Source organism: Dipodomys merriami, unplaced genomic scaffold, assembly GCF_024711535.1.
Source record: "Dipodomys merriami isolate MVZ:Mamm:240054 unplaced genomic scaffold, mDipMer1.0.p SCAF_613, whole genome shotgun sequence".
Lineage (NCBI taxonomy): Eukaryota > Metazoa > Chordata > Mammalia > Rodentia > Heteromyidae > Dipodomys > Dipodomys merriami.
This window is the reverse complement of record NW_027206195.1, coordinates 1-127,490: the sequence shown is the minus strand read 5'-3', so window position 1 is coordinate 127,490 and position 127,490 is coordinate 1. Positions and strand designations below refer to the sequence as shown.

The 127,490-nt window shown below is 48.0% G+C and overlaps 3 protein-coding genes and 1 long non-coding RNA gene across 6 annotated transcripts; 1 reads left to right on the top strand and 3 right to left on the bottom strand.

Moving 5' to 3' along the window:
- Positions 1-33,512: 33,512 nt before the first annotated feature.
- Positions 33,513-48,135, bottom strand: LOC138814807 (rho guanine nucleotide exchange factor 19). 2 transcript variants are annotated; one of them, XM_070003874.1, is made up of 16 exons: positions 48,049-48,135; positions 43,687-44,130; positions 43,106-43,381; positions 42,822-42,933; positions 42,688-42,752; positions 42,125-42,387; positions 41,538-41,698; positions 41,264-41,416; positions 40,715-40,844; positions 40,528-40,602; positions 40,310-40,399; positions 39,975-40,135; positions 37,815-37,973; positions 37,346-37,425; positions 34,764-34,868; positions 33,513-34,452 (listed from the first exon to the last, which is right to left on the bottom strand). In XM_070003874.1, the coding sequence occupies exons 2-16, from the start codon at positions 44,099-44,101 to the stop codon at positions 34,295-34,297; spliced, it is 2,403 nt and encodes an 800-aa protein (XP_069859975.1). In that variant the 5' UTR covers positions 44,102-44,130; positions 48,049-48,135; the 3' UTR covers positions 33,513-34,294. The 2 variants fall into 2 exon arrangements, with proteins under 2 accessions (XP_069859975.1, XP_069859974.1); XM_070003873.1 differs by lacking the exon at positions 48,049-48,135 and adding an exon at positions 45,028-45,105.
- Positions 48,136-53,010: 4,875 nt separating this feature from the next.
- On the bottom strand, positions 53,011-58,260 carry LOC138814800 (ciliogenesis and planar polarity effector 2-like). 2 transcript variants are annotated; one of them, XM_070003869.1, is made up of 6 exons: positions 58,167-58,260; positions 57,619-57,732; positions 55,921-56,073; positions 55,036-55,160; positions 54,551-54,687; positions 53,011-54,241 (listed from the first exon to the last, which is right to left on the bottom strand). In XM_070003869.1, exons 2-6 carry the CDS (start codon positions 57,728-57,730, stop codon positions 53,992-53,994), a joined length of 777 nt encoding a protein of 258 aa, XP_069859970.1. In that variant the 5' UTR covers positions 57,731-57,732; positions 58,167-58,260; the 3' UTR covers positions 53,011-53,991. The 2 variants fall into 2 exon arrangements, with proteins under 2 accessions (XP_069859970.1, XP_069859969.1); XM_070003868.1 differs by lacking the exon at positions 58,167-58,260 and adding an exon at positions 58,002-58,033.
- LOC138814801 (uncharacterized) lies at positions 57,704-63,890 on the top strand. Its single transcript, XR_011368096.1, has 3 exons — positions 57,704-57,808; positions 59,252-59,344; positions 63,814-63,890. It is a non-coding gene; the product is annotated as an uncharacterized lncRNA (long non-coding RNA).
- Positions 63,891-69,284: 5,394 nt separating this feature from the next.
- LOC138814805 (F-box only protein 42-like) lies at positions 69,285-117,658 on the bottom strand. The gene is made up of 9 exons (XM_070003872.1): positions 117,374-117,658; positions 115,372-115,488; positions 104,433-104,567; positions 76,898-77,051; positions 74,865-74,975; positions 73,551-73,647; positions 72,990-73,046; positions 71,713-71,829; positions 69,285-71,023 (listed from the first exon to the last, which is right to left on the bottom strand). The coding sequence occupies exons 1-9, from the start codon at positions 117,621-117,623 to the stop codon at positions 69,908-69,910; spliced, it is 2,154 nt and encodes a 717-aa protein (XP_069859973.1). The 5' UTR covers positions 117,624-117,658; the 3' UTR covers positions 69,285-69,907.
- Positions 117,659-127,490: the final 9,832 nt, after the last annotated feature.

The window sequence follows — 127,490 nt, the reverse complement described above, 5'->3', positions numbered from 1 at the left end:
ATTCGGCTTCTCAGGTGAGGTTTTGGGGGGCAACTTGACTTAATACAAAGCTTTACTGAACATCACAGCCCCTCCAAAAAGGTGGTTTGAGGTGAAAATGGGGTGACTCGAATGTGGGCTCCTAGGTTTTGAGGGGGGTGGCCCGGGAGGAAACACCACAGTAATTGAGGGGCTTCCCCCACCCCCAGAGCAGGATTAGAGGCTGCGCCGCTTCCTCCGGTGCTGGCTGGAGCTTCCTGGGACCCTTTGAAGTGGGTTTTAGGCAAATCCTGCCTGCAGGGCCTGAGGGCGTGGCCTTCTGGAGGGGCGTGGTCTCCGCCGCCAGGCCCCACCCCCAGGGTCACCAGGGGCTTCTTCCGCCCCCCCTCCCTCCTGCCTCCTGCCAGGATTCTGGTGCTCTGCCTCCGGCCGGGCCCGGGCTCCCGCTGGGCACCCCACATTCCAGCCGGCCTTCCCTCCCCAAGCAGCCCCCCTCCTCCCACCTTCCAACTACAGTTAGACCTCCAACTACAGTTAGGCCTTTCTGTGGCCTCTGACGGTTAAGTCTGCCAAGTATCTTTTTAAATCAAAGCAAAATGGAGAATTTTGAATTCGAGGCCAACTTGAACTAGCTAGAAAAGAAAACAAAGAAAAAAAAAAAAAGAGCAATCAGTGTGTGCTTATTGAGTTCGAGTCCAGGACAGGGACCCCATGTGAAGTGGAAATTGGATCCTCATTTCAAAAACCAGATTCAGGACAAGCACCAGCGGCTCACACCTGTAATTCTGGCTACTCAGTAGGCTGAGATTTGAGGGTCATGGTTTGAAGCCAGCCCAGGCAGGAATGTCTGCATGACTCTGATCTCCAGTTAACCAGCAAAAAGCTGGAAGTAGAGCTGTGGCTCAAGTGTAGAATGCTAGCCCAGTACTGGTGGATGGACACACACACACACACACACACACACACACACACACACACACACACACACACACATCACAGTTAACAAGATTTCAAGAAGTTGGAGTCACTTGCTCAACGTCAGGACTCTGAAAAGGCAAAGTGTCTCCAAAGATGGGCCTGAAGCCCCCCTTCCGGGCTCCCACCCATCTTAACCAGGTGTGAAGTTTTCGGAAATGAAGTCCAGGTTCTGTGCTTTACACAGAAGAGAGCTAAGACCACAGAGGGGAAGGGACCCTCAGGCGGTCACACAGCCCATGTGAACCCTGGAATCCTGACCTCCCAGCTTCTAGCCCAGTGCCCTTACCCTCTCGGTTAATCATTTCTCTGTCCCCATTGCAGCACCCAAAGGCCACCAGCCCCATCACAACCTTTGGAATGGCAAATTTGCAATAGAAAGTTTGCAACAACAACAATAACCAACAGAAGGGAGATTCTGCCTCAGGACTCTTGCTTACACTGTCTCATCCTTTTACCTCCCCACACTTCATTATCAGAATGGATTCCCCCACTTCCCCTTCCCCTTCAGATTCCTGTTTGAAATTCAGATCACCTGTGACACTTTGTCACCCAGACCATCCAATCCTGCACTCCCTGCCTCCTTCTTTTCTGGGTTAGCTCCTTCCTTTCTCCTCACCCCACTTTCCATATCAGTGCCTTAAAGTGATAGCAGGAGCTCAGCCTCTTAGAGGTGTGGGGATGGCGTTGCTCACTATGGACCAAGCACAAGGCCTGGCATCAGACCTAGAGGCCCAGAATAAACTTCGGAGATAAATACTAATGGGGGATTCTGGCTTCTGCAGAAGTGGGATGACCAATACCCAGGGGCCTCCAGGAAGTGGCCTTACCTGATACCAGAATCCTCCACTCTGGCCCTGGGGTCTTCCATTTAACATGCCAAGTACTTTTCCTACATTATATGTGAGCACATGCGCACACACACACGCACACGCACGAGTGCACACACAAGCATGTGCACACCCAATATTCGAGACTCTCACTCTTTCTTAGCTTTTTTGTTCAAGGCTGGGCACTCTCCCACGTGAACCGCACTTCCATTTCTGGCTTTTTGCTGATTCACTGGAGATCAGAGTCTCAGGGACTTTCCTGCCTGGGCTGACTTCAAACCATGATCTCAGCTTCCTGAGTAGCTAGGATTGCAGGCTTGAGCCACTGGGCCCCAGCCTACATTTTTCATCTTCTGTTCATTATCTTCATCACCACCCCGTGAGCAGCACATCTCCTCAGTTCTCAGATGAGAAAACTGAGGCTCACACATAAGAAGCCACCTGTGCAAAGTGGCACACATCCGTGGCAAAGCCAGGATCTTATGGGCAACTTGGGCCCCAGCTCTCCCCATGTGGCCTCTCTCCTCACCTGGCCTCCTGCTCTCCAGCCTGGTCCCCCCTGACAGCCAGGGTCCCTGATAGATAGGATAGATGGGAGGAAGACAGACTTGGTCCAGCAGGCTGAGCCGCACCTCTGGCTTCCCCCGAGAGACTCTGAGAAGGAAGAAGCATTTCTCAGCTCTGAGCTCCCGTCCTGCTGGGTCAAGCGGGGATAAAAATAATACCCACCTTGTGAGGGGAGACACGAAAGTGTGAAAAGCCTGGCACGAGGCCTGGCGCATGGCAGCTACTCCGTAAATGTCAGCAGTGATTATTTTTATCACTGACACCCACCGTGTCTGGGGGCCCCAGGCTGGCATAGTACCTGCCAGGTGCCACCCCCTTCCTGACTCCTGACAGTTAGGCTGCCAGCCTGGGTAGAAGTTAAGAAGGAGGAAAGGAAGAGAGGGTAGACGATGCTTCCCTGTTTGCTTTCTGCCTTTGAGAACCCCCAAACCTGCAGCTAGCTCCCCCTCCCTGGCTGCACTAGCTAACAAGACTCTATTCACCAGGCCTCCTTCCTGGATGAAGCCACTAGGACCCATCTAGCCCTGACGCTGCAGGCCCTACACTCACACGTCCACACACTGTGCACACACATATACGCCTCTCCACGTACCCTTACATGTGCCATAAGCAACAATCCTGAAGCACATTCTTTCAGCTAGGATCAGGGCTCCTCCCCTGCCCCACTTGTTCCTGCTTCCGGTCTTGTTTCCTTCCATCCATCCATCTCCATCGGTCAGTCCAAGGGGGTCCCTGCTTACTCCTCCCCAGACCCTCATCCCCATCTGTCATCCGCCTGCAGCCAGCCCTGTCCTCTGCCACACCCGCCCAACTGAGATCCTGTCCCCTCTCAACAAGGCCTGTCATCACTCAGACCCTCACCCATCCATCCTCTCTCATCTGTCAGTCCATCTGTCCATCCGTGTACCTCCCTAGCCTTCCTTCCTTCCTTCCCTCCCACTGGGCCTCATCCCTCTCAGCTTTCTCTGGGGCTCATCCATCACTTTCCAGACAGCAGGGCTCTACCAGGTAGTCCCCTCCTGGCTGTCTTCCGATCCATCCATCCATCTGTCTGTCAACCCATCCATCCATCCATCCGTCTGCCAACCTGTCCATCGTGCTTCAAGTCACTTGTCTGTTCTTGCCGCCATTCACAGGGCCCCCTAAGTTTCCCCTCAGCTGGCGGGGGGGGGGGCAGGGGAAGGGGGTGTGTGCTGTGTGGCCTGGTGTGTGTAGGAACTCTGTTCCTCTGGATAAGCATCTCTGTGACCTCCAACACCCGCTGTGCTGAATCCACACCGAGGGAGGCAGGAGTCCTAAAGCCTGGCAGGCCTTGTCCTGCCTGACCGTGTGTGTGTGTGTGTGTGTGTGTGTGTGTGTGTGTGTGTGTGTGTGTGTGTGTGTGTACCGGCCTATGCTGTTTTACTGTGTGTCGTGTGTGTGTGTGTGTGTGTGTGTGTGTGTGTGTGTGTGTGTGTGTACCGGCCTATGCTGTTTTACTGTGTGTCTTCCTGGGTACTGTTTGCACTTCTCACCATCAATGGCCTCTTCAAAAGTACACACATCATTTGAGAAGATACCCAGACCGGTTCTTATTTCCTGAATTCTCAAGTGGGGCCGGGACCAATTCCCAGGACTGCTGGGGTCAGCTCCACCCTGGAAATCCAGGCCCACGGCCACTAGCCCCTCCCCAGGGAGCTCACTCCCAACCCCCCACTCCTGGCCCTGAGAGAAAAGAGCCAAGCAGAGAGAGACACAGACAGACAGACAGACAGACAGACAGAGACACAGAGAGAGACAGAGAGAGAGAGAGACAGAGAGACAGAGAGACAGAGAGACAGACAGAGAGACAGAGATAGAGACAGGGAGAGAAAGTGACAGAGTGAGGGACCTAGCTGGACAGAAAGAAAGACAATGCTGTGCTCCAGAAAAGCCCAGCACAGAGCCCAAAACACATGGAGCAGGCCTCAGAGGGAAGTGGGTTGGGAGGTTGTGGGGGGTAATCTGAACAGGCAGGAGAGGAAAGGGGGATCAGGGCCTGCAGGGGTGGGAGGAGGGGATCAGAGCATGCAGGTGGGGAGGAGGGGATCCGGGCATGCAGGTGGGGAGCAAAGGATCCGGGCATGCAGGGGGGGAGCAGGGGATCCGGGCATGCAGAGGGGAGGAGGGGATCCGGGCATGCAGGGGGGAGCAGGGGATCGGGCATGCAGGGGGGAGCAGGGGATCCGGGCATTCAGGGGGGAGCAGGGGATCGGGCATGCAGGGGGGAGCAGGGGATCGGGCATGCGGGGGGGGGGGGAGAAGGGGATCGGGCATGCAGGGGGGAGAAGGGGATCCGGGCATGCAGGGGGGAGCAGGGGATCAGGCATTCGGGGGGAGCAGGGGATCGGGCATGCAGGGGGGAGCAGGGGATCGGGCATTCAGGGGGGAGCAGGGGATCCGGGCATGCAGGGGGGAGCAGGGGATCCGGGCATGCAGGGGGGGGAGCAGGGGATCAGGCATGCAGGGGGGAACAGGGGATCGGGCATGTGGGGGGGCAGGGGATCGGGCATGCAGGGGGGAGCAGGGGATCGGGCATGTGGGGGGGAGCAGGGGATCGGGCATGCAGGGGGGAGGAGGGGATATGGCATGTGGGGAGGGCAGGGGATCGGGCATGTGGGGGGAGCAGGGGATCGGGCATGTGGGGGGAGCAGGGGATCGGGCATGCAGGGGGGAGCAGGGGATCGGGCATGTGGGGGGAGCAGGGGATCGGGCATGCAGGGGGGAGCAGGGGATCGGGCATTCAGGGGGGAGGAGGGATCCGGGCATTCAGGGGGGAGCAGGGGATCGGGCATGCAGGGGGGAGCAGGGGATCGGGCATGTGGGGGGGGGAGCAGGGGATCGGGCATGTGTGTGGGGGGGAGCAGGGGATCGGGCATGTGGGGGGGGGGCAGGGGATCCGAGCACGCAGGAGGCGGGAAGGCCGCACAGGGCCGGCAGGGCCCAGCGGTCCTGCGGGAGGGCTCGCCGCGGGGCGCCCCACCTGCCCGGTCCCTGTCGGGTGGGGATCCGAGGGTCAGCAGAGCCGAGAGGAAGGGGGAATGGGGCCCCTTCCGGGCAGCGCGCCCCGCCCCGTCTCGCACCCCGGCCGCCCCAGCTTCCGACCCGCAGGTGCCGCCTTTGAGGGTCGCCGCGAGCCTGCGGTTTATGGCGGGAATGAACCTCCGCCCCGCGGCGAGGAGCCCGCGTTGCGTCTCGTAAAAAGGGGGTCCAGGCCCGCGGGGGGCGGTGTGTGTGCTTCCGTTGCCATGGGAACAGAGGGTGCCGAGGGGAGAGGGGAGGGGCAGGGGCCAGGACCTGGGATCCGGAGGGTGGGCGAGGGGGGGGCTCACGGGCACTGCCCGGCTCCTCCCCCAGCCCTCCCTTCACCCCTCCCCCTCAGCCCCCACCCCTACCTCATCTCCATCTTTGGAGTCACTTCCAGGAAACCACCAGCCACACCCCCTGTGGGGCTGACCCCTGTGGAGCTGACCCCTGCTGCTTCCTAAGAATAAAAATAAAACCACCTCTGTCTGCGCCAGGCCCTGGCTGAGCCCTTCACTCATCTCCCATCTTCATCCCAACCCTCTGGGAGGCCCCAAGTGTGGCTGAAAGGTTAGAGTGTTTGAGGCAGTGACCATTTGTTGCTTGTTTCAGAGCAGAGCAACACGTGGTGCTAAACCACCTGGTTGTGTGCCCTTATAAGACCTGCAAATCGTTAGCTCGGGGCTCTCCTCCTGGGCTCTGCTGTGTCGCTGTGTCGAGTATAGGAGGAGGCCCAAGCTGCAGCCCGTTTAAATAAAACAGCTGTAGAGTCTGACTCTCGGTGGTCTTCTTGGTGGGGGTCCTGCGACCTTGGCATAACATAGCTGCTAGAAAAGGAAAAAACTAAAAAACCAACAAACTCACCTGGCCTCAGTTTCCCCACTTGTCAAAAGGGAAGGGTGTAGTATCCAGTATCCGTGTCTGGCCAACAGAACAGCCAGAGGCCAGAAGGAGACCCAGACCTGGCTCTTGGGTGGACTGGGCCTGAAGCTCTGACCTTTTTTGGTTATTTTCTTGTCGGTCCTGGGGCTTGAACTCAGGGCCTGGGCTCAAGGCTCCCACTCTACCACCAGAGCCACAGCTCCACTGCCAGCTTTATCTGTGATTAATTGGAGATAAGAGTCTCAAGGACTTTCCTACAGGGGCTGGCTTTGAACTGCAATCCTCAGATCTCAGCCTCCCAAGTAGCTAGGCTGACAGGTGTGAGCCACCTGTGCCAGACTGGCTCTGACTCTGAAGGCCTGGGACTTCTGTACTGCCTTTTCCTCTCTGTGCTCTCCCTGTTGCTGGAGGGAGTGAAGGCTCCCTGCCACAGCCCTCCAACTTTGTAGACACACAGGCAGGTACTCATGGGAAGGCATCTGAGCAAAGACACATGGGCAGAAGCAGGAGGCCAGGGTCCCGGCGGGGGAGAGAGCCCAAGTAAGCTGTACACCTGTCCTTGTCTGATGTTGTGAGGTGGACAAGGAAGGGTTGTTACATGTCTGGGGGCAGAAACATGCTATTTTCCTTCCTTCCTTCCCTCCTTCCCTCCTCCCTTCCTTCCTTCTTTCCTTCTTTGCCAGTACTGAGACTTGAACTCAGGGCCTGAGTGCTTAGTTTGTTCACTCAAGACTAACATTCTACTACTTGAGCCACACAGCTCAAGGGCTTTTCTGCCCAGGCTGGCTTCAAACTGTGATCCTCAGTTCTCAGCCTCCTGAGTATCTGGGATTTCAGACATGAGCTACCAGCACCTGGTTTGCTGTTACGTGTGTGTGTGTGTGCGTGCGCGCGCGCGTGCGTGTGCCAGTCTTGGGGCTTAAACTCAGGGCCTGGGCACTGTCCCTGAGCTTCTTTTGCTCAAGGCTAGCACTCTACCACTAGAGTCACAGCGCCACTTCCCGCTTTTTCTGTGTATGTAGTACTGAAGAATGGATCCCAGGGCTTCATGCCTGCTAGGCAAGCACTCTACCACATTACCAGCCCAACTGTTACCCTTCTTAATAGAGGAAGAAATGTAAATGCAAGGAGGTAAATAGATTTGCTTAAAATCATACCAGCAGTATGTCTGCCGGTGTGTGTGTGTGTGTGTGTGTGTGTGTGTGTGTGTGTGTGTGTGTGTGTGTGTGTGTGTGTGCGCGCGTGTGCATGCAAGCGCCCTGAAGTGTGTGTTCAGGGCAGCGGGAGGGCTGCCTGCAGTACCAACCCTGTAATAGACCCTCTCTGTCTCACCGCCTGGGGAGAGACACTAATAACTGTTTTGAACAGTCCATCCATGGGTCATGTCACTGCCTGAACACGTGCTTTGGTCCCGCCTGAGACAGACCCTTCTGCAGTCACCCACGCCCAAGCCCAGGTCCCAGGCGTGCTGCTGATTCGGGTGGTGGCTGCTTTTGCCCATGGACTGTGAGTCCCCAAGGGCAGGGGGTGCCCTCCCCAGCAGAGGTGGGGGCTTTCCTTAGGTAGAGTCAGACTGGAGGTACATCACGCCCCCAGGACCAACATCCCGGTCAAGCATCTCAGAAGAGTAACATCAGCACAAACAGACACCTCTACCTTGATGTCCGAATTCCTGTCACGTGTTCTGGAGTGCAGCAAGGCCTCAGAACTGGGCTGGGCACTGGGCTAAAAGGCACTTGGCCCCCCCACTGGAGCCAAGTCGTCTGACCCACCTCTTTGCCCTCTCTGCCCGCCCATGGACTCTGCCCGCCCCTCGGCTCTCTTATCAAAACCACCAAAACCAGCCACTGAAACTCCCGGCCTCTTAACACTCCCCCCCATGTGCCACACCCTGGTACCCAGTGCTTGTGCCCAGCCAAATCTGTTCTCAGGACACACCAAGGGAAGCAGAGCTGGCCTGGGAAAGCCAACTCTCCCCCCACCCCCACCCCCACCCCCAAGTCCCCTGCCCCTGTGGCCCTAAGCTCACCCACTTCAGGAATGTTCCTACTTGTCCTCTAGATGCCAACCTGGGGCGGGGTGGGGAGCAGGGCCTGGCGCTGCCCATAAAGATAAAGGGAATCTGAGGCTGGAGGCCCTTACTGGGACATGAAAGGCGGCGCAGGGAAGTCATTCTTCCCCTGTGAAGAACAAATCACACTGATGAGGAAGCGGAAGCCGTGACTAGCCTCCCTCTCCCTCTCCTTCCCGGCTTGGACCCCTAGCTGATCCAAGCCAGTGGGGGGGGGGATGGAGACCCCCGAGGGGGACCCGGGTTAGGCCAGGCACCCCTGGCCAGGCGCGGGCACACTATACCTCAGTTTCCCTCCAAGTGAAGCAGAGGATAGGAGTGAGTCAACTTTATTACCTGTGATAAGAGGACAGAGCCCAGCAGCCAGTCTGGCGCCTGGCACATGGCAGGTGCGCTCCTACCATAATCAGCTCCTTCCTATTGCAACCCTCACCCCCAACACACTGCCCCCCAACACTAGGAGGGATGGCTCGGGTCTCCCATTCAGATCTCTGGACCTCACTTCCTCCACCTGCTCTTCCCAGCCTGTGAGACAGATCCCCAAAGTGCCCCTTCTTCCTCCAGCCCCTCTGCGGCCACCTTCCCCGGCCCGGTTTACAGGGAGTGAGGTTGTGGGTGCCCGGCCTGCTGACTCAGCACCGGGGGTGAGGGATCCCTTAGCAACGGAGCGGGGCCCCAGGCAAACAGAGCTGGGGCAGCCGCACCCCCACCACAGGAATGCAGCAACATTCCTGGGGGGCATGACACATAGACACTGTCTTTCCTATGCTACCTTAGCCCTGGGCAGGAGAGGGCCTCGAACCAAGGTCTAGGGCTCCGTAGATGCTTTAGCCCCAGAGCCAGCCTGTCTTCCCACATGCCCCGCCCCCCCGCCCTGCTGCTGAGAAGGGAGCTAGAGGAAGCTCACCAAGCTCTGTAATCTTTCCCTTGGACAAGGCCTGTCTGCCTCTACTTCCTCACATAGGGGCAGAACCTTCCAGAGAGGTCCAGTGCTTCCACAAGCCCCTCCCCCCGGGGAGCGGCTCAGCCAAGGGGACCTCGGTTGTTGCACAGCCCACTTCTCCAGAACAGAATGAAGAGAGTTGTGAGGCCCAGAGACAGACTTACACCTCCCTGAGGCCACACAGCGGGGCGGTGGTTGGACTGCCCTCCCTGCGGCTCCCTGAGCCTTCACACCCACACTGAGCCTCCCTGGCCCTCTTCCCTCTGGGCACATCTGACCCCAGACTCCTCTGCACCCAGGCTGTTGGGGGCATGGGTGGGAGGCTGCATCTTTCATCTCCCCTCTTCCAGGAGCTCCATCTTTTCTCCCTGCCCTGCCTGGCTCCTCCACCGGGACCTTGAACACCTCAGCCTTAGTGCCCAACCATCCCCTCAAGGTAAGAGCAACATCCTTCTGGAAACCTCTCTCTCCCCCTTCTCCTTGCCTCCCCCCTGCAGCTGGTCCCCTCCCTTCGTCCTGTCTCAGGATGGGTGCGTGACACACACTGGCATGGAAGGGGCTTCCGCTCCAGGACTTGGTCTTGTACTGCGATTCTCTGACTTGCTGTGTGACCTTGGGCAAGTCCCTACCTCTGCGATCTTCCATTTCCTATTAGAGGTTGGATGAGTCTTCTTCAAAAGACTTGGGATCAGAAATGTTTCAGATTTGGGCATTTTCAGATTTGGGGGGGGGGGTCTTTCCATAAACGAATCTGAAGATCCAAAATCCAAACTACTCCACGATTTGAATATCATTGACATCGAATTCAGATTTTGATTTTCAGATTAAAGGAGACTCAAGTGGCATGGTCTGTACTGCACACGATGTGCCCAGCACCCAGTAGGTCCTTGGAAAGTGAGTCTCAGGTGTGTGCCCCAGCTCTACATTGACCACTCCCCAGTCCCTCACTGTCTCCCTGAATCCTTCCAGCCCCCAGGCCTCCGGTGCTCCCATGGGTGGCTGAGCTGGGTTCTGAATGGGAGGCTGAGAAGCAAGGTAGGGGCAGGGCCTACAGGCCTGCCAGGGGGAGGGGGCGGGAGCCACCATTCATCACTAAGCCTGGATCCGGGGCCTTTGTGCCAGGAACAAAACCAGGGGATCAGCTGTTCTCTGACCCATCCTTTCCGGAAGGGATGGAAGCCCGGGACTAAGGGATGAGCAGAAGCCCGGCTGGGCTCTGGGATGGGGGCCACACCCTGGGGCTCTGCGCTGCCCAGGAGTGAGCTGTGGCGAGTGAGCGTAGCTGGGTTAGTCGTGGGACATGGGTGGGTACTTGATCCCCCTCGATCTTACCATCTAAAGGGCAATGAACATGGCCCCCACTTGGTGGGGTTCAGGAGATGCACTGAGCACTGGCATTCATGGTTAACCAGCTTCAGAGTCTTGCCTGGGTGGGCATAGGCTAGAGTCTGGAGTTGGCTGAGTGCAGAATATCTGTGTGCGTGCCCCTGTGATGGAGCTGAGCCACCAGGCCAGCTCCCTGCCTCCCCCAACCCCTCCACAGTTCCCCTGGGCCTGTGTTTCATTCCCAACCAAAACCGTGGGTGGGGAAGGGGCTGCAGGATGGCGGTGGGGGTGGGGTGGAGAGAAACGGGAGTATGGAGGTCTGAGCTGCCAGGGGGTGGTAGAGATGTTGGGTCCCGTTGATGAGGCCCGAGTTGAAGCTCAAGCTGAGCTGTCCCCTCTCAGGCCCTCCTTCTGGCTTCAGTTCCTGGCCTGGCCCTCAGCCTTAGGCCTCATGGGCCCCGAGGGCTTGGGGTTCCCTCCTGGGATGTTCAGACCTGAGCCAGCATATGGGAGAAGGCCCTGAGGCCAGGCAGTGGTGGCCAAGAGCTGGCCCACAGGTCTGATTTGAGTTTCCAGGCAGGGGGCCAGGAGGCCTGAGGCGGCCACACTCTGCCTGAGGCCTGGGCTCTGGGCCCAGCGTCAGCAGCAGGGATGGTGGGTTTGGTTGTATTTTAAACAAAAAAAAATATCTTTGAGTGGAAACATGTGTTTTCTTTTTCCTTCCTTCCTTCCCTCCCTCCCTCTCCCCACTGTTTTTATGCCTCCCATTCTTGTCTTCTCTCTTCCTCCCTGCCTGGTGTTTGCCTGTCTGTCTGTCTTCTATCTTCTTGCCTCTGTCTCTTGATTCTCTCTTATCCCAGTTCCTCGTCCTACCTTTTAGGGGTCCGGTGGGAGTTTGAGACTCCCGCCTTAAAACTTTCCGTAGGTAGCTGGGTGCTGGTGGCTCATGTCCCTGTAATCCTGCTTCACAGGAGGCTGAGATCTGAGGATTTCAGTTCAAAGCCAGCCTAAGCAGAAAAGTCCGTGAGACTTTTCTTTCCAATTAACCACCAGAAAACCAGAAGTAGAGCTGTGGCTCAAAGTAGTAGAGCACTAGCCTTGAGCAAAAGAGCTCAGGGACAGCATCAAGGCTCTGAGTTCAAGCCCCATGACCAACCAACTAGTAAGTGCCTCTGGCCTTAAGATAGAGTCCTGCCTTTCCCCAGAGAGGGTAGAGAAGGTGTGGGAGCTGCTGGAACCCCACTTTGCTTCACTTTCTGGCCCGTTCCTGAACATACCCTGATCTGTTCCTCTGTGTCTTTTTCTAAACTAGGCATCTAGAAAATAGTTCTACAGGGCTGGGAAGGTGGCTCAGGGGTAGAGTGCTTGCCTTGCATGCATGAGGCCCTGGGTTCAATTCCTCAGCACCACATAAGCAGAAAAAGCCGGAAGTGGTGCTGTAGCTCAAGTGGTAGAGCGCTAGCCTTGAGCTGAAGAGCCCAGGGACAGCGCCCAGGCCCAGAGTTCAGGCCCCACGACCAACAACAACAAAAAGTAGTTCTGCAGCCTCACATACAAGCACCAAGGCCATACAAGGAGTTCAGGCAGAGCTGGGCAGAGCCCCGCCCCATCACACTGTTTATTACCTGTGCCTCACTGTGAAGAGCAGCCTCTCCACCCACGCTCAAAGTCATAGCCTCTGTGTTTCTCAGGCCCTGGCTCTTCCAGTGTGTGGGGGGGGGCAGGGGGGAGGAGGGGGTCTAATGGCACCTCCCTTGAGCTGGACCCCAGCACAGGGAGCCCCGGGGGAACTGTCAGCCCCCACCAGTCACCTGTCAGGACAGCCATGTTGCTCCCACCACATTTCTAGCCCACTCTTTCAGGCAGTGAGAAGAGAGGCTGGCCTCCCGGGCGTGGGTCCAGGCCCCTGGAGTTCCATGGGACTGTAAACGTGACCTTTGTCCTCCCTGGCCTCAGTTTCTCCCTCCTTGTAACAGAAGGCTCGCCTTGGCCACTACCTACCTCCCTGCTTTATACCTCGTAGAATTCTGGTCTCCATGTTGAATTCTGCACCCTGAGGCCAGGAGCACAGCTGCAGCCCTGCAAAGCTCAGAGGAGACGCGGTGTGACCTCCCAGACCCCAAGACTCTCTTGGATGCCACCGATGTGAGGACAGGGCCCGGCAGAGGGCCTCTTGTAAGGGTGCGCCACGGTCAAAGCTGTGCCCTGTGCGCTCCAGGTCATGCCAGGGCTTGGGTAGGGTGGCAGAGGGGAATTCCTTCCCCTCCCACAGTGCCACGAGTTAAGTTCAGGTAAGTGGGGGGATTAGCGAGATGCGCAGGGAAGCTTGTCTTTCTAGGTGTGGGCAAACTGTGGGCAAACTTGTCATAGCACCAGGCCGCTCTGCCTGTCTCCTTCTGAAAGTCGCCAAGAAGGAAATGCCAGGGGGCTATGTGTGGGCACCCCTGCTGTCCCCAAAGAAGGAAGGCCACCCAGGTTCCCTGGGCTGGAAGGGGATGAGGCACCCCCAGTTCAGAGGCTGGAGAGTGATTCTGGGGTCTTTCTCCACCTACACTGCTATCCCCCCACTGAAAATCCCTTTGCTATAGGCAGGCCCCACAGGAAGATGGAAACAAGGGGGTGGGGGGAAGAGGAGCAAGAGAGAGAGAGAGAGAGAGAGACAGAGAGAGAGAGAGACAGAGAGACAGAGACAGAGACAGAGAGAGACAGAGACAGAGAAGCTCCCCTCACCCCACCCCGCACCCCTGTCCCAGCTCAGGCACCAGAAGTGGGGTGAGGTTGACTGGCTCTGGGAGAGCTGGTTACAGGCCGGTGGGTCTGCACTGTGAGCCTTGGGTGCACTTACAGAGCAGCAACCAGCAAATGGCATAAACGGGCTTCTCCCCCACCGCCATGCGTGCCTGTGTGTGTGTGTGTGTGTGTGTGTGTGTGTGTGTGTGTGTGTGTGTGTGTGTGTGTGTGTGTGTGTGTGTGTGTGTGTGTGTGTGTGTGTGTGTGTGTGTGTGCATGCGTGCTGGTACTGGAGCTTGAATTCAGGGCTTAGTTCTTTTGCTCAAGGCAAGTACTCTACCACTTGAGTTGAGCCACAACTCTACCTTTGGCTTGTTGTTAGTTAATTGGAGTTAAGAGTTTTTTGGATTTATCTGCCCAGGTACTGGCTTTGAATGAGATCCTCAGCCTTCTGAGTGCTACGATTGCACACTACAGACATGAGCCACTGATGCCTGTCTCCTCCTCCTCCTCCTTTTCTCTCTCTCTCTCTCTCTCTCTCTCTCTCTCTCTGCAAGTTGTTGAACATTTACTGGCTCTCATTGGCTGAAGACCACCGATTTTACACTGTCTCCTCTCAGAAAGGGTCCTCACTTAGAAAGTTTAGGAGCTTAGCTGGACACATCCCTTGTCTCGTACCCTGTGCAGATCAGAGCCTGATTGACTCCAAAGCTAAAGAAATTCCTCCCTCCCCCTCCCTCGAGAGACCTGGGGCCTCTCTGTGGACTGAGCTCCTCTGTCAACTCCACGGTGACAACTTCCTGTCCCAGGCAAGGAACCATCCTGATGCCCCTTGGGACAGGGATTAAAGGCCCTGCAGGTTCAGAGCCCTGTCCTAGGACACTGAGCCATTAAAGCTGGATGCATTTACCAGGTGTCTAGCTCATTTCCTCAGTGTTTCTTCATCTATAAAACAGGGCTTGTCTACCCTGTACCTGTCTGATGACTCATTCATTCATTCATTCACTCATTCAACTTGTTCACTTTCACTCATTCACTTATCCATGTACTCATCCACACACTCACTTACTCATAGACTTGCTAACTCATTCATTCTTTCACTCCCTCATTCATTCACCCACCTTCCCCTCCAGTCACTCATTTCCTAGGTGGTTCTCTGGGCCTGGTGTCTGGAAAGATGGGGGAGTCAGGATTTCCCCTGGAGTTCCGGCTCTGCTGTGGACTTCCAGTGCTACCCCGGGCTCCACCTTCCTGTCCATGAGGTGACATTATGTAAGGGCTCCTTCCCACTTCTCTCCCCAGGAAGGGGGTGTCCCAGGGGAGGCCGCTCATCATCGGGGGGCTAGCCTGCCTGGGACTCGAAGGACTGGAAGGAATTCATGCCCGGCAAGTGAAACACCTGTGTGATGCCCACCACCTGTGACCACCTTGGAGGGGCCCTTGTCATTGCAGAGTTTGAAGAGCAGGGCAGCGAGGGGCCCTGGGGGCATCGTGGCCCAGCGGGGAAGCCATGTGCTCACTCATTGGAGGAGTGCTGAGGGACGGATGAGGAACCAGCGTGGGAAGATGGATGCCTTCTGCAGATACACAATGGTGATGGAGCCCAACCATGTGAGTGTACTTAATGGCACCAAACTGCTCACTTAAAAACGGTCCCAAAGGGCTGGGAAGGTGGCTTAGTGGTAGAGCGCTTGCCTTGCATGCATGCGGCCCTAGGTTCGATTCCTCAGTACCACATACACAGTAAAGCCGGAGGTAGCACTGTGGCTTGAGTGGTAGAGCGCTAGCCTTGAGCTGAAGAGCTGAGGGACAGCGCCCAGGCCCAGAGTTCAGTCACCACAACCCCGTCCCCCCCATACACAAACAAACAAAAAACAAAACAAAATGGTCCCAAAGCACTGGATGCCAGCAGCTCACCCTAATGACTATCATCCTTGCTACTCAGGAGGCTGAGGTAGGAAGATTGAGGTTGGAAGCCAACCTAGACAGAAAAGTCCTTGAGACTCTTTTTTTTTTTTGGGTCTGGTCGTGGGGCCTGAACTCTGGGCCTGGGCACTGTCCCTCAGCTCTTCAGCTCAAGGCTAGCACTCTACCACTTGAGCCACAGCGCCACTTCCGGCTTTTTTCTTTTTGCTTATGTGGTGCTGAGGAATCGAACCCAGGGCCTCAGGCATGCAAGGCAAGCGCTCTACCACTGGGCCACCTTCCCAGCCCCGTCCTTGAGACTCTTATCTCCAATTAGCCACCAAGAAGCCAGAAGTGGAGCTGTGCCTCAAATGGTGGAGCACCAGCCTTGAGCAAAAAAGCTAAGGAACAGCACCCAGGCCCTGGATTCAAGTTATAGCACCAGCTTGTGTGTGTGTACACACATAAACCATGCCAGGCACACTGGCTCAAGCCTGTGATTCTAGCTACTTGGGAGGCTGAGATCTGAGGATCAAGGTTTGAGGCCAGCTAGGGCAAGAAAAGAAGTTCACAAGACTCCCTCTTAAGCAATGGCTGGACACAGTGGGGGCACATACGTCTGCCATCCCCAGTGAGATGGGGAAGGCTGAGTAGGCCTGTGGATTAAAGCAAGACTGCACTGTGAATATATCCAAGACAGAAAAGGGGCTGGGGCTCAAACAGTAGATAGAGCATGAGGCTCTGAGTTCAGTGACTAGTATGGCCAAAAAATAAAAAGTGCTGGAAGCATGGCTGGAGTGGTAAAGATCCTGCCTAGCAAGCGTGAGACTATAACTTCAAACCCAACAGCCCTAAAATTACAAAAAAAAAAAAAGAAAGAAAGAAACTAAAAACCTAATAAGTATATACCAACCAGGTGCTGGCAGCTCATTCCTATAATCCTAGCTACTGGGAAGCTAAGATTTGGGTGTTGAAAGATAGCCCAGGTAGAAAAGATTATGAGGCTCTATCTCCACAATAGCCATCAAAAAGCTAGGCTGGAGGCCTGGCTCAAGTGGTAGAGCATCTGACCAGCAAACTCCAGTACTAGCAAATAAAAGAGAAATATGTGTTAACCTCCAGCAATATTTCCAGCTCTCTGCTGACTGTTATGAGACCACAATGAGAAAAACAGACAAACACCTCTGCCTTTGTGAGACTGACATTCTAGAACTTTCTGCGGATGGAATGACAGAGAGGTGGACGTGTTCTGTATCTGCTGTGCACAATGGGGTGGCCGTGGCTCCTCTGCCCTTGGATGGCAGCTCATGCAAATGAGGAGCTGACTTGACTTCTGTTAAGTTGATTTCAGCCCAGTGCCCACAGAACTCTACCATGCAGCCCAGAGTCGGAGCCAGCCTTGGAGCCCCAGCTTTCCCTGACCTGGCTATGTCTCACTGGGGTTCCAAGGCAACATCTCTCCAGGCTTGGGACTCTTGTTTTAGAGCCTCCAGGAAATCATGTGAAAATGCAGAACCTCAGGCTCTACTCAGACGCACAGAGTCTGATCTGAGTCTCTGAGGATGAGGCCCAGGAAGTTGTGTTTTGATTAAATTCCAAAGGTGATTCTGACTCACAAGGTCAACTTTGAGACTGACCAACCTGCTTTTCCAAGACTCAGCTGGGCCGGAGGCCACTGGCTTATGTCTGTCATCCTTGCTCCTCAGGAAGCTGAACTCTGAGGATCATGGTTCAAAGCCAGCCCTGGCAGGAAAGTACATAAAACTCTTAGCTCCAATTAACCACCAAAAAGCTGGCAGTAGAGTTGTGGCTCAAGTAGTAGAACACCAGCTTTTTGTTGCTGTTGTTTTGTTTTGTTTTGCTGGTCCTGGGGCTTGAACTCTAGGCCTGGGCGCTGTTCCTCAGCTCTTTAGCTCAAGGCTAGTGCTCTACCAGTTGAGTGAAAGCACCATTTTCTGGCTTTTTCTGCGTATGTGGTGCTGAGGAATAGAACCCAGGGCCTCATGCATGCAAGGCAAGCATTCTACCACTGAGCCACCTTCCCAGCCCAACACCAGCTTTTTTTTTTTTTTTTGCAGGTCCTGGGGCTTGAACTAAGAGCATGGACTCTGTCCCTGAGCCTCTCTGAACTGAAGGCTAGCACTCTGCCACTTGAGCCACAGCGCCCTTTCCGGCTTTTTCTGTGTATGTGGTATTGAAGAACCGAACCCAGGGCTTCACACATGCTAGGCAAGCACTCTACCGCTGAGCCACCTTCCCAGCCTAGAATGGCAGCTTTGAATTGGAAAAGTCAAGGGATAGTGGCCAGGCCCTGTGTTCAACCCAGTACTGATAAACACATAAAGACTCCAGCTAGGAGCTTGGCATAAGGTCTGCCTAGGGAGGAACTACCGGGGGCCTCCCCAGCCCAGCTCCCTACAACTTGAGAACTAGTTCTGCCTTCCCACCTGGGACCCCTCTGCCAGGGCACTGCTCCCCTAAGAACAAGCAGGTTAATTCCGGCTGTAGCTAGAGGGGTGGAGGGCTCCCAAGGACGCTTCCCCATGCCCATCAGTCTCTGGGGCGTCCTGTGTCACAGCTCAGAGCTGTGGGCAGTGGGAAAGAAAGGCTTGGCCTCCTGCCTCACTCTGCAGACCAGCCTGGTCAAGCAAGTGAAGGAAGGAAGTGAAGGCAGGCCCAGCCCGGAGCCCAGCGGACACAGCGCAGGAGTGACACAGGCCTCAGGAATGCAAAAACAAACACTCAGCCAGGGAAGGAAGAGGCTGCCCCTGGTTGCTGAGCCAGAGTGGGCCGGCCCTCCTCTGGGGCAGGGGTGAATCCCAGCTCCACTCACTGTGGCAGTGGGCTGGAGCCTGGGTAATTTCCACTCTGCCAGTGGGGTAGGGCAGCCAGCACGAGGTGGGGTTCCCCCCTAGCTACCCCGGCTTAGCCAGTCCTCAAGCATCCTGGCTGGCGCTAGGGGAGGAAAGTGCAGAGAGAGTCAGGAGAGCCAAGAGGAGACTCGCTACCACTAAGCATTTACTGAGCACATACTATGTTCCAAGAACTCAAGGCTGCTGCCTGGTTGGGGAGAAGGGAAGGAGGCCTGGGAGAAGAATACAAAAGGAACCCAAGGGTCTTGGGACTCATTACAGAGGAAGTCAGGGAAGGCTCTCTGGACGAAGCAGCACCAGAATGGAGAATGGAATCTCTATTCATGTTGCTCTGATTGCAAAGCCCACACCCAGCACATGGACAAGTGCAAAAGAACCGTGAGATGATCTGCAGAATGGTTGGATGGGTGGCTAATAAGTCTGACGTCTCTTGGCCCTGTTGCAAAAGAGAAGTCTATCTTTTGTGTGTGTCTGTGCTGGTACTGGGGCTTGAACTCAGGCCTGGGTTCTGTCCCTTAGCTTTTTCGCTAAGCTCCACTTCCAGTTTTTTAGTCATTCATTGAAGAGAAGAGTCTCATGGACTTTCTTGCCCTGGCTGGTTTCAAATTGTGAATCTCAGATCTCTGCCTTCTGAGTAGCTAGAATTATAGGTGGGATCCACCAGTGCTCAGCTAAGAGGAGCCTGTCTATATCTCCTTCTATGGTCCTGAAGCTTGGATCCCACCTGCTACCTAGAGACTCCAAAGCTAGGGTGCCAGCTAGTCCGGGTTCTAATTCCAACTCAGTCACTTCCCAGCTGGGTGGCTTTGGACAGGAGACTCAACCTCTCTGTGCCTCTTAAATTAACAGAGGTAATAATCCTGCCTCCTTCAGAGGGCCTTTGTGTGGTCTCGGTGAGTTCACACGAGAGTTTGGACAAGGCGTGGTGTGGGGTTACAACTTCCTGAGCCTGTGCTGACGTTCTTGCTCAAGCGTTTGCCTTACACATTCATTAATTCGCTCATGCACTCCTTATTCATTCACTGATTCACTCGCTTATTCAAGCCACCACTCACTCCCACACTCCTTCCTCCTCACCAGCCATTTGTTGGGCAATCCCATGTGCCAGCCACTCCTCCTGCCCCCCCCCCCCAGCTCCAGATGGTGCCACAGAGCTGTTAATGACTGTACCAATTTCCTGAATTCCTCCAAACCCTAAACAAACAAGACACTGTCTGGAGCACGGGCGAGTCATGCCAAGATCAGAAGCAGTGGGCACTCAGCCTCTAGGATGGGCTCCCAGGTCACGGGCCAGAACTGGAGAGCCCAAGGATGGTTAATGCCCTCCACTGGGCAACCTTACCTGCTCCCCTCCTCGCCTCCTTTCTTTTTGTTGGTCTTGGGGCTTGAACTCTGGGCCTGGGCACTGTCCCTGTGCTCTTCAGCTCAAGGCAAGCACTCTACTGCTTGAGCCACAGTGCCACTTCAGGTTTTCTAGTGATTTATTGGCAATAGGAGTCTCACGGACTTTCCTGCTTGGGCTGGCTTTGAACCGTCATCCTCAGATCTCAGCCTCCTGAGTAGCTAGGATTACAGGCATGACCCACCAGCGCCCAGCCCCTCCCCTCCCCTCCCCTTTTTTGTTAAGGGAAAAAGTGTTCTGGGATTGGAACTCAGAGCTTTGTGCTTGCCAGACAGGTGTTCTTTCTACCAGTTGATCCTCATCCCCAGCCCCTCCCTTTTTTTGCTGGTTGTGGGGCCTGGGCACTGTCCCTTAGCTCTTCAGCTCAAGGCTAGCACTCTACCATTTGAGACACAGTGCCATTTTTGGCTTTTTCTGCATATGTGGTGCTGAGGAATTGAACCCAGGGCCTCATGCATGCTAGGCACGCACTCTACCACTGGCCCACCTTCCCAGCCCTCCCCTCCCCTCCCCCCCCCCCCACCCCGCAGCCTTTCTTGTTTTAACTAGTTTTTTGTATGCTGGTCCTGAGGCCTGAACTCAGGGCCTAGCTGCTGTCCCCGAGTTTTCTGCTCAAGGCTAGCTCTCTACCACTTGAACCACAGCTCCATTTCTGGCTTTTTGGTGGTTAATTGGAGAGAAAAGTCTCACAGACTTTGCTATTTCGGCTGGCTTCAAACTGCAGTCCTCAGGTCTCAGCCTCCTGGATAGCTGGGCTCATGGGCGTGAGCCACCATCTGACCAGTTATTTTTTTCAGATAGGTTCCTGAGTTGATGCCTGGACCCTGAACGTCTTACCTCTGCCTGCCGAGCAGCTGGGATGACAGGCCTGGGTACTGACCCTGCCACACCCTGACCCCCTTCCCTCACACCTCCACACACACGGTCCCTGGGTCAGCTCTGCCTGAGCCAGGGACCCTGAGCCGGCGGAAGGGAACGCCAGAACTCTGGAGCTGTGTGTGGAACATGGTGGCTGCATGTTGAGTCATGGCAGACAGCTGAGCAGCAGAACCACCGCTTCCTTCTCCTTTCCAGGCTCTGGAAGGGCAAGTTATGTTGGGGAAGCCCCTGCTGATGTATAAAGCCACTTCCTGAACCCCTTCTTACCCCAGGTGCCAGTGCTGGGCACTTAGTATTCAATCAGCGGAGGTTGGGGGTAGGGGGAGCCTCGCATGATATCCATGAGGAAACCTCGGTTCAGAGAAGTCAAGGGACTTGCCCAAGGACACACAGCCAGGAAATGCGGTCCTTCCTTCCAATGCAGGCTGCTGATGCCCCATCCGGCCACAGGAACAAGTAGGGCTGGCCTCTGTGGAATTGGACAGAGGCCGGGCTGGGCATGAGGAGATGTGTGGGCCACAGGGTGGGGCAGAGGGGAGAGTGAGGGCGACAGTGCCAAGCAGGAGCCATGGTGCAGGGCGGGTAACGGGAGCCAAGCCAGGCCCAAGGCCCCTGGAAGCAGCAGGCTGGTCCTGCAGAGCCGCCCGGGCGATACCAACCAGCCTTGATGCGCTGACTCAGCAGCTGCCCCGGCCTTTTCCTGGAAATGCAGCCACGCGGGGGCGCTGGGAGGGAAGAGGGGGTGCAGCCAGCTTTCCTCGTGCCGCAGTTCCTCTGCCAGCCAGTCTGCCTGGATCACCTTCAAGGGTCCTGGAGCCTTCCTTAGGTGCCCAGACCCAGAGCTATAGCAGGCCGGCGTGGAGCCGTGGCCGCCTGAGTGCCCGCATTGCCACGCAGCGCTGCCTCTGGGGCATGTCCCCACCTGCCCTCTGCAGGGCCTGCCCAGCCCCACCCTGAAGGTGACAGGTGTAGTCGGCGTCTGGGTGACACTGTTCTGAGCCTCCCTCCCGGGCCTCAGCACCACTGGACCGTGGGACCCAGGGCGCTAGGTCGCCAGGGCTCTGGGGATGAGGGCAGGCCATCCATGCCCGGCCAGGACGGAACAGAGCGGCCAGGGTCCTCCCATACCTGGCCTGGACACAAGCACCTGCCACACCCTGGAAGGGACAATGGGGGTGAGCAGAGGGCACCCCTCACCATGGAGCTGAAACCTGGCGGGGAAGCAGTACAGTCACTTCCCTTCCTGGCCTCAGGCCTGGGATGGGGGTGCAGTGGTGAACAAAGGGGTGCTGGGGGAGGGTGGTGGGGTGGGCCTGGGGCAGCTGACAGGGAGGAAACTGCAGGACTCCCACTGTGAGCAGTTCCTCAGACCACTGTGACTTCCTCAGAAGCTAGGATTACAGGTGTGAGCCACGGGCGCCTGGCCCCCAAACTATTCTTGAGAGCTGGTCTGTGAGGACCCCAGAGCAGCGCTGTGCTTGGGCTGATGGACATACACACATATACTCTGTGAGCTGAGAACGTGGAGGGAGTGGAGGGGATGGACATCCTGGGCCAGATGGGCCTGGTTTCAGAGAAGATGTGCCTTGCCGTGTGACCGGGAAAGTTACTTCCTTCTCTGATCCTAGATTTCCTCTGGTAGAAATCTGGTAGAAGCTGGGCGAAAGGTGGCTCACGCCTGTAATCCTAGCTACTCAGGAGGCTGAGATCTGAGGATCGTGGTTCAAAGCCAATCCGGGCAGGAAAGTCTGTGAGACTTTTTTTTTCTTTTTCTTTTTTGTCAGTCATGGGGCTTGAACTCTGGGCTTGGGCGCAGTCCCTGCACTCTTCAGCTCAAGGCCAGTGCTCTACCGCTTGAGCCACAGCGCCACTTCCATTTTCTAGTGCTCTATTGGAGATAAGAGTCTCACAGCCTTTCCTGCCTGGGCTGGCTTTGAACCATGATCCTCAGATCTCATGCTCCTGAATACTAGGATTACAGGCGTAGCCACCAGTGCCCGGCTTTCCGGGAGACTCTTATCCCCAATGAACTTTCAGAAAACTGGAAGTGGTGCTGTGGCTCAAGTAGTAGAGTACTCACTTTGAGCTGAAGAGCACAGGGACAGTGCCCAGGCCCAGAGTTCAAGCCCCACGTTGACAACGACCACCACCACCATCACCACCACCAACAACAACAAAAATCTGGTAGATACAAACAGGGGAATTGTTAGCAGGATTAAGGAAAGTAGTCAGTACTGATGAACCAGCAACTCTTATTATTTGGTACTGATTTTTTTTTGGGGGGGGGCGGTGTGGTACTACGGCTTGAACTCAAAACTGCTTACTTTCTCTTGGCTTTTGCTCTGAGTTGGTGTTCTACTACTTGAGCCATGACCTAGTTCTGCCTTTTTGGTGGATCATGAGATCAAATCTCATGGGTTTTTCTGACCAGGCTGTCTTTGAACAGTGATCCTCTGAATCTCAGCCTCCTGACCCACTAGGGGAATGGTACACAGATGTGTTTCTTAACGACCATTCTGATAAGAAATTAGATAAAGGCCTGAAGTAACAGAGACCAACGCTCTGGAGTTAAGCATCTTCAGTCTTAGGAACCCCGAGGCCAGGACTGGAGTCTGTTCCTGCCCTTGTCTGGCACACTAACCCACAGACACACAGCTAATCAGAAAGGCTACACGGAAGACTGAAAGACTGGATAGGGCTCAGCACCCTGGACCCCTCTATTCCAGCCCAGGGCTCTGCTGCCCCCTGGTGGCTGGACAGGAAAGGGCTGCTGCTTTCCCTAGAGGAAACCAAAACAGTAATTACCACAAAAAGACCAAGACACTGCTTGCCAGTCTGAGGACGCATTAGACACGGTGGAGGGTCCGGGATGAAGTCACGTGGGGATTTAAGTCCTGGGTCAATGGTTATAGGACCTTGGGAAAATCACTTCTCTGAGCCTCAGACTCCTCACTTGTACAATGGGGTAATAAAAACAGGGTTTGGGGCCAGGTGTAGTGGCACACTCCTATAATCCCACACGTGGAAGGTTGAGGCAGGAAAATCGAGAGCTCAAGGCTTGCCTGAGCTTCACAGTAAGAGACTTCCTTGATTAGTTGTTAGAGAGACTAAGTTACCTAACATCTGCTCAGAAGTAGAATGGAATGTAAGTCGGAAATAGCCACCATTACTGAAGGATATTTGCCTATCTGTCCAGGAGACAAGTCCCCTTTGCAGAGTCCTTTACAAGCTGTCTTCTCTATTTATTTGTTTAGACAGGGTGTCTCCATGAAGCCCAGGCTGGCCTCAAAAGTTCAGATCTTCCTCCAAAGTATGGGATGACAGGTAGGAACCACACCAGCCTATCTCCCCTTATAGTTTATACTGTTTTCCTCATTTAACACATAAGGAGGCTGGGGATGTGGCTCAGTGGTAGAGTGCTTGCCTAACATGCGTGAAGCCCTAGGTTCCATTCCTCAGTACCACATAAACAGAAAAGCCAGAAGTGGCACTGTGGCTCAAGTGGTAGAGTGCTAGCCTTGAGCAAAAGAAGCTCAGGGACAGTGCCCAGGCCCTGAGTTCAAGGCCCAGGACTGGAAAAAAAGAAAAAGAAAAAAAGAAAAAACCCCACAAAAACAGATAAGGAAACTGAAGCCCCGAAAGAAGTAATTTTCCTGGAGCATTGGTCTTGTAAGCTGAAGGTGGGACTCCAGTGTGGTCCACCAACTCCAAACCCAACTCCCTTCCCCACTCCTCACCCTGAACACTGTAAACCTTTTTCAACCTCATTTATTTCCTTTTTTTCCAGTCATAAGGGCCTCGGTGCTGTCCCTGGCCTCTTTTGCCCAAGGCTAGTGCTCTACCACTTTGAGCCACAGTTCTATTACTGGTTTTCTGGTGGTTAATTAGAGATGAGTCTCATGGACTTTTCCTGCCTAGGCTGGCTTTGAACTTGATCTTTAGATCTTAGCCTCCTTGAGTAGCTAGGATTACAGGCATGAGCCACCAGCACCTGGCTTAACTTCTTTTTTTTTTTTCTTTTTTCTTGTTGGTCATGGATCCTGAACTCTGGGCCTGGGTGCTGGGCCTCAGCTCTTCAGCTCAAGGCTAGCACTCTACCAGTTGAGCCACAGCATCACTCCTGGCCTTTTCTGCTTATGTGGTGCTGAGGAATCGAACACAGGGCCTCATGAATGCAAGGCAAGCGCTCTACCTCTGAGCCACCTTCCCAGCCCGAACCTCATTTCTATGAAGCCCATCCAAATTGGGCCCCTTCTGAGCCCCTGTCCTCTCCCCTACCCTTCTCTCCAGCAGCTGATCCTCTGCGTCTCCCCAGCCCTCAGCCCTTAGAAGCTCTGGAGCCAAGATCTTGCAGAGGGCGCCCTGTCCACCCTCCACCCCTCCAAGGACATAGCTGTTTGTCCTGTTCTTCATGACAGCCAGGGCGGAGACTCTAGGAGTGTTGACAGTTCCCACAGCCAGCAACCTCTACCCACGTCTAACCACAGTCCCTCCTGCTGCTGCCTCAGCCCATTTCCTTTTGTTCTTCCAGTAGGGTCAGAAATATGATCTGGGAGGACACCTGAAGACTGGGACCCTGGGACAGGAAAAGGTCACTCAGGGACAGGAAATGAGAGTTGAGCCCAAGTTCAAACTCAAACTTGTAGGGGCAAGAGTGCCCAGGGCAGCTCAGCCCAAGAGTGGCAGTCTTACCCACAGCCTGAGGACCCCAGGCCACTCTTACCACAAGGGCACCATGGGACTCATGGGGGGAGGGGAACTTGTGTGGGAACTGGGGAGCTGAGTGGTTTGAGGGGCAATGAAGGGCTCAGGATTCAGCCAGGCCTGGGTTTGAATCAACCTCTACCACCACCTGACTCCGTGCACTTGACACCAAGGCCACAGCCAGTAGACAGCTAGACATCTGCGCGTGTGGGCTTTGAGTCTGTGGGGAGGCCACAGGAAATCCATAAGCAAATGAGCAAGAGGGAGACTGGAGGCCACTTACATGAGGGTGATCGGAAAGGTGTCTTGAGCAGGGAATTTGAGATGGGGCCTGAATTACACGAGAGAGCAAGATATGTAGCTGGATCTGCGGGGAGAAAAACACTAGAAGGAATGAACTTCACAAAACAGAAGCCCCATGGGTGGAAGGAGTTTGGGATGGGTGAGCTTATACAGCACATTTTCTCCGAGGGAGGGAGGGAGAGAAGGATATGAAGGAAGGAGGGAGAAAGAGGTGCAGTAGACTGAAGAAACATCCAGAGAATGTCCAGGTAATGGCATTTATCTGGTGGCAGTAGAGCATTGTGGGAGACGCTGTCTACCACCATGAACTCTGAGAATATCTGAGAAGGAGACAGCAAGGGGCGTGTTCTTTCTTTCTCTTTCTTTCTTTCTTTCTTTCTTTCTTTCTTTCTTTCTTTCTTTCTTTCTTTCTTTCTTTCTTTCTTTCTTCCTTCCTTCCTTTCTTTCTTTCTTCCTTTTTTTTTTCCCCTTGTGGTGCTAGGGGTGGAATCCAGAGCCTCATGAGCTAGGTAAGCTACATATCCCCCCAAGGTTGTTTTTTTTTTTTTTTTTAAAAGACAAACAGGAGGAAGGTTACATAAAAATATTTTGAAATGACAATTCTGCGATCCAAAGGGTCAACAACAAGGGGTGGTTTCAGTCTAAACACAAACAGATGGTTGCCAGGGAGAGAGCTTTGCCCTGCAGACAGCTTGTGAAAGGCTCTGGTGGTCGTTGTGCAAGGCTGTGGTTCTGGCTGCTTTCTACTAGCCGTTCTACACCAAGCGCACACAGCAGGAGATCCCTTCAGAACCTCCTGCTTGGCCCGGTCTGTTTGTCTTATCTATTATCTACCCATCTATCTGTTTATCTTTTATTAGTACTCCTATCCATGTACCCGTCCATCCATCCATCTATACTATTGATTGACTGATTGATTTGTTCGTGGGGCTTGAATTCTGGGCCTGGACGCTGTCCCTGAGCTCTTTAGCTCAAGGCCAGCGCTCTACCACTTAAGCCACAGTGCCACTTCCCGTTTTCTGGTAGTTAATTGGAGATGAGTCTCATGGACTTTTCTGCCTGGGCTGGCTTTGAGCTGTGATCTTCGTATCTCAGCCTCCTGAGTAGCTACAGGTGTGAGCCACTGGTGCCCAGCTCTCCATTTATTTACTTATTTTTATTGATCCTAGGGCTTGAACTCAGGGCCTGGATGCTGTCCTTCAGCTTTTCCACTCAAGGTTACAACCTGAGCCACAATGCCACTTCCGGCTTTTTCTGAGTAATTAATTGGAGAAAAGAATCTTACAGATTTTTCTGCCCCAGCTGGCTTCAATCTGCAATCCTCAGATCTCAGCCTCCTGAGTAGCTAGGATTACAGGTGTGAGCCACCAGTGCCTGCTTGTTTACTTATTTATTCATGTATTTGTTTATTCATAGGACTTGACAAAAGCCACCTCATTCTGATTCTGAGAACTTGTACCATCCCTCGTAGTTCATCATCGGTCTAAAAGTGCATCCACACCATCCTCCAGGTTTAATTTCAACACCACTTCCTTCCCAGAAAACCATCCACACCCCACTCACAGGCTGTCCAGCCTCAGTCAGTGAGCTAGCCAGATTCTGGCCACTGTGACAAAATACTAGGCCACGGTCCCTGGGCCCTTTGGCTTTGAGCCCAAGAGAAGCTGAAGACCATGTGGGAGCACAGGGTGGAACAAAGCTCCTGTAGCCTGGAAGCAAAACTGAGGAAGGGGAGTTGAGTGCCAGTGGCTCACACCTACAATCCTGTCTACTTTGGAGGCTGAGGTCTGAGGATCATGGTTCAAAGCCAGCCCAGGCAGGAAAGTCTGTGAGACTCTTATCTCCACCAGAAAACTGGAAGTGGCACTGTGGCTCAAAGTGGTAGAGCACTAGCCTTGAGCAAAAGAGCTCAGGGACAGTGCCCAGGCCCTGAGTTCAAGCCCCAGGACTGGCAACAAAACAAACCAAAACAGAGAGAGAGAGAGAGAGAGAGAGAGAGAGAGAGAGAGAGAACTGTTAAGGTCTTTGGGCTTTCCCCCTACCAAATCAGGCCATGGGCAAGGTCAGGTGAATGGGGACCAGACAGGGTCTTCCTCCTGGGCTGCAACTTACTGCAAGAGGATGGCTCCTCAGCTCAGTGTAGCTTAGCCCTATTGCTACCCAGTCACTGTCATTTCTGCTCTCAGGATACATTTGATAACATCGCCCCCAGGAAGCCTGCCCTGACTCTCAGCCAGAGCTGGCTGCTCCCTTGCTTGCACCATGAGTGTCCTCAGCAAGTGTATAAAAGATGTCTCCAAGCCCTGCCTGTCCCCGAGGGAACAGCGTGTGCAGACAAGCCTCTACCAGCCTCACCTTGGGGTTGCTGCCCCCGCCCCAGGGGATCCTCATCCCAACCTTTCCAAACGTTTGGTCTTGCCTGTTTTTTATTTCATGCAAATACAATCTCCGGAGAGGCTGGCTCTCTCCTCTGGCTTCTCTCTCATCCATGTGTTATACACATCTTATTTTCTTTCTTTTTTTCTCTCTCCCTTCCTTCCTTTCTTAAATTTATTTATTAAATTTAATTAATTAATTCTTTGTTGTTGCTGTTTATGTGTACTGAGGAATCAAACCCAGGGCTTCATGCATGCTAGGCAAGCACTCTACCACTAAGCCCATTCCCAGCCCTCTTTCCTTTCCTTTCCTTTCCTTTCCTTTCCTTTCCTTTCCTTCCCTTCCCTTCCTTTCCTTTCCTTCCCTTCTTCCCTCCCTCCCTTGCTTGCTTCCTTCCTTCCTTTCTTCCTTTTTCTTGTGTGTATCAGTCCTGGGGCTTGATCTCAGGGCCTGAATAGGTTTTTTGCTTAAGGCTGGCACTTTACCACTTGAGCCACAGTGGACTTTCCTGCCTGGGCTGGCTTCAAACCATTACAGGCATGAGTCACTGGCACCAGGCTCCTAAAATTTTGTCAATCACACTGCAATGTTAAGCCTGATGCTAGTGGCTCATGCCTATATTTCTAGCTATTCAGGAGGTTGAGATTCAGAGGAGCACAACTCAAAGCCAACCCTGGGAAAAATCCAATTAGCCAGCAAAAAGTCAGACTGGCAGTATGGTTCAGGTGGTAGAGCAAAGGGCCCTGAATTCAAGCCTGAATTACCCCCCTCCCATACACACACCAACCACCACTACCATGTTGCCTTTGGGGGGCATGTGTGGCCCTCTCATTGGGTATGAGAAGAAAGACTGCAGGACAGGGCAGCAGATGCAGCCAAGTTGGCTTTCCAAAGTAGTTGTGCCAGTGTATATAAACCCCACAGAGGCTAAGGCAAGTGCCTCCTGCTGGGGCCAGGCTGGCACTGGCCTCACAAGACAGGGCTTCAGAGAGGAAATTAGGGGACTGCGAAGAGGGAGGGAAGGTGGGAGGGAGTGAAGCCTACAAAGAAACAAGTGCTCCATCCTTTGCTCTGCACCCCTGCAGCTGGAGTCCAGCTGAGACTGAGATGGGGTTCAGTGATGCCCACTGAAAGCTCAGTGCTGCACCCTGGACATAAACAAGTGACAGAGGGGAAGGCAAGGGTCTGGGTGAGGAAGGAGGGCGGGAAGCCTCGGAGGCTGAATCCTAAAGGCTCTGAGCCTGAGGCCTGGAGGTTAGCTAGCAGACAGCCTGGGGGTTTGACTTCCTACCCTGCCCGAGTGTGCCTACTTGTCCATCTCCTGTCCTGCTGATGCCAGCCCTACCTGCTTCCTCCTGTAGCAGATATGGGCAGGACTCTGTGTCCCTGGCCTGGGGGGGGATGCAAAGTTGGCCTTCAGGGGCTGAGAAGTGGGCACCTCTTTACCCCTGTGCTGGCCTGGGTCTCCCCTCAGGTCAGGGGGCAGTTAGGGAGCTGGCCCAGGCTGGCCCTTCCCTGGCAGCACACCCCAGTGCCGGCCCTCAGACTCCTAATCATCCATTCCAGACCTGGCGCCAGCCAGTGGCCAGATGTGCCAGGGCAGGTCTGGTGCCTGTTGCCAACCACAGCTCTCTTCCAGCAGACTCGGGAGTGGAGGCCCTTGAAGGGCCTTCCTTTCCACTTGGGCCTCAGTTCTCAGCCTGTCCAAGTGCCTGACATCCACACTAAGGGGGAGAGGGGGGAGGGGTTTGCCAGATTTTTGCCTGGGCTGGCCTTCGGGTCATAATTCTCCTGATCTCTACCCCTGAGTAGCTGGGATTACAGGCATGAGCCACCATGGCTAACTGGAGTGATTTAAGCAATAAAATGAACACCATAGGGCTGGGAAGGTGGCTCAGTGGTAGAGTGCTTGCCTCACACGCCTGAGGCCCTGGGCAACACATAAACAGAAAAAGCTGGAAGTGGCGCTGTGGCTCAAGTGGTAGAGCGCTAGCCTTGTGCCAAACTACTAAGAGGCAGTGCCCAGGCATAGAGTTCAAGCCCCACAACTGAAAAAAAAAAAAAAAAAGAATACCATAGTACTGGGTTACAATGCCAATTATACAATGAACAAATATGAGTCCATGTTGACAGAAATAAATAACTGACTAAATGACTGAGGGAAAGGGACAAATTAAAGATATACATGGGACACACCCTCCCTCAATGGAGCCAGGTCCGCCCTTTCCTCCAATGTAGACTCCACTTGTATCCAAAGATTCTGGCACAGAGTCCTGGTTCATCCCCAGCATTGAGGGAGGTAAGGGAGGAAGCTAACTATCCCTTGAACCCCAAAAGAAATTTTAAAAGGAAAGGTCAGCTGGGTGCTGTTGGCTCACACTTGTAATCTTAGCTACCCAAGAAGCTGAGATCTGAGGATTTACATTCAAAGCCAGCCTGGGCAGGAAAATCTGTGAGACTCTTATTTCCAATAAACTACTAAAAAAGCTGGAAGTTGAGCTGTTGTTCAAGTGCTAGAGCGCTAGCCTTGAGCAAAAAAACTAGCCTGAGTTCAAACCCCAGGACTAGCACGCACACAGAAAGGGTTACCCTCAGTGGCAAGTCACGTGGCCATCCCAGGTGTCCTGCCGTCATGTGGTCATGTGAGGAGTCTGTTTACCTCTGTGGTATTCTTGGTATTCTTGCCCAAAGCGCAGCAACTCCTGTCTAGTCATGAGAAAAGTATCAGCTATGCCCAAATTGAAGGCTAGGCTACAAAGCACTGACCAGAATGCCTCAAAACTGTTCAAGTCATGAAAACCAAGGAACGGCTAAGCAGCAGCCACAGACCAGACACCACGAAATGGGTTGACCCAATGCAACGTGGGATCCTGCACCCAACGGAGGCCTGTGTGGGAAAACTGCTCAGACTCCAAGGGCATGTGCAGCTCAGCTGGTGGTCACATGTGTACTCAAGAAGCTAAGATCTGAGGATCAGGGTTTGAAGCCAGCCTGAGCAGAAAAATCTGAGAGATTCTTATCTCCAATCAATCAGCAAAAAGCCAGAAGTGAAGCTGTGGCTCAAGTGATAGAGTGCTAGTCGAGCATGAAAGCTCACGGGCTGTGCCCAGGCCTTAAGCCTTGAGTTGAAGATTCAGGACTGACACACACACACACACACACACACACACACACACACACACACACACACACACACACACACACACACACACACACACACACACACACACACACACACACACACACACACACACACACACACACACACACACACACACACACACACACACACACACGGTTATTTATTCGAGCATGGAACCATATGGCAGGAGGATGAAAATGTCAAGGCCAGCCCAGACAATTTAGCAAGACCTTGTTTCAAAACAAAAATTATAAAAGGGTTGGGAAGGTGAGGTATGGTAGATGACACCAGTAATTCCATTTATTCATCATCAGGAGGCAGCATATTGTGGTTCCAGGCCAGCACAGGCAAAACCCCATCTCAATCAATTAGCTGAGCATGGTGGTTCATGCTTGTCATCTAAGCTACTCAGGAAGCTTAAATAGGAAAACAGACCAGGCTGGCCCAGGCAAAGGCTGAAAGACCCTATTGTAAAAACAATTTGCTGGGTGCCAGTGGCACACACCTCTAATCCCAGTTACTAAGGAGGCTGAGATCTGAGATTCACGGTTCAAAGCCGGCCCGGGCAGGAAAAACCCGATAAGCCACCAGAAATCCAGAAGTGTCACTGTGGCTCAAGTGGTAGAGCCTTGAGCTGAAGAGGTGAAGGACAGTGCCCAGGCCCAGAGTTCAAGTCCCATGACCGACAATAACTAAATAAATAAGGAAAAAGTGCTGGACATGTGACTCAGCACCTGTCTAGCAAGTGTGAGGCCTGAGTTCAAACCCAATACCCACAAAAATAGTGTGTGTGTGGGGAAGACAACTGGGGTATAGAGACAACTGGTGACAGAGCTGATCTCAATCCTCAGCCCTGCAATCAATCAAAACAAATAAAATCACAGGGGGATGTATAGAAACTAGGATTCAGATTCAAATTCATCACCTGTCCCTAATTTATTCCTGTTAGAAATTCATTTCCAGGGCTTGGTGGTATGACTCAGTGTAGAGACCTGGGTTCTATCCTCAGCACCACCAAAAAAAGAAAGAAAACACATCATCCTTGTAGACACCTGCGAGTGTCAGACCCCTACACTGCACCCTGGCTACATTTGCTTCATCTGTCCACCCCACTCCCCCGCCATCTCCTTGTGAGGACCGAAGATTTTTAGTCCCAGTTCTGTCCATTCTTCTGGTCCTGGGGTCCCAAGGATGGAGCCCATGCTGGCATGACAGACAGTCTGTCTTGATGACCTCAAGGCCTGTACAAGAGGGTTTGTAGGAGCTAAGAATGGGCTGGAGGAAGGTAGGTCATTGGGGCATATTGAAGAGGATATCGGGACCCTGGCCACTTCCTATCTCTTCTCTGAGTACTCCCACCATGATGTGCTGTGCCACCACTGGCCCAAAGCGCCAGGGTCAAGTGACCACAGACCGAAACCTCTAAACTGTGAGTCAAAATAGTTTTTTCCTTTGCTGGTACTAGAGTTTGAATTCAGGGCTTGGAGCTTGTTCTGCTTGGCTTTCTCATGGCTCGTGCTCTACCACTTTAGCCACACCTCCAGCTCTGCTTTTTTTTTTTTTTTGCTGGCTATTTTGGAGATGGAGTCTCATATATTTCTCTGCATGAGCTGTATTAGAACCATGATCCTCTAGATGTCAGTCACTAGGATTATAGGTGTGAACCACCAGTACCTAGCTGTATTTTGTTTCTTTTCAACTTGATTATCTCACATATTTGTCCCAGTGATAGAAAGCCAACTAACACACTTAATAGACTCAAGACAAGCCAGGAGCTGGTGACTCACACCTGTAATCCTATTCAGCAGGTTGAGATCTGAGGATGACGGTTCAGAACCAAACCAGGCAAGAAAGTAGTGAGACTCGTCTCCAATTAACCACTCAAAAAGTAGAAGTGGTACTCTGGCTCAAAGTGATAGAGTGCTAGCCTTGAGCAAAAGACTACAGGTATAGTGCCTAAGTCCAGACTTCAAATTCCCAAAACAGACCCAAAAAAAAGAACAACTGTAGAGATGGGCGCTGGTGGCTCATGCCTGTAATCCTAGCTACTCAGGAGGCTGAGATCTGAGGATCACGGTTCAAAGCCAGCTTGGGTAGGAAAGTCTATGAGACTATTATCTCCAATAAACCACTCAGAAAACTGGAAGTAGCACTGTGGCTCAAGTGGTAGACTGCTAGCCTGGAGCTGAAGAGGTCAGGGACAGAGCCCAGGCCCAGAGTTCAAGCCCCATGACCAAACAAAAACAAAAACAAAAACAACTGTAGGATTTATCTATATATTTAAATACAATCATGAATTCATAAAAGGGAGACAGGTAGAGATGTGCACGGACACACAGAAGAGGTCATGGAACTACAGAAACAGAAACAAACAAAGTGGCTACAGGCCAGGGAGGCAGCAGTGCCCAGGACCTGGCAGAGCTGATGGAGCCCAGACGGGTGATGCTCAGTAGTTATTTCCCTCTCTATCTATTCATTTTATGTATTTAGTTTAACTTAGCTACTTGTTCTTATAGTGCTAGAGAGGGAACTCACAGATGGTGGAGCTCAAGCCCTCTACCCACTTGAGCCATGCCCTAGTCCTTTTCCTTTTAATTTTTTTTTTCAGACACACTTTCATGCTAACTTTGCCTAAATTGACCTTGAACTCACAACCACCCTGCCTTTACCCTCGGCCTCTATGGGTTTCCAGGAGTGTACCACCTTACCTAGCTCATTTCCCTAGTTTTATATCACCCAGTTTGTGGTAAACTGTTACAGAACCCAGAGGCAACACACACAAGAACCAATAACATCTCTTTAATATTTAAGCCTGCTTGAATCTGCTATCTTGTAACTTGTAGCCCAAAAGCAGCCTAACTGATAGCCAGACCCACCCCCACCCTTGGGGTCCCTCCTGGTTGAAGAGGACTTTGGAAAAAGGCAACCCCTACAGGGAGACAGCCAGGCACCTTGGGATCTGAGGCGGAGGGACATGTGGGCAGGGCGGGGATCACAGCTCGGACCCCCAGCAAAGGTGCCAGGAGTTTATTTACAGAGTGACCACACACTGGCACTGGCACCCTCTGGGCTTTGGCTGTGGAGAGAAAGTCTCAGCTACCCAGAGATGCCAGCATCCACCAACCCCGCAGTGTCCACCCACTGTCTGCATAGGGGCCACGAATCAGGTGGGTAGAAGGCGAAGCCCCCTGTGTTGGCCCTCATCCCTGAAGTGTGGGTACCAGGGAGAGTAAAGACTGGGGAGACTCCTTGGAAGCCCCCAACTCCGGTATCCCAACCACCATCTGTGGCATGGGGCCACTGTGGACCCTCTAGACTGACCGGAAGCCAAGTCCAGTGTGGCTGTGGCCAGCCGTGGCTGCCCTTCACGCGGGGGGCTCCTCCAGCTTGCTGCTGGCACTGGTGACCCGCTTATTCTCGCGGAGGTTGCGGAGGCGGGCACTGAGGCTGCCGATCTCCTCCACGTAGGCCTGGGGCACCCAGCCCTTCTCGCCGTCTGCCAGGCGTACCCCCTCCAGCCAGCCTAGGAACACATGGGAGCTGTCAGTGCAGGGACACCAGGCCTGAAGTGCTCCTGGGGCTCCTGACCACCAGCTCTAGGAAGGACCCTGCGTCTAGCCACTCATCAATGACCTTCTGGCCTGATTTTCCTGGCACCCTCTGAGGTAATTTTCCTCCTTACCAGCTGACCGCTGACGTTCCTCTTCTTGTTGAACCTGACTCTCACATGCTATGGTAGGTCAACTTTCAAATCTTTCCCTGTGATATTTAGCCAAGTAGCTGCCTCCTGATGTCCAGGTCCCTCTGGGGAACGCTGGTCAGGGGATGGCTCACCATCGTTGGTCCGGGTCTTCACTGCCAGGATGTCAGTCTTCTCCAGGGTCAGCTCATCTGGCTGCAGGGCCTTGTAGGTTCTCACGCACTGGACCTGGGGGCGGTCTGACAGCCAGGGAGGGTCAGGATGGGAGGCGCAAGACAGTAGGAAAGGAGGTAGAGGCTTCGGCTCCTGCCCAAGCTGGCATGGTGACCAGAAACACTAAGCCTGGGTGAACCTGGCCCCTCCTCCTTTGGCTACTGCTCTGCAAAGGATCCCCACTATCTCAGCTCAGTTCATCTCCTTGGCCTCCAGACCCCCACTTCCCTTCACATGCCCTTGACACCCCGGGGCCCTCCAGGCCCTCATTCTCAGCTGCCATGTAAGCTACATGACTCCCATTGGAAACCCACTGAATTTTCCATTCCTCTCAGAATAGCACCAGAGTCCTTGCAGGTCCCAGAAGGCCCTGGTCATCTGGCATTGAGCCCTTACTAATTTCACCTCCCTCCCTGTCTTTGTCCTCCTTCTGTTCATGTTGTAACTCTAACCACTTTCTAGTGTCCTTCTGCCTCAGGGCATCTGCACTGGCTGTTCCATCTGCTAGGAATTCCCCTCCTCAGCCTTCAAGGTCAAGTGTTATTTCCCAGGAGCCTTTGCTGACCACCTGTCTGGAGTAGGGGGATAAGACCCAGCTCTTGTGGGACCCTTGCCCAAGCTAAATGATCTGCCTCATTTGCAGACCTTTCCTCTCTAGCCTAGCCAGGCTTACAGCATCAAAAACCACAGCTTTGGGGACCAGATGTGGTTGAATCTCAACCCTGCTGCCTATTGGCTATGGGACCCTGACCAAATCACTTAACTCTGTGTGTGCGTATGTGTGTGTGTGTGTGTGTGTTGTGTATCTCTGCATGTGTGCCAGTCCTGGAGCTTGAACTCAGGGCCTGGGCACTGTCTGAGTTCTTTTTTTTTTTTTTTTTTGGTCGGTTGTGGGGCTTGAACTCTGGGCCTGGGTGCTGTCCCTCAGCTCTTCAGCTCAAGGCGAGCACTCTACCACTTGAGCTACAGCGCCACTTCCGGTTTTCTGGTGGTTTATTGGAGATAGGAGTCTCACGGTCTCTCCTGCCCGGGCTGGCTTTGAACCTCGATCCTCAGATCTCAGCCTCCTGAGTAGCTAGGATTACAGGCGTGAGCCACCAGCACCCGGCACTGTCTGAGTTCTTTTGCTCAAGGCTAGTACTCTACCACTTGAACCACAGTACTACTTCTGGCTTTTTTTGTGTATGTAGTACTGAGGAATCCAACCCAGGGCTTCATGCATGCTAAGTAAGCACTCTACCACTGAGCCATATTCCTAGCCCTCCCCAAGATTTTTTTGCTCAAGGCTAGTACTCTACCACTTGAGCCATAGTTCTACTTTTGGCTTTTTGGTGGTTAATTGGTAATAAGAATCTCACAGACAAGTCGGGCACCAGTGGCTCACATCTGTAATCCTATCTTCTCAGGAGGCTGAGATCTGAGGATCTCGGTTCAAAGCCAGCCTGGGCAGGAAAGTCTGTGAAACTCTTATCTCCAATAAACTACCAGAAAACCAGAAGTGGCACTGTGGGTCAAGTGGTAGAGCACTAGCCTTGAGCTGAAGAGCTGAGGGACAGCGCTCAGGCCCAGAGTTCAAGCCCCACAACCGACAAAAAGAAAAAAAGAAAAAAAAAAAAAAAGAATCTCACAGACGTTTGAGACCTCTGAGTAGTTAGGTTTACAGGTGTGAACCACTAGTGGTTGTCCTTAACTTTTCTGAGTTTTGGTTTTTCTCAGATATGGAAAACGAAGAAAACAAATCTAGAAGAGGGTCACAAAAACGAAATAAAACAAATGCAGAGACAAAGGAATTGGCCATGGGTCTGGCACACAGTAGGTGCTCACTGAAAATAAGCCCCCTTTTCTATGTACATCTTAGCCCCACCCCCCTGCCCACTACAAAAGTGTCCAGGATGACATTGCCTCCTGGCTTACCAGCCTCTTGTCACACCTAAGAGAGACTCTGTGCCACCACCCCTCACCCTCTGGTCATTCTGCTGATCCTCTTTATAGCTGATATAAAGACAGAGACAAAGCTAGGCACTGGTGTCTCATGCCTGTAATCCTAGCTACTCAGTAGGCTGAGATTTGAGCATCATGGTTCAAAACTAGCCTAGGTAGGAAAGTCTGTGAGACTCTTATCTCCAATAAACCACCAGAAAACTGGAAGTGGTGCTATGGCTCAAGTGGTAGAGCGCTTGCTTTGAGCTGAAGAGCTCAGGGACAATGCCCAGGCCCAGAGTTCAAGCCCCACGACTAACCAAAAAAAGAAAAGACAGAGATAGATGTTTGCGGCACATGCAGTCCTGTCACTTAGCCAGTGATCTTAGGCAGGACATCCCCCCTCAGATACCTGTGCCCATGGCCACCATGCCCAACCCCCAAGGGTCCTCAGGGCCATTCTGGATGCTTCAGGCTTCTGGCTCTGCTTCCCTGAGGTCCTGAGCCACATAGTACCCAGGGAGGGAGGAGGGGGCTGCAGGGAACCCAGGGCAGGTGGACGAGGCAGGGTGGAAGACAATACCTTCTCCCTCGCTGATGGCCTCCTTGTCCTCCTGGGCACTGGAGGGGCACAAGGCTGAGATCCACCGCTGCTTCTCACTCCTGGGGGTCAGGGGAGGACAAGGAAATAGCTGTCACAACAAGCAAAGAACAGTTGCTAGGGCAACTGTGGGAACAAGAGCTAGAAGCAGGAATGAGGTCCAGGCCTGGGAACCAGGCTGAGTTCACATCACTCAGCGCTCACTCTGCAGACTGGTTCTCAAGACTGTGTCTTTTAGCTCCAGATGACAGCTCTAGATGCCAGTTCTGCCTATATCCCGCCTCATGCCACTGTCCTGAAGCCAGAGACACAAAGGCATGGTGGCTGATGCCAAGATGTCCTTTGCCTACCTATGTGACCTCTACCCACCCAATCCTGCTCTGGGCCCATGTGTGCTGTCCAAATCAGGAGAGCTGGGCACTCCGGGGTCCCCCTTCACCAGGTCACTCACTCAGTGCGGGCCCTTAGCAGGAGCTGGTGCTTGGCACGCTGCCCGTGCAGAAGCCTCAGGAGGAACACATGGCCAGGGATGCCCTGGAGCTTCAGGCTCAGGTCCCGCACCTGCAGCTCTGCCATCCGGGCATGGACGAAAACGGCGAACTTCCCGAGCCTACAGGATGGACAGGGTCAGCCTGGCCTAGACCCACAGCACCGCAGGCAGGACCAGTGTGTTGATGGGAAAGGAGAAGAAAGGTTTCTGTCTCTCCAGTCCCCCTTCCAGTGAGATCAGAGTACCCCCCCCTCCCACAAGAGAGGTCTCCTCCTCTGGGTCACTGGTGGAGGTTGAAAGTGGTAGAGGCCAGTTCTCAACCCCAGGTGTTTTCCACCTCTCTCTCTGTACTCCCTACCCAGCTCCTCCTCCAAAGGGCCAATCAGACACTTCAGGCCCTGCCTGGCCCCCAAGGGAAGGAGGATTAGAGGCTAGGCAGAGGTCCATAGCTTATTTATCTCAGCTACTCTGAACAGGACCCAACATCTCCTGCTCCCAGCCTGGCCCCTTCTCTTCCTGTACTCCGGGGGCCCATCCCACCACTGGGCCTCCAGGAGCTCAGCAGGCAAGCTTACCCCTCCTTCCCCTGGCTCCACTCCCAGGGGAGCCACGCCCTAGCCTCCCTCCTCTTTCCAGACTGGGGCAAATACCTTCTCAAGCATCTGCCACCTGTGGAGGGTCCAAGCTCACCCGAGCCTCCAAGAGCTCCCAGCCTCCTCCAAACTGGTCAGGAGCATAGTGACCCTCTGCTCCCATCCACCAGGCTCCTAGGTGTCCTCAAAACAAGTCTAATCCAAATTCTTCTGCCCTATTCCTCAAATGCAGGTAGTCTAGCCGGGTACAGATGGCTCAAGCCTGTAATCTGAGGATCTAGGTTCAAAGCCAGCCCAGGCAGAAAAGTCTCCATAAGAGACTCTTATCTGCCCTATTCCTCAAATCCAGCCTAGGTAGGAAAGTCTGGGAGACTCTTAGCTCCAACTAATCAACAAAAAACTGGAAGTAGAGCTGTAGCTCAAGGGGTAGAGTGTCAGCTTTGTGTGAAAAAGCTCAGGGGCAGCACTCAGGCCCTGAGTTCAAGCCCCAGTACTGACACAAAAACCAAACCAAACAAATGGTATAAGCTAGGCACTGATGGTTCACGTCTATAATTCTAGCTACTCAGGAGGCTGAGTCTTGAGGACTGCAGTTCAAAGCCAGCCCAGGCAGGAAAGTCCATGAGATTCTTTTCTCCAATTAACTACCAGAAAGCTGGAAGTGGTGCTGAGGCTTAAAGTGGTAGAGCACTAGCCTTGAACAAAAAGAGCTTAGGAATAGTGCCCAGGCCCTGAGTTCAAGCCCCACAACTGAAAAACAAACAAACAAACAAACAAATACAACCCCCTGGCCTCCCAAAAATAAAACCCAATAGTATATGAGCACAGAACAAGTTTCAGTCATAAATTTATGTCCACAGCACCAAGCAGAGAGTGCGGTACAGAGCAGAGATCCAGGAACAATTTACTAAGTGAATAATTAAATCAGGAATGAACACTTCACTTCAAATGCCTGCTATTTGTCCAGCTTAACTTTCTGACTTCCCTCATCCCCACTCTTCTCCTGCCTTCTTCCCTCCTCCCTCAGGAAGACAAGTACCAGGCACTGTGGGAACTCTGTTCCTATGCTACTATGACTACCTTGTGGTCTCTGTGTTACAGGTGATAGGATAGTGCAGTGGGGGAGAGCCTAGCGTGTGGTGTCAGACAGAGCTGGCCACCTCCTGGCTAACTCCTGGATCTTGACACATCCAAGGGAGCCTGTGACCAAGGGACACAGGCTGAAGTGTCTGTAGGATTGAAGGGAACAAGTCACATGGCACACTGGGTGCCAAACAGCAATAGGCAAAGGCCACTGTTCTAGCTCTGACTGGCTGGGCAGGACTGGGTTCCCTCATATGCTCTCACAGAGCAGCTTTGAGTTTTCCACACAGTCCAGCTCTTGACTCTCCATCTGGAGAGTCATTATCTGCCTTTGCTCCAAGAGTCCCCAAGAAACCAGCTGGGGCTCCCAGACCCAGCAAGAGACCCTAGGTCATGAGCCCAGGGGAAGGGAAGAAGGAAACTTGGTTCTAATCAACACACTCACTCCTTCCTTCGGGAGAGCAGAAGGCAGTCATTGAAGAGGTGCAAGTAGACCGCCTTGCTGGACAGCTTCAGCTTGGCAGGTGGCGCTGCGGGCAGTGGTGCCAGCTCCACTAGTTCCCCATGCCGAACCAGCCAACGGGCCTGTGAGATCAGTGGGAAGATCTGGGGGACAAAGTAGACAAGAGTATGGGTAAGCAAAGTTCAGAGGCATTGGCATAACACAGGATGGAGGAAGGGAGGCTGTGGGGCAGGGATTCATGGGCCTGAAGTACCAGGGGGAAAGGGAGGAACCAGAGCTGCCCTTCCGGGCCCCATCCCGTCAGCTGCAGTCCACACCTTGCCCTCAAAGTGGATCTTCTTGCTCAGGTGGATGAGCTCCTCTGTCCTCTTCATAGACTGCACGCTGGCGTTGCATTCCTGTACCAGCTGGGTAAGCCATAGGATGTCACCTGCAGCCCCCTACAACCTGCGTTCCCACACCACTACCTCTGACCAGAGATTCTGTGGCTGAGTCCAGGTGAGCCCTTTGGGCACCCCTGCCCTGCCGAGCTTACCTCTTTGAGTGCATTAAAGGCCTTGGTGGCCATGTCTTCGTCATGGGAGCCCTGTGTAGTTCGCTTCAAGATATTCTAGAGGGTGACATTAGCTCATTGAGGCAGGTTACCCTCCCTCCGTGACCTGTCCACCTTTGACAGGGGCATCTCTACCAGCCTTCCCGTACACGGTCTGAGCCCCCAGTACCTCCACCAGCATCTTGAGGCGCATGATCCTCTGGAAGGGCAGGATGAGGAAGGAGGTGAGGGGCAGCCGCTGGCAAGCTGGAGACTCCTCCAGACGGGCCAAAATGCTGGGGAACTTGGGGTTTTCCAAGCTATGACAAGACAATGGAGTGGGAGTCTGGAGTCACAGGTGGACCTAAACCCCTAGGATCTACCACCTCCACCACCCTACTCATCTTCAGGTGCCTTCTCTTTTTTGGTCGGTCGTCAGCCTTGAACTCTGACCCTGAGCTCTTCAGCCACTTCTAGTTTTCTGGTGGTTTATTAGAAATGAGAGTCTCATGGACTTCCCTGCCCCAGCTGGCTTTAACAGTGATCCTCAGATCTCAGCCTCCTGAGTAGTTCAGGTGCCTTTTTAACATCTGCTTCAGCCCCTGGGGTCAGGTCACATTTAAGCTGCTCAAAGCCCCTTTCAGGGAGCCTCCCCTCCCAACCACCCAGTCTCATCCTGTCCTCTCTGTCTACACCTGCCTGAGCCCCCTCCGTCCCTCTTTCAGATCCCCTTCCATACAGAAGGCGCTGGTAGGTACGCTCTTGGTAGGCCTGGTTGGTGACATAGGGCAGGTAGACACGGCGGAAGGCAGGGCAATGATGCAACACTACATCGCACACACTGAATCGCAGTACATCTGCCTCCAGACGCTGCTCCAAGTCCTGCAGGAACCTGAGGGGTGGGCCAGGGGTCAGGGCCAGGGTATTTATTGACCCCTTCCTATTTGGAAGCCGCCCTGCTAGCCAGGCCAGACCACTCACTCCCTTTCACCTCCTCCCCTCCCCTCCCTCACCTCTCACTGGTGCTCTTGACCTCAGGCAGCTTGGAAAATAGCCATTGCTTGTCCTGAGCCCCCAGACACTCACTTAGCTCAACAGAGCCCAAGAAGTGTCCCACGGCCACAGACAGGCTGTGGATGTACGAGGCCTCGGAGGTGATCAGCTCAAACTTGGCCTGCAAGAGGGTGGACGCAAGGTTTGTCAGTCCACCTAAGCACCTCAAGTCATCTGTATAGACACCATGTCTCTGCCCTTCTCCAGCCTCACCTGGCACCTAAAGTTAGGCCGGAGTTCCTACCTCTTAGCCTCAGCCCTAGATGCCCTTTCCTACAGCCTGCCTGCCCTCTGGCTCCATCCCGCCCCACCCTCGCTACCCTCCCTCTCGGCCCCACCCCTGTTCTTGGCCCGCCTGGTACTGCTCTCTACTGCCCTCCCATTGGCTCCTCCCCCATCTGGCACAACCCCCCAGGCTCCGCCCCTTACCCACTATCCCCCTCGGCCTTGGGCCCCTTTGGGCTCCAGCCAACCCCACCTGCTCAGGCCCGAGTACCACCTTCCCCAGACCGGCCTTTAGGCCGACGCCCCGCCCCCGGCCACCCACCTCCTGTAGCTTGCAGTCGCGCAGGCTCAGCGTGGCCAGGACACCGCTGCCGCGCACGTCGGGGATGTCCTGCCACAGCGAGAAGGTGGAGCCTCGCGCCGATCGCTGGGCCCGGAAGGAGCTGCTAGGAGAGAGGTTGGCCCGGGGCGGCCCGGGCCCCTCCTCCGCGCCCTCCGCCTCGTCCCCCGGGCCCTCCTCCTCGCGCTGCTGCCGCCGCAGCTCGCGGGCGCTGGCCACGTCGCTGTATTCCTGGTAGAGGACAGCTGGGCAGAGAGAGGGGCGGGGAGGGCCATGGGAGGGCCGAGAGGTGCTGCCTGCCCCAGCTCGGCTCCTCCTGGGGCCCCCACTCAATCCCTTGCAGCGAAAACCATGTGGGGGGGACACAGTGCATATATTCATTCATTCACTCACTCATTTATTCACTCTATAACCCCTAAATGAGCATCAACCGCGTGCTGGCCCATCTGCTAGACACTGAGATCCCTACCCCGCCCCCCAGTTCCCCGTTTCTACACCCCAGTCCCTTCTTCCATGACCCGGTCCCAAAGCCCCTCTGAACGTACAGTTTAGGAGAAACCGTGACTGGCGCCGCTCATTGGGATCCGGGGCTTCTTCCTGCATGTCCAGCCTAGGGAAAGAGTGTCAGTACCCTTCTTCACAGCCCATCCCAAACCAGGGTCCAGGAAGAGGTGGATACCTGGGTTCCAGCAGGCTACCCAGGCCCTGGCTTGAGTCACCAACAGGTGCTGGCAGTGATGAAGTGTCCACCTTCATCTCTACACTTTGAGCCTCCCTTCCAGATGCTTTCCCTAGAAAAAGCAAGAATGAGGTACAGGTGGATCAGAAAGTGGCCCTGGCACCACACCCCAGCTGATCAGCACCCAGTTGTAGGTGTTCCATGAGTGGGTTATGCCCCACCCTGCATCTGGCTGCTAGGCTGTTATTCTCAGGGCCTGGGGCAGTAGAATTAACAGCTGGTACCTGCTCCAGTGCCTGACCCTGATGTCAGTGCCCTGGCTGCTGCACTCCGCCCCAGGCGCAGAGAAGAGTGTAGCCTGGTCATCAGGTCTGAGGCTGAGAAGCGCCTCCGCTCAGGACCCTCCAAGGCTCCTCGGGTAGTTCCAGACAGTTCCAGCACCCTTGGCTCCTCTGTGCTCACAGTCTGCTCCTGCACTGTCTGGCTAGGCTCCAGGAAGCCAGGATGGGCTTCAGGGCTGCCAGAGGCCTCTTCACGCTGGTATACCCGCATCTTGCGCCCTGTGAGAGCACAGAGTGGCATGCGCAGAGCTTCCTCCTGACCTCCTCCCTGCTGCTGCCCTGTGGCCCTGAGCATCCCAGGCAGGCTCAGGCATTATGCCGGAAAGAATAGGATCCACAAGAGGGCTTAGAGGGATGGCTAAAAGCTTCTTGTGTAACCCGAACAAGCCCCAAGTGAGTACTCCCTAAAATCTACCACTTGTCCTGAATTTAGGAAAAGTCTGGGTTTGAAAAGGAGCCACTCAGCCCCTCCCCTGTCTGCCCCAACAGGGCACCCCACCACCACCACCACCACAGTGACTCACAGGCTGACTTCTTCTCTGAGCCATGGCTGGCCCTGCGCTGTGGCTGTGAGTGCTGAGGACTCCACGGTCGCTCCAGAATTGAGGGCTGGGCACCAGGACAGTGGGGCCAGCTGCCAGCCCTGCTGGGCCGCATCCCTCCACTGGTGGAGGTCTCTGTATCTGGACCTTCTGGGGTCAGTGGCCATAGCAGACCTTGAAGAGGAGCAGGGGTCCCCAGGGACCAGCGGCTGCCAGGAGGCCGTAGTTCCTCCGGGCTGACAGGGAAAAGGTCCAGACACACAGGGCTCAGGGGCTGCAGGGTTGGCAGCTCAATAAAGGACAGACTCTCCTGTTGGCATATAGCTACTGGGTGTTGAGGACTATCTGGTGGCCCAGCCAGGTGGGGCTGGAGGGTTGCTGGTGGCCCACAATCCATTCCTCCTTTGCTCTGCCACCCTCCTGGGCCTGCAAGGGAGAAAGTATCAGATCTAGACGCAGGACATCAAGGCTGGGCAGTAAGCCACCACATCCTGGAGGCATGGACAAACCCTGTGTATACATGTCTGCACATACATGCTACATGCCTAATTTAATAGCCAATACAATTACTTGGCATTGCTGAACACAGGCAACTGCTTGCCACCTATCATCTCATTTAATCCTCACTGTTATCATCCCTGACTTATAGGTGGGGAAAATGAGCAGAGACGCTGTTGTGTGGCAAATGGCGGAGCCGGCATTCTCACTCAGGCCTCCCAGCTCTAGCCACCTCATACATTCTCTAACACACTGATGTGCAATCAGATATATGGATACAGGCATTGACATAAAAATCCCTGTGCCCCCACGCACACACATACTGTCACACATATGTACAGACAAACTCAGACTCACAAGCCAGTTTTTTTACAGTTACACATTTTTTTCCAAACATACACATTGATCAGTAGACATTTACACAACCACCCGAGACTTGACACACACAGTTACATACTCATGCCAAGACACAGACACAAACATGGACCTACAAGTCCCTGCTGCAGTGCTACCCACCCCCCTTCCAGACCTCAGCACTGAGTGATGCCCACACCCATGCCAAGCTGGCTGGGAGGGTCATAGACTGGCAGACAGGCCACCACCCAGCTTAGACTAGGCCCTCCCAGGGAAGGGCAGAGAGGTGACCTAGCCCCCCAGCTTGTTGGAAGAGAGGGGTTTCTCCCCATTCCAACTCCCAGCCTCTGGGCCAGGCCAGGTTGAAGGGGTCCTTTTTAGGCAGGACGTCATTCCATCTGAGCCTTCCAGGTCCAGGCCCCCAAGGCCTTTGCTCTAAGGGGGTCTGCCTGTCCCCCTCCAGCCCCTCACCTCTCCAGCCAGGGCTGAGACCCGCTGCTGATGCTGTTATGTTGTTCCTTCAGCTGCTCCCGGCAGGGGAAGCCCTCTCTCTGCCCAGCTGGCTGGGGGAGATCCCACCCAGACAAAGAGTTTGATTCATCAAACCCTGTGGTGTGGCAAGCGGGAGGGAGGGAGGGAGGAAAGGAAGGAGGGAGTAAGCTGCAGGCTGGGCGGGGGCCTACCCTAGCCTGGCCTCGTTGTGGGCAGGCTGGGCAGCAAAGACCCCCCACACCCTGCACCCTGGCTCCTCAGGCAAAGGGGCAGTGCCCAGCCTGTCAGGGCCAGGAGACAGAGACAGAAGGAGACCCACAGATGGAAACAGAGTCAGTGACACTGAAAACTTCAGACAGTCCAGATATGTAGAGACAGACACAAAGCCCACAAAAACCCGGGGAGACAGATGGACAAACAATTCATGCCCTGTGGGGTTGCCAGTCTGGTGAGAGAGCCAAAAACAAAAGTAGTTACAATCTCAGTTGGCAAGAGCCACGCCAGAAGCTACCATTTGAGTAGAGTGCTGGGCTGGAGTCACCCTAGATATACTGAGAAAGCTTCTGGGAGGAGGTAATAATAACTAACTTCTACACAGCTAAAGTTTCCAGAGAACCAGTGATGAGGGACCCCTGGCCTTCAATAGTCATGATAGTGTCTGTGACTCCAAAAAGATGACCCAGTGGGAGGATGGCTAGTCTCTGCACAACCCCTTAACAACCTCTTCTCTCTTCTCATGTCCTGGCCTGAAAGGATGGAGAGGGGGTGACTGTGCTCCTAAGAAATTGTACTTTTTTTTCTCTTTTGCTGGTCCTAGGGCTTGAACTTGGGGCCTAGATGCTGTCCCTGAGCTTTTCTGCTCAAGGCTAGCATTCTACCCCTTGAGTCATAGTTCTACTTTTGGCTTTTTGGTGACTAATTGGAAGTAACAGTCTCATGCCCAAGCTGGCTTCTAACTGCAATCCTCAGATCTCAGCCTCTTGAGTAGCTAGGGTTTTAGGTAGGATCCACCAGCACCCAGCCAGGAACTGTACTTTCAAACCTCCATCCTTCAAGCCTCCCTGAAATTCCATATCCTCATCTGGTTTGTAGGACAGCTGCAGCAAGTTGATACTTTATGGAGAGAATTAACAGTGTGGCAAAAAAGCACCTGGGGCAGGCCAGGTGCTGGGGGTGTATGTCTTTAATCCTAGCTCAACTCAGGAGGCTAAGATGGGAGAATGGAGTTTTGAAGCCAGTCTGAACAGACACATCTGAGAGACTCTTTTCTCCATTTATTTCCCATTTAACCAGCAAAATAAAATACCAGAAGTGGAGGTATGACTCAAGTGATAGAGTGCCAGCTTTAAGCAAATAAGCTAAGGAAGAGCACCAGGCCCTAAGTTCATGCTCCAAGACTGGCAAAAACATGGGCTGGGAAGGTGCCTCAGTGGTAGAGTGCTCGCCTCATATGCATGAAGCCCTGGGTTCGATTCCTCAGCACCACATAAGCAGGAAAAAGCCAGAAGTGGTGCTGTGGCTCAAGTGGTAGAGCGCTAGCCTTGAGCTGAAGAGCTGAGGGACAGTGACCAGGCCCAGAGTTCAAGCCCCATAACTGGCAAAAAAAAAAAAAAAAAAAAAAAGACTGGCAAAAACAAAAAAGACGAACCCTGGGGCAGAGTGGAACCTAGTCATCGATGGTCATTCCATGGGTTGAAGTGTTGTCATTGCTCTCCCGCCAGCTGGACGATGGCTTTGGCCATCACTCTGATAAGGAAAAGGAGGCCACCGGACATGGCAGAAATGTGTGCGAAGGGACACACTCCCTGTCTACCAAAAGTCACATGTACATGTACACTGCCCCTGCTCCCTTGTATTCTGGAAGATTCTCTGGACTTGGATTCTGGAAACCCCTGAAAGAGCAGACGCTGCCTCCCCCCATCATATAGAAGGGTAAATAAGCAGAACATTGAGCTCCTAGAGGAAGAAGCACCCCCAAACAAGGCCTCAGAAAACACTGAGGAAATAGAGGGCAGGAGGGAGGATCGAGGTGGGGGTCTGGAGGGAGTGTACCTCCACCTCTACTCCTGCCCAGGTCAAGAAGCCATGGAAATAACCCACTTAGTTGAAAGGCCAGCCCTGGGGCCTTCCAGAAATGTGGCTCACCTGAGCTCTTTGTTGGGGACCCAGGAAGGCCAGAGCTGGGTTATTTATATTGTGTGTAGCTCATCTCTGTCCAAGGGAGGAAAAAAAGTGTGTGTGTGTGTGTGTGTGTGTGTGGTGTGTGTGTGTTGGGGGAGGGGGGGGGAAGGGGAGCTTCAGGAAGAGATTGGTCCCTGGGAGCAGAGTCATTACCTGGCCTAGGACATGATCACAGAACCCTAGTGGCCCACTGGGCAAGGGATACTCTAGACCTTGAAGGTGTAAGCTCTGCCCAGGTTCAAGGATCAGTGTTGACACTGACCAGCTGTGTGCAGCCTCAGGCAAGTCATATAGCCCATGCCTGAGCCTCAGGATCCCCACCTAGTCAAATGACTCCCCCCCAAGCCCCTAGATACTCCGACTAAGAAATCTGTGTGATCATACCTGTGTATCTGCAGGTCCAGAAGAATGGGCAGAGGCCAGGGAGAGCCCTGTCCAGCAGGCACTGCTAAATCCAGTAACCAATGGGTCCACTGGTAAGGCTGGCAGAGCCCATCCCTGGATACTTCCGTGGTCCAGAGAAAGCACCCTCAGGCCCCTTCACCTAGCTTTTCCCTGACCCTTGCCTAGTGCTCCTTGTTCTGCTGCCCAGAAGAACAGGGTGCCTACCAGAGCTTGTTGGCCCCATATGAGACAAAACCAAGTAGGAAATGGTGGCTGGCAAGGGGCCCCAGACCAAGAAACGTCTGCAGATCCCAAGGGGCCAGAAGGGGGTCAAGGACAGGATCAGCAGCCGGGCAGGCAGCACAAAGGGCTCATTTGGAGAAGACTAGTGGGAGAAGGATGGGCTGGCACCGGGTCAGGTCGGTCGGGCCCTACCTCAGCCAGGGAGCTCGGTCCAGCTGCTGGCACAGTCCAGGACTCCAGGCCACCCTGGGGGCTGTGGGGCTGCAGATAAGTCCTCAGGGGGCGATGTCAGCATGGTCCCTGAGCCAGGCAATGCAAGCTGCTGGGCATTGTGTGGGATAGGGAGGGGGGAGGCGCAGGCGGAGGGAGCCTTAGAGAGGCAGGCGGTTGTCTCAACGTGCCCTGCTCTCCGCCCCCCTTCCCCAGAACCGGTTTGGCTAGTCTAGGGTTAGAGAGGGGGCTGGAACAATGGGAGTCCTATGCCTAAGAGAGGCAACGAAGGACCCCAGACAGACAACCAAAAGATGCAAGAGGCACTGTTCTGTTCTGGCCATCTCTCTTCTGGAGCTCCTCAAATGTGAGACTTGTTCAGGGGACTTTTGGGGACTGGGGAGCCTCCTGGGAGCTTCATAGAGAACCTCTCAAACCTTAGGATTCCTCAGGAACTTTGAGATCTCTGCTCACCCTCTCTGAATATGTTACTACATCTGTAAATTGGGACCACTCAGCTGGATGCTTGGGAGACAAAAAGCCTTGAAAATTAGCAGTGTACCATCTGGCATAATCCTAGACAGTTCTCCCCAACATGGATACTCCTTACAAATGACCCACCCTTTCCCACTGCCTGGAATGATCTGATAGCTCCAATAACCCCCTCCACCATGAAGCCTATACAGAGTAGTCCACATCGACTGAGTCCTTCTCAATAAAACAACTTTAAAAAATGAAGTCAGGGTTGGAGGCATGGCTCAGGTGGTAGAGTGCCAGCCAATGAGCAAAAGCAAGTGTCAGATAGCAAGTTTGAGTCCTGGTCTCAGACCAAAAAACAAAACAAAAAAAAACACACACAAAAAAAACAAAACAGAGAGAGGGGGGGGGAGGGAGGGAGGAAGGGAGGGAAAGGGAGAAGGAGAGAGAAAGAGAAAAATAGCCAGTCAGGGGCTGGGAAAGTGGCTCAGTGGTAGAGTGCTTGCCTTGCATGCATGAGGTCCTGGGTTCTATTCCTCAGCACCACATAATCAGAAAAAGCCAGAAGTGGTGCTATGGCTCAGGTGGTAGAGCACTAGCCTTGAGCTGAAGAGCTCAGGGACAGCGCCCAGGCCCAGAGTTCAAGCCCCATGACTCAAAAATAAATAAATAAATAAAATAAAATAAAATAAATAAACAGCCAAAGTCAAATCATCCCTACAAAGAGGGCCTGCTCTGTCTGACATTCAATCATTTTTATAAATATTTATTTAGTTTAGTGCTAGGGATTAAACCCAGGACCTCAGACTTATGAGGAAAATGTTCTGCTACTTGAGGTATGCCCCAGCTCCTGGCATGTAATTCTCACAAAACCTGTGGAAAAAGAAGTTGCTTTCCCATAAAATGTTTACCATTTATTTGGGCATTCTGCAATTTTCAAGTGTATACTAATAATGAGTATTTTACAAATACTAATGGTTATGCTGTTCCTCTAACTGTGTACTATGTGTCAATGCTTATTTGAGTACATGCATTTCCTCACTCAATCTCCACCATGACTTAAAGGTAGATCCTTGTGGCTGCGGTCACCTAGCAGGTGAGTCCACATAGCCTGTGTAAGTCATCCGCTGTAGGGATCTGGCCAATCCCTTTTTCTGGGCCAGGAGGGTAGGCTAGAGGGATGAGCTAAGGCCTGGGGGTAGCCAAGGGGCATAACAGATAGTGAGGATATGGGAAGAGAGCCTGCAGCCTTGCAGAGGAAAGGAGCTTCTCCTGGGAAAGACCTTGAAAATGAAGGCATCCTCTTGGAGAGTCTGGATTCTGTGTACCTCTGAGCTAAGGGCAGAGTTGATCGGAGTTCTATTAGGTACAAGGAAACAGCTATGGCCTACTGGGTCAGCCCCTATACTCCTGTATCCAACCCATCATCCTCTAAAGCCACCCTGTGCCCCTGACCACCAAGACTAGAACTGAAGGTAGCTCTGCCTGCGAGTTCCAGTTCCCATCTGATATAGATAGCCCTACAACCCACAGCTTCACTCACCACATCTCTACTCACATTGCTCAGACAGTGAGGTGTGGACCCAGTCCAAGGGCAGGATCAGTTTCAGGTTGTTAGCCTCAGCAGGGTGATAGGCTGTATCATTTCACATGGAAGGGTAGGAGGAACCTGAGCAAGCCCACACTGTCTGGAGCTGGGAACAGTGCTCCTACATCCCAGGGACCCCACACTTGGATGTTCAGTGTGGAACACCGAGTTGCTGATAATGCCCTGGTGAATTATGATGGATCCCTAGGGTCTATCATCCAGAGATGTGGCTTAGGAGGTGGGTGTTCTGAGAAGTAGGTTTCAGCATAACCTGAAGGAGCCCATTTTCTCAGAATGAGGGCCCAAAGCCCTCTAGTGAGGATGGGGATGGCTGCAGAGCCTATAAGTAGGTGGGGAAGACAGGTGCAGTGGGGGCAAGGAGGGGAGGGAGAGGAAGTAGAGTCCTTTAGGGACATCTTTGCTGGCTTCTGGGCCAACTGTGAGGTCAGGAATATATCCTACAGCTATGTGGCTGGTGTCCCTACTGCACAGGGAATTTTGCAAGTGCAGGAGTGAGGTTTGATTCATTTTAGACTTCGCAGGGTCTTTTCCTTCAGGGCTGGTTAAGACTCTGGGAGTGGTAGGTGGGTGGATAGATGGACACATGGATGGATGGATGGATTGGTGCATGGATGGATAGGTAGGAGGAAGGTGGATGAATGGGTAAGTAAACAAATGGATGGTCATGTGAAAAGGGCTTAATAGATTGACAAATGCCTGGGCAGGAGGCAGGAAATAGGTGGTTAAACTATAGACAAGCAACCTATTAGTAAATCAGTGTAAGTGGGCCCACAGTGGGTAGGCAGAAGGCAGATGGGTGAAGGATGGATGCATGGATGGAAGGCCAGGTGGCTAGCAGATGGAAGTCTGTTTGGTGGTTGATGGGACAGATGGATGATGGACAAGTAAATGGATAAATTTACTAGTTTAGCCAGTAACTATGAACTGACTGCATGCTATTCTGAAGTAGATATTCCATGCTGAGTAAACCAGACAAGATTTGTGTCTTAATGGACCTACAATTAAACAAATGAACACAATCATGTAATGGTGAAGATCTCTGGTGAAGGAAGACCTTTTCAGGATAGTCACTCTGAGGAGATGTCATTTCAGCTGAGACCTAAAAGACAAAAAGCTGCGAAGTGTGGAGGCAGCATTTCATGGAGAGGTTTGTTGGCCCTTGCTACTACAGAGGTTTAGGTAGACACAGGGGCCACTCCCTGGAGCTCTGAGTCCTGGTTGTTTGCAGCTTGGAGTGACAGGGGCAGGGTCACCGGTGTCCCTGGAGACCCCACCATTAGGCTGACCAACCCATTTTTTCGATCTACAGCAGTGCAAGGCTCAGTTCCCAGGGTGTGCTCAGCCTGGGATATGCTGAGTAAGCTAGCATCACACAACGGCTGCTCTTTCCCATTTATTGGGCACACTCTAATGTGCCAGGCTCTGTGCCCATTTTATCATCACAGCCCTTTCATGGGGGACACTAGGAGCAAACACAGTTTACAGAAGAGAGGCTGACGTGGCTCACAAAGGTCATAGGGCTGGCTAAGACAGCCTACCCACTGCCTTGATGACCTGAGCAAGGGAGCTGCTCCCCATGTGTACATCTCTCAGCCCAGCAGCCCTGTACACAGGCCACAAAGTCTTCCACTGCAGAAGTAAGAGGTAGGGGTGCCAAGGTAAGCTCACATTAACTCCTTTTCCTCAGGCTTTGCTTGCTTCCAGCTCTACACTAGAGGAGGCCTCTGGGAGGGGCTGGAGGAGCTGAGTAGCCCTGAGATAGAGGTGCTCTAGGAGGGAACTGTCCTTTGGAGTTGGGGTGAAGGTAGATGAGGGATCTATACTCTGACCAAAGCTAGTTATGAGAAACCTAAAAAATAGCCAGCCTTAAGGTGGGTAGAACTGGATTATTCCTCCCGATTAGCTTCTGACTCTTGCCTACATTGGTATCTGGGAAAGTGGTAAACCCAGGGATATCTGAGGGGACACAAGCTTGCTGGTGTTCAAAACTTCCAGCCAAAGCCAGGGACCCCTGGCTCATGCCTGTGATTCTAACTACTCATGAGGCTGAGATCTGGGGATTGCAGTTCAAAGCCAGCCCAAGCAGAAAAGTCCCTGTGAGACTCTTACCTCCAATTAACCACTCAAAAACTGGAAGTGGCACTGTGGCTCAAAGTGGTAGAGCATTAGCCTTGAGTGAAAGAGCTCAGGGACAGAGCCCAGGCCCTGTGTTCAAGCCCTATGACAAAAACAAACAAAAAAACAACCCTGCCAGCCAGGCTGTTGACTCACACTTATAATACTAACTATTCAGGAGGCTGAGATCTAAGGATCAAGGGTCAAAGCCAGCCCAGCAGGAAAGTCCATGAGACTCTTACCTACAGGAAACTAACCAAAAAAAGAAAAAAAGAAAGCCAGAAGTGGAGCTTGAAAAGGCAAAGGGACAGTGCTTAGGCCCTGAGTTCAGGCCCTAGTACTAGCACAAAAAAAGTGTGTGTGGGGAGCTGGGATGGTGGCTCAGTGGTAGAGTGTTTGCCTTGCATGCCTGAGGCCCTGGGTTCGATTCCTCAGCACCACATAAGCAAAAAGAAAAAAGCCGGAAGTGGCGCTGTGGCTCAAGTGGTAGAGCGCTAGCCTTGAGCTGAAGCTGAAGGACAGCGCCCAGGCCCAGAGTTCAGGCCCCACGACCGGACACAAAAAAAAAAAAAAAGTGTGTGTGTGTGTGTGTGTGTGTGTGAGAGAGAGAGAGAGAGAGAGAGAGAGAGAGAGAGAGAGAGAGAGAGAGAGAGAGAGAGAGAGAGAGAGAGAGAGAGAGAGAGAGAACAAAACCCCACAAGTGCCTACAGTATCTGGAGGTTCAGTTCCCCAGGGCTGCCATCACTTGTTCCTGTCCACACATTGCTGCCGCCCCAGTGGCTAGGGTTACTTACTGTGTTAGAGAAATAGAGGAATGGGTCAGACAGCTTAGGCTGCCTGGAAGCAGAAAGGCTGAGGGTGGAGTGCTGCCCATAGTCTAGGAGTGGGCACCGGTCCACAGGCTGAGGCTCAGGGTCTTGCCCAGGCATTGCCCTTCTTGGGGTATGAATAAGCTCAAGGTCTGAGCTCTGAGTCTCAACTGGGTGGTAAAGACACCTTCCTGCTCCTGTCCTTACTGGCCTCCCACAGTATAGGCTGCCTGGCAGGCCATCTCACACGCAGGCCCCATCCGGTATGGTCCTTAGCCCTGTCCAGTAGTGCTGACTGACTCACAGACTGTCACAGATATAAAGCTGTCCTGGTACTGGATGGACATCTCCCAGCCTCCATTGCAGCAACATGCAAGCATGTAGCTGGGTGCTGGCCAACAGAAAGTGTCCACAGAAACCTCCAAAAGAACTTACACATCCTCAATCTGCTGACTGGACTCTGATGCTCTGGGGCAAATGGGAAATCTCAGGACCTGGGTCTCTGTGTGGGTGTGTGGAGCAGGACCCACCTCCTTCCCTCGTCCTGAGGTGCAATTTTAGCCAGAAAAAACTACAGAGTTAGCGCTGTGATTTCAGAGTTTTATCCCGGTTGAAGTCACCTCCTGGTAAGGTCCAGGACCCTGTGACTCCCTCATCCCCATCACCTCCAGTGCTGCGGAAGAAGGGAAGTGGAAGGCTGGGGGAGGGACTAGAGCTTTGGGCCCTGCTCTGGAGCTTTGTGCCACTCCTTCCTCACTTCCTAATTCAGCAAGGAATGTTCTGCATGGTGGGGGTCTCCTCCCCCACCTGCCCAGTCTCAAGATGGGAGCAGCCTTAGGCTCTAGGTCGTGCCCTTGGTCCTGTTACCTTGGGGCTCCGAGTGGGGTCATAGGTCCACTCATGATGCCATCCCCCTTAGCCAGGAGCATTCTCTGAGGGGCTGGGAAGCAGGCCGGCTGTCACCTGGTCCTGGTACCACAGCTGCTCGGCGAGGCCATTAAGCACATGGGCAACATCAGCCAGCCCTGCTCGCCCATCCAGTGTGCGCCCATCAGCTAGCCGCCGCCCTGGCACACTTTTCACCCGCAGCAGGGGCAGCCCCCAGGTCTGCCTGAAGATTGTGAGTTCTCGCTCAGGCACGTCTGTATGCATGTATTGGTCAAATCTGGAGGACAGTCAAGGAGCCTGGTCAGGTGCCTCTGCTTACTGCTCACCACTCCTAGCTTAGTCTCTCTAGAGCCCCACACCCAGGTGCTAGGGTAGACCCAGGAGCATCCCTTAAGAAAAACCCCACAAAGCCAGGCGCCTGTGGCTCACACCTATAATCCTAGCTACTCAGGAGGTTGAGATCTGAGGATCTCGGTTCAAAGCCACAGGCTGGACCCCAGAGCTTGGCAGAGGCAGGGCTCCTGACCTCACTCTGGGCCTTATCAAAAGTGGCTTCTGCCAGTCCCAGGGGCCATCCAAAGGATACTTGGAGCCAATAACCATCTTGACGACACCAGGCGACTCACTTGTCATGCGGGCCAGCTGTCCAGGCAAGTCTTCAAAAGAGGTGCGGTCCGTGAAGGAGAAGAGGAACAGGAAGGCATCTGTGTTCTCTTTGCAAGCCTGAGGATGGAGAGGCTGGCTCACAGTATGTGACACTGACTATCTAATCACATACCCACGGGACCAAAGCCCTCTAATCAGCTGAGAAGAATCAGTAACGATCCCTTCTTTCTCAAATGGGGAAACTGAGGCCCAGAGTATGGAGTGGCTGTCCCAAGTACAGAGTTCCAGCTAGAATACTGGCCCCAGTGCCAGTTCAAAGTTCTATGGCTCAGCACTCTACTCTCAGCTCATTCATGCCCATGCTGCTACAGAGATAGGCCTGACTCAGCTCACAAATTTGTACTCAGAACTCACCACAGACAACCCCCACTCCCAGAGCTCACCCCGGCCTGCACGCCTGCTCACCGGAAGCATGTGATCGAACTTCTTGAGAGCAGATTCTCCACAGTCCCAGAACTCGAACCGGAACATGACAACACGGTTACTGGCCTGTAGCTTGGCTGGCCAAAATACCACAGTGGTCTGGATGCCTGAGCAGGGCCAGGGGTCAGCCATTCAGCATGGAAGAAATGGGGGCAGGGGAGAGACAGGGGCCCGAAAAGTATAGCAAGAAGAGATTTATCCCTTTCCTGGTGGGTCACTGGGTTTGACATGGAAGGCATAGTCCTTGACCTGGGAGAATTCTGTCTCATGGGGAAGGCAGACCTGCCCTGGAGGAGCTTAGGGTACAGAGGAAGATGAAGCTTTCACATGACAACAGCTTCACTGATCTACAGGAAACCCAAAGGTCCTGGGATATGGGGTACTGGTGGCTCACACCTACTCAGGAGGCTTAGGTCTAAGAATCATAGTTCAAAACCAGCCTGGGCAGGAAAGTCCATGAGACTTATCTCCTCCAATTAAGCACAATAAATAAATAAATAAATAAAAAGCAATAAAGGGTAGAAAAGGAGTTGCAACTCAAGTGGTAGAGTGATAACATTGAGCAAAAAAGCTCAGGGACAGTACTCAGGCCCTGAGTTCAAGCCCCAGGATCAACACAAAACAAATAAAGGAATTAATCAACCTAGTAACAAGAAACAAGTATTTACCGGAGCCAGCTTAATGCTAGGTATGGATGTTACCACCACTAACTCCAGTACCAAACCCAGGACATCTCCAGGGAGAGAAGAAACAATAGGGGCTCATTTTCCAAAGTCACAGAAGAAGTGGTAGAGTTGGATAAAACCCTAGCTTGTGTGGCCAAAGGCCACAGAAGGCCTCCAAGGAGACAGAGGGGAACCCACTTACCAGTGGTCTCATGGTGTACCACGGGCACCTCTAGGCCAGCCAGCTTGGCTACCAGTGCTGTCTTGCCCACACCACTCTTCCCAGACACAAAGATCTTGTAGCTGGCAGTGTCAATGGCCACAGGTGGGGGCAGTACTGGCCGCTCAAGCAGTCCTGGAGCAAAGAGGAAGCCATGAAGAGTATGGGTGTGGATCCCACACTTGTTCCATCAGACCCTGGGAGGAAGTGCCTAGCAGAATCCTCTTTCTAACTTTGCAGAAGCCTAGGATAACAGATAGCCCAAGTCTTTATAGTTAATATTTATCAGTACACAAAGTTGACAGACTGGATGTAATTCCCAGAAAGTTCACCCTAAATCTTTCTTCTTTCTTTTCTTGTCAGTCAGTCGTGGGGTTTGAACTGGGCACTGTCCCTGAGCTCTTTTGCTCAAGGCTAGGACTCTACCACTTTGAGCCATAGCATCATTCTCAGTTTTCTGGTGGTTAACTGAAGATACAGTCTCATGGACTTTCTTGCCCAGGTAGTTTTGAACCACAATCCTCAGCTCTCAGCAGCCTCCTGAGTACCTAGGATTACAGGCATGAGCCAACAGCACCTGGCCATGAGATGATTTGTGTGTGTGTATGTGTGTGTGTGTGTGTGTGTGTGCGCACGCGCATGTGTGCGCCTGTGCATGCACACACCTATACTGAGACTTGAACTCAGGTCCTGGGTGTTGTCCCTGAACTTTTTTTGCTCAAAGCTGGTGGTCTACCATTTGAGCCACAGCTCCACTTCTACCTTTTTGATAATTAATTTGGTAGAGGCCCATGGACTTTCCTGCCCTGATTGGCTTTCAATTGTAATTCTCAGATCTCAGCCTCCTGAGTAGCTAGGATACAGGTAGGAGCCACTGGTGCCTGGATATTTTTTTTTTTAACTGAAACTGTAGTGTTTTTGAGTTCCCATACATAAGAGCATGGCTTTTCACAGTCCCTTCTCTAACAGGCATATATTAAATATGCAAAAGCATTTTCAATTACTACAAATAAATCCTATAGAATCATTATACTGAAATGTCTATGGGTGTTAATTAAAAACTTGCAAAAAAAAAACCCAAACAGTTATCCAGAGACTGATGAACTTAAAGTCCTCAGTTGTGAGCTACCCTTAAATTTTATTTATTTATTTTGTCCTAAACCTGTTGACACTCTGTCTCTTCTGGCCATCCCTGGAGTTCTAAGGCTGATGCCAGAGTCCTTTGGTGAGACATGGACAAGCTGGCTTCATCCTTCACCAGTGTCTAAACCCAGACAGCAGGATCTGGGAGGCCTGTCTTCATGTAGGAAGGCAGGATGCTGGACAAGTGTGTTAAATGTGTGGTTGAAAAGGTTAATAGCAATTCACTGTGTAAAGTGCTGAGCAGAGGGACTGGCACCAAGTGAGGGCTCCATCAGCAGCGTCTCTGGTGACAGTGGCTGCTGGCAAGGTTTCTGCTGTTTCCATGGTCCCAGTTTCTGATGGTGGAATTAGCTCTAGGGAGATTTGAGGGTGAAAGACTTAGGGATAGGGCGTCCAGAAGTTCCCGAGATTGAGTGAGGAGTGCAGTGCAACAAGGCGGCACTGTCCTGCTTCTAATGTGCCCACACCACCTAAAGCCGCGGGTGACACTGTCCTACCTAAGGCTGACGAGTGACACACTGGTGGTAGGGCACTTACCGAACACCCGCCGGCGATTCTTACGCAGGATGCAGGTCAAGTACTCCTTGCCCTCCGCGGTCTCGTGCCAGTCTGGGACAATCACCGAACCGTGCGTGGGAGATTTGGCCATGGCTGATCATGCCAAGGCAAATAGGTGGCAGAACCCGGAGAGGAGGGGAAAAGAGGAGAACTATCTCAAGGCGCCTGTGTGAGTCCATAACCCCTCCCCCCACTCTCCCGTGGACCCCCAGCTCCCCACCCACAAGCTGGAATTCCACAGCCCAGCTTTTCCATAATGCTCTTAAGAGGAAAGAGCAGTAGTAGTGTTCCCCTAATCATCTCCTGGCAGTCATCCTTGCTTTCCCTCTTCCTCCTCCATCCTGACTCCCGGGCCACACAACCTGCACAGCCAGCAGTGCCCACATTGGGTTGCTTTGGGTAGAAACGGTCCCTTTAAAAGTCCACCGTGTGCTCCTGCAGCCCTGCCCCTTCCGCCCAGCCTGTATTTGGCTTCATTGTGGTGCTTGTGGGGCTCAGGCACTGGTACTCAAAGCGCATGTGCACACCGTTGCCATGGAGACGTGGGGGGTGTGGTCGGGCTTCTGGGTTCAAGAAAGTGTTGGTCCCTCCCACGGAGTTTGCGGTTGGCAGAGCAGTAACTTGCTGACAGATCCTCTCCTTCAATGGTATCCTTTTCTCCACTTAACTCCATCTGAGCCCAGCCAACTCCCAAACCTGATCAGACACGCTCTTCTCTGGGAACCTTCCACGCCTCCCTGGGCCTCAGTGTCCTCTTCTCTATAAATGAAAAATGCTTTTGTTGTTGTTGTTGTTGTTCACAGAATCCTTTATAATAGGGGCTGGCAATGTGGCTTAGTGGTATAGTGCTTGCTGAGCATGCGTGAGAGTCCTCAGTACCACATAAACAAAAAAAAAAGTGGTAGAGTGCTAGCCTTCAGCAAAAGTTCAGAGACAGTGTCCAGACCCTGAGTTCAAGCCCCAGGACTGGCAAAAAACAAACAAACAAAAAGAACCCTTTATAACAGTACCTGGTCCACAGCAGTGCTCAGTAAATTTAGTTACTGTTGTTGCTATCAACATCATTATGCTTTTATTCCCATTTATTCCCAGCCTGCCGGACCTCCCTCCAGGGAGTTAAATATCTCTGGCTTCAGATGGCTCAGAGGTGTCAGGGGCTGGCAAGAGATTTTAAAAATGAGTCAGAGGTCTTCTGGATTGGCATCACTTAATAGTTGGTTTATTCATTCAACAAATAATCACAGAGCCTCAACTGTGTGCCTAGACTGTTGTAGGTACTGGGAATACACAGCAGGCCAGAAGTCCTGCCCTCCTGGACTGGACCCTCCAGCCCTGGGGCTGTAATCTCCTATCCACTGTTCTAACCCTGTACTGTCAATCATGCAGAAGGAGGTGGCTTCACAGTAGATGCCCATGAGTTGGACAGGGTTTGGGTGGCTGGCCATACTATACTTGTCACAAGGGTCTTGGTGCTCCACCTTCAAGGCCAGCAACCAGTTTTGTAGGGAGGGAGTTAAGGCCAGAGATAGTGGGGCTTTTCAGTAGTTACTGCACTAAATTCTATAAATATTGAATTCCATGTAAGTAGTATCATCTCTCTTTTCTTTTACAGAGGAACAAATTCAGAGACATCACATGACTTGTATGAGGTCCTACCACACAACTGGTCAATGGAAAACTAGACTCAGAACCCAGCATTACCTGGGTGCTTATCTAAAGTATCTGTTCTGCCAGATTGGGTTTTGTGTTCTTAACACTCATCTTGCAGCCCCTAGGAGAGCTTTTCCCAGGGAAGCAAAGAGCAGCCAGAGAGCCACAAACCCACAAATGGTTGAGTGAGGTTCATTATGTCAGTAGGGGTGGGGAGGGAAGGGATATGTAAGACAGCTTTTCTGTAACTTGCTTACACTGCAGCTAGGCAGGAACACAAGACAACAATTCCTACAGGAGCTACATCTGGAATCCTTTGCTCCAGCTTCTGGGTCACATGGTTCCCCTTTCTGAAACACTGCCTCTACCTCTAATCAGGGCTATTCACAGCTGTACAGAACTCTCACTGCAGACCAAGTTTGTCTAGACCAAGTTTGTCTCAGCAGCAAGGCTCAGATTGGAATTATCTTTGGGTTTCTAGATTTCACCTCCAGTGCTTCCCTGGCTGTGGTGGGCATGGGGAGAGAAGAGGGGAAACGACGACTCAGTAAGGGGTGGGAAAATGAATCACCTTGGCACAGTGAGCTTGAAATAAGATGTCAAATGCTGCTGGGAGCTGGACACTGGTGGCTCACACCTGTCATCCTGGCTACTTATGGGGCTGATATATGATGACCAAGGTTTGAAGCCAGCCTAGGGAGAAAAGTCTGAGAGACTCAGCAAAAAGCTATAATTGGAGCTCTGGCTCAAGTAGCAGTGGACCAGAACTAAGTGAAAAAGCCAAACAAGAAGCAAAAGTTCAGCCAGGTGCGGGTGGCTCACACCTGTAATCCTAGCTACTCAGGAGGCTGCAATCTGAGGATGGCGGTTCAAAGCCAGCCTGGGCGGAAAGGTCCCTGAGACTCTTATCTCCAATTAACTAGATTCAAAAACTGGATGTGGAGCTGTGACGCAAAGTGGTAGAGTGCTAGCCTTGAGAAAAAGAGTTCAGGGATGTACTCAGGCCCAGAGTTCAAGCCCCACAACCAACCCCAAAACAAAAAAAGGCAGCAGCAGCAAGAGCTCAAGGCTCTGAGTTCAAGCCCCACTATGGGCACGAAGAACGAAAATCCTGTCGGCCACAGAGAGAGAAGCTGACATCAAGGGAGCTAGTGCCCATGGTGCCTGGAAGTGATGCTTGACAGCCATGGCCTTCTCTGGGAACCTGCTCAAACCTGGATTCTAGACCTCTGATCCCCTGCTTCAGGACTGGAGGGGGGGGAGGGGAGGGAGCGTCTGCAAACCTGTACATTTAATGAGAGTAATGGCCAGTTCTGACACAGGGAGATCTCTATTAGCCAGGGCTGATGCGACAGAACAGTTCTAGAGGCTAGAAATTCAAGATCTAGGACTGGCAGGGGTGGGTGATTGTGAGGCTGCCTTCTTACTATGTCCTTACATGGCTTCTCTATGCTTTCTCCTGTTGTCTTTTTTTTGCCAGTCCTGGGGCTTGAACTTAAGGCCTGGGCACCGTCCCTGAGTTGCTTTTGCTCAAAGCTAGCATTCTACCACCTGAGCCACAGCGCCACTTCCAGGCTTTTCTGTTTATGTGACACTGAAGAATGGAACCCAGGGCTTCATGCATGCTAGGCAAGCACTCTACCACTAAGCCACCTTCCCAGTCCTGTCTCCTTTTATTTTTGTTTTGTTTTGATGCTGGGGATGAACCAAGGCCTTGGGCATACTGGACACTATACTGAGCTACTTCTCCAGCCTATGTTCTCCCAGATGTTAAGGACACTTAAGTATGGCCCAAGTTATGATCTCCTCTAATCTAATTACCTTCTTAAAGGATAAGTCTCCAAATACAGTCCCCTGGGGTTAGAGCTTCAACATATGGGTTCCAAGGAGGCACAACTCAGACCACAGCAGGGCCCACATACCTCAGTTAAACACTGCTGCTGGGGATGGAGCCAGGCAATGGCTGGGAGTTATAAAGTCAGAGCTGTAGACAATTCTCATAAGCCATCTTGGTCTAGTGGGTCTTATTCTCCCATGTCTCCCAAGTCATCTGAGCATTAAATTGTGTGTGTCTTCCTAAGTAAATTGCTTCTCCCAGGGACAGGCAAAGCAAGAAGACTATCTTCCTAAAGGTCCTCCTAGAATAGAGCCCTCAGGTTAATCCACCTATTTCTTTTTTTAATCTCACCACAAATTTGTTCTGCAAACGTACGTGTGTGTGTGTGTGTGTGTGTGTGTGTGTGTGTGTGTGTGTGTGTGTGTGTGTGTGTGTGTGTGTGTGTGTCTTGAATTCAGGGTGGGAGCACTATCCTTTAACTTTGCTTGAGGCACAGATTACTACTTAAGCCACAGCTCCACTACTTCTGGCTTTTTGCTGGTTAGGATAAGAGTCCCAAGGACTTCTTACCCAGGTCAGCTTCAAATTGGGATCCTAAGATCTCAGTCACTTGTGTTGCTAGAATTACAATTGTGAGCCAGCAGTACCCAGCTAGCTACTTTTGTTTTTAGAGATACTGGTGATGGAGCCCTGAGCCTGGTACATACTAGTCCAAGCATTCTATACCTCTACTCCTCCCAGCACGTTCCTTATGTCCTGTCCTTGCTGCCACTGTCCTGGTCTGAACACTCACCTTAACTTCCTCCAGTTCACTCTCCAGATCTGTCCTGTCCATTGCAGTCCTATCAGCCTCCTTGAGGTCCAGAAGGGCCTGTCACTAGGCCTAGGCTGTGCACTGTACCAGAACTCCCACCTGGGCTCCTCTAGGACCTGCCATGCCCCAGGCACCCTACCTAACTGGAGCAAGCACTCCACTGGCCTCCCATCACCAATTCAGAAGTTTAAGAAACAGAAACTCAATATACATTTAAAGTAAATCAATAAAAATTACACTAAAGGAATCTTATTTACAAAAACATGAAAAGAAGCAGAGCTTCAGGGCATGGGATATAGCCCAGTGATAGAACATGCACTAGGCATACACAAGGACTGTTCTTTCCCAAGACTGAAAAAAAAAAATTCATTTCCTCTGACTCATTTAATCTGTCTCTGAGCCTCTATTCTCTCTGATGCAGACATTTTAATTTAGTGATTTCCTGGCAAAGTTAAGTTCTGCTACTTCCTATTTCTCTGCCTTTTCAATACTCCAAGTTTCATCTCCCCCACCTCTAGCCCTGGGGTTCAAGTTCAGTGTAGGGGAAGGCTTACCCAAATACTAGAGAGGCATGGCTGGGGAGGGTTGCTGGCTCTGCATAGGTTGTCTTCTAGGCCTTCTGCTCCAGGAAGCAGAAGCACCTGGACCTATCTCTGTTGGTCACTGTAATGGGATCTTTTTTTCCCCTGTGATCATGAGGTTCTTACCCTGCCACATGTGAGGGCATGACATCTGGCTATTGACTCCATAGGACATGCCTTGGTTCTCAGTCTACCAGCATGCTGTCCCCCACCCCGACATGGCTCTTTGACATTCTATCTGACACACAAAGGGGTCCATCTTTCTTGCTTGAGGCTGCCAGGTCTATCAACATCCTGTAGCACTAACTGCAAAGTGAGGTGGGGACCCTGAACATATATATGGGATATGGAGAAAGCCTCCATACTTATCTGTCCCATGCCACAGTTTAGAGAGCAAGGCTAAGTGCTATGACATGAAAGTCCCTCCAAAATGTCTTAAAATTTAATTGCTGGCCATGCACCAGTGTCTTACACCTGTAATCCCAGCCACTCAAGAGGCTGAGGTGTCAGGATCTCAGTTCCATGACAGCCTGGGCAGATAAATCCTCCAAGACTCTTCTAATTCAGCAGCAAAAATCTGGTAGAGCACCTACCTATCAAGTGCAAAACCCTGAGCTGAAACTAGTATTGTGCAGAATAAAACACAGTTCCTGATCTATGGTACTTTGCTATGGCAGCAAAATGGGCTAAGACACTGAAAGTAAGAAGAGGACTAACTTCTAAGCCTTCTGGCTTCCCCTTTTCTGCCCCTGACTGGCTATGTTGGTTGCAGACCCCCATTACCTTTAGATCTTTTATTTGGGGGGTACTCCTGGAGCTTAAGCTTAGGGCCAGGGTGCTGTCTCTGAGCTTTTGTGCTCAAGGCTAGTGCTCTACCACGTTTGAACCACAGCTCAACTTCTTTTTGGTAGTTAACTGGAGATAAGAGCCCTGGCTGGCTTTGAACTGTGATCCTCAGATCTCAGCCTGAGTAGGTAGGATTACAGGTGTGAGGCACCAGTACCAGATTCCTTTAGATCTTTCTGGTGTGGTATCTTTATCTTTTGACCTTACAAGCTCAGGATCTGTCACCCTTGTCCAGTCAATGTGATACCTCCCTGGTTTGTGATGAGTCTGGAGCTTGGTGGGGGTGGGGGATGAAGGGTAGGAAGGTAGGGCTCCTTTGAGTCAGTGTATCCCAGTACTTGGGAGCAGTAGATATTTAGGGAACACTTGCCAAGTGACTGATCCCTTGGTTGTTCCAGGCTTTCCTTGGATCACAGCCCATGTTTGTTTTTTTCTTTCTTCCCTAGTTTCTGCTTGGAAGACAGCAGAAGCAGTCTCCAGTTTCTATTCTCTGTTGCAGACAACTTAATTCCATAATTTCCTGGTAAGCTTAAGTCCAGCTATTTCTTGTTACATTTTTTTTTAAGTGGGTGGGCAGAGGCCAGGGCAGGAGAGAGAGAAATAGTCAGCCAGGATTTTTAGACATTTACTTGAGATTTTAGCTTAGCTTTGTGTATGCTGGCAGCATCTGGGCCCAGAGCCCAGGTTCAAGGGGAAGATACCAACTTTCTCACAGCTGGAGACTGGGGACTGAAACAGAAAACACACTCTGGTTGAAGAAATGCTGTGCTGGGCCTGTAAGGGCCAGGCTGGTGAGGGAAGGAGTGCCACACCCGCTTTCCTGAGGGAGGGAAACAAGAGCAAGCCATTTTTCTCATCCTGCCCTTTTCTGAGAGCGCCCAGGTACACACAAAGCTTTGCAAAGGGTGTCCCCTGGTGGATTTCCAGGGAATTATATCCATTCAAGGCATTAAGAATTCAGATCTAGTTGCTGCTAAATTGCCATTTTACTGATAAAGTTGAGATTCAAAGATGATTTGTCCCAGTTCAAAGTGGTAGTGACATCTTTGGGATCTAAGTGTACCTAGGTCCAAAGCCTGTACTATGTCCTTTTTTTTGTTGAGTCTACAAGGCCAAGTGTTGAGTTGAAAGCACATGTAGATTCCATTCTTGATCTCCTTCCATGCAGTATGCTTGAACACTTCCACTCTGCACATAACAACCACAAGAATGCTAGCTTGCTTTTGTCCCTGGGAGTATTGTACAAAGTAGGAATAAATTTTCCCCCTTGCTACTGTGGATGGAACCCAGGGCCTTGCAAACACCAGGCAAGCAAATTACCATTTGAGCTATTCCCTAGTCTGTTTTTTGATTTTGAGGAAGGTCTTGTTGCTATCTTTGCCAGCTCTAGCCTTACACTTTTTTCTTTTTTTCCGGTACTAGGATTTGAACTTGGGGACCTTGTGTTTGTTCCACTTGCTTGATCACTAGTGCTTTATCATTTGAGTCATGCTTAACTTTTTTCTGGCTGACTGGAGATGGAGTTTTCATAGACTTTTGCCTGGGCTGGCCACTAACTGCATTTCTCCGTCTCAGCCTCCTAAGTAGCTAGGATGACAGTTGTGAGCCACTGGTGCCCAACTGATTCTTGAACTTTTTTGGGGGGTGTGGGGCGGGGGAGCTTGAACTTAGGGCCCAGATACCATCCCTGGGCTTTTCTGCTCAAGGATAGCACTCTACCACTTGAGCCACAATTCCACTTCCAGCTTTTTGGTGCTTAACTGGGGATAGGGTCTCAAGAATTTTCCTACCTGCCCTGGCTTTGAACTGTGATTTTCAGATCTCAGCCTCCTGAGTAGTTAGGATTACAGGCATGAGCCACTAGTGTTCCAGGTTATTCTTGAACTCTTGACCCTCCTGTTTCCATATCCTAAGCAACTGGGATTACAGGCACACATCACTGTTTTTGTTTTTAGGCAGGGTGTCTACCACTCTAGCTCAATAATGGCTACTAACAGCGTAAGTCAGACCCTAGCTAGGGATATTGGTCCCTTGCCTGGAGAGATGAAGAGGTTCAGAGAAGGAAAAGTTCAGTGTGGCAGCAACACACCTGGGCCAGCCAACTGGGTTTGGCTGTCAAGTTCCCTATCCTATTTAGACTCCAGTGCTCCAGACCCACCGCTTTTCTCAAGCTCATATAACAGGCCATTAGAAAATGCCTTGGCCTTAGAATAGTAACACAAGATAATGGTAGTGGTTCCAGCATGGTGTCTCCTGCTCTGTAACTTACAACTACTGTGCACAAGCCTCTGGCTCTGAAGTACCCATCAAGTTAGAACCGTGGTTGGGAGAGCAGTATATGGGCTGCATGGGTAGGCCATGACCACTAGCTTATGATGGCTAGCACATTTCATACACAACATCAGTTCTCCTGGTCCTGTAGGGTAGCAGCGACTCCATATATAGAAGACAACACTGCATTATGACCCTATGACTTGTATCTTCACCTTTGCTTAGGAGGCAAATGATAGTGCAGCTGTTGTCCTGGCCCTCGGTCCTCTGCTCCAAGTTGGTTGCCATCTCAGGTCCTGCACAGATGATATGGAGGATCTGCCCCCAACAAGTCCTTCAGACACGATATGGACACAGCTCTTAGTAAATGGTGCCGTCCCAAAGAAAATGCAATTCTCCCTCTCCCCACAGCTCAGCTCTCCAAGAGGAGAAGAACATCTTTCCAAATGCTCCCCACTATCCCCTCCAACCTCAACTGTTCTCCTTCCCAGTGACTCTTCTCTTCTTTCCTGGACTAGTAAGAAGGTTGAGACAATTCAGTCCATTTTGTTTTATTTGTTAAATTGCTAAAAAGTCATCAGGGGGAAAAACATTAACAAAAAATGAGATTGACCAGAGGTTTAAATATGCATGGAATCCAAGTTCATTCCTACACTGTTATGTGCCTAAAATGACGATCTCAGGGTAAGCCACCTGGCACCCCGAGTTGTGTGGGAAACATCACTCACAGCACCAACTTTGCCAGGGCACAAGGAGTGTGCACTGACACGAGCCCTGGTTGGTGGGAAGGGGACAGAGGCGAGTAGAGAGGGTACAAACAGTAAACACCTCAGTCTGCTCTCACTCACAAGGAACGTGGCAAGAGGGAGCAGCTTACCAGTGACGGGCAGAATGTGTTCCCAGGGGGAGTCACACAGAGCACAGGCTTCCTTGCCCCTGGACATGGTAGATCCTCCCAACTGACCTGTGTGATGGTGAGAGACCACAGATAATGCAAAGCAATGCACATACCATGCCAGGATCACCACGAGGACAAGGACAGACAGGTAAACCAACCAGATTTATCACTTTGAAGGGGAAGGAAAAAAGCGAAGCAGAAGGAAACCTAGAAAGATAAGGTGAAGCAAAGGGAACTATCCCCTTGTCCTCCACTGGCCAGTGGCTTTCTGTCCTCCAAAGTCAAGACTTCTCACAGTAATTTTCTTTCTTCCTTCTCTTCATTTCTTCTTTATTTAAGAGTTCCAACACAGTTCCTGATAGTTCATGGTTTCAGCATCAAATCATGGTTTCATCAAATCGACCCACAGAGGACCAGGAGGAGAGTAAGCCCAAGATTGCCCAACACAATTGACGTTTCTTTCAACATCTAATTAGTGCTCCCAAAATGTGAGGGATGGTGAAGTGTGAAGCCCACCCCCCAACTGTGGAAGGAAGGTAGAAATAAGTAAAAATACAGATAGCTCTCTGCTGCACAATGTGTGAAATGAAGAGAAACAGGTAGCACTGTCCAAGAAGGTAGAAGAAACTCAAATTGCTCCATGGCAGTCAACCAGGTGACTGGTGAAGTCAATATGACCCAGGGGCTCTCAAAGGCACACTTGCAGGAATGGAAGGGATTAAAGCTTCAAGTAGAAACAAGATGTATTTAAATACCTAAATACTGATAAATATTTGCTTTAGGTGCTCCTGAGGGTTTAAAAACAAATATGTTGTCTCATGTCTCTCAGTGACTCTTAAGACAATGTTGGTATCATGTCAAGGAAGGGCTGTAGTCAAATCTAATCTGGTGGAGCTTCGGGAATGCTCACTTTAGGGAGAACACAGGAAGGACGAATGCACCTGTCCCCCACAAGAGCCTGAGGAGACAATCACTGATGGCATTGAGTCGCTTTCCCACAGTACAGGCCCAGAGTGCCCAGGAGTCAACACACCACTGAGACCCAAGCTACTGGATGCAGATGAGGCCCATCCTTCTTTCTCTCTAAGGGCTGTAAACGAATGGCCTGGTTACTAGCAGCATGGGTAATACTGGATACTATGGAGTTACAGGAACCACTTTGTTCTCTAAGAGAATCAACATTCCCATTACTTGCCTACTTGGAGGAAAAAAGAAGTACAAGGAATCAACAGGTTAACAGCCAGCTTAGGAAGGCCACAGGACAGAGGGAAAGATTAAAGTGGAGATTCAGATCTTTCAAAGTATTTACTAGAAACTGAGTCTGGAGGCACTGTCCACACACAAACAAGGTTCAGCGCAGCAATGCCAGAATCACACACTGTTGGCTGGCTTCACTCTGTAGAAGGCCCCACTGGACTGAACAGTCTTGGCCAAAAAAGGACTGGCCACAGTTGCAGATCAGGGAGCTTGGGAAGCCAAGTGTGCAGCTTTAAGCAGTGGGACACCATGGGAAGTAGGCACATGGTTGTTTCCTCATCTGAGAGAACATGAAGAGACATTATCAGAACACATACCCCTCCCCATGAGTGGGCTGGGCTTGGCATGGGGGTGAGGGGGGTAGAGGCCGAGCTTTTCCACCAAGACCAAATGGATAATGGCGAGGGGAAAGATTTAATGTGATGTAATAGAACATATGCTTATTGGACAGACTGCAAAGTGCTGGCTAAGAGCCAGGAACCCAGGGCCAGCTGCAGCTGGCTTATGCCTGGTAGATGGTTCTAAGAAAAAGAGTATGTGGGGCCGGGAGATAAGAGGTTTTGATATTTAACTCTTAATGGCAAAATAAAAGTCCTCTGATGAGTGCTTATTAAAATGGTGCCACCTGAAATAAACTTATGTTGACATCTCTGTCTAAGACACAGTTTAGAGACTAAGACTAGTACCTTGTAATTTTCTATATCAACCAAAGAAGATTCTACTTGGTTGCACTTTAAGAACCCAAGCCCTGTCTGGTGACACATAAACAAGACAAACACAAAGGATGGAGCTGCTCCCTAGGCCAGCCACATGTCATCAAGTACCTAGTATTCAACCTGGTCACCAGGCAACAGCAAGGCAGAAGATGACACATCAAAAGAGGAAAAACCATTTCTGGAAGAAATGTTACCAGAATTCCCTTCTAGGGTCCATTTCAACCTTCTACACTGAGTGTATCCAATGAAATTTGGAAATAAGAAGTGTACAGCTGTCTGAAACAAATCAAATACAGAAGTGAATGCTGGGTGGGGAGAGGAGGGGAGGGTCACACAAGGGGAAGTGTCTCTTGAGGTGTCAAGGAATTTTTTCCCCACAATACTGAAATTTCAGAATTCTCTACTAGCGCCTAGTGACACCAAACAAAATGTTCTAACAATATTTTTGAAGAAATGTTTGATTTCTGCAAGCACCTGAGCTTTGTAAAGGAAACACAGTGAGAAAAAATTTAGGGCTTAAAAAAAATCTATATGCAACACCAAACCAACCCAAAAACCAAGGTGGCGGGGGGTTGGGGAGGCAGGCAGAGGAAGAAGCAGTCTAGAAGTGGGAAATCAGCCTCTGAGGACCCAATTCTAGAAGGAAAAAGAACAAATATGGATTTTGGCAACTTGCAACCAAAAAGGATTGTCAGAAAGTTCCACAACCAGATACCAAATGTGTTCTGAGACATGGAGGGGAGCACTCAAAAGACCAGCAGCCATGGCAGACAAGTCAGCTGCGTAAACATTTTTTTTCTCCATGATTCTGGCACGCATGGACAAAATCTCATTGGGTGATTTCCATCAATCATACGGGGCAGAAGAGACCAGGCACAGGCATTCCTGCAGTGCTGTCACAGGTCCTCTGTGGTTTTGAGAGAAGAGGAAGGACGGTTTCTTCATTAGGTTACCCTGCAGCATGGGGTTTGGTGCCTCCTCCTGTGCATCCTATCTAAGCCTGTCGTTTTTGTTTGTAAATTCTGAGAAGGCCACATAAGGATTTACCAGGGTTCTTCAGTTCCTTTTAGAAAGTTACTGCTGTTAGTCTGTTCCCTAACTTCTTGGTCTAGTTATCAGCAAAGTAGAAAAAAGCAGCACAGTCTCTACTAAAACAGCAACAATTTTATCTGAACCAGGACGGAGGTCTCTCTTTTTGTGTAAACAGAGTTGGCTATATAATATATATATTTATATTTATATATAATTTTTTCTTATTAATGGAGGGAGGCTGGGAGCTGGAGTTGAGTTTTGGCTATGAGACAAAGGCTGTTGTTTCCCCAGGTCTCAGTCCAAATGCTTGCACACTGGAAAATTCCAAATTAAAAGCCACAGAAAGGGAAAAAGGTTCTGCACACATTATCTCTTTGCACGCACAAAGTACAAGGCGTTTGTTTTAGGATAGTACTTCACGTTCTGCTTTTTGTCCATGAGTCCTCCAAATATGATGAGTTCACCCCTGCCTTGTACCACTGTGTGCAGGCTGGTTTCTGGAGGTCCAACCACAGAACTGCTATTAAATACTTTCCACTTCACGCGGCCCCGTTCCTTAGTATCTTTAATGTCTAGCACGTACATCTGCATGGGCTTGCAGTTCATGCTCTGGTATAGGGGTTTGCCAACATTGAGGGACTGTGGAGGGTGATGGCCCAGGCGGCGGGCAATGGGAGGTAGGGAATGTCCATCACCTTGGGCTGGCCCTGGGCGAGGGATGGGCACTGTTTCTCCACTGCTCAGGTTCTGGCTTCCAGGGGAGCCTGGAGAAGACCCAAGAGGAGGACTTAGTGCTGCAGAGGTCGAGGGGCCTTTGGATGACATCGCTTTGATGGCTTCCAGACTCCGCCGCAGGGCACCAGGAGAGACGGCCCCTGCCAGGGCACTGGCCACATGGGGTGGGGTATGCACACCATTGGTCTGTTCCACAGGGTGTCTCATACTCCCCCCAACTGTCCTGCTGTCCATGCCATCCACATGATTGCTGCTGGAAGTAGGTTTCAGGTCCCAATTCAGATCGATTGACCCTAATCTCAGATCCTTCTGATCTGGTAATGACCCTCTACGCGGGGCCAGAGGAAGTCCCATCTTCAGATCATATCCTTCAGAGGCAGATGGGGTGCCTGGAGAGATGGCCTGCACAGGACTGTCCAAGGAAGTCCCACCGACAGCTGCTGCTCCTGGAGACAAACTCCCACCATTGAGAATGGGAGAGCCGTCTCCTTTGGCAGGGGAGAGGCTCCCTTCCCGAGAACCTGAGGGTGTCTGCCTTTGAGCCCTGGGCCTCAGGGTTCCCCAGCGGCCGTTAACACATGGCACTTCATCCATACTCCTTACTGGAGACTGGGAGCGGTACTCTCTCGTTTCAGGGACCAGGGCTGGAGGAGTGGCACTGATAGGTGATGGGCGAGAGTTCAAACTGGGGCTGAGGGGGGCTCTCCCACTAGGAGCCTGGCTGAAGACCACCACACACTGTCCCACCTAGAAGACAAAGGACTTGTGCTCACAGCTTCTTCTACAATTTAATCATTCAACTCTAAAACATCTCAGCTCCATCATCTGGAATGAGCTACTGTTTTGTACGATACAGAGATAAAATGATCTGTAGACTCTGTGTTCTATGCTGGATGGGTGAGACACGTGAACATGGGTGCTATAGTGTGACATGCACAGTCATTGGCTATAGCCACAGAACAGGGGTGGAGTGAAGGGAGGATCAATTTTTGTTTGAGGGACTCTGGGGAATATTTCATAGACAAAAAGGTGCTTAAACATGGGACTTAGGGTGGGTAGAGCCACTTATGTCTCCCATTTAGTGGTTCATTTATTTATTTGCCCATATATATATAGTCAGTCATGGGGCTTGAACTCTGGGCCTGGGCACTGTCCCTCAGCTCTTTAGCTCAGGCTACTGTTCTACCATTTGAACCACAGTGCCACTTCTGGTTTTTCTGGTAGTTTATTTGAGATAAGAGTTTCATGGACTTTCCTGGCCCAGCTGGCTCTGAACTATGATCCTCAGATCTCAGCTTCCTGAGTAGCTAGGATTACAGGCATAAGCCACCACGCCCGGCTAACATTTACCTCTTTTGTGCACAAATTTTCTTTGAAATTTGCTGAAGTAATTTTGTTTGGGACCTTCCCTGCTGGTGTGTCAGTTCCCCACTTACCCGGCAGGCTGGATGGCACCACAACTCAGGAGCTCCATGATCTTCGTTTTCTACCTTGAGTGGCTGCCAGGCCCAGGGACCTGGGTGCATATGCAACAACCAAGCATCCTTGAACAGCTATAGAAAAAGGAGCAACAACAGGGCTTAGGTGTGATACATGCTACAACATACATACAGAGTTACAGTCTTAAAGCTGTGTTGCCTGGGACTCTTCAGAGGGTTTTCATTCATTCAGTTGTGCCTGCATTACCACTGAGTGTCCTGACATGGAATTGTGCTGGTGACCCTCGAGTCAACTGTGACTAGGCTTCCTGTGTTTGGGGGGCAGAGGAGAATCGCAGGGAGGGGAGAAATAATATCCGTAACTCTACATGAGGCAATTAATTTTTTGGTGGTACTGGGGTCTGAACCTATGTGCTTGCTGAACAGGCACTCTACCACTTGAGTCACACTCCTAGCTCCCTAATTTTCTGAATATTAAACATATCCAGTGTGTACTTTGGTAACTGGTAATCGATTTTTCTGTTCTACTGTCTTCTCCACTTTGAAAAAAGATGATAGCAGTAAACCTTATTGCTTAAAGAGGAAATAGAAAGAATAATGATACAATTATTCAGCTGGGCACCAGTGGCTCACACCTATCATCATAGCTACTTCGGAGGCTGAGATCTGAGGACTGTGCTTTAAAGCCAGCCAGAGCAGAAAAGTCCCTGTGAGACTCTTATCTCCAATTAACCACTCAAAAACTAGAAGTGAAGCTGTGGCTCAAAGTAGTAGAGCGCTAGTCTTGAGCAAAAGAGCTCAGGGACAGCGCCCAGACCCAAGAAAGAAAAGAAAAGAAAAGAGAAAAGAAAGAAGGAAGGAAGGAAGAAAGGAGGGAAGGAAGGAAGGAAGGGAGAAAGAAAAGGAAGAAAGGAAAAGAGAAAGAGAGAGAGAGAAAGAAAGAAAGAAAGAAAGAAAGAAAGAAAGAAAGAAAGAAAGAAAGAAAGAAAGAGAGAGAGAGAGAGAAAAAGAAAGAAAGAGAGAGAGAGAGAGAGACAGACAGACAGACAGACAGACAGACAGACCTATTCAAGGAACAAGTGTCTTTGATTAAAGGCATCTCCTCATACCTAAAAGTAGTACAGAAAAGGACAGCAAATGCAAAGTAGAAAGGCATTCTCTAGGGGATCATGCTGTCACATGAAGAGCTTTCACACTCTCACAATGTAAGACAGGGTAAGCAAGTTTTAAACACTGTAGCACAGGCATGAGAATGTGGCACAAACAATACTCACAGCATTGGGACCGCCACACCCTCCAAGGATTAAGATAGTTGCATCATCTATGACAATCTGAGGAGGGGGAGAAATTTAAACACATAAAACAAAGGCATCTGACTTTCCACACTTTAGTGATACATTAAAAATAAAATATCCAGCTCCCAGAGGAGAGTATTCTAGTTATCATAATCTCTCCTGCTCCACAAGCGATGTCAATTCTGATCTTTTGAACAAATTACTGATGATTTGCCTGAATGGGTACATTCATACTCTTTTGAGTGGATACATTCTTTCTTATTTAATCAATAGTAACAGGAGAGTATCAACCAAAAAAAAAAAAAAATGGAGGATTCTTTTAAGAAATGAAATAGTAAATACTTTGGGGGAGAGGCATAGTAAAAGCCATTATAAATACTATGACCCATCAGAAGGTTAAAAAAAAAAGTAGCAAAAAAGAATGATAAATTATCTTTGCCTTAGTACAAACTGGCATCTTACCTGACTCCCTCCTCCCTCTCCCGTCCTAACTGAAAGATGCTACAGTGTTTGCTGAATAGTTATTTAATTCCCGAGCACCTGAGATTGGCCACCTCGGGGATGAGGACTGGGGCCGGAGATGTTCGGCTTGGACCATGCCCACTGCTCAAGGTCAAGAACCCAGACATCATTGCTCCTGTGAGATAAGGACAGAAAGATGAGGAAGCTGGAACTAAAGGACCACACTGGTGATGGGAGTTCTTATACCTGTGGCTAGCCAGTGAACTTGTACCATTTTCACATACACAGGCTGTCCAGGATGGAAGCAGCTTTGGATAAATTCTCCAGAGTTCAGATGCTTTAGAACCAGAAAGACTAGCTGAATACCAGCTCCACGGCTTCAACAAGAAACATCATTTTCTTCAACTCTGAGTTCCTTATCTCTCACTATCAAACAGAAATACTGCTACTATCTATAGAGCTGGTTTAAGGCCTCCTCTGAGCTGTATCTCACACACTAATAATGAAAGAATAAGTTAACTGGTGCTAGCCAGAAATGGTTATTGGTCACACTATCACCCTTCAAAAACAAAATCCACAAGGAAAAGGGGAAAAAAATTCAAAAGGCAGCTTAAGCACTGTCCAGGGAGTTAAAAGCTTTTTTGATTCTAACTACGAAAAGTAATTTCAGACAGCTAACAAGAGCTGCAGTTTTATCAAGGACCAGGTGCATCTCCAGTTCTCAAGACAGCAGCAGGGTAACCCAGAGTCCCAGAAGGCAGTCTCTACCAGTCACCTCTTTAAGGTCTACTGTTCACACACTGGGCATAGGCATGAGAGCGCCCAAAGTTAAATTCTAGTCCTCTCATCTGGAAGGCAGTGCCTTTCATCTTTCCATACTTCTGAAAATGTGATGTGGAGAGTTTGGTGTTGAAGAGAACAGGCTTAGGTCTGCAATGATTGTACTACTGACAGCTAATCACCTCCAGAGCAAGGGAAAACAAGAACTCCTGCGGCGGCTGCTGCTGAACCAGATAGCCAGGGCTGACTCTGGCAAGTTATGGATAAAGATGGAGAACCTTACGATTCTCTGGCTTTTAACCCATTCTCCCACAACCTATCCCATTTGGAGAGTCTACAATTTCCATCTGTCCTGTCAATGATGCACCTCACTTCTTGGGAGGCAGACTTCTTCAGGCACAGTACAGCAATCAAAATGAAGGCTCCATTCCAACTAGGTCCTACCACACATCCAACAGGAAGCGATTCTACATAACTTGGTCTGTGACTAGAGCACCAAAGAATTGAAAGGTAAGGTAAAATAACTCATTGGGTTAATTAGAATCATGCTCAAAAATACCAGTCCTGACTAGTTCACACTTCTGACCTTTATGCCCGAAAGTATTTACTTACATTTGCCTGGATCCTAAAGAGCCACCAAAGACAATCATTTTATCATCTATCACACAGGAGGAGTGACCAGCCATAGGAGGTGGCCCATGTGTTGTTACAATGCAATTCCACCTAGTATAAACAGACAAGAGGAAGCCCAGAAGTCAGTATCATCTGCCTCTGACTTTACAAGATTAAGGCAAAAAGTGGTTAAGCAGGCATTCATTAAAAATGGCAATCTAAGCCAGGTGCTAGTTGGGCTCATGCCTGTAATTCTAGCTACTCAGGAGGCTGAAATCTGAGGATCACGGTTCAAAGCCAGCATGGGCAGGAAAGTCCATGAAACTCTTATCTCAAATTAGCCACCAATAACCAGAAGTGGCGCTGTGGCTCAAGTGGTAGAGTGCTAGCCTTGAGCTGAAGAGCTGAGGGACAGTGCCCAGGCCCAGAGTTCAAGCGCCAAAACCAACAACAACAACAACAACAACAAAAAGACAACCCAAGACATGGCTGAAAAATAACTGATTCTGTCTTGCAGATGTGGCAAGTAAAGAAAGCAACCAGATCTACACTAATCAGAGGGAGTAAGCTTCTACAACTTCCACACAGTCATTAATTAACTTATTGTTTTTGTTGTAGGGTGTGTGCATATGTGTATGCATAAATGTGCATGCCAGTACTAGGGCTTGAACTCGGGGCCTCAAGCTCTCACTTTTTTACTCATATTTTACTTTTCCACTCATCGCTAGTGTTCTATTGCTTGAGCCACTCCTCCACTTATGGCTTTTTACTGGTTAATTGGAGATAGAGTCTCACAGATTTGTCTGCCTAGGATGTCTCTGAACTGACTGAGATCTTCAGATCTCAGACTTTTGAGTAGCCAGAATTACAGGCAAGAACCACTAGTGGTTGGCTCATTTTCTCTTGGAAGAAGAATAAATCTATCTTTTCTCTATAAAAAAGTGTTTGTAGGGCTGGGAAGGTGGCTCAGTGGTAGAATGCTTGCCTCACATGCATGATGAGGCCCTGGGTTTGACTTCTCAGCACCACATAAGCAGAAAAAGCCATAAGTGGCTCTGTGGTTCAAGTGGTAGATAGCCTTGAGCTGAAGAGCTGAGGGACAGTGTCCAGACCCAGAGTACAGGCCCCATGACAAAGAAAAAAAGAGTTTGTAGGGCTGGGAATGTGGCTTAGTGGTAGAGTGCTTGCCTGCCTAGCATGCATGAAGCCCTGGGTTCGAGTCCTCAGTACCACATAAACAGAAAAAGCCAGAAGTGGCACTGTGGCTCAAGTGGTACAGTGCTAGCCTTGAGCAAAAGAAGTTCAGGGACAGTACTCAGGCCCTAGGTTCAAGCCCTGGAACTGGCAAAAAAAAGGTTTTTAACTTAGGGTCTCTGTGTAAATCCTTTGAAACTGTAAGCAGTTATCTCTGTATAACCTCCCCACAACAAAAAAAGTCCACAGCTATCATCAAATTCTAAAAGAGATTCTAGAGACTAAAAAGATAAAAGACATTGATTTAAAACCTTAAACACAGTGTGATGACATATACCTGCTTCCCTTGGGAGGCTGAGGTAGGAAGACTGTGAGTGCAAGGCTAGCCTGGACTATAGGTGGAGATCCTGCCTTAAAAAAGAAAAAAAGAGGGGCTGGAGGTTTAGCCCAGCGGAAGGGCGCCCGCCTGGCGCGTGCAAGGCCCTGGGTTTGGTCCTCAGCCCTGGGGGGAAAAAAAAAAAAGCTACAAAAAAGAAAAAAGAGTCAGGCAGTGGTGGCTCATGCGTACAATCCCAGCTACTCAAGAGGCTGAGATCTGAGGAGTACAGTTCAAAGGCTGCTGGGGCAGGAAAGTCTTTGAGACTCTTATTTCCTATTAACCACCAGAAAACAGAGAAAACCGAAGTGAATCTGTGGCTCAACATAGTATAGTGCTAGCCCTGACTAAGCACTAAAACTCAGGAATAGCCCTGAGTTCCAGCCCTAGGACTGGCAAAAGAAAAAAGTAAAAAAAATCTCCCCACAACCCAGATTTAAAGGAGCGTATCATTGCAACTTACCAGTTTTTAGATGGAGAATAAGTGTGTATTTCATCAAAAAATCTCTCTGGTTGATGTAAGGGATAAGGGCTTGGCCTCGTCCAGCCTCCAAAGAGCACTAGCAAGTCCTTGTACACCACGAGGGTGGCTCCAGCTTTGGGAGAAGGATAGGACCCTGGAAGAAATCAATAATAATTGGATTAGGATTCAGGACTTCACAACAATACAATACAAGGCCATCTACTATTCATCTTCCACTTGAAGAAAGATAAAATAGGATACAATCTATAAAACACAGGGGATAGGCAGAGACAAAGCAGCATTTGCAGGTCTGAGAGGAAATCATCACTGATTTATATATGTTTATAATTAACACAAAGAAACCTGAGTTAAAATTGCTTAGCTTCTCTCAGCTTTAATTTGCTCACCTGAAGTCAGAGATGAAGGTTCCTATCCCATAAAGCTGTATGGATTATTAAATATAACAGTTTCCAACTTACCTTGGTTGGTTCTTGATATGGTTTAACTAAGGTGTCCTTCAAAGGTTAATATGCTGGGGGCTTGAGTGGGAAGTAGCTGGATCATGAGGGCCCTGACTTAATGCATTAATCCACTAATGGGGAAGGGATGGAAACCTTCAGAGATGGGAACTGGTGGGAGGAAGTAGGTGACTGGGGGTATGTCCTGGGGACTATTTCTTGTTCTCTGCTTCCTGACTGGCATGAGACAAGTACCTTTTGCCATATACTCCCATAGTCACAATGTCCCAAGACTTCTCAGGCCTAAAGTGACAGGACCAAGGGATATTAGACTGAAACTATGAGCCAAAGCAAACCTTTCTTCCTATTGTTTTCTTTCATGCATTTGTAACAACAACAAAAGGACAGAAAACTTTTGTCTCCTCCAGGGGAAATTCCCTAATTAAGATGTTACTGTCATTCTGAAATACCTTAATTTTGGAAATAATAAACAAAGCTTCAAGTCCCTACTCCCTACTTGGACTCACAAATGCTATGATAGAAAAAAAAAAATAACAGATTTCAGAACAGTGACTTAAACCTTCCACACTAAAGTGTGGATTTAGATCTGTGATGCTGGCAATCAGGCATGTAAAGGAAGCAGCAGACCAAGGATCTCCCAAAGCTACCAACCATGAAAACAAACCAAATGACCATTTGTAATGTGTGCTGGACAATCAGCATACTTTAAAAAAAATTTTATTTATGTGGTTCTGAGAAATTGAACTCAGGGACTTGTGCATGCACTCTACTACTAAACCACATTCCCAGCCAATCAGCATAAAAATTGTAAATAGTATTTTAAAATCATTTTCAGTGATTGCCTTTCTAGAGGTTAATATAACTGGACAAATGAAAATGAAAGATACCCCAATTATTAAAAATCACAATTATGTGCCTTGCTGGACACTGGCGGCTCATGTGTGGAATCCTAGCTATTCAGGAGGCTGAGTTCTGAGGATCATTCTTATTTCCAATTAACTAGCAATGATCTAAAAGTAGAATCATGGCTCCAGTGGTAGAGTACCAGCCTTGAGAAAACAAACAAAAAACAACAAAGAGCTCAAGGGTCCTGAGTTCAAGTTCCAGTACTGGAGCACACACACAAAAATTATGTAGGCCAGGGCTGGGAAGGTGACTCAGTGGTAGAGCGCTTGCCTTGCATGCATGAGGCCCTGGGTTCAATTCCTCAGCACTACATAAGCTAAAAGAAAAAAGCCGGAAGTGGTGTTGTGGCTCAAGTGGTAGAGCGCTAGCCTTGAGCTTAAGAGCTGAGGCACTGACTAAACCTTCCAAAAGATGACACTTGCTTCCTGTGATGGGAGAAAAGCTAAGTCAATTTTTAAAAATATGAAATACAAATTCTTTTCCTGTCACTTCATCTGATGAAGGCGTTTTTTGTTGTTGTTGGTCGTGGGGCCTGAACTCTGGGGCTGGGCACTGTCCTTCATCTCTTCAGTTCAAGGCTAGCGCTCTACCACTTGAGCCACAGCACCACTTCCAGCCTTTTCTGCTATGTGGTACTGAGGAATCAAACCCAGGGCCTCAAGCACACGAGGCAAGCACTCTACCACTGAGCTACCCTCCCAGTCCCTGATGAAAGCTTTTTAAGTCCATGTATAGTACAGATCCTTAATTTCTTATTTGAAATTCCAAAATCCTCAGAGTTCAGAAAAACTATTAATACAACAAAATTCAGTGGTAAAAAGCCTTATACAAAATGATGAGGCTATATAGAATCTTTACTGAATCAGCTTTGAGTAAATATTCATAGGTACTGATTCAGAAGTATTAGGTTTGCTTCTAAGGTAGTGCCCCAGATTCTACCACAGACATTACAAAGGTAGATACACATTGTATTACATTCTAAAATCAGAAAAATTCTCAATTTCAGAACACAGTAACTATATAGACTCTTGCAGCTAGCTAGGCATGATAGCATAAATGTAATCCCTGCAATTAAGAGGTTGAGACAAAAGGACAGGGAGTTTGAGGCCAGTCTAGGCTACATACCAAGTTACAGGCCAACCCTACCTAGTAAAACCCTGCCTTAATACACATACATACATATATACATGCATGCACGCACATGTGCGTGAGAGCACACATGCACGCGTGTGCATGCACGCACGCGCGCACACACACACACACACGCATGCACGCACGCACGCTTACCTGGGATCAGATCCCAGCCCTGCTTTTAAAGTGGCTGTGAAATTCAAGTCAATACCAGATCTTGCTCTGCCTCAGTTTCCTGATTCATAAACAAGCTATGAGAATTAAATGTGTTACATCATACAATGCATGCAGTAGGATACTATTGTTATTGAGAAGGTAAACTAATACACAAGTTCATGCCAGGCCAATTCGCCACAGTCAAGTGGGAATACTGCTGTTTGAATATGACAAAGCTCATAAGAACAGACTGAACCAGAAGTCACCAGTGTCAATAGTTAACACCTGAAATCCTAGCTTCTCAGGAGATTGTGAGCTAAGGATTGCGATTCAAAGCAAGCCCAAGCAGGAAAGACCATCAGACTCTTCTCTCCAATTAACCACCAAAAAGAGCTGGAAGTAGGGGTATGGCTCACATAGTAGAGCACCAATGTTCAGCAAAAAAGCCAAGCAAGAGCATAGAGGCCCTGAGTTCAAGCCCCAGTACCAGCACACACACAAAGATTAGATCAAAATGTAGAAGCATGTATCACTGTGGTTGGTAATTGTGTACATACAACTTTGTGACTGTAGCCATCTGAAATGTCATGATGGGCAATATAAGTCTTTTGATGAGATGGCCCAAAGATGTACTTTGTACATGCAGCCATCCAAAGACCTCAGCTCTCAAGAAAATTTTCATTTCATAAATGTTTATGTGCAAGTAAATATCTTCTTTTTTTTTTTTTTTTTTTTTTTTTTGGGTCCGGTCATGAGGCCTGAACTCTGGGCCTGGGCACTGTCCCTCAGCTCTTCAGCTCAAGGCTAGCGCTCTACCTCTTGAGCCACAGCGTCACTTCCGGCTTTTTTCTTTTTGCTTATGTGATGCTGAGGAATTGAACCCAGGGCCTCAGGCATGCAAGGCAAGCGCTCTACCACTGAGCCACCTTCCCAGCCCCGTAAATATCTTCTTTTACAGAAGACATTTCTATGCTTTTACAGACATGTACAATAATGCTTACACTGAAAAGCAACACCGTTTTGACTATTGTGTCAAAAGCCAGGGACTTGGTGAGCCACTGATGCCCAGGACAAACAATGTAGAAATTTTAGAAGGTGAGAGTCCTTCCTACTCCCTGGAAAATGGCTATGTTCACTGCTTTCAAAAAAGTACCATCTCAAAGAAAACTAGAGGGCATGGTGGCACACACTTGTAATCCCTTAACTACTCAGGGTATGAACTTATGAGGACTTCAGTTCACGACCAACTAGCCAATGGAAAAGCACAAGACCCTACCTATCAAAAACAAACTAGGCTGGACACCAATGGCTCTTGCGTGTAATCTATTTACTCAGGAGTCTGAGAGTTGAGGATTATGGTAAGTCAGATGGGCAGGAAAGTCTGTGAGACTCTCATCTCCAAATTACTGCCCCCTTTAAAAAAAAAAAAAAAAAAAAGCTGGGGCCAGGTGCCAGTGGCTCATGCCTGTAATCCTAGCTACTGAGAAGGCTGAGGATCACAGTTCAAAGCCAGCCCAAGCAGGAATGTCCACGAGACTCTTATCTCCAATAAACCACCAGAAAACTGGAAGTGGCACTGTGGCTCAAGTGGTAGAGTACTCGCCTTGAACTGAAGAGCTGAAGGACAGTGCCCAGGCCCAGAGTTCAAGCCTCACAACCACCACCACCACCACCACCACCACCACCACCACCACCAACAACAACAACAACAACAACAACAAACCATGGTCTAACTGCCTTTAAACTATGAGTGAAAGAATTTTTCCCTGAATACTTTCCATTTATTTTATGTTACAGTAATAATGTCAAAAGGGACAGTAAAGAATTCAGAATGGCACCCATGCTGGGATGCAGCTCAGTGGCAGGGTCCTGGCCTAATGTGGGTAGGATGAAGGCACTGGTATGCAGCTCAAGAAGAAGCATACACTATCTTCACATGCAAGACACCTGTTCCTCCAGACAAAACTGGCCTGCAAGGCCAACTAAGACCAGATAGATCAGGTTAACACTGCCTCACATTTTCACTGTGTGTGTGTGGTTTTTGATAGGAGCCTCTAGCTGAATGGTTTTACTAACAGGAACAAAGCTGGGTTGTAGAAAGCCCTGACCAAGTCTTTGGCTTTTGAGCTGTCATCATGACAGTGTATTAAGCACCATTCTGCCAGTCCAGAATAGTTTGGAAAGGTGCCTTCCCAGAATACCACATTAGCAAGAGAGTCAGCTGACCTAGAGGGCACATAGAGGATAGCACTAATACTTTTAATAGTCTCCTTAAAAACAAACAAACAAACAAACAAAAACTGAGTTCTAGTGGCTTACATGTACCTGTAATACTAGCTACTCAGGAGGCTGAGATCTGAGGATCAAGATTGGAAGCCAGCCCAGGCAGGAAAGTCCATGAGACTATTAGTCACCAAAAAAGCCAAAAGTGGAGCTCCAAAAGTGGAGCTGTGACTCAAGTGGAAGATCATTAGCCTTGAGCACAAAAAGCTCAGGGACAGCACCCAGGCCCCTGAGTTCAAGCCCCAAGACCAATGAAACAACAACAACAACCACCACAACAACAACATAAAAAACTCCTAAGTTACAATTTAAAGTGCTTTGATTTTACAGGTAATACTTTTGTAACAGGAAGAAATAAAGTCATGTTTGAGGAGAGATGAAACAAAAGGAAAAGTAAGAAAAACACTCCAAACTTCATAAGCATAGTCTGTCTTTATTACAAACACCTTGAAGATCATTCAGAAAACAATCTCCAAAATAGACAGTCCTCCAAAATAGACGGTCCAAGGACCACAGGGGTTTTATGGGGGACAGGTATCCATTTCTCTTTAGGCAGTAAGAATATTTCCAATTTAATATCAATGTGGTAGATAATAGCTATAATAAACATTTATATATTTACACACAAAGATATGCTTTAGAAAAAAAAAAAAGTAGAGATGGGCACTGGTGGCCCACACCTGTAATCCTAGCTACTGAGGAGGCTGAGATTTGAGGATCATGGTTTAAGGCCAGTCTGGGCAAGAAAGTCTGTGAAGTCTGTGAGACTCTTGTCTCCAATTTACCACCAGAAAACTGGAAGTGGTGCTGTGGCTCAAAGTGGTAGAGAATCCAAGTCTTGAGCAAAAAGAGCTCAAGGACAGTGCCCAGGCCCCTAGTTCAAGACTCATGACTAATTAAAAAGAAAAAAAGAAACAAAAGCATCTCAGGGAGGAGTAATGGCTCATGCCTATAATCCTAGCTACTCAGGAGACTGAGATGTGAGGATGGCAGTTCAAAGTCAGCCAGATTCTAGCTAATCAGAACAGGCCCTGGATGCACCATGATAAATCCAAACATTTTTTAGGGTATTTCCTTCTCCCCACTCCATTTTTCTGGGGGAAGGGAAAGGGTTCCTTTTTTCTATTTTATTCCTCTTGCAACAAGACTAGACAAGTTATTGATTGACAAAAACCCACTGATGTTATTATACACAGCTTGTCTGGGACATGTGGCTTCCAGGGGACACATTTTATAATTACAACTATACTCATACCTTTAAAACCATCTTCCCAGTCATTTACAGACTAGTCATACAACAGAACTCTTGTAATGGCCATGAGAAACTTTTAAATCTTGCGTAACGATGTCACAGGCATGAACAAAAAAGAAATTCTCTGTTGGCATTGTTCAGTGCCAGTAAACAATCGACATAAAAGATCACTTGATGAAAAGAGCAGCACTTATCAGCTAAAAATTAACAGCATGAACACCAGTAATAGTTCCTTGGTAGCATTTGAAGTAGTCTTTGATTCCATTTCTAGGAAGGAGAGAAGGTCCAGAATCTTCTGTTTAATCTGATAACTTGTTAATTGCAGTTCTAATGGGTGAGGTGCCTTTCAAGTGACTCTATTTGGAAGTGAAAACAATGCTGTTAGTCATAAAGTTTCTGGCCTGGTGTTGAAACAGGAAAGTCCTAGTGAGCCAGGGGAGAGAGCCAAACTGAAATATGGCAGAATTGTGTTTATGTTCTCCCTTGGAAGGCCAAAGGTTCCTCCAGATCTGTGCAAGACTTCCCACTCTTCTCTCCAACAGGATAGAGAATGGTGTACAATTCCTTGACTGGGAAGGCCAGAGAAACTAGATTTTTCTAGAAAAGTCATGTATTCTTGAAAACCCAGGATCTGAACTTTATAAATAACAGGAAGGATTTCTGCTTTTCCTAGGGGAATGTACTGGCTCTGTTCTCCTTCATGTCCCCAAACCAGCACAGGTCCAGGACAGAGGGAAAAGGAAACAAGAAAAAACCACCACCTCGTAAAGGTTAACCAGGAATAAGACCATGGGTCAAGGATAACAAACACAACAAAGAAGTTAACAAAGCACTGATAGATACAACCACATGGATGAATTTCAAATACATTTGGTAAGAAAGAAGTTGCTACAAATGTCCACTTACAGGAAGTTCAAGAACAGACACTGGAATATTGTGGAAATCTGAATCTAATTATTTCTGTATGGATGGTATTTACAAGAAAGGAACATGGGAACTTTTTAGAGGTGATGAAGTTCTGTGTGCCTAGGTGATCATCACATGGCTACTATGACTGGAGGAACACAGTCTGGTTGCTGTTCTTGGTTTATAATTCCTTGATTAGGAAGACACAGAAACTAGATTTTTCTCCTACATGGTGGGTCATAAGAACCTTTTTGTTTTAGACTTTTTTTTTTGGTCGGTTGTGGTGCTTGAAATCTGGGCTTGGGTGCTGTCCCTGTTCTCTTCAGCTCAAGGCGAGCATTCTACCACTTGAGCCACAGTACCACTTCCGGCTTTTTCTAGTGGTTTATTGGAGATAAGAGTCTCATGGATTTTCTTGCCTGGGCTGGCTTTGAACCGCGATGCTCAGATCTCAGCCTCCTGAGTAGCTAGGATCACAGGCATGAGCCACTGGCACCCAACTATCTGACCTTTATGTCTAATAGTAGATAATAAGATTCTCATTGTGTGTGTCTGTGTGTGTACACACGCATATGCCAAGGCCTCATACATTCACTTGGCGTGCTTGGATAATTGGCAATCTACCACTTGATTCACATCACCAGTCCAAATTTTTCTTTTAAAGGGGTCTTGCCCTGTTCCTGCGAGATAGGAATGCCACCACACAGAGAATAATAAGAATCTATAGATAGATCTAGCGGGGTTTCCCTATGCAGCCTATTAGCTTAGCTACACAACAAACTCTCCATAAAAGCTCTAAAAGCAGAGTTCTGGAGAGTCTGGATATCTAATGGTACAGACGGAGATCCCTGCAGGGTCTCTGCCCACATATGCATCTCTTCATCTATATGCTTTATAATAAGCTGCTACAGGTGTTGGGATTTTTGTTTTTGTTGGTTGTGGGGCTTCAACTTGAGGCCTAGGTGCTGTCCTTGAGCTCTTTTGCTCAAGGTCAGCACTCTACCACTTGAACCACAGAGTCACTTCGTTGTTTTTTTTTTTTTTAGTAGTTAATTGGAGATGAGAGTCTCACGGGGATTCTTCTGCCTGGGCTGGCTTCGAACCAAGATCCTCAATCCCAGCTTGCTGAGTAGCTAGGATTACAGGCATGAGCCACTGGCACCCAGCACTACATGTTTTCTTCTGTTTTGTGAGCCACTTGAACCTGAAAAGGGGGCTATGGAAGCCCCAGTTCACAGCTTGTCAGTTAGAAGCACAGGGGCTTGAGATTAGTATCTGAAGCAGGGACAGGCTTGCAACCTATCCCTGAACCTGTGGGCCCTGACAACTGTCCCCATTCAGAAGGTATCAGAACTGACTTGAATTACAGGCTACCTAGTGTGACCCTAGCTGCAGAACTGACTCCTGCTTGCTACTGAGGAGAAATCCCTATACCTTTTAAGGACACTGAAGTGACCTATGCTGCCCAGTAGTATGAGAGTAGAAGAAAACTTTATCTTTCCTACACACAGCCGTATACATCCATTAGAAAACCTGCAAGAGTTGTACATTTTACTGAACGTACAATTTTATGAAGTACAATACTGTTGGGGAAGATAACTTATCAAAGCTAGTAAACTATAAGCTGTGCTCCCATGTTACCACATAGCATGGAGTACTTTATCTAGGAAACAACGAAACTCATAGAATTTAAATTCCTGGGCTGGGAAGATGGCTCAGTGGTAGAGCGCTTGCCTTGCATGCCTGAGGCCCTGGGTTCGATTCCCCAGCACCACATAAGCAAAAAAGAAAAAAAAAAAGTCAGAAGTGGCGCTGTGACTCAAGTGGTAGAGTGCTAGCCTTGAGCTGAAGAGCTGAGGGACAGCACCCAGGCCCAGAGTTCAGGCCCCATGACTGGACCCAAAAACAAAAAACAAAACAAAACAAAAACCTGAAGTCTTGAATTCAAGTCCCAGGACTGGCACAATAAAAAATTAAATTTCTGGGGCTGGGAAGGTGGCTCAGTGGTAGAGCGCTTGCCTTGCATGCCTGAGGCCCTGGGTTTGATTCCCCAGCACCACATAAGCAAAAAGAAAAAAAGCCGGAAGTGGCGCTGTAGCTCAAGTGGTAGAGTGCTAGCCTTGAGCTGAAGAGCTGAGGGACAGCGCCCAGGCCCAGAGTTCAGGCCCCACGACCGGACCCAATAAATAAATAAATAAATAAATAAATAAATAAATAAATAAATAAATAAATAAATAAATAAATAAATTTCTTCACCTGCCTACCAAGCATGAGGCCCTGAGTTCAAACTCCAGTACAGCATTCCCCAGAAATCTTTCCTATTATAAGAATAAGAAGAACCTATTCCTCAACAACAAAAAAATTGCAACTACTCTATATCTTATATATATAAACAGAATTACAAGTTATATTTTAAGATTAGGCAATTGGATTAAAATGGGATAGAGTCAAAGCCAAGTTAAACACAAAATCACAACCAGAAAGAATTATGGAATAGAGGACATTATCAAGGGCACTCCTTATCTGAAAAGAAGAATCAAAGCATTGTTTAAGAGTTCATGGTAAAGGCATGGATCAGCTATACAGTGAGTGTATACCTAGTGAATGTGAATACCAGTACTGAAAAAGGAGGGGAGGGGAGAAGAGGAAAGAGTTCATCTCTGAAATAAAGGATGAGAGAAAGCTAGCTTTTGAGCTTTTTAGAAAGGACAAAGTAGCCTCCTAAGGCAGGTGCTACTGGTTTACACCTGTAATCCTAGGTATTCAGGAGGCTGAGATCTGAGGATCATGGCTTGAAATCAGCCTAGGCAGGAAAATCTGTGAGCCTCTTATCTGCAATTAACCACTGAAAAACTGGAAATGGAGCTGTGATTCAAGTGGCAGAGTGCTAACCTTGCATACAAAAGCTCAGGGACAGTGCTCAGCCCCCGAGTTCAAGCCCCAGGACTGGAACAAAAACAAGTAGCCTCCTAGAATTCAAGTTGATACCTGTAAGTCAATAAATGACCTATCAGCATCTGCCAGAACATCCTGTAGATTCTTTACAAAACCCCTCGAAGGGACAAGAGCTAGAAAGCCTGAGAAACTGGCCTGATACTAATTATAAACAACTAAGAATAAACAATTACAAGATGACCCAGCAGGAGTTGATCCCTAGTATTGCTAATTGTACTAGAATCTAATAGGGTCATTTAGGGGAACCATTAGAAAACTCAGGGATAAAGTTGTTTGTTTTCTCCTTTTATGATTAGCTGCCACAATTTCACTTAGGACATAAAGTCAACAGATATAGATAGTGTTGGAGATATGCAGAGATAAGGCATCATGGAAAAGAAAGTATATTATGGTAATAAAAAAAACTACAGTTACAAAGTAGTAACATGACCTGATAATGAACAGAAACAGTACTGGATGATTTGAGAGGTTTACTGCAGAGAACTTGTGAGCATCCAAAGACTGCTTGTCAAGAAGGTAGGCAGTCAGGGTCACAGTGTATAGATCTGAAAGCTAAGAAGTCCAAGGAAAGTTACTGCTTATTCTCAAAGACACAATGGGCTTCTTCCTCAAGATATTGTTTTGACAGTTATAAGATAGGCTCATGAGTTTGAGCCAATGACTGAAAGTCAAATGATGCTGTATTTTCAACTGGAAAAGTGTTAAGGATAGGTATTAATGTTATATGGGAATGTTATACAGGAATCTGATCAGCGACATACAGAGAAGCCACACTTTAAGAGGTTGAATTGGGAGTCTTTATTAAAATGCCAGCAATTGCAAGTCCCAAAGACTTGCAGCCCCGAATGAAGCTAGTACAAGGTTTACATAGGCCAAAAACACATATGGTGTGAGGAATTAAACCTACAAAACAGTTTTCTATAAGTAAAGCAAATCAAGTGAGGAACTAATGAAAATGTTATACATAAGTAAAGCAAACCAAATGTGGATACTTACACGTAATAAATTAACACATTTGTAGTTAATACATTTGATAGTGAAGAAAAAAATCCAAGCTGGGCACTAGTAGCTCATGCCTATAATCTTAGCTACTCAAGAGAGTTGTGATATGAGAATCAAGGTTTGGGGCCAGCCTGGGTACATAAAGCCAAGAGATGCTAATCTCCAAACAACCACAATAAAGCTGAAAATGGAGCTGTGGCTAAAGCATCAGCCATGAGGGAAAGGCTAGATATTAGCTTGAGGCACTAGAGTTCAAACCAAGAAGGAAGGCAAGAAGGGAAAAGAGGGAGAGGGGAAAGGAATTAAGCACATTCACTTTCACCTTCCTTTTTGGGAGGTAGGTTTTCACAAAATTAATAACACTCAGCAGATCACAAAATGATTTAAACACAACTAACAACACAAGTCTGGGTACTTCTCCACATCAACCGAGTTGCATAATGAATGTGTAGAAATTTTTTTTCTGAATCTTTGACTGTGCTTGGTCAAAACACTGTAACAAATCCATGAATAAGGTCAGTATATCATATCAATATTGGTTTATTAATTTTCACTGTATACTATACTAACTCAAAATGTCAATGATAGAAAAAATGATAAGGAATATATGGTAATTATAAAAATCTATTTGAGCCGGGTGCCAGTGGTTCATGCCTGTAAACCTAGCTACTCAGGAGGCTGAGATCTGAGGATCATGGTTCAAAGAGAGCCCAGTCAGAAAAGTCTCCATGAAACTCTTATCTCCAATTAACCAATGAAAAACTGGAAGTGGCTCTATGGCTCAAGTGGTAAAGCGCTAGTCTTGAACACAAAGAAGCTCAGGGACAGTGCCAGGTCCTGAGTTCAAGGCCCATAACTGACAAAAATAAATTTAAAAAAATCTATTTGAAGGCAGGGTGCCACTGGCTCACACCTGTAATCCCAGCTACTCAAGAGGCTGATATTTGAGGATCACGGTTCAAAGCCAGCCAGGCAGGAAACTCCATGAGACTTTTATCTCCACCAGAAAACCGGAAATGGTGTGGCTCAAGTGGTAGAGTGCTCACCTTGAGCTGAAGAGCTGAGGGACAGCATCCAGGCCCAGAGTTCAAGCCCCATGACCAACCAAAAAAAAAAAAATCTATTTGAACTGGGCACAGGTAGCTAGTTCAGGAGGCTGAAATCTGAAGATAACAGTTCAAAGCTAGCCTGGGCAGAAAAGTCCATGAGATTGATCTCCAATTAAACACCAAAAAGTTCTGGAAGCAGAACTGTGGCTCAAGGGATAAAACGCTAGCCTTGAGAACAAAAGCTCAGACCCTGGGTTTAAGCCTGAGGATGAGTGCAAACACGTGCACTACACACACACACACACACACACACACACACACACACACACACACACACACACACACACACACACACACACATACACACAGTGACACACACACACAATGTTTATTTGAAAAATTAAAAACCTGGTGGGCTGGGAAGTTGGCTCAATGGTAGAGCGCTTGCCTTGCATGCCTGAGGCCATGGGTTCAATTCCTCAGCATCACATAAGCAAAAAGAAAAAAGCCAGAAGTGGTGCTGTGCCTCAAGTGGTAGAGCGCTAGCCTTGAGCTGAAGAGCTGAGGGACAGCGCCCAGGCTCAGAGTTCAGGCCCCATGACCAAAAAAAAAAACCAAAACAAAACTGGTAATGCGTTAGAACGTATAGGCACAGGCAGGAACTTCCTGAATAGAGTCCCAGGGACACAAGAGATAGGAGAGACTCGACAAATGGAACTACATTAAAATAAGAAGTTTCTGCACAACTAAAGACATAGCTACTAAACTAGAAAGACAGCCAACCTATTGGGAAAAGATCTTTATCACCAATGTATCAGACAAAGGGCTAATATCCAATATATACGGGGAACTTCAAGGAACTAACCTTTCCCAAACTTAATAAATCAATCATTAAATGGGCAAGGGAGCTAAGAAGAAACATCTCAGAAGAAGAAGAATGACAAAGAAGCAAATGAGAAAATGTTCATTATCCTTGGTTGTAAAAGAAAGGCAAGTCAAAACAACCCTGAGATACCATCTTAACACAGTTCGACTGGCTAATATTCTAAATTTGGATAATAAATGCTAGTGGTGATGTGGAGAAAAAGAACCCTACTGTACTGCTGGGAGGAATGTAAACTAATACAACCTCTCTAGAAAGCAGTCTGGAGGGTCCTCAAAAAACTAAAAACATAAGCTGGGCGCCGGTGGCTCACACTTGTAATCCTAGCTACTCAGGAGGCTGAGATCTGAGGAGCGAGGTTCAAAGCCAGCCTGGGCAGTAAAGTCCGTGAGGTTCTTATCTCCAATAAACCACTAGAAAACTGGAAGTGGCGCTGTAGCTCAAATGGTAGAGCACTAGCCTTGAGCTAAAGAGCGCAGGGACAGCGCCCAGGCCAAGACTTCAAGCCCCGCGACCGACACCGCCCCCCCCACCAAAAAAAACTAAACATAAACCTTCCCTATGACCTAGCCATACCACTCCTAGTCATCTACCCTGAGTATCATGAACCAGGATATGACAAGGACACCTGTACATCCATGTTCATTGCTGCACTATTCACAATATCCAAGATATGAAAACAACTCAGATGCCCCATGATAGATGAATGAATCCAAAAACCATGATACCAATATACTGGTATTTACACAGCTATTAGAAAGAATAATGTCAAGCCAGGCACTGGTGGCTCACACCTATTATCTATCCTAGCTACTCAGGAGGCTGAGATCTGAGGATTGAGGTTCAAAGGCAGCCTAGGCAGGAAAGTCCATGAGACTCGTATCTCTAAGAAACCACTCAGAAGGAAAGAAAGAAAGGAAGAAAGAAAGAAAAAAAAAGAAAGAAGGAAAAAAAGAAAGAGGAAAGAAGGAAGGAAGATGGATATCATTCACAGGGGAATGGATGAAACTAGAATAAATCATGTTGAGGGAGGGAGGTAAACCAAGATTAGAGACAAACAGTGCATGTTCTCCTGATATACAGAAGTTAGATTTAAAACCCAATGGGATATGACAAATTATACAGGATTATATATGCCCATATACAGCGAGACCAAAAGAATATATAGTCTTAGAAGAAAATCACCAAGTTGTAATACCCAATCGCCTCTTCATACACACATACACATACACACACACTTATGTAATATATATATAATATACACACTGAAACAAACTCCAAAGGAACCATTTTCTTAATTTGTCTTTTCATTTTCTGATGACTCTGTATTCATTACGTCATATATGGTGTATATATGTGCACAGCTGTGGGAAGGTGCGGGTAGGGTATAGAATCAATGGAAAATGGGTGAACAAGTGCAGCAGCAGAGCCTACTGGCTGCACTGAATATTGATGAAAGTGAACCAAGCAACTCACATGGAAAAGGTAGGAGGGAGGGAATGTGAGAGAATGAGAGAACAGAAGATACTATGCAAAAGGAAATGTACTTTTTACCTGATGTATGTATGTATCCCACTGTATATCGCCTCTAAAACAACAAAGTAATTTAAAAAAGAAGCTGATGACCAGGATAGTTCATGCCTATAATTTCAGCAAGAGGGAGGCCGAGGCAGGTATATCTCACGTTTGAAGCCAGTCTGGGCTAAACAAATAGCAAAACCCTGCCAGCATTGCCTCCCCTCCTAAAAAGGAAAATAGTCATAGAAAAACTAAAACTATTCACAGCATGAGCTGGGAGAAAGAAATAAACTTTAGAGACAAAATCTTGGGTTTTGGTCTCTGCTCTATTAATAGCTTTGTGATCTTGTGAATCAGTAGGCAGTTTTGAGTATCAATCTCTTTATCTATAAAGGGGGATAACTGTTCTATGATCCTAATGAGGAAGGTTAGATGGTATATATAAAGAACCAACACCCACCTTTAAAGCCCTCTCATGGTCCATATGTACTATCTAAAACACAGGCCACTTCATTTTTTTTTTTTTTTTGCCAGTCCTGGATCTTGAACTCAGAGCCTGGGCACTGTCCCTGAGTTTCTTTTGCTCATAGTTAGCACTCTACCATGTGAACCACAGCACCACTGCTGGCCTTTTCTATTTATGTGGTACTGAGGAATCGAACCCAGGGCTTCATGCATGCTAGGCAAGCACTCTACCACTAAACCTCATTCCCAGCCCACAGGCCACTTCTGACTGAGGTAAAATGTGGCCATTTCTACAAAGCTGCTAAGAGAGCACAGGATAGTTGAAAAGGTTAGTATAGCACATTACACATCCACCTGGTACACTGTGATAACACTGAGTAAAGTCAGAGATGGCACAATAAGAAAGCAAGTAGACAGTCACGATTTCTAAAATTTAGTTATATTTAGATTCAACTGGGATATTTTCTTTTTTTTTTTTTTTTTTTTTTTTTGTGTCGGTCGTGGGGCTTGAACTCTGGGCCTGGGCACTGTCCCTCAGCTCTTCAGTTCAAGGCGAGCGCTCTACCACTTGAGCTATAGCACCACTTCCGGTTTTCTGGTGGTTTATTTGAGATAGGAGTCTCACGGTCTCTCCTGCCCGGGCTGGCTTTGAACCGCGATCCTCAGATCTCAGCCTCCTCAATAGCTAGGATTACAGGCGTGAGCCACCAGCGCCCGGCTTTTTTTTTTTTTTTTTTTTAAATGCAGGGGCAACATCATATTCCCAAGCCCAAGTTTACTGTGTTAAGGGGCCAAGGAATCTACCACCTAAGTAACTTCTTGATGATGTAGTTGGAGATGATCTGTTTTATCTGTTTTCTGAAGAACTGTGAACTTACCTCTTTCTCTCTTTTTTTGGGTCAGTCCTGGGCTTGAACTCTGAGCCTGGGTGCTTCCCTCAGCTCTTCAGTTCAAGGTTAGCACTCTACCACTTGAGCCACATCACCATTTCCGGTTTTCTGGTAGTTTTATTGGAGATAAGAATCTCACATACTTTAATATGTCAGCCCGGGCTGACTTTGAACCTCAATTCTCGATCTCAGCCTCCTGAATAGCTAGGATTACAGATGTGAGCCACTGGCACCTGGATTCTTTCTCTTTTAACAGAGAAAGAAATTGAGGCCCAGAGACTGCAGATGTGAAGTTCAGAGGCAAGTAGCTGAGTGGCAGGGCCAAAAGCAGAACAGGCTGTATATCTCTGTCCTTCAGTACATTCTTCTAAATAAAACAAAGGGCTAGAACCCACAGCCATTACTTATACAATTGCATGTGAAAGTAAAGAAACTGAAAAAGGCTATGAAATTATTAACTATATATATATATTTTTTTTAATTGTGAAAATACCGTACAGAGGGGTTACAATTACCTGGGCAATTACTGGTTACAATTACCTTATTAAGCATTGTTGCCTCCTCCTTTGTTTCCCCTTCCCATCCCTTCCCATTCCCCCCCCCCACACACACAAAGTTGTAAAGTTCATTTTTCAACATAACCTCTTATATATCTCATTGCTGCAATGGGTCCACTTGTATCCCTATTTAAACAATTTGATAATAACTATATTAAACAGAGGCTAAAATTAACTTCAGTTTGAATAAAGGGTAACTCATTTCAAAAAATGTGGTTCAAGGTACCTGCCCAAATGGCTTATTTGCTTTGGGAACTGAACACAGGCTGTGCCAAACAAATTTGATTAAGAATGAAAAGTGTTAACATTGTACAACATAAGAAGGTGAAACATTCAACTTCCTGGAACCACTTGGTAAAGGCCAGAATTATGTACACACTATATATGTACAACCACTGGTGTGGATGGACAATGGCTTCTGTTCTACCCTCAATGACTTTTATCTGAGTGATAGATAAATAAGTAGAGAACTATACCAGTTCCTACTCCCCTCCTTCGCCTCCCCCATCTGTAGACACATATTCCCTCTTGTTCCTACAGAGCTGCTGCTCCCCATCCATCTCCAGTCAGTCCCTCAATGGGTCCCACTTTTCTTACCAATAAAGCATTGTCCTATCAGTTCTCGCCCTTTACTCAAAACTAGGTCCTCCCCCTAGATCATTTCCATTAGCATATAAACATGCTACAAAATCTGTTATGGAAGGGGAGCACTGGGATATAGTTCAGTGGTATTAGAGCACTTGCCTAACAGTGCCCTGGGTTTGATCCCCATACCACAAAACTTAGCCCTCAATTACATCAACTTCCAAATAGCAGCTCATTTCTTTGAACTATTTCTTTTTTCTTTTTTTTTTTTTTGTTGGTCCTGGGCTTGAACTCTGGGCCTGAGCGCTGTCCCTCAGCTCTTCAGCTCAAGTTAGCGCTCTACCACTTGAGCTACAGCACCATTTCCGGTTTCCTGGTGGTTTACTGGAGATAAGAGTTTCATGGACTTTCTTGCCCAGGCTAGCTTTTTTTTTTGGGGGGGGGGGGGGCGGTCCGGTTGTGGGGCCTGAACTCTGGGCCTGGGCGCTGTCCCTCAGCTCTTCAGCTCAAGGCTAGTTAGTGCTCTACCACTTGAGCCACAGCGCCACTTCCGGCTTTTTTCTTTTTGCTTATGTGGTGCTGAGGAATCGAACCCAGGGCCTCATGCATGCAAAGCAAGCACTCTACCACTGAGCCACCTTCCCAGCCCCCTAGGCTAGCTTTGAACCGTAATCCTCAGATTTCAGCCTCCTGAGTAGCTAGGATTTCAGGCGTGAGCCACCGGCGCCCAGCTTCTTTGAACTTCTTTACAGCGAAATACCTCTAAATTAAAAATGTGTTGTTTAAGATGTTCTTTTTTTTTTTTTTTTTTTTTTTGTCAGTTGTGAGGCCTGAACTCTGGGCCTGAACGCTGTCCCTCAGCTCTTCATCTCAAGGCTAGTGCTCTACCACTTGAGCTACAGCACCACTTCCAGCTTTTTCTGCTTATGTGATGCTGAAGAATCAAACCGAGGGCCTCATGCATGCAAGGCAAGCACTCTACCACTGAGACACCTTCCTAGCCCTGTTTAAACTGTCTTTACACCTCTCTCTCTCTCTCTCTCTCTTTTGGTGCTGGTGCTGGGACTTGAACTCAGGGCCCCACACACTTGCTTGGCTTTTTCCCCAGGCATTCTATTACTTTGAGCTACACTTCGATTTGTAACTTTGCTGGCTAACTGGAGGTAAAAGTTTCACATATTGGCCTGCTGGGGCTGGCCTTGAAACCCCATCCTCAGATCTCAACCTCCTGAGCAGTTAGAATTACAGGTATGAGCTACCAGCACCCAGCTCCATTTTATTTTTTGTTGATCCTAAGGCTTGAACTTTAGGCCTGGGCACTGTCCCTGAGCTCTTTTGATCAAGGTTAGCACACTACCACTTGAGCCATAACACCAATTCCAGCTTTTTCTGTGATTTAATTGGAGATAAAGAGATTCAAGGACTCTGCTATGCAGGCTGGCTTCAAATCTATCCTCGGATCTCAGCCTCCTAAATAGGTAGGACTACAGGCATGAAGCCTGTAGCTATTTAAAAAAAACAAAACAAAACACATTCCAGGTCTGGAATGTGGCTTAGTGGTAGAGTGCTTGCCTAGCATTCGTGAAGCCCTGGGTTCAATTTCTCTGTACCACATAAATAGTAAAGGCCAGAAGTGGTAGAGCGCTAGCCTTGAGCACACAGAGGCTCAGGGACAGAGCTACAGGCCCTGAGTTCAAGCCTCAGGACTGGCAAAAACAAAAACAAAAAAAACTTAAAACTATTCCAATAGGTTTTTTTTTTTTTTTTTGGGGTCCGGTCGTGAGGCCTTGAACTATGGGCCTGGGCGCTGTCCCTTAACTCTTCAGCTCAAGGCTAGCGCTCTACCACTTGAGCCACAGCGCCATTTCCGGCTTTTTTCTTTTTGCTTATGTGGTGCTGAGGAATCGAACCCAGGGCCTCAGGCATGCAAGGCAAGCGCTCTACCACTGAGCTATCTTCCCAGCCCTCCAATAGGTTTTTATCACTCATCTACTATGCTCATCTTAGTAAATCTAAGGCAGTTCTCAGCTCTCATGTGATGACCTCTTAGCTACAAATGACATAGTTGATCATGTCCTCTTCTACTGGAAACACTTTCCAAGTACTATGTATCCCAGATGTCACACTGTTTCTGTTCTACCTTAGATGTACCTTTTCTGGTCTCCTGAACTCCAAATGGAGTCCCCTGGACTTAAGTCTTTAGATGTCTTCTCTATCTTCACTCAATCCCTTGGTCATTTAAATCCATCTAGAGATGCTTAATGATCCCTAAATTGTGTCTCTGGCCTATAAGTTTCCTCTGAATTCCAGGTACCTACTTGCCCACCTAGGCATTTTAAACTTACTCATGTTTCTTCCCTTTTACGGTGGTACTGAGATTTGAAATCTGGGCCTCAAGCTCAAACTTCACGTGTCAAACAGAATTTTTTACCTTTCCTGCCCATGGCCTTCCATCTCCATTAATGACAAGTGTACCTTTTCAAAGACTTGGGAGGCTGAGATCTGAGAATCATGGTTCAGTGCCAACCCAGACAAGACAAAATGGTACAAAGATGAACACGAGAAGAGTTATTTTTAACTCCTCTCCTTTCATTCTATACCTAACCATGGGCAAATATCTTTGGCTCTCAAATTTTTTCTTCTCTTCCTATTGACACCTAGTTCAAGTTGTCACCTCCACCTCTACACCACCTTCCTACACAGGCTCTTCTCTGAAATCTGTCTTGTCATTTCACTTAAACAATACAGCAAAGTCCTCACAATGTCCAGAAGATTACACATAAATGATACTGCAGGGGGCTGGGAAGGTGGCTCAGTGGTAGAGTGCTTGCCTTGCAAGCATGAGGCCCTGGGTTCTATTCCTCAGCACCACATAAACAGAAAAAGCCAGAAGTGGTGCTGTGGCTCCAGTGGTAGAGAGCTAGCCTTGAGCTGAAGAGCTGAGGGGCAGCGCCCAGACCCAGAGTTCAGGCCCCATGACCGGCAAAAAATAAAAATAAAAAATAAATAAAAAATGATACTGCAGGTGGTTTTTCGTTTTTTTTTTTTTTTTTTAGGTTGTGGGGCTTGAACTCTGGGCCTGGGTGCTGTCCCTGAACTCTTCAGCTCAAGGGAAGCGCTCTACCACTTGAGCCACAACACCACTTTCAGTTTTCTGGTGGTTAATTGGACATAAGAGTCTCACATACTGGAGCTGGGAAGGTGGCTCAGTGGTAGAGCGCATGCCTTGCATGCCAGAGGCCCTGGGTTTGATTCCTCAGCACCACATAAGCAAAAAAAGAAAAAAGCTGGAAGTGGCGCTGTGGCTCAAGTGGTAGAACGCTAGCCTTGAGCTGAAGAGCTGAGGGACAGCGCCCAGGCCCAGAGTTCAGGCGCCATGACTGGACCCAAAAAACAACAACAACAACAACAAAAAAAGAGTCTCACATACTTTCCTGCCCGGGCTGGCTTTGAACTGAGATCCTCAGATCTCAGCTTCCTGAGTAGCTAGGATTACAGGTGTGAGCCACCAGTACTGGCTTGAAGGTAGTTCTTTGTCCCATATAATCTGTTTACTTGCTGTAGACACACTGAATTCCTCACAGGATCTCTTCACTATGACAAGCACACTCCCACCTCTGGGCCTGTGCACTCCTCATCCTTTGTCAAGTCTTTGTTCTGCCCACCTTCTCCATGGTCCCTTAGTTATGATTCCCCTATTATAACCTCCCTAATCATGCTGTAGCTTTTCCACAGCATTTATCACTATTTAACATTTTTTTTCTTTTTTTAACATTATTATTATTATTATTATAAGTAGTTGTACAAAGAAGTTCCGATTCTACAAAACAGTATATGAATACAAGGTGTCTGACAACATTGTCACCCATCGCTCCTAACCCATCCCTTCTCTCACTTTTCTTTTCTTTGTTCTTTTTAATTGAGATTAGGTGATTACATAAATTTCACATATTTCACAGCATTGTGGAATAGTGATACTTAAAGTCGCAAACACATTTTAACCTTCACAAGGCAAATTATCTTTATCATAGTCTACAAAGTTTATGAATTCTATGAGCTTCGACAATACAATTATTTCTTCCACATCAGGTGATGTTTACATTTCTTTCCTTTGCTTAGTGTAAGCTGTTCCCTCTTTCCCTCTCATTCCGCCCTTCTCATCACTGCCTTTGGATTGCTTAGTTCTTTTTCTTCTATGTCCAGTGCAGCTGATGGGGCCCCTTTGTTGTGTGTTGTTCTGTTTCCCATTTATTCTGCGTCCTCCTCCTGGCTTCCCTCTGTTGCACGCACGCGCGCACACACACACACACACACACACACGTTCAAGAACATGGAGTCATTTAGCAATGATATGACAAAATGGTGGCTGTCCTTTGTTACTATTTAACATTCTATATTACATATTTTGATTAGTTTTTCTGAGACAAGGTCTTGCTATTTAGCCCATGCTAATTTCTAATTTGAACCCGCTAGCCTCCTGCTTCAGCCTTTTGAGTATCAGAATTATAGGTATTTGACACCACATCCAGCTTATTTATCTTTCTTTTCTCTATCTGGTACTGCAGTTTGAACTCAGGGCCACACTACATTTGTCATTTTTAATCTCTGTTTTCCCTTATTTGATTGTGATCTCCATTAAGGCTGGTATTTTTGTCTGTCACTAACTCATATATGGCCAACATAAGAACAATACTGTAAGTAAGCAATCTAAGTATTTGTTGCAGAAACAAGTATAGGGTGAGGGCAGTTTAACCGCACAGAAAGCAGGACAATGCTATGTCAAGGTAGTCAAGGTTTTTTTTTTTGTTATTTTGTTTTTTTTTTTTTTAGGTCTGGTCGTGGGGCCTGAACTCTGGGCCTGGGTGCTGTCCCTCAGCTCTTCAGCTCAAGGCTAGCGCTCTACCACTTGAGCCACAGCGCCACTTCCGGCTTTTTTCTTTTTGCTTATGTGGTGCTAAGGAATCGAACCGAGGGCCTCAGGCATGCAAGGCAAGCGCCCTACAACAGAGCCACCTTCCCAGCCCTCAAGGTTTCTTTTAATGCCAAACTCTAACAACAACTAGTTAACTGTGAAATTACTATTTAACTGCTTCATGGGGATCAAAATCAAACTTCTCTCTGGTTTATTCTCCACTTCAGCACATGGTATCACCCTCTATCTCACACACAAGCCTAAAATACATCTGTCCTGATTGGTCTTATCTCTGATCCCGTATCAATCCATCAACAAGTTTTGGTAACTTTTAGTTTAAAAATGCAGCTCAAGCATATATATCTATTGCTTTTTATCTCTGCTCATTCATATGACTTAATCTAACTTGCCAGTCTCTCACTTCTTATTTTCAGTTTGAGAGTTCTCTCTGCTTTACTTAGTTGCCTTCCTTGATTTCCTAAACAGCAGCAAAGGTGTTCTTTAAAATATAAACCCTACATTTATATATCTCAAACTATTTTTGTTATTTTTTTTGTTTTTGTTGCTGGCTGTGGGGCTTAAAGTCAGGGTCCAGGTATTGTCCCTGAGTGCTTTTACTCAAGTCTAGATTCTGATACTTTGAACCACAGCACCACTTCCATTTTTTGTTTTTTTTTTTCCTAGAAGTTAATTGAGGTAAGCGTAAGGTCTGTGTAGACCTTACAATAAGAGTCTCAAAGACTTTCCTGCCTGAGCTGGCTTTGAACCCAGATTCTCAGCTCTCAGCCCTATGAGTAGATAGGATTATAGGCATAAGAAAGCCAGCAGTGCCCCAGCTATCTTTATTACCCTTAGGTATTTGTACAAAGGGTTTCAATTCAACATGTCAGCTTGTCAGCACAATGCATCTTGGTCAAGATCACTCCCTTCATCATTCTTTCCCAATTTCTCCTAACTCCACTCATCAATTTACTGGTTCAGTTTTCACATATGTATATTGATTACGACTACACCAGCCCATGCTTCCTCTCACCATTCATCTGCCTTTCCCCTTTGACCTCATTCCCCCCGTAACACGTGCTCTACCCACACTCTTGCTCATTAATCTGTATCCACAAAAGTCTGTTTTCAGCTCCTCCCATTTGTCCTTGTTGCCCAGGGTCTCTCTATTATTTAATGCCACTCACTACCTCCAGTCCTTATCTGTTAGGCCTTCGGAGGGGAAAAAAGTCTGTTTAAAGTAGCTCTGGTCCCTTTGTACAACTACTTAATGATTTTTTTTTTTTTTTTTTTGGTCCAGTCGTGGGGCCTGAACTCTGGGCCTGGGCACTGTCCCTCAGCTCTTCAGCTTAAGTGCTCTACCACTTGAGCCACAGCGCCACTTCTGGTTTTCTCTTTTTGCTTATGTGGTGCTGAGGAATCAAACCCAGGGCCTCAGGCATGCAAGGCAAGCGCTCTACCACTGAGCCACCTTCCCAGCCCATTAACGATTTTTTTGAGAAGAAAAAAAGCAGCTTTAATGTTTGCTTGCTTATTTTTCCATTTCTTTACTTTTACAATAAGCTCCCTAAGAAGTTCTTATCTCTGGAAATGTCTCAGAAATACTAACTGTAGCTATCCACTATCCATTACCCCTTCACTTCCAAAGGGAATACTTCTTTTTTTTTTTTGCCAGTCATGGGGCCTGAACTCTGGGCCTGGGCGCTGTCCCTCAGCTCTTCAGCTCAAGGTTAGTGCTCTACCACTGGAGCCAAGCACCACTTCCAGCTTTTTCTGCTTATGTGGTGCTGAGGAATCGAACCCAGGGCCTCATGCATGCAAGGCAAGCACTGTACCACTGAGCCACCTTCCCAGCCCTTGCGAAACTCTTATCTTCAATTAACCACCAAAAGCTGGAAGTGGGGCTGGGAAGGTGGCTCAGTGGTACAATGCTTGCCTTGCACGCATTAGGCCCTGGGTCCGATTCCTTAGCACCACATAAGCAAAAAATAAAAGCTAGAAGTGGTGCTATGGCTCAAGTGGTAGAGTGCTAGCCTTGAGCTAAAGAGCTGAGGGACAGCGCCCAGGCCCAGAGCTCAGGCCCCATGACGGACAGGAAAAAAAAAAAAAGCTGGAAGTGGAACTGTGGCTCAAATGGTAGCCTACCAGCCTTGAGCAAACAAAGCTCAGGGACAGCACTCAGGCCCTGAGTTAAAGTCCCAAGATTGGAGCACGTGCACACACACACACACACGTGTGTGGACACATACACACCAGATTTCTATCGTTTAAGTCACCTAGTCTATGATATTTTGTTATGCCCAGCTTCAGCTAAAGTACCAACCAAAACTAAAATGTTCTAGGCTCCTGATGATATAACCAAATACACAAGTAAAAAAGACATCCACTAAACTAACATTCTCTACCAAGACCCCACTCCTAACCCCATTGCCTGCTCCAGCCTCTTACTCTCCCAACAGCTCTGCTTTTTTGTTTCCTTCCTTGAGATGCTGGAGACTGAACGTAAGGCCCTGCTTGTGGTAGGCAGGGGCTCTACCAGTGAGTACATTCCTAGCCTAACAGCTACTTTTTTTTTTTTGGCCAGTCCTGGGGCTTGATCTCAGGACCTGGGCACTCTGTCCCTGAGCTTCTTTTGCTCAAGGCTAGTACTCTACCACTTGAGCCACAGTGCCATTTCTGGCTTTTTCTGTTGATGTGGTACTGAGGAATTGAACCCAGGGCTTCATGCATGCTAGGCAAGCACTTGACCACTAAGCCACATTCTCAGCCCAAGAGCTACACTTTTGAAGACTAACCTAATCTGAAAAGTTCTAAAGCCCAGAGTGTTTGTACAAAAAAGAGCAACACTCATGCCCAATTACCCAGGGTGAAAGTACTTGGCTGTTACAAAACAGTGCTAGTATTTTGTGACCAGAACAATCAAGGCTGCTCCAAATGGAGTTATTACTTGCACATGCTCACTTGCTACAAGACTGTCTCAAAGGAGAAGGTGGCACCCTCCTCTCAGCTACTACCCAACCCACCTAGCTCCCAGCACTAAAATGAGCAGGTGACTCAGGCACACCAACACCCACAAACAACTGAGTTTTGTTCGGAAATTCACTGGTGTTTTAGTTAGGAAGCAACTTTGGTCAGGACTCATGACAGCATACAGAAACAATCCCCCAGGGAAACTTCCCACGGGATTTCTGCCTGAAGCAGAATCTCACAGGATTCTTTATTGTTTTTTTTAAAGCTGACATTTGGGAAAGTTCAGTTTTCTCTCCTCTACAACTAGGCTCTAACTGGATTAGGGTTTGACAATAAACTAGATTCTTTTTGAGAAAATCTGCTAGAAAATGACTTAAAAGATTAGGAGACATGGCTCAAGTGCTACAATATCTGCTTGCCTGTCTGTCTAGCAGTTCTGAGGCCCCAAGTTCAAACCCTAGGACCTGCACAAAAATAAAAATAAAAAAATAGCCAGGTGCTGTTTGCTCACACCTGTAATCCTAACTACTCAGAAGGCTGTGATTTGAGGATCGTGGTTTAAAGGCAGCTGGGGCAGGAAAAGTCCTGAGATTCTTATATCCAATTAACCACCAGAGAACTGGAAGTGGTGCTGTGGCTCAAGTGGTAGAGAGCTTGTCTTGAGCTAAAGAGCTGAGGGACAATGCCCAGGCCTAGAATTCAAGCCCCACAACCGACTAAATAAATAAATAACTTAAGTAGTTCGCAGCAGGCTAGAAAAGTCCCAAAGCCACAGCTCCATTTGCAACCCCACGTACAATGACCATGCACAAGACAGAAAGGAAGCAGTACAGGTGCCACAGAACATTGAGACAGATGCTCACATTGAGAAAATTTTCACATTTTATGACTTTTGCCTCCAGATATGAAGCAACATGCATTAGGCACAACAGAGATGAAGGGCCCAAAAGGGAGACTACCCAAAGTATAAAACACTGAGGCATTATGATCTATAAGATCATAATTTTATGGCTCTATAATCCAAGCCACTCGGGTGGAAATCTGTTTTTGTTTTTTGTAGTCATGGGGCTTGAACTCACCTGGGCACTGTCCCTGCGCTCTTCAGCTCAAGGCGAGCGCTCTACCATTTGAGCCACAGTGGCACTTCCAGTTTTCTAGTGGTTTATTGGAAATAAGAGTATCATGGACTTTCCTGCCCAGGCTGGCTTTGAACCATGATCCTCAGATCTCAGCCTCCTGAGTAGCTAGGATTACTGGCATGAGCCACCGGTGCCCAGCTGGAATAGAAATCTGAATGATAATAGTTCAAGGCCACCCAGGCAAAAGTCAGTGAGACTCTCGTCTCAATAAACAAGCCAAGTATGGTGATTCATGACTGTAATACTAGCTACAAGGGAAATACAGGTAGGAAAACCACAGTCCAAAACCAACCCAAGCTAAAGTATGAGCCTCTACCTGAAAAAGGTCTAGAGGTGTGGACCAAATGTAGAGTGCTTGCCTAGAAAGCACACAAGCCTGTTCAAATACCAGCATACACAAACATACATTCTCTTACATTTTTTCCTACTTTCTTTTTGGTGGCGGGGGGGGGGGTTGAGGGGGTTTGTGCAGATCTTGGGGCTAGAACTCAGGGTCTGGGTGCTGTCCTTGAGCTTTTTTGCTCAAGGCTAGTACTTCACCAGTAGAATCACAGCTCCACTTCTGGCTTTTTTTCTTAGCTCAGACTTTTCTAAAAGGCAAGTCCCACCTAGTCATCAAAGCAGAATCAAGGCCTAAACAAACAAGAAATGGCTTCCAAGGAAAACCAGTTCTCCCTAGTCTTACAACTGAGTTTCAAAGCCAAAAGCAGAATGTTTGGGGAAAGCTTGCAAGCAAGAACACAACACATAAAAACTTAAGAGGACTCAATTTCTTCTTTGCACTAGCCCCTCCACTCTTACAGCTGTTATTTCAAACTGTCCTGTCTTGAGGAAGAAAGTAAAACCCTGTGCTTTAATTTAAAACCTACTTCTAAAAGGTTAACATAAAGAAAAAGAGAATCTAGTTTTCTTCAGCCAGAACTCTGACACAGTGGGACAGAGCAGAAGTGTAACTCCTATGGAATCTTCCCACACTTCTGAGTTGTTAGGAGTGACTAGCAGAGGCATGTCTTATACACTCCCCAGATATCTGAGCTGGCAAGAACAAAAGATATTCAGCGACCTTAGCCTGGGACAATAGCAACTGTCAGTTGACTACAGTTCTCACGACTCTGTGTTCTACTGTTACCTAAACTTCATTCCAAACAGCACGTCACACCTGCATTAGAACTTGAGAAAACCATACAGACGAATTCACATAGTAACATAGTGGTTTGGGCATGACACCAATACTAATAGTAAAGTGTGTGTGTTTGTGTATGTATATGTGTAAGTGTATACATATATATATATACACACACACACACATATATATGTATTTTTTAATGCAAAAGACTTACACAAGCATACTTTTTTAAAGCATTTACAAAGAAGATTTGAAAAGACCTGGGGCTCCAGTAACCAACACTTGAAATCAACGCCAAAAATGAACAAAGTAGTTTCCATGTCATGTGAGCTACCTGCTAAGAAGGAAAAGATGAGTATTTCTCCTCTTACCTGAAGCCAAAGGTCGAATCCACTCTTTGCTATTTAGGTCTAGTCTCCAGAGGTCATTAAAGGCAGCATTGCAGCTGCTCTGGGTGCAACCTCCAAACACATACATAGACTGATTTGCATCGTAATAGCATGCACCTAAGGGGGAAAAACAGTGAATACATAACTGAGTTTCAATTCTGAGATTCCCCAATACTTTAATCACAGTCCATATTTCTCAAAACTATAATATTCTACACATTTTTGTGTGTGTGCCAGTCATGAGGTATTCTGGTGCTGTCCTTGAGCTTCTTTTGCTCAAGGAGCCACAGCTCCTCTTGCAGCTTTTTCTGTGATTAATTAAAGAGTCTCATGGATGTTTCTGCATGGGCTGGCTTTGAACAGCAATCTTCAGATCGCAACTTTCTAAGTATCTAGGATTACAGACATGAGCCACGAGCACCTGGCTGTTCTACACATTGTACTTGTCGGGTACTAAACAAATTTTATAACCAGCCTCTTGTCTTCAGATGGATTGATACTACATTAACCTTTGGAAAAGCTACAAAATTTTTATTTCTGAGCACACTAAGTAAACGGATAATGTCATTAAGCAACACAATAAGTCTAGTAAGAGTACACAAGAATCAGATCAAAGGGTGTTCAATGAAGGAAATTTCAACACAGCTGCACGATTAATCTAAATCTGTATCATTACCCTGTAAAGCAAGACAGATTATGCTAGCAGCTATCCTGTAGTCTCCCATTCTCCTAATTCTCATGTTTTTGTATTTTTAAATGAAACCTGAAGTTCTAATCAACACTCAAATGATGACATGAAACTATGAAAACAATTTGAAGTACAACCAGGAGAACTTATTAGTATGGTCCTGAACTGTTCCAAAGCAACTGAAAGAAAAAGCATGGAAGGTGTTAAGCATGAAGGTATTAAGCATTAAGGTATATCCACAACTACCAAGGTGTGCTGGCTGGTACTGACTAGACAATCAACACAATGAGAAACTTTTTTTTTTTTTTTGACAGTCCTGGGTCTTGAATCAGGGCCTGGGCACTGTTCCTGAGCTTTGTTGCTCAAAGCTAGTGCTCTTACCACTTGAGCCACAGTGCCATTTCTGGCTTTTTTGTTTATGTGGTACTGAACAATCAAATCCAGGGCTTCAGGCATGCTAAGCAAGCATTCTACCACTAAGCCACATTCCCAGCACGGAAGTTTCAAGAAGATGAGGCTTTCTTAGTAGATTACTATAAATATCATCACTGAGAAAGAGACACAAATAGATGAGCTATTCATTCCCCTTAAACCAGAAAGATGGAAGCCACAATCTAACTGACATGCCTGAATGCTGAGCTCTGCCACCTTGCCGCTCACTAGGAGGCCCACTGGGAACACATCTGTTGGAAAAGATGACCACCCTCCTTACAGATTTGCATTTACTATCTTAGATTTCAGGAAAAGGCCCCAACAAGGTCTTCCTTTCACTCCCCTTCATCATGCATGCCCAGAGGAGAAAGTGCTCGCCATTTTCACTGAACTAACAGTTGGGACTTTCATACAGAAGGAGAAAGGAAAAAGCAACTGAGGGCCTCAGTGATCACCCAGCTATTTGTGGGTTCAGTTCAATTTCACACCTGACTATTTTTAAGATACCTTCTGAACTATGACACCACTTATTCAAGTTCAGGAAAAGGGAAATACTACTACTTTTGACTCATCCAGTGCTACTGATAAAATTACTTTTGAGATATATACTAGTTTTGGGAGTACTCTCACTTAGGGAGTACTCTCTCCCCAGGTCCCTGGGGAGGCCCAGGAAGGAATCTCCACATTAGAAGTCCATGTCAGTTAAAGCAATATTTCCTCAGTTAAATCCAATAGTCTCAGTCAGTGGCAGTAAATTCAAATTATCTGACTGCTGACACAGCAACACTGGGGCTGCAGGCTTTTCAGAGAAAATACAGATATGAAAAAATGAAATATATGTAATAACCATCAGGCTTATACCTGCTGTAACATATTTAACATATATAAAAGTTGAAGTAGGCTTATACTACTGTTGCTTTTAAACATAGCCTTAAGCCTATTTCAAATGAGTTCTTAAGTCCATATCCCACTTCCATTAAGAAGCAGAGTCCTGGGGCTGGGAAGGTGGCTCAGTGGTAGAGTGCTTGCCTTGCATGCATGAGGCCCTGGGTTCGATTCCTCAGCACCATATAAGCAAAAAGCCGGAAATGGCGCTGTGGCTCAAGTGGTAGAGCGCTAGCCTTGAGCTGAAGAGCTGAGGGACAGCGCCCAGGCCCAGAGTTCAGGCCCCACGACTGGACCCAAAAAAAAAAAAAAAAAAGCAGAGTCCTGGGGCTAGGAATGAGGCTTAGTGGTAGAGTGCTTGCCTAGCATGCATGAAGCCCTGGGTTCAATTCCTCAGTACCACATAAATAGAAAAAGTTGGAAGTGGGGCCGTGGCTCAAGTGGTAAAGTCCTAGCCAGAACTGGAGACATGGCTCAAGTGGTAGAACACAAACCCTGAGCAAAAAAGCTGAGAGGTCTCAAGTTCCTGTCCTAGTACTGACACACACACAGACCTCACACCTATAATCCAGCTCAGGAGACTGATATCTGGAGGCACTAAGGTTGAAGCCAGCTTGGACAGAAAAGTCCACAAGTCTCCATCTCCAATTAACCAGCAAAAAGGAGGGCTGTTAATGTGGCTCAGGTGATAGGGCACCACCCACCAAGCACAAGGCTTAGAGATCAAACCCCTATAGTGGGGGGAAAAAAATGTAGCAAAATAATAAAAGTTCCACTACTCACATTTCAGATTTGCTATGAACTGAAAATAACCTAAAGATCAAGGTTAGAGCATCATTATAACAAAAGGGTAATTAGTAGAGCCACATTTTGACCTCCATTAAAGGAGTTCAACTCTAGATACTTTGGTTCTTTCAGACCTATCTAGAACTAGTAACCCCAACAAATGCGGCAATTCTGAACTGAACCAACTGTAACTAGGCAAAATTATATTTTCTTTTCATAATCCAGGGCTTGAACTCAGGGGCTAGAGCTCTGCTTTGCTTGCTCAGCTGATATTCTAACTTTGAGCTATACCTCAAGTCTAGCATTTTGCTAGTTAGTTAGAATTCTGCAAGGCTTTGAACCATGATCCTCCTCTGACCTTGGCCTCCTGAGTAATAATAATTATGATGATAATAATAGTGTTATTATGTGACAATCCAGAGCTTCAGAACAGAAAATTACAATGTTCTATAGCTTCCAAAACCTTGAATGGTGCTCTATACAATGATGATTGATAAGACGGATGAATATCGTAACTATAGAGTCAAAGGCTAATTTTGTCCCCCTGTGCCTCATTGAGAAACTCTTAGCAGTAGCAAAGGAACACAGAGCCTTTATTTCTCAAAAAGATAGCAAACATTCTTCTTCTCTATTTGGATTGAAAACCAAGTCAGCAGCTGGGCCCCAGGAGGCCCTTACCACATGTATTTTAATCCTATACTAAAATAGGGCAATCCACATTTTCCTGCTTTACTTTAAGCAAATGAAGGTTTCTGGAAGAGGAAAGTAAGGACTGTAAAGTACATAAAGCCAGCACGTTTCATATACAACTGTATTCTCCCTCCCCCCTCTCTCCCTCCTTCCCCTCTCTCACTTTGGGGGGAGACATCTACCATAAGGCTTGAACTAAGGAACCCCTGAGGTTGTTTTGCTCAAGGCTAGGACTCTACCACTTCGAACCACAACTCAACTTCTTCTTCTTCTTCTTCTTCTTTTTTTTTTTTTTTTTTTTTTTTTTGCCAGTTTTGGGGTTTGAACTCAGGGCCTGGGCATTGTTCCTGAGCTTTTGCTCAAGGCTAGCACTCTACCACTTGAGCCACAGCACCACTTCTGGCTTTGTTTATGTGGTACTGAGGAATCAAACCCAGGTCTTCATGCATGCTAGGCAAGCACTCTACCACTAAGCCACATTCCCAACCTACTTCCATTTTTTAACAGTGGCTAACTGGAGATAAAAGTCTCACAGATTTTCCTGCCCAAACTGAATTTGAACACCACTCTTCAGATCTCAGACTCCTGAGTAGCTAGGATTATAGAAATGAGCCACCAATGCTCAGCTACAGCTGTATTTTCAATGACCAACTATCACACACCAACAAAGCTGGAAAATGGAAGTCAATTTAGCCAACTATGTTTAGAACTCAAATATAATAGAATGAGAAAATTATCAGTAACATACTCAAGTATCTTAAGCATCCTGCCTAACAATGCTTATTGTTTATTTTTATTTAAGACACTTAGATGCTGAACTTAGTGTAAACACTCAAGTTCAAATGGGCCTTTTAGAAAAAAAATAATAATTTTAACAGTTTTCAATTAGTCATTTTTCCTTCCTCTCAATTTTCCTTCTATTCAAGTTCTCCACCCATGTAAGTGGTTTTCTTTGAGAACATCTAGACTACTACAATATGCTATGTAAAAGTTATGGCTCACAGGCCAGGTGTGGAAGAATTTGCTGTGGTCTCAGGAACAGTGCCCAGGCACTGAGTTCAAGTCCCAGGACTAGGAAAACAAACAAAAAAACACAAAGTCTTACGGATATAGCTCAATGGTAGAACACTTGCCCAGAACATTGCAAGACTGGGTTTAATCTGCAGCAAATCAGTAAAAACAATAACAACAAGTTATGGCTGGGGGCTGGAGGTATGGCTCAAGTGGTAGAGCTCTTGCCTAGCAAGCACCAGGCTCTCAGTTCAAACCATAGTACAACTAAACAAAAATAAAATAAAATAAATTTCAGGAGACTGAGATCTGAGAATCAAGGTTCAAAGCCAGCCCAAGCAGAAAAATCCCTGAGATTCTTATTAACCAGCAAAAAGACAGAAATGGAGGTATGGCTCAAGGGGTAGGGTTGCCAGCCTTGAGGAAAAAAGCTAAGCAATAGTAAAAGGCCTTGAGTTCACATCTCAGTATAAGCACATATAATCCCAGCTACTCAGCATGCTAAGATTTGATGATGGAAGTTTGAAGCTAGCACAAATATGAAATTCATTGAGACTCTCAGCTCCAGTTACCTAAAAAAAGTTAGAATTGGAGGAGTGGTATTTCCAATCATAAACAAAAAAGCCAAGTGAGAGCTCTGAGTTCAAGCTCTAGTACCAGCACACATTACAGTACAAATACCAACCCTATGTACGAAATATTAGGACTAGAGATTCCAATTGAAGTAGGGTTTAATTGTTCCATGAATTATTACAAGGTATATATCTCAAATTACTATTTAACAATCCCTATTCAAAGACAAGTCAATATTCATGATTAATTACATCACATCAAGATAATTCTTCATAGTTCAAAATATTTCTCTATTTTTCCTTTTATTCTTTTTGTGCCAATCCTAAGGCTTGAACTCAGGGCCTGCATGCTGTCCTTGAGCTCTTTTTTGCTCAAGGCTTGCACTTTTATCGCTTGAACCACAGCTCTACTTCCAGGTTTTGTTTTTGTTTTGTTTTGTTTTGAGTAATGGCAATCAGCCTCCAGGACTTTCTTGCCTAGACTGGCTAGGATTACAGGTGTGAGCTACTAGCACCGGCTTCAAAATAATTTTTGTCAGTTGTGGGGCTTGAACTCTGGGCTTGGGCACTGTCCCTGCACTCTTCAGCTCAAGGCAAGAGCTCTACAGCGTGAGCCACAGCGCCACTTCTGGTTTTCTAGTGGTTTATTAGAGATAAGAGTCTCAAAGCCTGGGCTAGGAAGGTGGCTCAGTGGTAGAGCGCTTGCCTTGCATGCCTGAGGCCCTAGGTTCGATTCCTCAGCACCACATAAGCAAAAAGAAAAAAACCAGAAGTGGTGCTGTGGCTCAAGTGGTAGAGCGCTAGCCTTGAGCTGAAGAGCTGAGGGACAGCGCCCAGGCCGAGTTCAGGCCCCACAACCGGACCTAAAAAAAAAAAGTCTCAAAGCCTGTATGATGTTGGTATATGTGGAAGGGAAGGGAAAAAACAAATGGTTAAAACAGGGATACAGGTAGACCATTGCAACAATGAGATGTACAAGTCGTTATGTCGAAAAACAAACTTTACAACTTTGGTGGGAGGTGGGGGAGGGAGGATACAAAGGGATGGGAAGGGGAAACAAAGGAGGAGGCTACAATGCTTGATAAGAAATGTGCTCATCTTACCCATGTAATTGTAACCCCTCTGTACAGTATTTTCACAATAAAAAAAAATATATATATTAAAAAAAAAAAAGTCTCATAGCCTTTCCTGCCTAGGCTGGCTTTGAACCATGATCCTCAGATCTCAGCCTCCTGAGTAGCTAGGGTTATAGGCGTGAGCCACTGGTGCCTGGCTTCAAAATAATTTTCTACTGCACTACAAGCAGTTCAAATGCAATGTCTTTGAATAATTTCCATTTTCATGGTACATGGAGTATTCCCTATAGGCTCTTAGAGCAAATGTTACATTGCAACTTTTTTACTTGCAGATATTAAATACTCTTTTGTTTACCCACTTGTCTCCAGGGAAAGGGCCTGAAGCATTTATCCCATACTAAAAAGAATATGCTGTCCTGCATTTCACTTTTACAAGCCAGAACATATTTGATAAAGTCTTATTACGTAACTCAGGAACAGTCAGGAATGGTTATCCAGTCTAGGCCTGTTGGCTCCTGCAGGAATAGGACTGGCAATATGTGGAACTCCCTGACCATATTAGAAGAACAAATACTAAAAAGCTTTCCCAAGTATGATGCTGGGGACTCAATAGGATATTCCATGTCAATCAAGGCTCACATGATTAGCAATACAAATACACCCAAAATTAGGAGAAATTACCTTTTCACATCACCAGCTTTTTTTTTTTTTTTGGCAGTCCTGGACTTGAACTCAGGGCCTAAGCATTGTCCCTAAGCCTCTTTGTGCTCAAGGCTAGCACTCTACCATTTGAGACACAGCACCACTTCCAGCTCTTCCTGAGTAGTTTTTTTTTTTTTTTTTTTTTTTTTTTTGTCGGTCGTGGGGCTTGAACTCTGGGCCTGGGCGCTGTCCCTCAGCTCTTCAGCTCAAGGTGAGCACTCTACCACTTGAGCTACAGCACCACTTCCGGTTTTCTGGTGGTTTATTTGAGATAGGAGTCTCACGGTCTCTCCTGCCCGGGCTGGCTTTGAACCGTGATCCTCAGATCTCAGCCTCCTGAGTAGCTAGGATTACAGGCGTGAGCCACCAGCGCCCGGCTTCTGAGTAGTTTTAATTGGAAAGAGTCCCATGAAATTTTTCTGCACAGGCTAGCTTCAAACCATGATCCTGAGATCTCAGCTTCCTGAGTAGCTAGGATTACAGGTGTGAGCCACTGACACCTGGCTCTGCCCTGCTTTGTATGTGTGTGTGTGCCAGTCCAGGACTTGAATTTGGGACCTGCCACTGTCCCTGAGCTTTTTACCTCAAGGCTATCACGGTACCACTTGAGCCATAGCTGTACCTTTGGACTGTTCAGTGGTTAATTGGAGATAAGAGTCTCAATAGACTTTCCTGCTGTAGCTGGCTTCAAACCTCCATTCTCAGATCTCAGCCTCTTGAATAGCTAGGATTGCAGGAGTGAGCCACTGGTGCCTGGCTTTGCCTGCCTTTTTTTTTTTGGTCAGTCCTGGGGCATGAACTCAGGGCCTAGGCACTGTTCCTGAGCTTTTTTTGCTCAAGACTAGCACTGTACCACTTGAGCCACAGCCTCACTTCTAGACTTTCCTGTATATATAGTATAGGCAATGTAACCCAGGGCTTCATGCATGCTAGGCAAGCTCTCTACCACTAAGCCACATTACCAGCCCCTTTGCCTGCTTTTCTGTCCCAGGCTTCTTCTATCTAGAAAAGCCTGTACTGCACACTTCTTTGCTGTGCACTACTGTTGTTGACATTTACTGTTCTTGTAATCAGTGTTCTTCACTGCCAAGCACTCACAGTTTAGAACAAGCAGAGTCCCTCAATGACGTTTCATGAGTGCCCTTGTCCCCAGAGGTCCAGGAATCACACTTGGAGATTCACTGCTCTAGGCACTCTACAACAGCACAAGTAAAAATAGCTCTTTGAGAGAACTAAAAAACACGGCAATATCTTGGCCTGTTTCTTCAACCTATTTAGATCCAATTCAAAAACAATGAGTTATATTTATTGAACATCTGAATATAGAAGAGTAAAATATATAGGGTAATTAACTGCTAAGATGATCCTTTATGATTCTCATCTTGTTATTTATATCCCTGTTCAAGCCAGTGTGACTAAGAGAACAGAAAAGAGATGTACTTGCTTCTGAGATTACACTGCAAAAGATACCATATAGGTGTCTGTCTCTTTCAGATCATTTGTTCTGTGGGAACCTTTAGCTGTCACATTTGAGCAACTCTATGGAGAAGTCTATGTAGTAAATAATTGTGACCTCCTGACAATAGCTACTTCAAAAAACTTGGAAGCAGTTCCCTGTCCCTAGTTAAGCCTTCAGGTTACTATGACCATGGCCAAAAGATTGATGGTAGCCTCACAAAACACTCTGAGCCAGAATTCCCTGATAAGCCACTCCCAAATATCTGACCCTCAAAAACTCTGAGATAAGTAAAGTACTAAGCTTTCTTTATGAGCAACCACTAACATCACACCTGTTCAAGATACACCATACACTTCTCTTTTTTTTTTTTTGGTTAGTCGTGGGTCTTGAATCTGTGCCTTGGTGCTATCCCTTAGCTCTTCAGCTCAAGGCTAGCAATCTACCACTTGAGTCACAGCTCCACTTCCAGTTTTCAGGTGGTTAATTGGAGATAAGAGTCTCAGGACTTTCATGCCCAGGCTGGCTTTGAATTGTGATCCTCAGATCTCAGCCTCCTGAGTAGCTAGGATTACAGGTGTAAGCTACCAGCACACAGCCCACTTCTCACTTTTGATGGAAGGAAATGAATCACTAGTGGACTAGGACAGTGTCTAGAAAATAAAGACTTAAAGAGCTAGGGGTATGGCTCAAGAGATAGAATGCCTGCTTAGGAAATGTAAGGTCTGAGTTCAAACCACAGTACTGCCCAAAATAAATAAGTTAATTGTAGATTAAAAGATTTGAATTATGTAAACTTATTAAAACATTTTCTTTTCTTTCGTTCTTTTTTTTCCTGCTGGTCCTAGGGCTTGAACTCCAGGCCTGTGCACTGACCTTGACTCTCTGTGCTCAAGGCTAGAACTCTACCACTTGAACCGCAGTGCTCCTTCTGGTTTTTTCTGAGTAGTTTTATTGGAGATAAGAGTCTCAGATTTCCTAGCCGGGCGCTGGTAGCTCACGTCTGTAATCCTAGCTACTCAGGAGGCTGAGATCTGAGGATCGTGGTTCAAAGCCAGCCCGGGCAGGAGAGACCATGAGACTCCTATCTCCAATAAACCACCAGAAAACCGGAAGTGGCGCTGTAGCTCAAGTGGTAGAGCGCTTGCCTTGAGCTGAAGAGCTGAGGGACAGCGCCCAGGCCCAGAGTTCAAGTCCCACGACCGACCAAAAAAAAAAAAAAAAAAAAAAAGTAAGTAAGAGTCTCAGATTTCCTTCCCAGGACTGGATTGGAATTGGGATCCTTAGATATCAGACTCCTGAGTAGCAAGGATTACAATACCACCCGAGCCCCGTTTAGAATGTTTTCTTTATAATTTTATTATGAAAACTTGTTTTATAATCAGTACCCTTCACATTCAAACTTTTTGTAACTCCAGTCAAATTCTGTGTTCATGAAGTATAAAATACTATGTTAGCCGGGTGCTGGTGGCTCACGCCTGTAATCCTAGCTACTCAGGAGGCTGAGATCTGAGGATCGCGGTTCAAAGCCAGCCCGGGCAGGAGAGACCATGAGACTCCTATCTCAAATAAACTACCAGAAAACCGGAAGTGGCGCTGTAGCTCAAGTGGTAGAGCGCTTGCCTTGAGCTGAAGAGCTGAGGGACAGTGCCCAGGCCCAGAGTTCAAGCCCACGGCCAACAAAAAAAAAAAAAAAAAAAAAAATACTATGTTAAAATAGTGATCTTAAGATTTAGTGGCACCAGTGTGCACCACTGGGCACCAGTGGCTCATGCCTGTAATCCTAGCTACTCAGGAGGCTGAGATCTGAGGATCACGGTTCGAAGCCAGCCCTCACTTGAAAGTTCTGAGATTCTTATCTCCAATTAACCACCAGAAAACTGGAAGTGGCACTGTGGCTCAAGTGGTAGAGTGCTAGCCTTGAGGTTGAAGAGCCCAGGGACAGTGTCCAGGCCCAGAGTTCAAGCCCCACAACTGACAACAACAACAACAACAAAAAGATTTAGTACCAAGCCATGGCAATTCCTGTTTCCCCTCATATGATGTTACATGTTTAAAATTCTAAGCAGAACACCTTGAACTCTCTGGAATATAAAGAAAGCCAAACATCAAATTATTCACAAAGCTGGGCACTGGTGGCTCATGCCTAAAATCCTAGCTACTCAGAAGGCTGAGATCTGAAGATCACGGTTCAAAGCCAACCTGGGCAGGAAAGTCTGTGAGACTCTTATCTCCAATAAACCACTAGAAAACTGGAAGTGGCACTGTGGCTCAAGTGGTAGAGCACTCTCTTTGAGCTGAAGAGTGCAGGGACAGCACCCAAGCCCAGAGTTCAAGCCCCACGACCGACCAAAAAAAAAATTATTCACAAAGCATCAGCTATTTATTTTTGTCATTTCTGATCTTGAATGCAGGGTCCCACCTAGGCCAGAGTTCTTCCAGTGATCTACATCCAAGCCCTTACAAGAGGCTTAGGCTTACTTTTTCATAATTCTGATTATAAACTTAATATAAATTCCCATTTTATATTCTCTGCATTAAAAAGCAGGACAAGATTAATTAATCCAAATCATTTCTAGAAACCTGGGCATAACAGGGATTTTTTCTCACGGCAAATACTTACTGTGTGAGAACCGCTGAGTGATGGGGGTCCCAGGATAAGGGTAGGTTCGGCTCTCCCACTGAATGTTCCCCTCCTGGACAGCCTTCATGAAGCCATGGTAACACTGGTGCGCTACACCTAAAGACAAAAGGAACAAATGCCTTAGCCTAGACATGTAGCTTGTAGATAAAATTATCTGAACTGTCTTTTCACTACTTTATAAATTTTTTTGAGGAAGTCTAATTTCATTTCATTTTTATTCAGTCATAGAATTCCAAAATTTCAGAATTATATTTTCAAATCAGAATCATAGATTCAAAACTGGAAGATACAATCCTTCATTTTACTGAGGTTAGGTAACTTGCTCAAATTAATTCACATTATAACTCTGGTCCCCTTTAAGTTATATCATAGGGCAATTCATCAAGATAACCAACATTTTTACTTCCAAGTTTTGTGACAAATATAATGAAACAGTGTATGTAATAAGACATCTACTTAAGCCACGTGATGGTGGCTCAGGCCTATAATCCTAGCTACTCAGGAGGCTGAGATCTGAGAATCATGGTTCAAAGCCAGCCTGGGCAGGAAAGTCTGTGAGAATCTTATCTCCAATTAACCACCAGAAAACCGGAAGTGGCACTGTGGCTCAAGTGATACAGAGTGCTCACTTTGAGCTGAAGAACTCAGGGACAGTACCCAGGCCCAGAGTTGAAGCCCCACAACTGACAAAAGACATCTACTTAATAAATATCCATCACTAGACCATAGTAACCAAGCATTAAGCAAGGACATGGTAAATTAGCTTATAACATTCTAAGATGATGAATTTTTTTTTCTTTTTCTTTTTTTTGTCGGTCGTGGGGCTTGAACTCTGGGCCTGTGTGCTGTCCCTCAGCTCTTCAGCTCAAGGCAAGTGCTCTACCACTTGAGCTACAGCGCCACTTCCGCTTTTCTGGTAGTTTATTAGAGATAGGAGTCTCACAGTCTCTCCTGCCCAGGCTGGCTTTGAACTGCGATCCTCAGATCTCAGCCTCCTGAGTAGTTAGGATTACAGGCGTGAGCCACCAGCGCCCAGCTAAGATGATGAATTTCTGCCTAAGAAAAGGTTTTTAAAAAGTAAGCTTTCTGTCAGGCACAGGTGCCTCTTACTTGATTGATCTTAGCTACTCAGGAGGATTTCATCCTAGAGATTGCAGTTCAAAGCTAGTCAAGGCAGGAAAGCCTATCAGACTCTTAATTCCAATTAACCAACAAAAGCTAGAAGTGGAATTGTGGCTTAAGTGGTTAGAGAGCTAGACTTAAGCAAAAAAGCTTAGAGACCCTGAGTTTAAGACCCAAGACTGGCACTAAATAATGAACAGTAAACAAACATTAAAGTAGGAAGAGAAGAAAAATATGTTACCTACTAAATTTTCATGACTGCAGTATATTTAAGGGCAAAGAAAAGGAAATAGGGAGTTTAAAAATGAATCACTCAACAAAAACTAAAAGAGCCGAACGCTGGTGGCTCATGCCTGTAATCCTAGCTACTCAGGAGGTTGAGTTCTGAGGATCAGGATTCAAAGCAGGCTCGGGCAGGAAAGTCCTGAGACTCTTATCACCGAGTAACCACCAGAAAACCAGAAGTGGCGCTGTGGTTCAAGTGGTAGAGAGCTCACCTGGAGCTGAAAAGTAAAGGGACAGCACCCAAGCCCAGAGTACGAGCCCCATGACCAACAAAAAAAGAGAGAGAGAGAGAGCCGGGCGCTGGTGGCTCACGCCTGTAATCCTAGCTACACAGGAGGCTGAGATCTGAGGATCGCGGTTCAAAGCCAGCCCAGGCAGGAGAGACCCTGAGACTCCTATCTCCAATAAATCACCAGAAAACCGGAAGTGGCGCTGTAGCTCAAGTGGTAGAGCGCTCGCCTTGAGCTGAAGAGCTGAGGGACAGCGCCCAGGCCCAGAGTTCAAGCCCCACGACTGACAAAAAAAAAAAAAAAGAGGGGGGGGGAACCTAAAAGAACTTCTATTTTCACAATACCTTTGATAAGTCGGTACCACTGTTTACAGACAAGAGCAGCAGTTTTGTGCTCCTGATATGGTGAGAGGAAGGACAAGATGTACTCCAAAACCTCTTCTGGTAACTCAGACATGGACCTATTGTGTCTAGCCTCTTCAACCTCCAGTTCAGGCTGTGGGTCCTCATCTTGCTCCATTGTCCCTTCCAGCACAGTTTCTTCTTGGTCCACAGCCATAAAACTGTCATCTTCACTGTCCGAGGAGCTGGCCATGACATCCCACTCCACAGCTACAGGTAAACAACAACACCAGTATATGACTGTCAGAAACTCAGAAATGACTCAGCAAACAAAAAAATCCCTTCCCACACTTGGTAGGAAATTTTTCCAGAACTCTCCCACACTATTTAGGAGCCATCTTAATGTCACAGGTACCAATCAAACACCAACCTGTCAAACAGAGGCTTTTTTTTTTTTTGGTCAGTTGTGGGGCTTGAACTCTGGGCCTGGGCACTGACTGTGAGCTCTTCAGCTCAAGGCAAATGCTCTACCACTTGAGCCACAGCACTACTTCCAGTTTTCTGGTAGGTAATTGGAGAAAAGAGTCTAACCAACTTTGTTACCTGGGCTGGCTTTGAATCGTGATTCTCAGATCTCAGCCTCCTGAGTAGCTAGGATTATAGGTGTGAGCCACTGGCACCCAGATTAACTAAGGCTTTTAATGACACTTTTTTTTTTCTCTCCACTAAAAACTAGAATGAAGCTGGGCATTGGTGACTCACACCTCTAATCCTCACTACTCAGAGGCTGAAATCTGAGAATCTCAGTTCAAAGTCAGCCTGGGCAGGAAAACCTATGACTCTTATCTCCAATTAACTACCAGAAATGGGAATGACACCGTGGCTCAAAGTGGTAGAGCGCTAGCCTTGAGCAAAATGAGCTCAGGGACAGCACCCAGGTCCTGAGTTCAAGCTTCAATAAGCCCACCAAAAACAACAACAACAACAACTGTTATCCAAGTTCTGGTATAACTGTAAAACTGAAAACTCTTCTCCCATCATTCTTACAACTATAAGCCTGACAGATGACAAATGGAATAAGGTAGCCTCCTTTGGCCAGTAACAATGATCTAAGACTTCAAACTTAGGAAGAAAACTAACTCTGGGTCCTGCAAAGAGAAGTAGAACATTGTGTGGATAGGAATTAAAAAATGATTGCAATCTTAAACTGGTACGATAGCTCACACCTATCATCTCAGAATTTGGGTTGAAGCAGGAGAACCAACAATTTGAGATCAGCCTGGCCTACACAGCAAGACCTTATTTTTAAAAAATAGGATACAGGCACTGGTGGCTCACACCTATAATCCTACCTACTCCGGGGGCTAAGATCTAAGGATCACAGTTCAAAGTGGCAAGAAAGTCTATAAGACTCGTATCTCCAACTAATCTCTAGGAAGCCGGAAGTAGTACTGTGGTTCACACCCTTGAGCAAAAAGAGCTCAGGGACAGTACCCAAGTCTTGAGTTCAAGCCCTAGAACTGACAAAAAAAAAAAAAAGGAAAAAAAATAAATATCAGCTTTGTACTAGCAATGTAGCTCAAGAGATAGCACCTGCCTAGCATTCTTAAGATCCTGATTTGAGCTAGCACCAAAAAGTTCTTCTAGCTTTAATGCAAGACAATTTGCTGAATGATAAATGTTCTAAGAATAGGCCTAATTGGCTAAAATATCAAGCATAAAGTATATTTGCAATAGAAAATATCAGAAAGATGGGTGCTGTCATCCTAGCTACTCAGGAGGATGAGATCTGAGGATCATGATTCAAAGCCATGAAGGGCAGCAAAGTCTACTAAACACCAACTAACCAACAAAAAGCCAGAAGGGGGGCTGTGGCTCAAATGGTAGTGTTATAGTAAGCAAAAAAGGGCCAGTGTCCAGGCTCTAAGTTCAATCCCCAAGACTGGTACATAGAATACATGGGTGCGCGTACACACACACACACACACACACACACACACACACACACACACACACACACACACACGTACACACAGTATGGAAGACAATTTATATTACTACTTTCCCCAAGCAGAATAAATCTGTTTGATTCAATAAAACAATTTACTCCCTTTCCAAATCTTCTAAAAGTACAATTAGCAAGCTCAGCAAAGGCATCTGCATTGTTGCAATACCCATCTTACTGTCCACAAAAACACCAGACCTTGTTCCCAAGGGCATGTTTGCAAGCTTAGTCCTGGACACCGATGCCAGAAGCACACAGGAGTGGGCTCAGATACAATTTCTTGGTAATAACATGCTCTGTACCAATTTACACGGCACTTCATTTTCACTTCCATGAGTAATGAAATCATCACTCACAGTCCCTAAGGACACAGAGGCATTTTGAAGTTCTGAGTTTTGTTTTCATGCCAAACAGAAGCCCTACAAAACATTTCATTTGTAGTATATTAACTCAATCAGTGGTTTTCATAAAACTTTAAAACTCACTGAAAGTAACTGAGTAAGAGAATAAGAGACAGGGAAAGAGAGCACTAGATGAGGTTAATCTGCCTAAACTATATCTGCATGTGTGAACTGCCATGATGAAATCCCTTTATAGAATACATGCTAAAAAATGTTTTAAATCTGGGCTGGGAAGGTGGCTCAGTGGTAGAGCGCTTGCCTTGCATGCCTGAGGCCCTGGATTCGATTCCTCAGCACCATATAAGCAAAAATAGAAAAGCCGAAGTGGCACTGTGGCTCAAATGGTAGAATGTTAGCCTTGAGATGAGGGACAGTGCCCAGGCCCAGAGTTCAGGCCCCACAACCGAAAAAAAACAAATCAAACAAAACAAAAATGTTTTAAAGCTGGACAAGTGGCTCAAGCCTAGCTACTTGGGAGATGGAACTCAGAGGAACGTGGTTGAGGCCAACCCAGGATTCCATCTAGACTAATGGTAGGTGCAAAGGTGCCTGTAATCCTAGCTGCAGGGGTAGTGGGGAGGAGGGCCAGGGGGGCATCAATGACACAATGCCAGTTGCACAACTGTCTTCCCTAGCAACATAGGGCAGCACAAATAGATTAGAACTATCACAGCTCAAGCTGGGCACCGGTGGCTCACACCTGTAATCCTCGCTACTCAGGAGGCTGAGATCTGAGGATGATCGCAGTTCAAAGCCAGCCTGGGCAGGAAAGTCTGTGAGACTCTTATCTCCAATACACCACCAGAAAACAAGAAGTGGCATTGTGGCTCAAGCAGTAGAGCACTCACCTTGAGCTGAAGATCTTTGGGACAGTGCCCAGGCCCAGAGTTCAAGCCCCATAACTGACAAAAAAAACAAACAAACTATCACAGCCTAGGCCAGACAGCATAAAACAATACCCAACCTCGAAAATAACCAATGCAAAAAGGACTAGAGGTGTAACTCAATGTTATCTTTCAACCAAGTATGAGGCCCTGAGTTAACTCTTAGAATCACACACACACACACACACACACACACACACACACACACACACACACACACACACACACACACACACACACACACACACACACACACACACACACACACGAGCCAGCACTGGTAACTCAGTGTTATCTTTCAACCAAGTATGAGGCCCTCAGTCAATCCTTAGAAACACACACACACACACACACACACACACACACACACACACACACACACACACACACACACACACACACGAGCGCCAACACTGGTAACTCAGTGTTATCTTTCAACCAAGTATGAAGTCCTCAATCACACACACACACACACACACACACACACACACACACACACACACACGCCAGCACTGGTAACTCAGTGTTATCTTTCAACCAAGTATGAGGCCCTCAGTCAACCCTTAGAATCACACACACACACACACACACACACACACACACAAACACGAGAACCAGCGGTAACTCAGTGTTATCTTTCAACCAAGTATGAGGCCCTCAGTCAACCCTTAGAATCACACACACACACACACCCACGCGCACGCCCTCACACCAGCACTGATGACTTATACCCTTATACGTACTAGCTACTCAAGAGGCTGAGACTTGGAGAATCAAGATTTGAAGCTAGCCTGGGTAAAAAAAAGTCTTCAAGTCTCCTTCTCTAAAACAACCAGCAAAATGCTGGACTAAAGGCATGATTCAAATGGTAGAGTACCAGCTATGAGTAATAAAGCCAAGCCAGGTTGTGAGGACCTGATTTCAAGTCCTACTTCTGGAAGAAAAAAGAAAAAGTGGGTTGGGAGAGGAAGAAGAAAGAGCAAGTGGGGGCTAGGAAAGTGTCTTAGTGGTAGAGTGCTTGCCTCGCATGCATGAGGCCCTGGGTTCGATTCCTCAGCACCACATAAGCAGAAAAAGCCAGAAGTGGCGTTGTGGCTCAAGTAGAGCCTAGTGCTCAAGAAGAGCGTTAGCCTTGAGCTGAGGGACAGCACCCAGGCCAAGAGTTCAGGCTCCACGACCGACAAAAAAAAAAAAAGCGCAAGTTGAGTATGATGGCAGTACATATGTATATATATGGCAATGTCACAACAAGCCCAGTGCTGGTGACTTACCCGTTATTCTAGCTACTCAGGAGGCTGTGATCTAAAGATCAATATTCAAAGTCAGCAGAGGCAGAAAAGTCCATGATACTCTAATCTCCAATTGACTACTAAAAAGGTGGAGGAAGTAGAGGCCTTGCTCAAGTGGGAGAGTGCCAGCCTTGAGCAGATAAACCAAGTGAGAGCACAAGACCTAAGTTCAAACACCAGTAATAGCACACACACAAAAGGAATTCCAGCATGACAATAAAATTATGTACATAAAAGCCATTGAGGAATTTTAGTACCATACCTGATTTGTGCATTTGTTTTCTATATAACTAGGTATCTGTCAATTACTTGGAGAAAAACACATCTTTATTAAAGTTGAAATATGCTTAGTTCAGTTAAGAGGAAACAAAGCATTTAAAAATACAGTCAAGCTTTGGGCTGGGAAGGTGATTCAGTGGTAGAGCGCTTGCCTTGCATGCCTGAGGCCCTGGGTTCGATTCCTCAGCATCACATAAGAAAAAAGCTGGAAGTGGGGCTGTGGCTCAAGTGGTAGAGCGCTAGCCTTGAGCTGAAGAGCTGAGGGACAGCGCCCAGGCCCAGAATTTAGGCCCCATGACCGGACCAAAACAAACAAACAAACAAACAAACAAAAAAATACACTCAAGCTTATTAACCAGAACTTGGCTGTCTGTGAGACTCTTATCCTCCAATTAACCACCAAAAAACCAGAAGTGGCGGTGTGGCTCAAGTGGTAGAGTGTTAGGTTTAAGCACAAACGGGTGGGGGAAAATTAAGGCCCTAAGTTGAAATCTCAGAGCTGGCACAAATAACATAAAATACAACAAAACATAAGATGTACTCTTAAAAATACAAAGTACTGGGGCTGGGAAGGTGGCTCAGTGGTAGAGCACTTGCCTTGCATGCCTGAGGTCCTGGGTTCGATTCCTCAGCACCACATAAAGCAAAAAGAAAAAAGCCGGAAGTGGCGCTGTGGCTCAAGAGGTAGAGAGCTAGCCTTGAGCTGAAGAGCTGAGGGACAGCGCCCAGGCCCAGAGTTCAGGCCCCACGACCGGACACACACACAAAAAAAATACAAAGTACTGAGCTGGGCGCCAGTGGCTCAAGCCTGTAATCCTAGCTACTCAGGAGGCTGAGATCTGAGGATCTCAGTCAAAGCCAGCCCAGGCAGGAAAGTCCATGAGACTTTTTTTTTTTGGGGGGGGAGGTCCAGTTGTGGGCCTGAACTCTGGGCCTGGGCACTATCCCTCAGCTCTTCAGCTCAAGGCTAGTGCTCTGCCACTTGAGCCACCGCGCCACTTCTGGCTTTTTTTTTCTGCTTATTTGGTGCTGAAGAACTGAACCCAGGGCCTCATACATGCAAGGCAAGCGCTCTACCACTGAGCCACCTTCCCAGCCCCCGTTGACACTCTTATGTCCAATAAACCACTAGAAAACCGGAAGTGGTGCTGTGGCTCAAGTGGTAGAGCACTTGCCTTGAGCTGAAGAGCACAAGAACAGTGGTGCCCAAGCCCAGAGTTCAAGCCCCACAACCGACCAAAAAAAAAGAAATGCAAAGTACCAGCTGGGCACTGGTGGCTCATGCCTATAATCCTAGCTACTCAGGAGGCTGAGATCTGAGGATCCTGGTTCCAAGCCAGCCCGAGCAGAAAAGTCCATGAGACTTTTTTTTTTTTTTTGGGGGGGGGGGGGGGTGTCCAGTCATGGGGCCTAAACTCTGGGCCTGGGCGCTGTCCCTCAGCTCTTCAGCTCAAGGCTAGTGCTCTATCACTTGAGCCACAGCGCCACTTCTGGCTTTTTTCTTTTTTTACTTATATGATGCTGAGGAATCGAACCCAGGGCCTCATGCATGCAAGGCAAGCACTGTACCACTGAGCCACCTTCCCAGCCCCTCCATTCCCTTTTTTTTCCTTAAACTGAACCCTGTGTGTATCAGGCATTCTACCATTGAACTAACCTGCCTCCCCTAAGCTGATGAAATTACATTTTAATTATCTTAATTAAGTTAAAAGGTAACTGGTCAAGTCCATGTGCTAGACAGGTCTGTATCTTCTCTGCAGCCTGGAGAAGGAAGAAATGCTCAAGCACAGCTAATGTTTCAGGCCCATTTGCCTCTGCTGGGGGTTTTAGGTCCTCAGTGATAGGAAAGTGAGAATTCACATAATGAAGCTTAAAAATTCAGAACTTTCCCATAAAAATCTTGAATTCAGTCTCCTAAAATAGCAAATTTGGCCTTGTCAGCCAAGGCTTGGCAGAGGCTTATCTAATTTTTAGGCAGAGCAGGTACTCTGTGGAGGCTGGTATCACCCCTCCTTCCCCAGGTGTGTCTCTGAATGTGGAGTGTGGCTCTTTGCCTGTCCTGGACATGCACTTGGTTTCAATCCTATTTGAAAGTATTTACATCCCACAGCTGTTAAACCTTCCATTCATGAAGGGGAAACTTAAATGGGCAAAGTGAAACAGTATGAAACTTTAGTAAAGCAATTTGTTTTTTTGTTTTTTTTTTTTTGGGTCCAGTCGTGGGGCCTCAACTCTGGGCCTGGGCACTGTCCCTCAGCTCTTCAGTTCAAGGTGAGAGCTCTACCACTTGAGCTACAGGTCCACTTCCAGTTTTCTGGTGGTTTATTGGAGATAAGAGTCTCATGGAGTTTCCTGCCTGGGCTGGCTTTGAACGGGTATTCTCAGATCTCAGCCTCCTGAGTAGCTAGGATTACAGGCGTGAGCCACCAGCGCAAGGCTTTGCTTGCTTTTTCTGCTAAGGGTAGTCTGCCATTTGAGCCACATCTCCACTACTGGCTTTTTGGAGATAAAGAGTCTCATTGACGTTTCCATCCAGGCTGGCTTCAAATTGCAATCCCCAAATCTCAGCTTCCAGAGTACCTAGGATTATAGGTATGAACAGCCAGCATCCAGCTTTTTCCTTTTTTTTTTTTTTTAAATACATACATATAAGAGGATTTCAGAAAGGATAATTTGCCATGGTAATACAGAGAATGATAAGAACAAGAATTCCAGCAGTGCAGGAGGTCAAGTAAACTTGTAGGGCTGGGAATGTGGCTTAGTGTAGAGTTTGCCTAGCATGCATGGAGCCCTGGGTCCAATTCCTCAGTGCCACATCAACAGAAAAAGCTGGAAGTGGTGCTCAAGAACAGTGCCCAGGCCTTGAGTTCAAGTCCCAAGACTAGCAAAAAAAAAAAAAAAAAAAAAAAGACTTCTGTGACATCTCCCATTGAGTAGCAAGTGGCACTGTACATGCAAGGTCTACTGAAGCCTGTGTGCAAAGCCAGGGTTCCAACAGAAGAAGGCTGACATCTTCTTCCCTGCTGTGCTTGTAAGTCTTATTTTTTCCCCCTTTTCTTCTAAAGACAAGGTCTCACTACATAACTCAGGCTGACCTTGAACTTAGTATTTTTCTGGTTCAGCTTCTCCAGTGTTAGGATTACAGGCATGTATCACCGTGTCCAGCTACAAAGTGTCTTTTTTCTGGGCAAGGATATGCCATGATTTTTTTTCCCTCTTGGAAACAATTACTTAAAAAGAAAAAATTCACTTAAGAAACATGCAGATGTGGGGGAGGGGAGTAGTGGTAAGTGGGAGAGAATGAGGAAGGGGTTACAGTGTTTAAAAAGAAATGTACTCTGCCAGGCACTGGTGGCTCACGCCTGTAATCCTAGCTACTCAGGAGGCTGAGATCTGAGGATCGCAGTTCAAAGCCAGCCCTGGCAGGAGAGTCCATTAAACTCATCTCCAATTAACTACCAGAAAACTGGAAGTGTCCGTGTGGCTCAAGTGGTAGAGCGCCCAGGCCCAGAGTTCAAGCTCCATAACAAAAGAAAGAAAGAAGGAAAGAAAGAAAGAAAGAGAGAAAGAGAGAGAGAGAGAGAAAGAGAGAGAGAGAAAGAGAGAGAGGGAGGGAGGGAGGGAGAGAGAAGAGAAGGAAAGAGAGAAAGAGAGAGAGGGGGAAGGAAGGAAGGAAGGAAGGAAGGAAGGAAGGAAGGAAGGAAGGAAGGAAGGAAGGAAGGAACTCAGTACCTTACTTACGTACTATAACTCCCCTGTTCGTCACCCTTACAATAAAAACTAAATTAAAGAAATCCATTTCCACATATGATAATAAATCCAAAACAATGACTATTTACTAGAGAAACAGAATTATAACAACTGAATAATTGAAAATTTGAAAGAAGTGCTTCTTTCTTGAGTTAACATCTTAGAGTGAAAAAGAACAGTCCTTTTCTTTGAATGTTTATGTTAGTTAAAGCTGAAGTGAATGACATTCAAAAACAAATGTAAAATAAGAGGATACAAATATCATTGTAATTACCTCTTTACTGTGTAATAAAAAGTTAATAATTAAAAAAAAGAAAATTGCAAGGAAAAAATGCAAATAACCACAGTACATTCAGAATTGTTCAAGTATGGAAACCATTAATTCAAGCACACCTTATTTCTCCCTTGCCTGCATAGTAAGTTACTGAACTGCAATTGTATGCCTGCCTTCCCTTGTTTTCCCATTAAGGCACAACTGAAAACGATACTGTTCCCGGGACCAAGGATGTAGCTTGGTGGCAGATCTAGCACACACAGGCCCAGGGTTCAATCCCCAGTACTGTCAATAAAACAAAAACTACTATTTCTTGACAAAGAATAGTCAGAATAGTTTAAGCACAAAGTAAACTTGCTAAATGATAAAGAAGTACAGCTTCATAAACTTTGAAGTAAAACAGACAACTCAAATCTTAATTCCTAAATATCTGATGGAAAAGCTTTATCAAAATGGTCCCCATAGGCGGGAAATGTGGCTTAGTGGTAGAGTGCTTGCCTAGCATGCATGAAGCCCTGGGTTCGATTCCTCAGTACCACATAAACAGAAAGGGCCAGAGATGGTGCTGTGGTTCAAATGTTAGAGTGCCAGCCTTGAGCAAAAAAAGCCCAGGGACACTGCCCAGGCCTTGAGTTCAAGCCCTAGGACTGGCAAAACAAAAACAAAACAAGCAAACACATACTGGGTGCCAGTGGTTCACGCCTATAATCCTAGCAACTCAGTAGACTGAGATCTGAGGATGGCAATTCAAAGCCAGCTGGGGCAGGAAAGTCTGAGACTCTTATCTCTAACCACCAGAAAACCAGAAGTGGAGCTATGGTTCAAGTGGTAGAGCTCTCACCTTGAGCTGAAGAGCTGAAGGCCAGGCCCAGAGTTCAAGGCCCATGACTGACCCCCCAAAAAAAGGTCCCCAGACTATTGAATTTTATTGAACAGTAAATTGCAATGGGATGAGGGAACTGACACAGAGCAGAATTTTATTTTTCTAAACAAGTGAAAAAATAAAGTGGGGGAAAAAAAAAGCCAACTATACACAAAGCTCTACCGTCTACTACCACCATAGTTTAATAAAAGAACATTCAAAAGTCGGCACCAGTGGTTCACACCTGTAATCATAGCTACTCAAAAAGCTGAGATCTGAGGATCCTGGTTTGAAGCTAGCCCAGGCAGGAAAGTCCAGGAGACTCTTATCTCCAATTAGCCACTAAAAAGCCAGATGTGGAACTGTGGCTCAAGAG

Excerpts from the sequence above, each read along its gene's own strand:
- LOC138814807 (XM_070003874.1), bottom strand. The coding sequence starts at position 44,101 with ATGGATTGTGGGCCACCAGCAACCCTCCAGCCCCACCTGGCTGGGCCA. Across the intron at positions 43,382-43,686 it reads CTCAGAGAAGAAGTCAGCCT|GGCGCAAGATGCGGGTATAC; the intron begins GTGAGTCACTGT and ends GTGCTCTCACAG. Across the intron at positions 42,753-42,821 it reads GGTAGCCTGCTGGAACCCAG|GCTGGACATGCAGGAAGAAG; the intron begins GTATCCACCTCT and ends CTCTTTCCCTAG.
- LOC138814805 (XM_070003872.1), bottom strand. The coding sequence starts at position 117,623 with ATGGCCAGCTCCTCGGACAGTGAAGATGACAGTTTTATGGCTGTGGAC. Across the intron at positions 74,976-76,897 it reads TATTCTCCATCTAAAAACTG|GTGGAATTGCATTGTAACAA; the intron begins GTAAGTTGCAAT and ends TGTTTATACTAG. Across the intron at positions 71,830-72,989 it reads GGTGTGGCGGTCCCAATGCT|CTGTTCAAGGATGCTTGGTT; the intron begins GTGAGTATTGTT and ends CTTTTTCTATAG.
- LOC138814800 (XM_070003869.1), bottom strand. The coding sequence starts at position 57,730 with ATGGCCAAATCTCCCACGCACGGTTCGGTGATTGTCCCAGACTGGCAC. Across the intron at positions 56,074-57,618 it reads GAATCGCCGGCGGGTGTTCG|GACTGCTTGAGCGGCCAGTA; the intron begins GTAAGTGCCCTA and ends TCTTTGCTCCAG. Across the intron at positions 54,242-54,550 it reads AAGATGGTTATTGGCTCCAA|ATTTGACCAATACATGCATA; the intron begins GTATCCTTTGGA and ends ACTGTCCTCCAG.